This window comes from Pan paniscus, chromosome 10 (assembly GCF_029289425.2).
Source record: "Pan paniscus chromosome 10, NHGRI_mPanPan1-v2.0_pri, whole genome shotgun sequence".
Taxonomy (NCBI): Eukaryota; Metazoa; Chordata; class Mammalia; order Primates; family Hominidae; genus Pan; species Pan paniscus.
Window position 1 is genome coordinate 13841096 of NC_073259.2, and position 133081 is coordinate 13974176.

The 133081-nt window shown below is 45.9% G+C and overlaps 1 protein-coding gene and 2 pseudogenes across 1 annotated transcript; 1 reads left to right on the plus strand and 2 right to left on the minus strand.

Moving 5' to 3' along the window:
* Positions 1-2213: 2213 nt before the first annotated feature.
* On the minus strand, positions 2214-93321 carry LOC117974825 (translation initiation factor IF-2). The gene is given in 3 exon segments (XM_055095423.2): positions 2214-2461; positions 2464-2595; positions 92841-93321. Coding segments are annotated over 3 exon segments (579 nt in total). The 5' UTR covers positions 93178-93321; the 3' UTR covers positions 2214-2351.
* Positions 68835-73582, plus strand: LOC129393475 (small ribosomal subunit protein eS24-like; annotated as a pseudogene).
* A 23127-nt stretch (positions 93322-116448) lies between the features above and the next one.
* On the minus strand, positions 116449-122452 carry LOC103784453 (olfactory receptor 7E24-like; annotated as a pseudogene).
* Between the last annotated feature and the right edge of the window lie 10629 nt (positions 122453-133081).

Genomic DNA, 133081 nt, shown 5'->3' on the forward strand with positions numbered 1-133081 from the left:
AAAGTTTTGACAGTGCTTTCTCATACAATGTCTGGGATTTACAGATAACACCAGTAGTTTTGGTCAGGGGTTAATATTATTGTTATTTTTACCACCAGGGCCAGGTGGTGGCGCCAAGGTCGTCTAGCTATTTATCTTACTTCTGTTTTTCCAACTTTTTGCTTTCTCCTTTTTGCTGTCTTATAAACTAGGGAAAAGGTGAGGTTGGGGAGAAACTGGGAAGGACAACAGGAGAAGTGGTGGTCTCATACCATATTTCCCCCCTTTGAGCATTTTCACTTTTTAGTGGGAGTTCTCACTCTCATCTTTCCTTTTTGAGTCTATTTGTGAGATAGAGCGATAGTGATTTATATAACACACGTGTGCTGAAGTTTTCTGATGAACCAAAGTAGCTACAAAACCTTTTATCATTTGAAAAAGCAAGGGTAATACACAGGGGAGCAGCAAGCAAGTTCCTATCACTAGCAATACACCTACAATGAGGGTTTTCAATCCTCCTATAGCTGGAAACCATTTTTCAAATAAAGACTCAGGATTAAACTTGTGTCAAACCTGTACGGGCACATGTGCCACCTTTGTCATGTCCCTGACTATGTTTTTAACCACCTGTCCTTGATCATTTATTTGTAGGCAGCAATTGGTTAAGTTAAATTTTCCACAAACTCCTCCTTCAGCTACTAGCAAGTAGTCTAAAGCCAGTCTATTCTGATAGATAGCATTCCTCATTTGGGTTTCTTGCCAAGCTAAAACAGTCAAAGCTCTGCCAGTTTCATTAGTAATTATTTCTAAGATGGCCTGCAACAGTATGATCCAATTGAGCATGTAGATGGGGGTTCGGTATCCCCATGAGCCGTCTTGTGCCCATGTGGCAGGCCCATAATACTGAATGATCCTTTCAGGGGGCCACTCATTATCTTTCCAGTTTCCTATAACTATGCCTTTCTTTTCTCGGGAGGCGTAGACAGGGAAACGTAGGAGCTCACCCATTTTTATGGGTAATAAGAAAAAAGATGGCTTAATAGTGCCAATAACACAACTGCCTGCCCATTTATAAGGTAACCGAATGTAGGCTTTGTGCCTACATATCTAGTATAGTCCAGCGGGAACCGGCCAGTCCTGATGAGATTCTGGATGAGCCTAAGCAGTTTTTAATTTAGAAAATTTACTAAATGGATTCTTTTGAGTGTGGTTTAGGCCCTAATAAGTAATTGTCTTTGTTGTGCTGTTATACAACTTCTGTCCTATACAATTAAGCTTTCCTACAGGGATGATAAAGTCTTTCCCTTCTCTAGCTATACAGTATTGTCTAATAATTGAGGTTTTTAGGACCTAGAAGTTGCTAGCTTCGGCCTTCTAACTGGAATTATATCAGGAGCTGGATCAGTAGGCACCAACTCTCGGGGTTCCCAAGGCCATCTGTCTCCGATAGTCGTTCCTCCGCAAACATAACAAGAAGTAACATTAAGTAAGAAAATTACATTTTCTGCTAATTGGAGAAATAAATCTTTTGTCTTTTTCAGAAATTCTGGTGCTGGCAGATTCAGCTCCTCATAAAAGGTTTGAAATACTGGTTTGGGAGAGCACTTGTGGACCTCCCCTCTAATTAAAATGGCAACTTGAGGGTTTAACCCTGTCCTATTGATCCCCAGGGTTACACGTTCTCCCTTTTTCCAACGGGGACCTAGGGGATTGGTAATTATTAGTTCTAGTGGGTTACAGTGACCGGCAGCACAGGAGGGGTTGGCTTCCCCCTTCTGAAGATAAACCGGGTCCTTTTTGTTCTTTTTTTAGTAACTTAAATAACACATGTCCAATAGGCACAATTTTTACAAACTCCTGACTCATGACAAACATATTTATTTTCTATTCTTTAGCTCCTTTCTCAGTTAAGAGAACCACATCCTATTTCTAGCTTTTTACTATTAATAGCTGCACACGCATCAAATCTTAAAGTTGTTTGCTTGGGGATTTCTTTTTCTTCTGTTCTAGTTATTATTTTACTTGTATCACCTAGGAAAAGGCCAGTTCTTCTTCTTATTTCAAAAACGGTGGTTGCAGGGGGCTCAGATGGGTTATAACACACATCAGGTCGGTCATTTCTCGGGCTACATACCTTGTACTGAGTGGCATTATACAAACAAGTTTCTTTTATTGTTTCTATACATTCATAATAACTACAGAACAGAAAGATTGTTTTAATTTGCTGTCCTACTTCGGTGACCTGTTGAATACACTGGGAACAGTCCCCAGTTTGAGTAAGGTCAGTTGAAGCCCTTACTGTATAAGTCCAAAATTTAAGAAAAATGAATCTCATGATGAGCTTCCTCATGCTTCGGCCGTGCGTGGACCAGTCAGCTTCCGGGTGTGACTGGAGCAGGGCTTGTCATCTTCTTCAGGGTCACTCTGCAAGGGTTGTCTGGGCTTGGTCTTGCCTCCCAGGTTTCAGGCACTGCAGGTTTACATGGCGGTGGTGGATCCAGGCTGGGATTCCTTCTACCTTCACAGCGGTGGGAGTGCTCAGGACGACAGTCTGGGGTCCTTTACACTGTGGACGCAAAGAGGCTCCGTTCCAGTTCTTGATCCACACTCGATCATCTGGGGAGAAAGGGTGAACTGGGGAGAATAAGCTAACAGGGCATCTGTCATTTACCCAGGCTGAGATTGTTTGTGTAATTTTTCCTAAGGCCTGTAGCTGTCGCTGTAACTCAATTTCACCTAACTCTCAGGGAGTGCCTGGAAGTGCCCGCAGTATAGGAGGGGGCCTATGATATAAAATTTCATAAGGGGAATATCCTGTTCTTTTAGAAGTGGTACATCTAATTTTAAATAATACCATAGGGAGAGCCTGTATCCATTTTAATCCTGTTTCCTGACATACTTTCCCTAAACTATTTTTGATAGTTTGATTCATTCGCTCCACCTTTCTGGAACTCTGAGGCCAGTAGGCAGCATGCAGTTTCCATGTGATCCCTAATATCTTTGCCGCCTTCTGTACTAAGTCATCCAAAAATGCCGGCCTGTTATCTGAGCCGATCCGTAAGGGCAGTTCAAATCTAGGAATAAGATCTCGAAGAAGCACACGAGTTACTTCACGAGCTTTCTCAGTTCGTGTTGGATAAGCCTCCACCTACCCAGAGTAGGTACGCCCAAGAACTAGTAAATACTTGTTACCTCTACACTTTGACATCTCTGTGAAGTCCACCTGGAGATCTTCAAAGGGGGCTGCTTCATAAGCTTGTATGCCGGGTGGAACGGCTGGACCTTGCCTCTCATTATGCTGTCGGCAGGTAACACACCACTGCGTCACCGTTTTGGCAAGAGCTGACAAATGCGAGATGTAGAAATACCAGCCTAACAACTTTTCAAGTGATTCCTGACCTAGATGGGTGGTTTCATGCACAGCCAGTACAACTGCAGCTCCTAGCAGCTGTGGCACAGCTTCTCTCCCATCCGGTAACCGAATTCATCCTTCCTCCATCACTTGTCCTCTCTCTGCCTGGAGAAAGTCCTTTTCTTCTTTAGAATAAGTAGGTACAAGTTCAGGTGCTTGAGGGAGCAGGGGGGCTGTGACTGATGCCCGGAAGGGGGCAGATGCTGCTTTTCGAGCCTCTAAGTCAGCGCGGGAATTCCCTAAACCCACCAAGGTGGAAGCTCGCTGATGTCCTCTGCAATGCATAACTGCCACCTTGTGGGGTCTCCATATGGCTTTTAATAATCGCAAGATTTCTTGTTGATATTTTATGTCTTTTCCCCCAGAGTTCAATAGGCCCTTTTCTTTATATAATGCTCTACGCACTTGAAGGATTGAAAAGGCATATTGAGAGTCAGTGTAAATGTTGACATTCTTAGCTTCACTGAGTTCTAAGGCCCGAATTAAAGCAATGAGTTCAGCTTTCTGAGCTGAAGCGTCCTGGGGAAACGATCTGGCTTCAGCAACAGTGTCCAGAGTTACCACCGCATATCTTGCACATCTCTCTCCTTGTGGGTTGATGAAGCTGCTCCCAGCCCCGTATAGTTCCTAGTCTACTGATGCCTAAGGCTGGTCCTGGAGGTTAGGTCTGCTAGAGTAAACTGAGTCCAACACTTCTACACAGTCATGCTCAACAGGGCTCTCTGATACTGGGAGCAAGATAGCGGGGTTCAGGGTGTTACAAACTTCAATGGTTATACGGGGATTTTCACAGAGCAAACTTTAGTACTTAGTGAGTCTAGCATTCATTAGCCAATGATGTCCTTTAGTATTCATTAAAGTCACCACAGCATGGGGGGGTCTTTATGTTCAGGTTTTGTTCAAGAGTCAGCTTATCTGCTTCTTGTACTAGCAGGGCAGTTGCTGCCAAGGCCCTTAAACATGGGGGCCATCCTTTAGAAACCCCGTCTAGTTGTTTAGAGAGGTAGGCCACCAGCCTCGGCCAGGGACCCACAGTTTGGATTAAAACTCCAACTGCCATCTTTTCTCTCTCTGACACATACGATGGAAAAGGCTTTTTTAGATCGTGTAGCCCCAGGGCTGGGGCTGATATAAATCTTTCCTTTATCTCATGAAAGGCTTGCTGTTGCTGGGATCCCCATTCAAAAATCCCCGGTCCCCACCTCTTTGTGACCTCATAGAAAGGCTTGGCTAATACTGCAAAATTTGGTATCTACAGTCTGCAAAACCCCACAGCCCATAAGAATTCTCTCACCTGCCTTCTGGTCTTAGGCTCCGGTAGATTTCAAATGACCTGCTTTCTTTCTGATCCTAGGCTGCTCTCCCCCTTTCGGATAGTAAATCCTAAGTAATGTACCTGCTGTCGGCAGATCTAAGCTTTTTTCTTGGACATCTTATACCCACAGTCCTCCAGGTGCTGGAGTAGACCATCTGTTCCTTTGGTGCACCTGACTGCCATGGGGTGTCCCAGCAAAAGGTCATCAACGTACTGGAGCAACACGCAGCCTAGGTCTCTGGTGGGAAACTTCTAGAGGTCTCGAGGCAATTCCTCCCCGAAGATGGTGGGGGAGTTCTTGAACCCTTGGGGAAGCCCAGTCCAAATGTACTGAGTAGTGACACCTGACTCCGGATCTTCCCACTGAAAGGCAAACAGCTTCTTCCTCTCAGGGGCTAATCTGATGCTAAAGAAAGCATCTTTCAGGTCCAAGCAGGTGAAGCAGCTGTCCTCAGCTGGCAGCAACCCCAGCAATGTGTACGGGTTAGGTACTGCTGGATGTAAAGTCACTGTAGCCTGATTAACCAAGCGCAAATCCTGTACCGGCCAGTAGTCCTTGGTCTTGGGCTTGGGAACAGGCAGGAGGGGAGTGTTCCATGGAGACTGACAAGGAACTCTAATTCCAAAAGTTCTTAGGTACTTGAGATGGACCTGGATACCTTCAAGAGCTTCTCTGGGGACCGGCTCCTGTTTTTGCCTAACCGGCTGGGCCCTAGGCTTAACTTCTATAAGTATGGGGGCTTGGTTGACTGCAAACCCTGGAGGGTTGTCTTCCGCCCACACTCTTGGCCACCGCTTAGCCAGAGCTGGTCTTATCTCTTGGCCCCACTCAGTTAAGAAAAGTCTCCATTCTTCCTGTCGGGGGACCGTAAGGGTAATAATGACTCCCATTCTGGGTAACTTTAGCAGCAAAGAGCCATGCTCTGTAAAAGAGATAGTGGCTCTCAGTTTGCTAAGCAAGTCCCTTCCCAACAAGCGCAAGGGACAGTCACGTGTGTACGAAAACTGATGAATCACTTTATGTCCTCCTACAGCACAAGTCCGAGGCAAGCAGAAAGCTTGCTTTGCTGAAACTCCCTTGGCTCCGATGATGTCAATAATCTTTTTGGATAAGGGGTCGACCGGGGCGGTTACTACCGAATGTTTAGCACCGGTATCTACAAGAAAATCAATATCTTTACCCCTAACTGTCATCCTGACCATAGGCTCTTTGGGGGTCCTTGAGCCCAGTCCCCCTCAGTCCAATAACCCTTCTGCCAGGTTGAGCAGGGCCCCTTCGTCCTTGTCCGGGGCCTCCTGCTCTGAGTCACCTGGTTTTCTTTTTAGCTGAGGGCATTTGTTTTTCCAATGTCCTATTTCTTTACAATAAGCACACTGATTACGCTGCAAGCTCTGACAGCCAGGCTGAGTTTCCTTCCCGGGTCCCCCCTTCCCTTGCCTCTTTGGGGGGACCCCTCTGATTGCTGCCGCTAACAGGTCGGTGTTTCGCTGGGCCTGACGTTCATTGTCTCTGTGGTTTTCCTTACGGCTTACTGCATCCCTGTTTACAAACGCCTGGTTAGCTATTTCTAATAACTGTGATGTGTTCATCCCTGCAAACTCAGCCTGTTTCTGCAGTTTTCTTCTAATGTCTTCTGCGCTTTGACTAACTAAAGCCATGTTAATCATGCCTTGATTTTCAGGGCTATCAGGATCAAAAGGAGTATACATACCATAGGCCTCACACAGTCTCTCCTACAATTGTGCTGGACTTTCTTCTTTTCTCTGAATGACGTCAGAGACTTTGTTAACATTTGTGGCCTTCTGGGCTCCCTTCTTTAATCCTTCCAAGAGAGCTTCCCTGTCTCGGTTTAGCCTTTGCATATCCTCTCTTTCATGTGGGTCCCACTGGGGGTCAGTTCCTGGTAACTGGGTCCTTCCATACTCTTGGGGGTTTTGGTAATCAGCTGGTGCATGTTCCTCTAGCCACTTAGTTGCTGCTTGGAGCCCTCTCCGCCTTTCATCTGTGTTAAAGAGGAACATGAGCAACTGGTGGCAATCAGCCCAGGTGGGGTTATGGGTCTGGATAATAGTTTGGAGCAAATCAATCAGAGCTTGTGGCTTTTCGGTACAGGACGGGGTATTGTTTTTCCAGTTGAGAAGGTGGGCAGAGGTGAAGGGCTGGTACCCAAAAACACGCCTCCCAACCACGTGACCATCCTCATCTATCCCAGTATACCGCTGCTCTCTCAGGGGCATTTGTGTCCCCATTTTGGGTCTTAAACGAGCTGCCAAGGGAGGGGTTTCTCCCGAGTCCTCACCTCCTACCTTGTGTACTCTGGGTGGCCTAGGGATATGTTTGTCTTGTGGAGGCGCAAGCACTGTGGACTCAAAAGTGGGGAGCCTGCCTCCCTGGTAAGGAGAGGGCACCACTGGGATCACTGGTGCCATCTCCTGCAATGGATCTTCTGATGTTGGGTCGAACAGAACTTCAGGAGTTGATTTCCCTCGGCGGGTGGAGCAGGATCCTTCCTTGGCTATCTGTCACTTTGCTACTAGCACTGCTGCTGCCTGTCCTCTTAGCCACTGTGGGGGGTTTAGCATCAGCTGTAACCAAGTGTCTATGTATGGAAACTGGTCTGAGTGTCCTGACTTACCAGTTACCTTGTGCCATACCTTAGAAACAAGGGACCTGTCCAGGCTTCCTTCTGATGGCCACCCTACTTCTAATGGTGGCCAATCTATTTCACACAAAGTTCTAAGTTCCCCAAAGTCTCCATTAAGTCCTTTCTTAAAGTTTTTCAATATAGTTCCTAGCGGAGTAGGCTTACTTTGTATCTGACCCACGTTTCCTCGAGACAAAACACCAAGCTCACACCACACGCACACCACAGAACAAAGAATGGGTCAAAGGGGCACACACACACTTTTTCAGTTTTCTCCAAACCAGAATCAAAACCAAAATGAGAGTATCCAGAAATCCAAGCCAGGTCAAACCAAAACCAAAGTATCAAGCAATTCAAGTCAAGTCAAAAACAAAATCCAAAGTGCCAGTACAGGCACGCCGTGGGTGATCAGGCCACGCTTCCACTCAAATGGAGTGGGCAAGTTCCAAAGACCAGTCTTACCAAGTTTCAAATGTCCGGACTCCAAGTGCCTCTTCCTTCCCTGTGTTCAGCCAGTGTGTTGATCCTCCATGGGGGCCTACCACACACTGCTCTGACGAGGCATTCCTCCGGGGCAATTGCCTACCCGGGAGAGCTCTCAGGATCCGTGTCGCTCAAGCTGGCCGGAGTCCCCCGCAGGGATGCTCCACAGGGCAGGCCTAAGCCACCTAACGGGCTGCCTCGACTTTCCGTCAATTACCTCGCTTCCCGGTCAGGGAACCAAGACTAGGGTGGGGGCAGTCTTTAAAGCTGTCTTCAAGGAACAGAAAGAGGAGTGGGGAAAGGATTTAGGATCTATGGGGTCAGCTAGGTTTCCTTTTGTGAGTTTATATAATGGTTTTGTTAGGATGGCAAAACCAGGTATCTAAAGGTGAAATTATCCAACCATGCCCAGGAAGGAAAGGAGTTGTTGTTTTGTAGAAGGGGTTGGGGTTTGAGAGATTAGTCACACACGATCAGCAGGGAGAGCACGTGTGGTTTTATGAGAATTATGCTGAGATAGGTAACACATAAGGAAGAAATTTGGGCTTGACTGAAGTAATGGGGGCTGTCTGTGAAGCTTTGCGGCAGTACAGCCCAGGTAACTTGCTGAGCCTGATGGGTGTCAGGGTCAGTCCAAGTGAAAGCGAAGAGTGGCTGGGATGAAGGGTGCAAAGGAATAGTAAAGAAAGCATGTTTGAGATCCAGAACAGAATAAGGGGTTGTGGAGGGAGGAATTGAGGATAGGAGAGTATATGTGTTTGGCACCTTGGGGGGATAGGCAAAACAATTTGGTTCATAAGTCATAGATCCTGAACTAACTTGTAAGGCTTGTCTGGTTTTAGGACAGGTAAGATGGGGGAATTGTAAGGAGAGTTTATAGGCTTTAAAAGGCCATGCTGTAGCAGGTGAGTGATAACAGGCTTTAATCCTTTCAAAGCATGCTGTGGGATGAGATATTGGCATCGAGCGGGGTAAGGGTGATTAGGTTTTAATGAGATGGTAAGGGGTGCATGATAGGTCACCAAGGAGGGAGTAGAGGTATCTTCTACTTGTGGGTTAAGGTGGGTGGCAATGAGATGTATCTGTAGTCCGGGAATCGTCAGGGAAGCAGATAGTTTAGTTGAAGTGTCTCGTCCTAATAAGGGAACTGGGCAGGTGGGGATAACTAAAAAGGAGTGCTTAAAAGAGTATTGTCTAAGTTGGCACCAGAGTTGGGGAGTTTTAAGAGGTTTAGAAGCCTGGCTGTCAATACCCACAACGGTTATGGAGACAAGGGAAACAGGCCCTTGAAAAGAAGGTAATGTGGAGTGGGCAGCCTCTGTATTGATTAAGAAGGGGATGGACTTACGCTTCACTGTGAGAGTAACCTAGAGCGTCTGTGATGGTCCTGTAGGCTTCTGAGGCTATCGATCAGGCAGTGTCAGTCTGCAGCTGCTAAGCCAAGAAGATCTGGGAAGGAGTCAGTCAGAGAGCCTTGGGCTGGAGTTCCAGGGGTTCTGGGGGTGGCTGCCAGGTGAGTTGAACAGTCCGATTTCTAGTGGGGTCCCGCACAGATGGGACATGGCTTAGGAGGAATTCAGGACTGCAGGCATTCCTTGGCCTGGTGGCCAGATTTCTGGCACTTGTAGCAAGCTCCTGGGGGAGGCGGTTCTGGAGGAATGCCTGGCCACTGCGCTTTAGGCGTTTGGAAGTTCTTGTGTGCTGGAGATGTGGCTGGGGTTTGTCTCACAGTGGAGGCAAGGAATTGCAACTGAGAAATATGTTGCTACTTGGCTGACTCTACTCTATTATTGTACACCTTGAAGGCGAGGTTAATTAAGTCCTGTTGTGGGGTTTGAGGGCCGGAATGTAATTTTTGGAGTTTTATTTAATGTCGGGAGCAGATTGGGTAATAAAATGTATATTAAGAATAAGACGGTCTTTTGACCTTTTAGGGTCTAGTGCTCTAAAGCATCTCAGGGTTGCTGCCAAACGAGCCATGAACTGGGGTGGATTTTTATATTTGATGAAAAAGAGCATAAACCTTATCTGATTTGGGATAAAGAACAAGGAGCATTAACTTTGACTATGCCTTTAGCTCCAGCCAACTTTTTAAGAGGAAATTGCTGGGCAGGTTGGGGAGGGCTAGTCATGGAATGAAACTGTAAGCCGGACCCAGTGTGAGGAGGGGAGGTGATAAAAGGATTATAGGGTGGAAGAGCAGAGGCTGAGGAAGAATTCGGGCCTAGCTCAGCCTGGCGAGGAGGGGAGAGGTCAGATGGGTCTGTAGAAAAGGAAGATTAGAAAGAGTCAGCGATGCTTGGGGTTGGGATTGAGGGGACAGGTGGGATGGAAAGAAGGAAGATTTGGGATGAGTTGCACTGGGAACAGACTAGGGAGGGACCGATGTGTAAAAGAATGCCTGGACGTCAGTCACCTCAGACCACTTGCCCATTTTATGACAAGAATTATCTAGATCTTGTAGGATGGAAAAATTGAAAGTGCCATTTTCTGGCTATTTGGAACTACTGTCGAGTTTGTATTGGGGTCAAGTGGCATTGTGGAAGAATATAAGGCATTTAGGTTTTAGGTCAGGTGTGAGTTGAAGAGGTTTTAGGTTTTTAAGAACACAGGCTAAGAGAGAAGAAAGGGGAATGGAGGGCAGAAGCTTGCCCATGGTGAAGGAGGCAAGCCTAGAGAAAAGAGAGAATAGAGACACGAAGAGAAGGGGTGGGGCTTTCTTTCCTTCCAGAAAAGCGGGAAAGGGGTTGGGGCACAGAAATAAAGGGTTGGGGTGCAGAGATAGGAGGTCAGGTTGTGGAAATAAGGGATCAGGGCACAGAGATAAGAGGGTGGGGTGTGGAAATAAGGGATCGGGGTGCAGAGATAAGAGGTCGGGGTTCCTGCCCCTCCCCCAGAAAAGCGGGACTTGCTGCTAAGGGTGAAGGAGAAGGGGTTGAGGGGTTCTTGCCTCTCCCCCAGAAAAGCAGGACTTGCTGCTAAGGGTGAAGGACCAAGGCAGGCATCCCTGCATGGTCTGACACCTCTGAAACCTGGGTGAATCATCAGAGAGGCGTCCTTGCAATGATTAAACACCAAGGGAAGGCTGCCTTCCCTAGTCTGTGAGCAGTGCCGGAGTTTCGGGTGCATGGATGAAACGTGTCTCCTTTGTCTATACCAGAAAATGAAAGGAATTGAAATTAAAAGAAGGGAGAGATTGAAGTGTGGTGCCAAGATGGAAAGGAGAAAGAGGTTGAGGGGTAGTGAGGGAGGCTGGAGAAGAGAGTAAAAAGAAGCCACTTACCAGATTTGAAATTGGTGAGATGTTTCTTGGGCTGGTCAGTCTGAGGACCTGAGGTCGTAGGTGGATCTTTCTTACAGAGCAAAGAGCAGGAGGACAGGGGATTGATCTCCCAAGGGAGGTCCCCCGATCTGAGTCACGGCACCAAATTTCACATGCATCCGTGTGAAGAGACCACCAAACAGGCTTTGTGTGAGCAATAAAGCTGTTTATTTCACCTGGGTGCAGGTGGGCTGAGTCCAAAAAGAGAGTCAGTGAAGGGAGATAGGGGTGGGGCCATTTTATAGGATTTGGGTAGGTAAAGGAAAGAGGGAGGTTGTTCTCTGGCAGGCAGGAGTGGGGGTCACAAGGTGCTCAGTAGGGGAACTTTTGAGCAAGGAGAGCAAGGAAATGAGCAAGGAGAAGGAATTTCACAAGATAATGTCATCAGTTAAGGCAGGAACCGGCCATCTGGATGTGTACATGCAGGTCACAGGGGATATGATGGCTTAGCTTGGGCTCAGAGGCCTGACACTCTTTCTGCAGAGGAGGAGACCCAGACAGAAGAGGAGGAGGCAAGGTGATCACAGAGGCAGAGATTGGATCATGCAGCCACAAGTTGAGGAATTCTAGCAGCCTCTATAAGCTGGAAGCACAAGGAATGGATTCTCCCCTAGAACCTCTAAAGGAGCATGCTCCTGCTGACATTTGATTGACTTTGGACTTCTGGCCTCCAGACAATTTTTTATTTTTATTTTTATTTTTTTATTTTTTTAGACAGAGGCTTACTCTGTTGCCCAGTCTGGCGTGCAGTGGCACGATCTCAGTTCACTGCAACCTCCACCCCCCAGGCTCAAGCCATTCTCTTGCCTCAGCCTCCCAAGAAGCAGGGACTACAGGTGCCTGCCACCATGCATGGCTAATTTTTGTATTTTTAGTAGAGACGAGGTTTTGCCATATTGGCCAGGCTGCTCTCGAATTCCTGGCCTCAAGTGATCCACCCACCTCAGCCTCCCAAAGTGCTGAGATTATTTAGGTGTGAGTCACGGCACCCGGCCCAGACATTGTTTGAAGCCACCCATTCCATGGTTCTTTTCTGCAGTGGTTGTGGAATATGAATGCACTCGTGCTGTTGGTTAGACTTTGCTGACCTTGTGTCTGTTATTTCCTGGCAGTTCTACAAGGCCTGGAGCTGATACAAAAAACCTCCCTTCTTTCCCAAATGGTCCCCAGCTTCCCCGTTCACTGAAGGCCCTGCAGTCAGGAACAGTCAGGACTTTGCACCCAGTTGTTGTGGGTGTTTGGCCGACCCTTCCTCTTGTGTGATTCCTGGACCCTCAGCATTGCGTTACCTGGAAGCTTTTGGAATTGAAGACTCCCAGGGCTCACCTGGAAGGACCTGCTGGGCCAGAATCTGCATTTTAACAAGATGCCCAGGTGATTTGCATACACGTTCAGATCTGAGAAGCGCTAGTAGGAGAGGCTTTAAGGTGGTAATTAGATCTTTTCTCCACCTGCAAGAATCTTAGTTTCTTCATGTTAAATCTATTAACTGTGGCAATGGCATGGGGGTTATAAAACAAAACAAAATCCTTACATCAAGAATGCACCCCGGTGTGTTATGGACGTGGGTGAAATGAAGTGTCTGGAATTTGTTTTAAAATATCCTAAAATAGCAAGAAGGAAAAGAAAAGTGGGAACTGGAATGAGATTGGAGAAATGTTGACAAGTTCTTGCAGTGGGATGATGGGTGCATGGGGGTACATGGTGTAATTCTCTCCCTGTCTTTTGTGCATATGGGAAATTTCCATAATGAAAAGTTAGAGGTCGGACACGGTGGCTCATGCCTGTAACCTCAGCATTTTGGGAGGCTGAGATGGGTAGATTTCTTGAACCTAGGTGTTCAAGACCATCCTGGACAACATGGAGAAACCCCATCTCTACTAAAAATGCAAAAATTAGCCGGGTGTGGTGGTACATGTCTGTAATCCCAGCTACTCGGGAAGCTGAGGCAGGAGAATTGCTTGAACCCGGGAGGCGGAGGTTGCAGTGAGCCGAGATCGCGCCACTGCATTCCAGCCAGGATGATGGAACGAGACTGCATCTCCAAAAAAAAAAAAAAAAAAAAAAACCACATGAAATATTTTGGACTCATACTAATTCACCACATGAAATATTTTGGACCCTTATACTAATTCCAACATTTTGAAGATCTGGGGAGAACAAACTAGATTGGTGCTTTCCTTGGCTTAGTATGTCCTGTTTTTATAGGGAGAGCAAATTATTGTTCACCAGCACTATTAAAATAGCTACAACAGGATGGGCATGGTGGCTCACACCTGTAATCCCAGCACTTTGGGAAGCTGAGGTGGGAGGATCGCTTGAGCCCAGGAGTTCAAGATGCCAGCCTGGGCAACATGGTGAGACCCTGCCACTACCAAAAATACAACAATAACAACAAAAATAGCTAGGTGTGGTTGGGTGCACCTGTAGTCCCAGCTACTTGAGAGGCTGAGGTGGGAGGATCACTTGTGCCCAGGAGGTTGAGGCTGCAGTAAGCCGTGATTATGCCACTGTACTCAGCCTGGGTGACAGAGTGAAACCCTGTATGGAAAAAAAAAAAAAAAAAAAAAAAAGCTGCAGTGGACTCAGTGATCATGAGGCCAGGCACTGTATACATGTACATCATCTCATTTAATTTTTTCTCTTGTTTAAAATTATTTTTTCCTCTAATCCCCATGTTGATCAACATTTTTTTAATCCTAGGAATTTATTAAATGAAAATTTCGCATAAGAATTAAAAATTGCCTGGCCTGATGGCTTAAACCTGTTATCCCAGCACTTTGGGAGGCTGAGATGAGAGAATCACTTGAAGCCGGGAGTTTGGGCCAGTATGGGCAATATAGTGAGAATGCAACTCTGTAAAAAAATTAAAAAAGCTGTGTGTGGTAGGGTTCACCTGTAGTCCCAGCTACTTGGAAGACTAGGTGGGAGGATTGCTTGAGGCCAGGCGGTAAAGGCAGCAGTGAGCTAAGATTGTGCCATTGCAGTGCAGCCTGGGTGATGGAGTGAGACTCTATCTTTAAAATAAATGAATAAAATTGTGGTATAATATATGCAACGTTTACCATTTTGTGCATCTGAAAGTGTACAATTCAGTGACATTTTGTACATTTATCATGTTGTGCAATTATCACCAATACCTAGTTTCAGGGCTTTTTCAACACCTCAATTGGAAGCCTCATATCCATTCAGCAGTCTCTCTGCATGTCCCCTCCTGCAGCCCCTGGAAACCTCTCATCTACTTTCTATCTCTGTCAATTGGCTTAGTCTGAACATTGCATATAAATGGAATTGTACAATATATGACCTTTCATGTCTGCTTCTTTCACTGAGCATGATTTTAACGTTCATCCATATCACAACATGGATACGTTTTATTTTCTTTTTAGACCCTATTTAAAAAGAAAAAAAAATTGTAAAACAAAAACAAAAACAAAAAATATATAGGATGGAGATCACATGAGTCCTGCAAAGCTTATAATATTTACTATCTAGTACTTTACATAGAAGCTTGCCTACCTCTGAATGATATGCAGGTACAGAGATGACATTTATCTTGGCACTTATAGAAAGACCTATAAATTGTATAAAGACACCATCATTGCATTTCCAGTAACAGGAAGCGGCAAGACATGACAGTGTGTTCAGGTGTTCAGGTGAAGTTTAGGGAAGGTCTTGTCTTGACGAGGTCGGATGTGAGACCCAGATGAGATAACCCCATTTCCCCTGCTGAAATTGCCTGAGAATTTCATTCCAGTTATTTGCATAGGTTGATTCTTTCGGTGGGGGTGGGGTGGGTGAGGAGGTGAAGTGTCAGGGGAGTTCTATTTTGTATTTGCATAACTTGGCTTTCTTTTTACTTGGTGTGGTGTTTTGCTGTATGAGGAATTTCATAGCATTTTGTGATGAGTATGCAGCATAGTGGTTTGAATCCTGCCAGGCCGAGGGTCATATCTCAGCTCTGAAACTCATTATCTATGATGCCTTGGGGCAGGTCCCATAACTCCCCAAGCCTCTGTTCTATATTCCATGGGGTTGTGAGGTTCAGCTGAAATAATGCATGCTGGCAGGAATGGTTACTGCTCATGGGATTTCATTGTGCTCCCCGTATTCCCCAGACCCCCAGTAGTTAGATGGATCCATGCTAGGGTCCAATGCTCTATAAGTGGAAGTCACTGACATCACCTCTAATCTACAGCTTTTGAGGGCTTGGGAATAACTATCTTATTCTCTCATCTCCTGGTGCAGTAACTATGGGAGAATCCCTGCATTAAGATGGTAGAATTTCCATCATTCTAGGTCTTTGAGTGGCCATATGGAGCACACCATACCCAGCCAACCCATTGTGGACATGGAATGTAAGAAATCAACCTTGGTTGCTAAGCTGCTGAGACTCTGGGGTTAATTTGTTACTGCAGCATAACCTAGTCCATCCTGATGCATGCAGCATGCAAACCACTTATGTTGACCCTTAGTCATGGTAAGTGCTCCACAGATGTTGGTTACTTTTGGTAGGAAGATAGATTGCCTCTGAAAGTTTTGTTAGCTGATCTCATGATGCCAATGTTGCTATTTTGTAATTGGATAAATTGGACTTGGCTCTCCTTCCAGCATGTGGGAGAGAAAGATGACTGAGAGACAATAAAGCACTATTATCTTCAGTTTGTGTCCTTGGATACCCTTGGTGGCAATGAACAATGTATGCTCCTCTGAGAAAACTGGACCTAAAGGAGAATGGGAGTTGATACCAGAATTGGGAACCTCCAAGGCCCCAGGCATTCCCTGGACTGGAGAAAACTTTGAGTCCTTGGTGGGAAGATTCTCCAAGGGAACATAAATGCTTTTACTATCTAGTTTGTCTCTTTGAGAATTAAAACTTTTTTTTTTCATTCCAGTAGCTTTTGGGGTACAGTTTGTCTCTTTGAGAATTGCATACTAATTAATTTTAGGGGTCATCTGTACACATCTCTATATTCCTGAAACATGGTAGAAACAGCCAGCAGTCAGGCGACAATCTACAATGACCACTAAAACATCCCCAAAGTGAAACACCAGATGTGATCCACTAGGTTTAGTGGGGGTGGCTGGCTCAAGAGTTGATTATATTTATTATTGTCACTGTGGTGATTATGGCCACAACATTGTGATGCGTGTTGGTCTTCTTTTGGTGAGCTGCAGTTTGGGAGGAATAAATCCATTATTTTTTTTTTGAGTCTCGCTCTGTTGCCCAGGCTGGAGTACAGTGGTGCCATCTCAGCGTGCTGTAAACTCTGCCTCCCAGGTTCCAGTGCTTCTCCTTCCTCTGTGGCCAGGCTGGTCTTGAACTCCTGACCTCAGGTGATCCACCCGCCTCAGCCTCCCAAAGTGCTGGGATTACAGGCGTGAACCACCATGCCCGGCCCCATTATTCATTTAACCAATATCTATTGAGCACATTGGGTGTGTTGAAGGATGAACTGCAGGGGAGAGAGGAAGCCTCCTCCTGCCACTATGTTTTCAAGTTGTCCTAATACTCCACCATGGGACACGCAGGCTTGTGGGTCCCAGAGCTCCAGAAGCATCTCCCGACCACACCATCCTGACCCGGATTCTACTGAAAAACACATGAGTCTAGCAGAGCCATCTCTGACACTTCCCTTCTTTTGAATGGCTGATCTGTCTGTCATGGGGAGCCCTTATGAAAGTGCAGTGTGTTTTGTGAAACTTGAGGTTGATCAAAGAATACCATTAAACTTTGTTAAGAAATCTACATATTGATGACATAGGCAGTGGGGTGGAGGTGGGGAAATTCCCAAATACATTTTAGGAATTATCTCAGAAGGAGGTAATAGTCAGAACTCTTGGTTGCCAGTGACAGAAACTCATCTTACTAGTGTGGAGTGGAAAAGGGATCATGTTTTTGTCTGCACTCCCCAACCCCAACCCCAAGCAGATCCTGAAAGAGGGACAGGATTGCAAGTGGATTATTTAGGAGATGATTCCAGGGAATACCAATAGGGGAGTGAGGAAATGATTCATGGAAAGGCAGGAGGCCACACAGGGGGCTTCAATGAGCAGCTTAGCATTCCAGGCAACTAGGATTTGACCCCACTGGGGACCTCTGGGAGGTGATGTGGAATGAATTTCAAAGTTGTTCCATCCAGGGGGCAAAGATATTGAAGCATTTATAGCCTGGCTCCCATCCGTCACTGGCTGAGGACTGGTCCCAGGGCATCAACTCTCTGGCTTTTCTTTTTCTTTTTTCTTGAGACATAGTCTTGCTCTGTCACCCAGGCTGGACTGCAGTGGCATGATCTCGGCTCACTGCAACATCTGCCTCCCAGGTTCAAACGATTCTCTTGCCTCAGTTTCTTGAGTAGCTGGGATTACAGGCACCTGCCACCATGCCCTGCTGATTTTTTTTGTTTTCTGTAGCACGGGGATTTGCCATGTTGGTCAGGCTGGTCTCGAACTCCTGACCTCGTGATCCACCTGCCTCGGCCTCTCAGTGTTGGGATTACAGGAGTGAGCCACTGCACCTGGCTTCTGTGGCTTTTCTGACATACTCCATGCCTGACTTTGAGAAAGCCCTCAGGTGAAAGTCTTGGTTGTATGTAGTAGCAAGCATATACTAGAATGATAAAAACCAAGGGGCTTACCACAAGATCTCTCTCTCCATCTCTGTCTCTAGCTTTGTCTGCATACTGGCTTAATTTCTTCTTACTCAAGCCTTTTCTCCATAAGGTGAGAAACGTGGCCACAAAAGCTCCTGTATTTCTTACTACACACAGTTCCTGTCATCACAGAGAATGATTAACTTGGTCTAGTTCCAGTTTGGACAAATATTCAAGGGAAGAATGATTGGCCAATTTAGGCCAGATGCTCATCCCTGGACCAATCAACTGAGGCCAGAGGGGTGGAGTCATGTGAGAACATGGCAGCACCCATGAGAGCCACGTGACTGGAGTAGGACGTGTGAGTTTCTATAGAGGAGAGGGCTGCTAGACTGAAAAGGCAATAGATATCTGCAGTGAAAGGAGTAAATCAGGAGATACATTCTCTTAAACCTGTTAATTATTTTTAAAAAAAGAGAAACTTTCAATATACAGTTACAGTATACGTGAGTGGGTGGCTCACGCCTATAATCCCAGCACTTTGGGAGGCTGAGGTGGGCAGATCAGAGGTCAGGAGTTCCAGACCAACCTGAGCAACATGGTGAAACCCCATCTTGTGCACCTGTAATCCTAGCTACTCAGGAGGCTGAGGCAGGAGAATCACTTGAACCAGGGAGGCGGAGGTTGCAGTGAGCTGAGATCATGCCACTGCCCTCCAGCCTGGGCAACAGAGTGAGACTCCGTCTCAAAAAAAAAAAAAAAAAAAAGTTACATTGTGGTTCCCTCAGCGTGATTTATCAGAAAGGAAAAACTTACAATATGCGTATTTCCTATGCACAGGTTACTGCTATGAATTCAAATTCTTAAATTCCCAAGATTAATTAAAATGTTTCTCAAGACACAGAAACTGTTAGAATTCGCTTATAGTGAGGCTGAAGTTGAGTAAGAAGAGAACTGGCATTTAGAACACTACTTTTCTTCTGTCGAGTACTGTCAAGTTTTGGTTCTACCTGGAAGTAGATGCACCTCAAGGGAGGGTTGCATGTAAAGGGGTGTGGGTGTGGGTGTGGGTGTGTGTGTGTGTGTGTGTGTGTGTGTGTGTGTGTGTGGTAGTTTCCAAAGATGGGTACAACTTTCTGCAAATGCTCGTGCTGTGTAATTGAACCAATCTTTCCCTTAAGAGGTAGAGTTTATATTCCTCTACATGAATCTGGGCTGCCTATGACTTGCTTTGGCCAGTGGAATGCTGCCAAAGTGATGGTGACCAACTTCTAGCCGTGAAAGGAAAATAAACCTTGGGGAGACAAGATCACTAAGCTGGGCTGGGCTCGGTGGCTCACGCCTGTAATCCCAGCACTTTGGGAAGCTGAGGCGGGCAGATCACCTGAGGTTAGAAGTTCAAGACCAGCCTGGCCAACATGACAAAACCCCGTCTCTACTAAAAAATATGAAAATTAGCCAGGCGTGGTGGCAGGCGCCTGTAATCCCAGCTACTTGGGAGGCTGAGGCAGGGAAATTGCTTGAACCCTGGAGTTGGAGGTTGCAGTGAGCAGTGATCGTACCACTGCACTCCAGCCTGGGCAACAGAGCGAGACTCTGTCCCCCCACCCAAAAAAAAACTTACTAAGCTAAAGAGAAAAGTCAAGCTGGGAACTGCTTAGGGGAAACCTGCCTCCCATTCTATTCAGTCACCCCTTTGCTCACTGAGATAAATGTATATCTGATTGCTTCATTTGGAGAGGCTAATCAGGAACTCAAAAGAATGCAACCATTTGTCTCTTAACTACCTATGACCAGGAAGTCCCTTCCCCTTGTCTCACCTTCACCTTCACCTGGAGTTGTCCCGCCTTTCCAGACTGAACCAATGTACATCTTACACATATTGATTGATGTCTCATGTCTCTCTAAAATGTAACAAACCAAGCTGTGTCCCTACCACCTTAAGCACATGTTGTCAGGACCTTCTGAGGCTGTGTCACAGGCATGCGTCCTCAACCTTGGCAAAACAAACTTTCTGAATTAACTGAGACCTCAGATTTTTGGGGGGCATATAGTCTTAGGCCTTGAGAGCCCAGTCGTAGTTTCCATATTTTTGCCCTCTTGGATGCTGGCACCAAGCAAACCTTGGCTATCCTGCTTAAAGGGCCATTTGGAGAGGGGCTCTGGAGGGCGAGGGGCCACATGGAGGAAAACAAGCTTCCCCGGCTGACAACCGGCACCGACTGCCAGACACATGCATGAGGCCGTGCTGGATGTTCCGCCCAGCTGGCCCTCCAGCTGCAGGTAGCCACACAAATGAGCCCAGGTTAAAGCAGCCAGGAAGTCCCCATGCAACTCACAGGGTCATGAGCAATAATGGCTTGCGGTGGTTTAAAGTTTCTAATTTTAGGTGCAATAGGTAACTGAAACAGCCCACAAGGGTGTGAGCCTGTGGAGGGTGCATTTCCCACCTGCTGAAGCTTCTCAATTCCCAGGATCCAATCCAGATAAGACTCTTGTTCTCAGTGTCCTTGATGGAAATGGCAATGAACTTTTTGCAGATTGGACCATCTCGGGAATCCCAAAGATCGGAAACTATTTTCTTTCTCAGAATCTTCCACACAGCATTGAGCCTTAGGAATTTCTAAGAAGGATCTGGAATGAAAAAAAATCTTTTGAAAAGGTATTTGTATAGCTTCAGTTCAGCAAGATTCATGGTGGGTATTAGACTAAGTGCTGGTGTTAAGCCAAACCATGTTTTTCAAAGACTCATCTGACCTCAAGGTTGGCAGGATCAGAGTGGCCTCCCAGGATCTATCACATCCTCAGAAGAGTTGGTTCAACTGGCATCTACCCAGATCTCTTTGAGCTAGTATGATACTCCCTTGAGTCAAAGGCTGCCACATCACATCTCCTTTAAGTCCCCCTAAATACGACCCCAGAAGTATTGACAAAAGAGTGCTATTCCTGAAGATTTCAGGAGGACATAAATGAAGAGACTAAACTGCAAGGTACCAAAACTTCCATCTTTGCTAAAGACCCTCATCCAGGCTGGGCACGGTGGCTCACGCCTGTAATCCCAGCAATTTGGGAGGCCAAGGCTGGTGGATCACCTGAGGTCGGGAGTTCAAGACCAGCCTGACCAACATGGAGAAACCCCATCTCTACAAAAAATACACAATTAGCTGGATGTGGTGGCACATGCCTGTAATCCCAGCTACTAGGGAGGCTGAGGCAGGAGAATCGCTTGAACCTGGGAGGCGTAGGTTGTGGTGAGCTGAGATCGTGCTATTGCACTCCAGCCTGGGCAACAAGAGTAAAACTCCATCTGAAAAACAAACAAAAAGTCCTTATCCAATGGTCATGCCACTCTATCTGGCCATGTAATTTCTCCTCCTGGCTTTCTGTAGCAACAGCCTTCTGAGGAACCTCACTCTGCCTTTCAAAACCCCTTCAACTTGTACCCTTCATCAGCAAAGAATTTAGCTCAACATGTATGCCTCTGGGGGAACTCATCCACATGCCATTTAAGGATATTTCCAGGGACATCATCTTCATTACCCCAGGACAGCATTTTAGAGTGGATTACGTGCCTGCTGGATGTGTTGTACTTGAGCGAGTTAGAGAAAATGCCACACTTTGAGACGAATTAAGAGTCTGTTTATTTAGCCGGCGGCTAAGAAATGGCTAACGTTTAAAGTTCTCTCGGCCTAGAAGAAGGGGCTAGATTTTCTTTTATACTTTGGTTTAGAAAGGGGAGGGGGGGAAATAGTTAAAACAATTTTACAGAAGTAGGCAAAAAAGTTAAAAGGATAAATTGTTACAGGAAAGTAAACAGTTCTAGGTCTAGGGGCTTTAAGACTATTACAAGGTGATAGACGCGGGGCTTTGGGCGTTATCAATTGGAGGAATTCCTGGGAACTGCGGATATTGCTCGCCACAGTATCTTATCAGTTAATTGCATTCTTCGATGTGCTGGGAGTCAGCTTGCACTGACTTGGGGAAGTCCTTGGGGAAGGGGCTGCCAGTGAAAGAGCCAAGATGGAGTCTGTCTGGCTCTCTTAGCTAAGGGAGTCAATTCAGGTGGAAATAAGGCTAGGTGATTAAAAGAAAGGGAGAGTCTAAGAACAGGGTTAGTAAAAACAAGGTTGGGCATTACATTCCTCACTTGTGTTTTTGGGGAATCAAATCGTTGATTCTTCAGTTATAACAAGGGGGTTATATTGAGTCTTAAGATACATAAGTTTGACAGAAGCTATGTGTTGTTTTACAAAATTAATAAACTAATTTAATATACAAGGTCCAAAAATTAGACTTAGTAGGATGGGGAGGGGGTCTGGCTAACTTAGTAATTAGAATAGTTAGCTCTGGGTTCTAGTTGAACATGCTTTGATACTAGGGGATGTTATTTTCTTGTTCTTGTTGGCGCTTATCTAGATTTTCTTGCACTGTCTGGAGTGTATCTTTTATGACTAAGAATGGTGGAGGAACAGTTAAATCAACTTGTCAGGGTGTTTCTGGAACATAGGGTTACTTAGATCAGTTAAAGGCCTGATTGGCTTGGGTGGGCTTTATGAGACTAGGGTTTTTTTGGATGGTGAACATAGTCTTAACAGTAAATCCTGAGATATAAAATCTTAATCTTCATGACATGCCATGATACTATTGAGTTGAATTAAGGTCATGGACAGCTATAGTAAGAGGATTACAATTTTTCTGGTAGATAATTTAGGATGAGAAGCACGACTTGTGGAAAGAGTTGAAGATCTGGTTGGTCTTTTAGAGTAGGTGGCTAAAGTTACACATGTCTAATCAGGGCAGAAAAACTGATAAGTATCTTGACAGCTAGCGTCAGGGTGATTTCTAGGACAGAGGTAAAAGCCAATATTTTGGAGTCTTTTTTCTGCACTTTTGGAGCTTCTACACTTAGTTTGGCTCTTGGAGTGTCTGAACCTTGCTGCAAGGTCGACACTTCCTGCTCCTGGGACTGACAGATTGTGTTGCTTTTCGTGGGTACGGGCTGGCTTTGGGAATAGTACAAATAAATCCACTGCAAAGGAGACTTCCTTGGAGGTACTGGCCTTCTAAGTGGTGTTTGCAAATACACGTCCTGTTGTGAAAGAGGTGAGGAGAAAGGAGTAGGAAGGCACAGAGCATGTAACGGGCAAAAACAAATAAGTGAGGTAGTAAAAAGGATGAATCTAATGGCTTCACCTGACTTAGGTGCAGTTTTAAGGGGACTGACTTAGGCCTGGGGACTTATGTTTTTAGCTGGGATCTGTTGGCCTTTTTGATGCGGGAGTGATGAATGTAAGCAGGAATGCCATCTACTTTCAGAGCCACTGGCGTCATGAGGATGTGGTGTGAGGTCTTTTCTAAGCAGGAGTGAGTCTTTCTTTTTGGAACTTTTTAACAAACACTAGGTCTCCTGGCTGGAACGAATGGCAGGACTTTGGTCAGGAATTGGATTGGGATGGGCTCCTCGAACAAGTGGCAGGATGATATCTTGTACCTGTTGGAGAGACTATAGGTACTGTAACAAATTAGTTTGTGATATTTCTGCTAATTTGGCATCTCTTAGCTTAGGCAGGATAGGCGGCGCCTTCTTATACATGATTTCAAAAGGTGAGAAATTCGCCGGGTAAGGGGTGCACCTTAATTTAAGTAGGGCTAAAGGAAGGAGACTTACTTAATTTACACTGTTTTTTTAAGATTAATTTTGTAGGAGTGTTTTTTAGGGTGTGGTTCATGCTTTCTACTTGCCTGGAGCTCTGGGGTTGATAGGCACAATGGAGCTTCTGTTAAATGTTTAACACCTTACTGACTGACTGACTGAGCTATAGGCGAGGGGAAGGCTGGTCTATTATCAGACTTTATGGCAGCAGACAGCCTATATTGAGGGATGACTTCATTGAGTAAAAACTTAACTACTGTGTTGGTGGCTTCGTTTTCGGTAGCAAATGCCTTAGTTTATCTGGAGAAGGTGTCTACTAGTACTAGAAGGTATTTGTACTTAGCCTGGTGTGGTTTGACTTCTGTAAAGTCAATTTCTTACTTTTTTCTTGGCGAGTTTTTTCAGAGACAGTGGCCTGAGCTGGGTTTAGGACTTTGTTTGGCATTTACTTGGGCGCAGGTTGTGCACTGGAGAGCTGCTTAATCTGTTAGGCTTTGAAGATGGGGGATCTTAAAATGGCTCTGGAGGAGCTGAGGTAGCTTTGCTCTTCTTAAATGGGTGGTAGACTGTAGGTAACTGATTAAAGTTTCTTTAAGAGTTCAGGGTATGAAGATTCCAGAGTCAGGAAGAATCTACTAACTTTCCTGATTTTTATTGGCTCTGAGATCTGAAGCCAGTTTTTTTGTTGTTGAGTGTACGGGATGGTCAGGCAGATCTGGCTGTGGAAAGGAGACTGTAGGCAGCAAGTTTAGAGGCGTGACTGAAAGTCTCGCTGTGACCTGAGCTGCTGAATCAGCTTTCTGGTTACTATGGGCAATGGCTGTGTTTTCTTTTTGATGTCCTTTGCAGTGGATCACAGCTACCTGCTGAGGTGAGTAGCCTGCTTTCCTGGTAGATGGCTTTACGTACATGCACAGTAGCAAAGGCGTACTTGCTGTCACTGTAAATATTAATACGTTTATTCTACTTTATCGGAGAGCCTGAGTGAGGGCGATCAATTCAGCCTTTTGTGCTGAGGTGTTCGCTGGTAAAGCTTGAGCTTACAACACATCTGTCTCTGTGGTAACAGCTGCACTGGCTTTTCATACTTCCTGCTTGAGGAAGCTGCTACTGTCTGTGAACACGGCGGCATCTGCCTCTTCTAGGGGCACAGCTCGAAGATCAGATCGGCCAGTTTTGATAGTTTCTAACAGTTCTAGACAGTCATGAGCAGGAATAGTGGAGTCTGAGTCAGGAAGTAGTGTAGCTGGATTGAAACACTTTGTGGCAGAGAAAGTCAAACGAGGCTGATCTAACAGTAAACTTCGATACTGCAAGATGCGAGCATTTGACATCTATTTGCCAGAAGCACTTTGTAGTAAGGGCTTTACGGCATGAGGAGCTGTAAGGGTTCAATTTTGGCTTAGAGTTAACTAATAATCTTCTTGGGTCAGGCTTGCTGTAGCCGCTATGGTTCGCAGACAACTTGGCCATCTACAGGCCACAGGATCTAGCCTCTTAAATAGGCCACTGGGCATCTTTAGGGTCTTAGAATCTGAGTAAGCACGTCTTTAGCAACTCCTTGGCTTTTCTGGAGATATTAGGGAGGGCTAAAGCAGGGGCTTCAGTTAATGCTAAATTAACGGGCTATTTCATTCTGTACTTCTTGGATAGCTGCCACTAAGATTTTGTTTGTCTTTTGAATGCTTTATCAGCGGCCTTTTCAGCTGCCTGTGTTACTTGTTTTTGTTTTTTTAAACTTATGATTGTCAAAAACTTTTTGGGCTATTTCTGAAAGCTGACTGATATTTATTCTAACAAATCTTTCTAGTTTTTGGAGTTTCTTTTTAATATCCGGGGCTGCCTGAGCCACAAATGCTAAATTAAGAGCACGGCTATTTTCGGGAGCTGCCGGGTCAAAAGGGGTGTAAATCCGATAAGCCTCCTGCAGGCGCTCTAAAAACCTTCTTGGTGACTTATCGGGCCTTTGGACAACTTCGGTCGTCTTAGACAAGTTTATGGGTTTCTGAGCGGCTCTTTTAATACTTGCGAGGAGATACCGGTGAAAATTGTCTAAAGCTCCCTTTCTACTTGAGGAATTTGGGTCCCAGTTAGGCCGGGTGGAGGGAAAGACCACCTCAAGGTCTCTAGCTTCTCCTTCCGGTCCATTGGCTGATGTGAGGAAGTACTTTTTGGCTTCTTTTCGGATACGTTGTTTCTTTTCAGAGGTGAAAAGGGTTGAAAGGAGCTGTTGGCAATCATCTTAGGTGGGCGGGTGAGTCCGGAGTACAGACTCTGTCAGAGAGGTCAAAGCCTGGGGGTTTTCAGAGAAGGGAGGATTATAAGTTTTCTAATTATATAAGTCAGAAATAGAAAAAGGGACACAAACTAAGAAGGGTGCTGAGCGCTCGTCACCTGGAGGGACTTGTGCCTCTCTCAGTGGTAATAGAGGGGCTAATTCTTCCTGCCACGGTCATGATTGAGAGGCAATGGGTGGCGAGCCTACGGGGACGTCGTCGAGGAGACACGGGATAACTTTAAGGGAGAAGGCTGGTTGTAAGGCGGTGGGACTGGGTGAGGGAGACTCTCCTCTTCTTCAGAGGAACGCAGTACAGGGGAAGCTGAACCGGCTGAGGGTCGAGGCGAAAACGCGGTCTGGCTTAGGAGGACCTTGGAGGTGGAATTATGAATGGCGCATGAACGGAGCCATGGAGGGGGGATCCTGATTAATCTTAGCTATTGATCAACGTAGGGAAACTGATCAGGGTGGCTAGGAGTTTCAGTAACAACCTGCCACACAGCTTGAACAATTGTGAGGTTCAATGACCCTTCAGGGGGCCACTTGACTTTAAACTTTGGCCATTTTATTTTGCAGAGTGTCTGGAGCTTGCCTTTTTTAAGGCGGACTTTATAATCCTCTGAGGAACTGTGAGGAAAATTCTGCAGCATACATTGGAGAGGGCTTTAACTTTTATAAGGCAGGGAGGAAGTGTTTCTTATTTTTTTTGAAGGCAATTTAATAAGATTTGAGCATAGATATTAAACTTAGCATGGACAGAGAAACTTATTTCTTGGGGGACGGGAGTAGTGAAAGAACAGAATCAACATGACTAGAAAGAGCAGAAAAACTACAACAGCTAATACTACTTGCTACATTACTGTAGCTTTAAGATTGAGGGAGGAGGACTAGAGCCAGCCTGAGATCTTCTGGGTCAGTTTGATCTGGGCATTCTTCTTCTTCTTCTAGATCTGCACTTTATGTACTTTTGGTGTCTTTATGACTTAAAGGCAAATAGCTTAAACTTAGCTTTTGCTTTTAAGGGTTTAAGGAGTGAGAGCAGAGCCAAGTCCTGGAGACGCTGAACTTGCTGTCGCACCGGAAAACGAGATGTGCGGGGTAGCAGGCAGGAACAAGGTGGAAAAGGACTACTCGGATCATTTTTAAGATGGGAGAGTAGCCACAGAGGAACAGAGTAAGAATCTAAACGAAGTAAAGCAGTACGGGCGTACATTTCTTTACACAGTGTTCTACTTAAGGGCACAGGAAAAGTTACAGAATGACTGTACAAGAGAGGTGAGCAAGGAAATCTGCAGGGTGGCTGTTTTGAACTCACTACTGGTTTAGTTTAGAGGAGGTCTAATCACTTGGACGTGGAGTATGACGATCTGAATACTTACAACTTTCATGGTGCTAGAAATCTTAATCAGGGAAATGTTTTTCACACTTGTTCTTGTAACAACACTTGACTTGGTTCTGGCAGAAAAGACAGGACTGTGGTGGCCAGCCTGAATGACTGATGAGAAATTTAACCTCCTGTGACAAAAAATCAGCACTAAGGACTTTGAAGAAGTTTTTACTTAGACGTCTTGGGCAATATCACCGTCCTGACATGCAAAACTTTCACAACTACTAAGAAGACAATAGAAACTGAACAGAACAATCGATATAAAACAAACAATTGACTTTATGGCATGTAAACAGTTATGACAGTTTCTTTTTTTTTTTTTTTTTTTTTTTAGACAGACAAGGGGAGGGGTTCCTGTGATGGGATCAGTCAGATGCCTGCCTGGCCACTCCCCGTGAGGGGACTTGGGCTCCTCTTAGCATTGGCAGGCCGGTATAAACTTCCGGCTCAGATCGAGCCTATGCCTGATGCTGCCTTAAGCCTTATGAGGTCGCCACGGAACCGCAGGTGAGGGTCTACTTGAACTCCGTAGCTTTCGCCGTGGAGCTACAAACTGGAGGACAAGTGCAAACCCTTGTCCTCCCTCATTCATTCATTATTCACAAAGAGTTTATAACAGGTTTTTTTTCTTTCTTGGAGATTCTTCAAGAAACTTGAACAAGAGAAAGATGAGAGATAGAAAAAGACAGAGAGAGAGAGAGTGACCGGTCACCCAGAAACCAGGACTCAGTCCTCCAGCATCCTGGGATGTGGACTGAGTCAAGGGAAGACCCCTGTCAGGGCCACTTCCCTCCTAGAAAGAGACACAGAGGTGCCTAACAGAAAACCAGGGCTCTACCTTCTAGCGTCCTAGAGAAACGGGCAGAGTCAAAAGAGGGACGCCCTCATCAGGGCCGCTTCCCTCTTACTAGAACTGAAATCAAATCTGACCTACCTGACCTCGGGGTCAGAAGTTGAGGACTCAGAGGTGGAATTTTTGTGGGCATCCACACGGTAGTCGATCCGCTGTCCTCTGGAAGACGGTCACCTTTTGGGGACCTGAAAATTTTTTTTCAGGTGGCACCCCCCTACAAGCCGGCCGTCCTTCCCAGGGAGCCCGGAGCGAGCCCGGCTCTCGCCTGGTGGCGTTTCTCGCTCGGGCCTCCAAATGTTGTACTTGAGCGAGTTAGAGAAAATGCCACACTTTGACATGAATTAAGTCTGTTTATTTAGCTGGCGGCCAAGAGATGGCTAACTCTTAAAGTTCTCTTGGCCCTGAAGAAGGGGCTAGATTCTCTTTTATACTTCAGTTTAGAAAGGGGAAAGGGGTCTAGTTAAAAGAATTTTACAGAAGTAAAGTAGGCAAAAAAGTTAAAAGGATAAATTGTTACAGGAAAGTAAACAGTTCTAGGTCTAAGGGCTTTAAGACTATTACAAAGTGATAGACGTGGGGCTTTAGGCATTATCAACCGGATGAATTCCTGGGAACTGCGGATATTGCTCACCTCAGTATCTTATCAGTTAATTGCACTCTTAGATGTGCTGAGTCAGCTTACACAAGTCCTTGAGGAAGGGGCTGCCAGTGAAAAAGCCAAGATAAAGTCTGTCTAGCTCTCTTAGCTAAAAGAAAGTCAATTCAGGTAGAAACAAGGCTAAGTGATTAAAAGAAAAGGAAAGTCTAAGAACAAAGTTAATAAAAACAAGGTTAGGCATTACAGATGGGGTCATCCTTATATTCAGCACAGTGTTTGTCCTGAAACTTCAATGGAGTGCTCCTAGTTTGATAACTTGGACCATGCCAAATAAATTGAATTTCTCTTTCTTAACAACAGATGTTTGAATACAGCCCCATGTCCCTCTCTGCTCCTTCCTGCCTTCCTCCTCTCCTCTTCCTTCCCTTCCTTTTCAAGAGCAGGGTTTGCAAGCTTTTACTTGAAAGCATCAGATAGTAAATATTTTAGAATTCGTGGGCCATACAGTCTCTTGTAGTAGTTAATCAACTCTGCCACCCATAGCATGAAAGCAGCTGATATAGGTTGAATATGTGTCCCCGCCCAAATCTCATGTTGCAATGTAATCCCCAGTGCTAGAGGTGGGGCCTGGTGGGAAGAGAGCGGATCATGGGGGTGGATTTCTCATGAATGATTTAGCATCATCCCTTTGGTCCAGTCCTTGCAATAGTGAGTTCTTGCAAGATCTGGTTGTTTACGAGTGTGTAGCACCTCCCTCCTTACTCTCTTGCTCCCACTTCAGCTTCTGCCATCATTGTAAGTTTCCTGAGGCCTCCACAGAAGCTCAGCAGATGTCAGTGTCATGCTCCCTGTACAGCCTACAAAACTGTGAGCCAATTAAAACTCTTTTCTTTATACATTACCCAGTCTCAGGTATTTCTTTATAGCATGAGAGAACAGCCTAATCCAGCAGCCATAGACAATATGTAGCAAATGGGCATGGCTGTGTTTCAATAAAACTTTATTGACAAAAACATGTGCAGGCAGGTCAGATTTGGCCCATGGGCCATAGTGTCCCAACCTCTGCTCTGGAATATTCTCTTTAGCCTGGATGGACATTGCTAGGTTGTTTTTTTTTTTTTTTTTTTTTTTTGAGACAAAGTCTCACTGTTGCCCAGGCTGGAGTGCAGTGGTGCAATCTTTGCTCGCCACAACCTCTGCCTCCTGGGTTCAAGCCATTCTCCTGCCTCAGCCTCCCAAGTAGCTGGATTACTGGCACCTGCCACCACACCTGGCTAATTTTTGTATTTTTTAATAGAAATAGGGCTTCACCATGTTGGCCAGGCTGGTCTCAAACTCCTGACATCAGGTGATCCAACCACCTCAGCCTCCCAAAATTCCGGGATTACAGGTACCCACCACCACATCTGGCTAATTTTTTTGTGTTTTTAGTGGAGATGTGATTTCACTATGTTGCCTAGGCTGGTCTCGAACTCCTGATCTCAAGTGATCCACCTGCCTCAGCCTCCCAAAGTGCTGGGACTTCAGGTGTGAGCCACTGCAGCTGGCCTCTAGATTTTTTTTTTTTTTTTGACCATTGCTTATTTGGTTTGACTTTCATTTTCTTCCCCATTGTGGTAGTCATTTTCTGAATGCCTGTTAGTTTGTCCATCTCTCTCCTCTGTAGTTCCTAGAGTCAGATGAACTCCTCTGCAGGTACAATGGTGTAACACACTCTCATGCTGAATTTTGAGCAGGAGAAAGAGAGCAAGAGTGACCAGTACCCTTGGAAACTCTGGCCTCCTGAGAATTTGGTGTCTTCTCTGCAAAGGTTGCAAACCTGTTAACCCACAGGCTGGAGAGAGAGAGAAGCCAGAATCATGATCTGTTAAGCTTGAGTTTAATATTTGATGCGCAGAGATCACTGAGTTTTTTGGTGAGAATTAGAGGGGGAAGAAATGGCCACAGAGATCAATTTCTATCTCCAGGTGAGGATTCAGGAGATAATTCTGTGAACAGAAATTCCTGAGAACTGAGATGGGGGAAATCGCTGGTATTAGAAGGGTGAAAAGGTCAGTAATTAAGGCTACAACTGTGCTCTTAGAGGCAAAAGAAGAAATGAGACTGCCAGGCATGAATAATGAGAAATCTTTGATGGAATTAGCCATGCAGAACAGATACTAAATGCATCCTCATTCTTCTCATAGTCAAAAGTTTTTGCTTAAGCTGGATGGGAAAAAGAGAATCCCATTTCACTAAGTATAAAAGAGGGGATTTTAGAGAAGGTCTCAGAAGAAAGAGATGTGGCAGTTTGGTGAAACTCACCAGAGGCTGAACCCTCTCCAGCATAACACAGGGATTGGGAGGAGCGGGGAAGCATTAGGCCAGGTGCATAGCCCAGTGCTGCACTCTCTGGACTTTCTGCTCTCTCTGGACTTGTTTGCTAGCTGAGCTCATCCATTTGCATAATTTTCAGTGCCATTTCTCAGCTGATGAGTCCTGAACTTTTGTCTTGAGGCTAGACTTCTCCTTCAAACAGCAGTCTTAAACACTCAACTTCTTTCTTGTTTTTTCCACTTGTCAACTCATGAACACCTCAACCTTGTTAAATCCAAAGCCAAACTCATGGCTTGGAGTGGTAGGTGATGGCTGTAATCCCAGTGCTATGGGAGGCTGAGGTGGGAGGATTACTTGAGGTCAGGAGTTTGAAGCCAGCCTGGAGAACACAGTGAGACTCCCTATCTACAAAAAAATAAAAAAAAAAAAAAAAAAAAAACGCTAGGCATGGTGAAGTGCATCTGTAGGATCTGTAGTTCTGTTACATGGCAGGCTGAGGCAGGAGGATCACTTGAGCCCAGGAGTTTGAGGCTGCAAAGAGCTATGATTGCACCAATGCACTCCAGCCTGGGTGACAGAGCCAGAGTCCCTGTCTTAAAAAAAAACACAAGCAAAACTCTTTTTCCTCCTCCTTCTCCATGGGCTCTGTCCATGCCAACTCTGTTCTGTAAATGGCACCACCCCCTGCTGAGCTGCTCAAGGTGGTCATAACTCATGTGTTGTGCTAACTCTGCTTTTGCCCTTTTCTCCAGTCAGAAGTCCTGTGATTCTAAACTTTATGCAACTAGTCCACTATCTCTATCTTCACTGTCATTATCTTTGTCTAGGACACTGCTATCCCAGCTGGGCTACAGCAGCAGCCTCCTAACTGGTCTTAACTGGTCCTCTGCACCTGCTCTCCATGCTGAGCAATCCATTTCCTACCTCGCAGCTTCAGTGATCTTAAGGTGTCCATTGAGTCTCATCCCTACCTTTCCTGCCAATGGCACATAGAATAAAATAGAGACCCTGAGTCTTCTGCCTGTTCCTGCCACCTATCTCCTCCCCTTGGCCTACTCTATTTCAGCCACTCTGGCCTCCTTTTGTTTTCTTCCACTTTCAAACTTTTCTCCACAACAGGGCCTTTCAACTTACTGCTTCAGCCTGGAATGATTTTCCTCTGCACCTCCCCAAATTAGACCGTCCTTTAGGTCTCAGCTAAAATGATGCTTCCAGACAGCTCTTTCCTGACCCCTTTATAAAGTGGACTTCCCTGCTCTTCTCCACCTTAACCTCATTATTTCTTGTTGTGGGAACTCAGGGACCCCAAATGGAGGAACTGGCTGAAGCCATGGCAGAGGAACATAAATTGTGACGATTTCGTGGATGTTTATCAGTTCCCAAATAATACTTTTATATTTTCTTATGCCTGTCTTTATTTTAATCTCTTAATCCTGTTATATTCATAAGCTGAGGATGTACATCACCTCAGGACCACTGTGATAATTGTGTTAACTGTACAAACTGATTGTAAAACATGTGTGTTTCAACAATATGAAATCAGTGCACCTTGAAAAAGAAGAGAATAACAGCAATTTTTAGGGAACAAGGGAAGACAACCATAAGGTCTGACTTCCTGCAGGGTTGGGCAAAAAGAGCCATATGTTTCTTCTTGCATGGAGTCTATAAATGGACGTGCAAGTAAGACAGATATTGCTAAATTCTTTTCCTAGCAAGGAATATTAATACCCTGGGAAAGGAATGCATTCCTGGGGGCAGGCCTATAAATGGCCACTCTGGGAATGTCTGTCTTATGCAGTTGAGATAAGGACTGAGATATGCCCTGCTCTCCTGCAGTACCCAAAGGCTTACTAGGGTGGGGAAAATCTCTGCCCTGGTAAATTTGTGGTCAGACTGGTTCTCTGCTCTCGAACCCTGTTTTCTGTTGTTTAAGATGTTTATTAAGACAATACGTGCACCACTGAACATAGTCCCTTATCAGTGGTTCTGCTTTTGCCCTTTGCTTTGTGATCTTTGCTGGACCTTTATCAGTAGTTCTGCTTTTGCCCTTTGTCCTGTTACCTCAGAAGCATGTGATCTTTCTTAGACCCTTAGTAGTAGTTCTGCTTTTTGCCCTTTGAAGCATGTGATCTTGGTACCTACTCCCTGTTCTTACAGCCCCTCCCCTTTTGAAACCCTTAATAAAAACTTGCTGGTCTGAGAGTCAGCAGGCATCACGGACTTACTGATATGTAGTGTCACCCCCAGCGGCCCAGCTGGAAAATTCCTCGCTTTGTAGTATCTCTCTTTATTTCTCAGCTGGCTGACACTTATGGAAAATAGAAAGAACCTATGTTGAAATATTGGGGGCAGGTTCCATCAATAGTTCTTTCATGGATTTACTTATTTTTTGTCTCCCTCCATACCCTAGAAACTCCTGGAGGGCAGAGCTGTGTCTGCCATCTTCATCATTGCATTACCACCACCCAGCACAGTGCCTGGCACAAAAGAGTTGCTCAATAAATAAATCAGGATGAATGGATAAATACATGGATAGGCACTTTGAACTACAGATGAGTTTAAATACGTTGTGTTTTTCTTAGTCAAACATGTGCAATTAAGCATGTGATAAATGATATGATGACCACACCTGTGTCTTGCCTGATGTTCTTTGCAATCACTAAATGAAGTCAATTGTGCCTGTTTTGACAGTTCTGTTTTCAACCTAATGATCTGTTTCTTTTAACTTCTGGCTGTTGGCTTTGTTTGGGTTTGTTAGCCTGACAAAGTGGCAGATATTGGTATTTGCTGTTTTGTTTAAATGTCATGAACTTTAAAAATGCCTTTACTTTTGGTAATAAACCCTAGTTAAGATAGTCTAGCAGTCAGGATGATTTGGGTCCTGGTGCAGTAATAACAATCCCCAAGTCTCGGTGGATCCATGCAGTGAGGTATTTGTTTGTTTGTTTGTTTGTTTTTTGAGACAGGGTCTCACTCTCTCACCCAGACTAGGGTGCAATGGTGCAACCTCAGCTCACTGCAACCTCTGCCTCCCAGACTCAAGCGATTCTCCTGCCTCCTGAGTAGCTGGGATTACAGGCCTGTGCCACTACTGTCTCACTAATTTTTGTATTTTAGTAGAGACAGGATATCACCATGTTAGCCAGGCTGATCTTGAACTCCTGACCTCAAATGATCCACCTGCCTTGGCCTCCCAAAGTGCTGGGATGACAGGCATGAGCCACCATGCCTGGCCACAGTGAGGCTTATTCTTGGTCACGTTGCATGTCTGGGCTGTGTTAGGGCATTGTGGGGTGGTCTGTTCATTGTGTTCACTCAGGGATCCAGGCTGACAAAAGCCCCATCTCTGCATGTGTCCTTGATCACCACTTCAGGGGAAAGGGAATGTGGTGGATCACACAGCCTCTTAACACTTCCACCTGGAGGTGACTCAAGTTGCTCTTGCTCATGGTTCATTGGACAAAACAGATCACAGAGACATGGGCAACTTCTCTGTGCCTGGAATGGGAATCAAAATATGAATAGCTACATTGATTTTCCCTAGCTATTACACAGAAGGCCTCATTTAAACACAGTTACTTATTTGTGTTTTGAAGCTAATTGTTGTCCATCAAAATTCACAGAAGATATGTGCATTTCCAAGTTATTATTAAGCACAATTTTTTTTTTTTTTTTTTTTTGAGACAGAGTCTCACTCTCTTGCCCAGGCTGGAGTGCAGTGGCATGAACATGGATCACTGCAACTTATGCCTCCTGGGTTCAAGTGATTTTCGTGCCTCAGCCTCCCAAAGTGCTGTGACTACAGACATCCACCACTGCGCCTGGCTAAGTTTTGTATTTTTAATAGAGATGGGGTTTCACCATGTTGGCCTGGCTGGTCTGGAACTCCTGACCTCAGGTGACCCACCTGCCTCGGCCTCCCAAAGTGCTGAGATGACAGGCATGAGCTGCCACGCCCATCCTTGAGTATGATTTTTGATTGGGAAGGTCAGAGTTAGGGTTTTAGTCTGAGGACAGTATGATGTGAAGGTGAAAAGCAGAGCTTGGCTGTGAGTTTGCTGGGATGCCTGTGCTGCTTCTACAGTTCTTTGGCTGTGTGACCGTCACCTTTGGCAAGTTCCTTTACGTTTCTATGTGTTGGTTTCCTCATCAATAAAATGGAAAAACTAATCATAATCATAATATCTATTGGTGTTGGGATAGCCCAGTGGTTGACACATAAGGACTCAAAAATAGTTTGTTTTTTTTTTTTGAAACAGAGTCTTGCTCTGTTCCCAGGCTGGAGTGCAGTGGTGCAATCTCAGCTCACTGCAAACTCTGCCTCCTGGGTTCAAGCGATTCTCCTGCCTCAGCCTCCCGAGTAGCTGGGATTACAGATGCCTGCCACCACTCACAGCTAATTTTTGTATTTTTAGTAGAGACGGGGTTTCACTGTGTTGTCCAGGATGCTCTCGATCTCTTGACCTCATGATCCGCCCACCTCAGCCTCCCAAAGTGTTGGGATTACAGGCATGAACCACCGTGCCCGGCTCAAAAATACTATTATTAATTTTGGGGGGTAGTTACTATATTTTGTGAAAATCAGAGTTCAGTACCTTGTAACACTGGGTTGGGAGCTATCCCTGAAGGAAGAGGCTTCTAAAGAAGAAGGCATGGAGAGAGGGGCAAAATTTCAGTGTATGTTGTAATGACTTTAGGTATATGGACTTGGGGCTGAGTTCTAGCTGGGGCCACCAGGTGGCAAGGTGGACTTGGCTAAATTCTATCACTTTCCTGGACCTCAGACTCACTTGTTACAAATGGGGTTAAAGCATCCCTCTTTCAGGGCTAAGATAAAGATGACTAAGTAAGAGGGAATGAAAGTAACTTCCATCAACTGTCAAAAGTATTCGTTTAAATTTTTTTTTTTTTTTGAGATGGAGTCTCTCTCTGTTGCCCAGGTTGGAGTGCAGTGGCATGGTCCCGGGTCACTGCAACCTCCACCTCCTGGGTTCAAGTGATTCTCCTGCCTCAGCCTCCTGAGTAGCTGGGACTTCAGGTGCATGCCACCATGCCTGGCTAATTTTTATATTTTTAGTAGAGACGGGGTTTCACCATGTTGGCCAGGATGGTCTCCATCTCTTGCCCTTGTGATCCACCCACCTTACCCTCCCAAAGTGTTGGGATTACAGGCATGAGCCACCATGTCCGGCCCATTTAACTTCTATACTACTTTCCTATTGGTGGATTTACCAGTGCAAACTGAGCAGCTTAAAACACCACCTAGTTATTATTTGTTTTCATGAGCCAAGGGTCTGGGCAGGGTTTAACTGGGTCTTCTATTCAGGGTCATAATACGGCAACCAGAGTGTCAGTTGGAGCTGGGGTCTCATTGGATGCTCAGTGTCTTCTTCCAAGCTTATTCAATTGTTGAATGAAGGCCCTCAACTCCTAGAGCTGCCACCTCCAAAGACAACTCACAGCATGGCCATTTGTGTCTCCTTGGAGGCTAAGGGTTCAATCTCTGAAACTTCACCTTTAAAAGATTCACCTGATTAGGTCTGGCCCACCTAAGATCATCCTGCTTTGGATGAACTCAAAGTCAGCTGAGCAAATGTGCTTAACAAAGCAAGTGTGACCATAATCACATTTGCAAAATCCCTTCCTCTCGGCCAAATCACAAGCTCTGCACACACTCAAGAAGAGGAGATGATACAGGGAGCAGATATAAGGGAGTGGGTCTCTTGGGTGCTGTCTTGGAACTCTGCCCATTACAACTTCCTTTCTTGAGGAACAGCAGGCCTCGGGAGAGTTGATCACAGATGAGTGCAGCCCACAGGTGGTAAGTACCTGGTGCTGGGGTAGGATGCAGGAGGCTGTGAAGCAAGTATGAAAAGCCTTCTCTGGGCTGGGTGCAGTGGCTCACGCCTGTAATCCCAGCACTTTGGGAGGCCGAGGTGGGTGGATCACAAGGTCAAGAGATCGAGACTATCCTGGCCAACAAACATGGTGAAACCCCGTCTCTACTAAAAATAAAAAAATTACCTGGGCATGGTGGCGCATGTCTCTAACAACCCACCTCCTCAAGTGAGCAATTCCTGTCCCTTTTAAGGGCTCACAATTCTAAGAGTGTCCACATGAGTGGGTCTTGATCTATTGACCAAGCAGGGAGTATGTGACTGGGGGCTGCATTCAGCAAACCCCATCTCTACTAAAAATACCAAAATTCAGCAAAGTTTCAGGATACAAAATCAATGTGCAAAAATCACAAGCATTCTTGTACACCAATAACAGACAAACAGCTAAATCATGAGTGAACTCCCATTCACAATTGCTTGAAAGAGAATAAAATACCTAGGAATCTAACTTACAAGGGACATGAAGGACTTCTTCAAGGAGAACTACAAACCACTGCTCAATGAAATAAAAGAAGATACAAACAAATGGAAGAACATTCCATGCTCATGGCTAGGAGGAATCAATATCATGATAATGGCCATACTGCCCAAGGTAATTTATAGATTCAATGCCATCCCCATCAAGTTACCAATGACTTTCTTCACAGAATTGGAAAAAACTACTTTAAAGTTCATATGGAACCAAAAAAGAGCCCACATTGCGAAGTCAATCCTAAGCCAAAAGAACAAAGCTAGAGGCATCACACTACCTGACTTCAAACTATACTACAAGTCTACGGTAACCAAAACAGCATGGTACTGGTACAAAAACAGAGATACAGACTAATGGAACAGAACAGAGCCCTCAGAAATAATGTCACACATCTACAACTATCTGATCTTTGACAAACCTTACAAAAAAAAGAAATGGGGGAAGGATTCCCTATTTAATAAATGGTGCTGGGAAAACTGGCTAGCCATATGGAGAAAGCTGAAACTGGATCCCTTCCTTACACCTTATACAAAAATTAATTCAAGATGGATTAAAGACTTAAATGTTAGACCTAAAACCATAAAATCCCTAGAAGAAAACCTCAGCAATGCCTTTCAGGACATAGGCATGGGCAAGGACTTCATGTCTAAAACACCAAAAGCAATGGCAACAAAAGCCAAAATTGACAAATGGGATCTAATTAAACTAAAGAGCTTCTGCACAGCAAAAGAAACTACCATCAGAGTGAACAGGTAACCTACAGAATGGGAGAAAATTTTTGCAATCTACTCATCTGACAAAGGGACCTATGACTTTCTTATAACCTAGAGAATATGGCAGAGGTGATGGGATGTAGTGATTATGTTAGATAGGATGTTAAGTTGTCTGGCTAGGAGGCTGTCTGTCTTGCTGGCTTTGAAGATGTGAGCTGCCATGTCATGAGCGGCCAGATGGAGAGGCCCATGTGGCAAGAAGCTGAGGTTAGCAAGAAACTGGGGCCCTGAGTCCAGCAGCCTGCAAGGAACTGAATGCTGCCAACAACCAGATGAGCCTGGAAGCAGACCAATCACCAGTCAAGCCTCCAGATGAGAACTGAGCCCTGGCTGACACTATGGCTGCAGCCTTGCACTGAACCCAGGTGAGTCACGCCTGGATTCCTGACCCACAGAAACCATGCAGTGATAACTCTCTGCTGTCTCAAGCCACAAAGTTTGCAGTAATATTGTTGCACAGCAATAGATAACTAATATAAAAACTGTCCTACATCATGTACATTACTGAGTGAAATGTAGAACCTGGATTTGAGCTCTGATTTCAGAGGTGTGGTCTCAGTCTCCCCAGGGAGACCTGTCCTGGGAGACAGTTATGCCAGGCTGTGATGCTGTGATGATTGTTCTCTTCCTACCCAGAAGCTTTCAATAGGCATGTCAAGCATGTGACCCCAGCTACATATACCAAATGTATTTCTGACAAATGCCAGGACATCGTGAGCTTTCTTGTTTTACTGAGAGCTCCATAAAGGAAGGACTATCTTTGTCTTTTTTTTTTTTTTAAGACTGTCACTGTCACCCAGGCTGGAGTGCAATGGTGGGATCTCGGCTCACTGCAGTCTCTGCCTCCTGGGCTCAAGGGATTCTCCAGCCTCAGTCTCCTGAGTAGTTGGGATCAAAGGTGTACATCACCACACCCAGCTAATTTCATATTTTTGGTAGAGATGGGGTTTCGTCATGTTGGCCAGACAGATCTTGAACTCCTGGCCTCAAGTGATTCACTTACCTCGGCATCCCAAAGTGCTGGGATTACAGGCATGAGCCACTGCACCTGGCCTGTCTTATTTGTGTTATGTCTACGTGAAACAGCCCAGTGGTCAGCACACAAAGGGGTCCAAACGTGAAAGGAAAGAGCAAACACAGGGGAAACATAGGGGTGTTCAGAAACAGTTCCCAGGTTACTGCCTGTTTCAATATGTACAGTCCTCGACCCCACCCGCAAGATTCTGACTTGGCAGGTGAGAGTTGGAGATCAGGGAGCTACCTGGTTACGAGGGATCCCAGTTCATTTTGAGGCAGCTGGTTGTTAGACTGCATTGTAAAAATTACCCCCCAAAGATGTGAAGGGATAATTTATGTATTTTTAATAGAGATAGGGTTTCACCATGTTGGCCAGGCAGGTCTCCAACTCCCAGCCTCAGGTGATCCGCCCGCCTTGGCCTCCCAAAGTGCTGGGATTACAGGCATGAGCCATTGCTCCTAGCAGTATATTTTTAATGAGGCAAAATTCACATAACACACAAGTCCCTGTATGAAACCATACACTTCAGTATCATTAAATACATTCACAATGTTAAGCAATCATCACCTCTGTCTAGTTCCAAAACATTTTCATTAATACCCCCAGCCCCCCAAAAAAATAACCCTGTATCCAATCAAGCACTCTCCATCCCCTCCCCTTTCCCCCAGTTCCTGGCAACCACTTACCTGCTTTCTGCCTCTACAGATTTGCCTATTCTGGACCTTTCACATAAATGGAATCATGTAATATATATAACCAAAAGGTAGCAAGAACCAAGATGGCCATTTGGTTGATGAATGAATAAACAAAATGTGCTGTATCCATACAGTGAAAGTATTGGTGCCTACTACATGTGGATGAACCTTGGAAACATCATGCTAAGTGAGAGAGAGTCTTGGTATTGTCTCATCTCCCCAGGAGATTCCAAGGTGCAGCCAAGGTTGAGACCCACTGACTAGCAATGGATATGGTTGGGTGCAGATGAAATAAGGCAGCCAGGGGCAGGAGGGATGTCTCATTGAAGATGACTATTTGTGGATGCCTAGCAGAGGTGGGGATGAGGTATGATAACAGCAACCCCAATCTCAACACAGCGTGACCGATTTTATCTTCAGCCAGCCGATACGCCTCATGGGATTTGGACACAGGACATCTCTGCCTCCCAGGTTCAAGCAACAACTCCTGCCTCAGCCTCCTAAGTAGCTGGGATTACAGGCATGTACCACCACACCTAGCTAATTTTTGTATTTTTAGTAGAAACGAGGCCTCATCATGTTGCCCAGGTTGTTCTCGAACTTCTGCCCTCAAATGATCCACCCACCTCAGCCTCCCAAAGTACTGGGATTACAGGCATGAACCACAGGGGCAGCCTCCAAATTCTATTTGAAGTTTGACTTTCCACCTCCAGAAAACCCAAACCTTTGCCCTAGTCACAGTGGGACACCCCGGAGTTAATTTCAGAGAAATGTGCTTTTAAAAACAACTCCAGGCCAGGCGCAGTGGCTCACGCCTATAATCTTAGCACTTTGGGAGGCCGAGGCGGACGGATCACGAGGTCAGGAGATCAAGACCATCCTGGCTAACACGGTGAAACCCCGTCTATACTAATAATACAATAAATTAGCCGGGCGTGGTGGCACATGCCTGTAAGCCCAGCTACTCGGGAGGCTGAGGCAGGAGAATCGCTTGAACCAGGGAGTCAGAGGTTGCAGTGAGCCGAGAGCGCGACACTGCACTCCAGCCTGGTGACAGAGAGAGATTCCGTCTCAAAATAAATAAATAAAACCCTCCGATATGAACACCAAACTAGAATCACTCCATTGACTTCCCTCCACCAATCATGGGGAGTGATGGTGATGGTGCATGAGTGTCTATTTGCATTGAGTCTTAATGGAAAATAAGGTTGTGTCACTCAAAGGAAAAACAAATCACAGCCTAGACTGGAGCTGTGGATTAATAACATGGCTGAGTGTTGGTACAGGCTTTCCACAGCAATATTAAAACTGAAAAAATCAGCAATGAAGCTCCCAGCCACATTTCTGCCTAATGATTTGGGGAAAAACAACAGAGGCACTCCTCAACTTTTCCTTCGCTGCACAAAGTGGATTTGGCTAGAAATGCCAAATGTGCTTGTTGCTGGGATCTTTCAAATGAAAGCAAGCTGGGAGTCAACCTCCTGCAGCCACAGGCCAGAAACGGGTTGAGACCAAACTATTATAGTAACACTGGTGCACATCTAAACAGATTTAACTCCCTCCCAGCAATCCAGATTAATTTAATATGCTTTCTTAATGGCATTCCGCATTTCTCATTAAAGCAAATGAACGTCCATCCCTCTGTGATAAATTAGGTCAAAAAACATTCATATATTTAGGGCACAGGGAAGGAGGAGTTGCTGGCTGTTAAAAAAGAAAAAAAAGGCCTGCAAATGGCCTTTCAAAGTCTAGACATCTTCATCATCAACACAAACATCCCTCTTCACAAAGGGACCTCAAGTAACCTTAGGCTGGAGGGCCCACCTGCGCATGTTTTTCTTCTCATTCTTTCTTACCTTCCCTCCAGCCCACACAACTCACATTCAGTGACCAAGTCACGTAGGTTTTACCTCCTAAATCTCTCATATCCTTCACTGCTCAGCCACTCTCCTGACACCACCATAAACCAAGCCACCATCACCTCCAGCTGTTTGACTGCAAATGCCTCCAGACTGGCCTCTGCTTTTCCCTGGCCCTGTGACTATCTGCATTCCTCACAGGGACCAAAGCAATCACTTCAGAAGGTGCATCCAAACAGATCACTCAACTTTCAATGGCTCCCTCTGCTGTGTGGGTTAACAATGATAAAAGCTCGGCCGGGCGCGGGGTCTCATGCCTGTAATCCCAGCACTTTGGGAGGCCGAGGCGGTCGGATCACGACGTTAGGAGATCCAGACCATTCTCCCTAACACGGTGAAACCCCGTCTCTACTAAAAATACAAAAAAATTAGCCACGCGTGGTGGCGGGCGCCTGTAGTCCCAGCTACTCCGGAGGCTGAGGCAGGAGAATGGCGTGAACCCGGGAGGTGGAGCTTGCAGTGAGCCGAGATCGCGCCACTGCACTCCTGCCTGGGCGACAGAATGAGATTCCATCTCGAAAAAACAAAACAAAACAAAACAAAAACAATGATAAAAGGTCACCTTTTCTGAGCACACACTATCTCAGTCCATGCCTACATCAGCCCTTTATTTCACCAGTGGGGAAGCTGGGACAGAGAGTAGTTACGTGGGATGCCCAAGGTGGGACCACTCATGTGAAGTTTCCACACCCTAATGTGAGACCCTCCATGACCTAGCCCCTCTCTTTCTCCAGCCTCATTTCCTGATTCTCTCGCTTGCCCTACAGGCTTCAGCCACAGAAACTTCTTGAAAGTCCCTTAAATCGGGCTGAGCGCAGTGGCTCACGCCTATAATCCCAGCACTTTGGGAAGCTGAGGCAGGTGGATGACCTGAGATCAGGAGATCGAGAACAGCCTGGTCAACATGGTGGAATCCCATCTCTACTAAATATCCCAAAATTAGCCACGTGTGGTGGACGGCACCTGTAATCCTAGCTACTTGGGAGACTGAGGCAGGAAAATCGCTTGAACTCGGGAAGCAGAGGTTGCAGTGAGCCAGGATCGCACCACTCCACCCAAGCCTGGGCGTCAAGAGTGAAAGTCCGTCTCAAAAAAAAAACAGTCCCTTAAATCTGCTCTATGCCTATCAACTTCAGGGACTTTACTATGCTGTTCCTCACCCTGAAATGCTGTTCCTCATTTCTCCACATAGTGAACTCATCCCACCCACTAGGCCTCTCCTTAAGTGTCATCTCTTCAAGGAAGATTTTACTTTTTTAATATAACTATTAAAATATAATTCAGGTACCGTATGATTTGCCAATTTAAAGTAAACAAATCAATGGTTTCAGTGCATTCACAGAGCTCGGCAACCACCATCATGATCAATTTTAAAACATTTTCATCACCCCAAAAGAAACCCTGTATCTATGAGCAGGTACCTGCCATTTCCTTCTCCCACTAAGCACTGATAATCTACTTTTTTTGAGATAGAATCTGTATCACAGGCTGGAGTGCAGTGGCACAATCTCGGCTCACTGCAACCTCCACCTCCCGGGTTCAAGCGATTCCTCTGCCTCAGCCTCCTGAGTAGCTAGTACTACAGGCGTGCGCACCCTGCCCGACTAATTTTTTTTTATTTTAGTAGAGACAGGGTTTCACCATGATGGCCAGGATGGTCTCAATCTCCTGACCTCGTGACCCGCTCGCCTCAGCCTCCCAAAGTGCTGGGATTACAGGTGTGAGCCACTGCGCCCGGCCTATATGAGTTATATTTAGCTGCTCCCTTCACCAGGAGATCATGCTGCTGTGATGCCGGGTTTTCTTAACAGCATAAGGAAGACTTGCCCCCTTGCCCTATCAAAGAGAATAGTTTTGGAGGGGAGAAGTGGGACCAAAAAAGATGCAGTTTTCATTTCTATTGGGAAATGTGAAAATAAAATTGTGAACTCTTTTAGTTAAAAACAACAACAAAAAAGGGAACGAGATGTGGGGCTGCCACACGCAATATCGTGCATTACAAGGATCTTCTACTCTGAAGGAAAATATCTTTGCCGATGTCAGACCAACCTAACACGAAGACCTTTTGATTTTTTAATGTGACTGTGTTTTATTTTACAATGTGTAATTCACTTTAGAAGGACAAAGTACCTGTCTGGGGAAGACTATTTAATTTCCTGCATTTATTTAGAATATTGGCTAATGTTATTCTGAAGGGAAATATCTCTAACAAGTGAGTGCCCCCCACATAGACAAAGATCATGAGCTCACGGGGCAAAGGAATTGAACAGCAGCCTCCTAATAGCTAGCCTTCTTTGTGATATGGAAATAATTATCAGCATGTAAAAGACTATATATATATTCAACAATTCTGACCCCCTGCAAAATTCAAATCTACAATTGATTTGCTTCCTGGGCTCCTGAAAACAACTTTGTCAAAATTGTTCAGAAATAAAATCAGCCAATCGTTGCCCCTTGGGGACGCAGGACAAAGCAAATCAGCCATGACCAATGTGGAGTCGGCCGTACACAATTACACGCAGACCTGCAGGACATCGAGTCCCTGTTATGGTCCCTCCCCAGTCAGGCCCCCATTGCCTGGGCTGCAGCCAGAAGCATTCAGGCACAAGTGCATTCAACAAATATTTAATTGTATTGGTGGTTAGAGGGTTGTTGTTGATTAAGGTACATTAATGGATCCATGTCCTCCCTGTATCCAAGACTCTGCCATTTGTCTCTGCATTTCCTCCCGCTGAAGAATCGAAGTATATTTCTCCAGCCCCTAATGTTGGGTTTAGTCATGTGTCTAGCTTTGGCCACTGGAATATTAATCTGCATGACCAAAAACTTGGAAAGTGTGCATTCATTTGCACTCATTCACTCCTGCTATCACCATGAGAACAAGCCCAGGCCAGCCTGCTGCTTCCAGCAGAAGATAAGAGACACCAAGAGCAAAGTAGAGCTTCCCAGATATGCTCATGCTAGATTAAACAATCCTCAGCTGGCCCATAACTCCATGAAAATAAATGACTGTTGTATAAAGCCACTGAGATTTGGAGTGACTGGTTATGCAGCATTTTGTGACAATAACTAACTGATACTAGGGTCACCATCCTTTATCTCTGTAGATTTTAACGAATTTTAAATAGCTAGATGGAGATCTTCTAGTTGCCTTTATTTATAATGAATAAGACTGTAGAGCTACTTTGGCCTGACACTACCAGTTACCTACCCAGAAATTCAGAAATACTTTCTTCTCCAACCTACCCCAACCAACAATTACCTTTTTTTTTTTTTTTTGAAACGGAGTCTTACTCTTTGCCTAGGCTAGAGTACAAGAGGCACAGAGAGAGCTCACAGTAACCTCAAAATCCTGGGCTCCCCTGATCTTCCCCTTCAACCTCCTACGTAGCTAAGACTACAGACATGTGCCACCTTGCCTGGCTAATTTTTTTATTCTTTGCAGAGACAGGGTCTCACTATATTGCCCAAGTTGGTTTCAAACTCCTGGCCTCAAGCAGTCCTCCTGCCTCACCCTCCCAAAGTGCTAGGATTATAGGCATGAGCCACCACACCCAGCCTCTTCTTCTTTTTAAATAGAAACCCTATTTTATTCTGACAGCGGGTTGCTTACTTTTTTTTTTTTTTTTTTTTTTAGAAAAAATTGGCCCAGCCCCAGGGAATAAATTGTGACCGGTCTAAACAGGGTTGGCAAACTATATCCCAAGGGCCACATCTGGCCCTCTGACTGTTTGTATAAATTAAGTTTTACTGGAATAAAAGCAGGTCCATTCATTTATGCCTTGTCTACATATGCTTTTAGACTACGATGGCACCACTGCGTCACTGCAACAGAGGTTATCTGGACCAAAAGCCTAAAATATTACCGTTTGCTTCTTTATGGAAAAAGTTTGCCATTCCCTAGTCTAAGGTTTAGATTCTGAGCTTAACATTTTAGCCTACCCCCACTTACCAGTGACTGGCTCAAAACAAGTCAGTGATTCCATTCTGACTGTTCTACTGAGGGAAATCCCCCTTCTTCTCATGCAGAGCTGATGAGGGTAAGTTGTATTAATAGGACATATGCTCAGGTTTTCTGAAAAATACTTTTATCTAGAAATGCATAGGAATATGCTGGTGCCTGAATGTACCATCTGGGGGCCTGGAGACTGACTCACACTGCCTCCAGAGCTAGCGCTCACACTTACTACTTAGAGGCCTGAGGAAACACCTGCCTACCCACCACCAGAACCTGCACACGTCACCTGGAGAACTAGAGATCAGCCTGCCACACACACCACCCAGGAGCCCAGTGGCGCACCTGCCCACCTGGCCCAGTGCTGCCACTGCCAGCAACCAAAGAAGCCACCTGGAGGCCCAGGGATTGGCCAATGCAGACAGGCTATCATCAGTGCCCACATACACTGCCCATGGTCCCTAGTATTGACACACCTGGTCTACCACCACTACCACTGATGCTGAAGGACAAGACTTCCAGGCATCCCCATCCTCAGCAAAGCCTCACCACAGCCTCCAATAACAACTGCAGTCTGGCTGGGTGCAGTGGCTCACACCTGTAATCCCAGCACTTTGAGAGGCTGAGGCAGGAAATCACGAGGTCAGGAGTTCGAGACCAGCCTGGCCAACATGGTGAAACCCCGTCTCTACTAAAAATACAAAAATTAGCTGGGCCTGGTGGCACGTGCCTGTAGTCCCAGCTACTCAGGAGGCTGAAGCAGGAGAATCGCTTGAACCTGGAGGCAGAGGTTGCAGTGAGCTTACATTGTGTCACTGCACTCCAGCCTGGTGAGAGAGCTAGACTCCATCTCAACCACAAACACACAAACAAAAAAACTGCTGTCTAAGCCACTGAATAACTCACAGACACCACTCATGCCAATTACAGCTGAAGAAATCATATGCAGACTATAACACTGTACCCACCCAGAATCAAAGCCAAAGTGTGATATCCAATGAACACTGTAGATACAGCTATAAGAAAAGGTCTTTCCCATATAAAAGCCAACCCAGAAAATTGGAAGAAGTGACTGCTATGTCAGAGGCACAGATAGTCACATAAGGATGCAAGAAATATTAAAAAGGAAACATAACATCTCCAAAGAAGCACAATAATTCTCCAGCAACAGATTCCAATGAAAAGAAAATCTATTAAATGCCTGAAAAAAATTCAGAATAATGATATTAAAGAAACTCAGGGAGATATAAGAGAGCACAGATAATGAATACAAAAATATCAGGAAAATAATTCATGATCTAAATGAGAAATTCAACAGGGATAGACAGCATAACAAAGAACCAAACACAAATCCTGGAGGAGATGAAATCATTGAAAGAAATACAAAAGATAATTGACAGCTTTAACAATAGACTAGATCAAGCAAAACAAAGAATTTCTGAACCTGAAGACTAGTCTTTTAAAATAATCCAGTCAGACAAAAAGAAAGAAAAAAGAATGAAGCAAGGCTACATGACATATGGGACACATATGTGACCAAAAACTGAAATTCTGGGAGTTCTGGATGGAGATGAGATGGGTAAAGGCATAGAAAACCTATTTAATAAAATAATAACTGAAAACTTCCTGAAAGCTTCCAAATACAGGAAGCTCAAAGATTACCAAATAAATACAACTCAAAAAGGTCTTCTCCAAGGCACATTATGGTAAAATTGTCAAAAGACAAAGAGAAAATGCTAAAAACAGCAAGAGAAAAGCATCAAGTCACTTATAAGAGAATCTCCATCAGGCTAACAGGGGATTTCTCAGCAGAAACCTTTCAGGCTAGGAGAAAAGGGGATGTATACTACAAATTAAAAAAAAAAAAAAAAAGGTAAGGCAAAAATGCTATACCCAGCAAAGCTATCCTTCACAAATGAAGAAGACTGGCACAGTTTCTCACATCTGCAATTCCAGAGACTCAGAAGGCTGAGGCAGGAGGATCATTTGAGCCCAGGAGTTCAAGGCTGCAGTGAGCTATGATCATGACACTGTACTCCAGCCTGGGTGACAGAGTGAGACTGCATTGCTTAAAAAAGAGAAAAAATATTTCCGAGATAAACAAAAGACTGTTTGTTTGTGTCTTGTTTGTTGTGGTCCTACAAAAAATGCTTAAGGGAGTCCTACACTGGGAAGAAAAAGAACAATATCTACCATCATGAAAATACATGAAAGTATAAAACTCATGGTAGCACAGACACACAAAGGAGAAAGGATTCAAACATCACCATTAAAGAAAACCACCAAACTGCAACAATAAATAATGAGAGAAAAAAGGAACAAAGGTGTATTAGTCTGTTTTCACACTGCTGATAAAGACATACCTGACTGAGACTGAGCAATTTACAAAAGAAAGAGGTTTAATGGACTTACATTTCCACGTAGCCGAGGAAGCCTCAAAATCATGTTGGAAGGCAAGAAAAAGCAAGTCATGTCTCACCTGGATGGCAGCAGGCAAAGAGAGAGCTTCTGCAGGGAAACTACCCTTTTTAAAACCATCAGACCTTGTGACATGTATTCACTATCACGAGAACAACATGGGAAAGACCTGCCCCCGTGACTCAATTACTTCCCACCAGGTCCCTCCCACAACATGTGGGAATTCAAGATGAGATTTGGGTGGGAACACAACCAAAGCATATCATTCTGCCCCTGGACCTTGCCAAATGTCATTTCGAAACAAATTATGCCTTCCCAACAGTCCCCTAAAGTCTTAACTAAGTTCAGCATTAACTCAAAAGTCCACAGTCCAAAGTCTCATGTGAGACAAGACAAATCCCTTCCGCCTATGAGCATGTAAAATCAAAAACAAGTTAGTTACTTCCTAGATACAATGGGGGTATAGGCATTGGGTAAACACAGTCATTCCAAATGGGAAAAAATTGCCAAAACAAAGGGGCTACAGGCCCCATGCAAGCCCAAAATCCAGTGGGGCAGTCAGATCTCAAAGCTCCAAAATGATCTCCTTTGACTCCATGTCTCACATGCAGGTCATGCCGATGAAAGAGGTGGGCTCCCATGGCCTTGGGAGAAAAAAGGCCACAGCTCCACTCCTGTGGCTTTGTGTGTATAAACCCCCTCCTGGCTCTTTCATGGGTTGGCATTGAGTGTCTGCAGCTTTTCCAGGCACACAGTGCAAGCTGTCAGTGAATCCACCATTCTGGGGTCTGGAGGATGGTGGCCCTCTTCTCACAGCTCCACTAGGTGGCGCTGCAGTAGGGACTCTATGTCGGGGCTCCGACCCCACATTTCCCTTCTGCACTGCCCTAGTAGAGGTTCTCCATGAGTGCCCTGCCCCTGCAGCAAACTCCTGCCTGGACAAATAGGCATTTCCATACACCTTCTGAAGTCTAGGCAGCAGTTCCGAAACCTCGATTTTTGACTTCTGTGCAGCCATAGGCTCAACACTATGTGGAAGCTGCTAAGGTTTGGGGCTTGCACCCTCTGAAGCCACAGCGCACATTGTACCTTGGCTCCTTTTATCTGCAGCTGGAGTGGCTAAGACTCAGGCACCTGAGGCTGCTCACAGCAGGGGGGCCCTGGGTCCAGTCCACAAAACCATCTTTTCGTCCTAGGCCTCTGGGCCTTTGATGGGAGGGGCTGCCATGAAGTTCTGTGACATGCCCTGGAGACATTTTCCCCATTGTCTTGGAGATTCACATTTGACTCCTCGTTACTTAAACAAACTTCTGCAGCCAGATCGAATTTTTCTTGAGAAAATGGGATTTTCTTTTCTATTGCATTGTCAGGCTGCAAATCTTCCAAACTTTTATGCTCTGCTTCCCTTATAAAACTGAGGGCCTTTAACACCACCAAGACATCTCTTGAATGCTTTGCTGCTTAGAAATTTCTTCTACCAGATAACCTAAATCATCTCTCTCAAGTTCAAAATTCCACAAATCTCTACAGCAGGGGCAAAATGCCACCAGTCTCTTTGCTAAAACAAAACAGGAGTCACTTTTGTGCCAGTTCCCGGCAAGTTCCTCATTTCCATCTGAGACCACCTCAGCCTAGACTTTATTGTCCATATAACCATCAGCATTTTGGGCAAGTCTCTAGGAAATCTCTTCCAAATTTTCCCACATTTTCCTGTCTCCTTCTGAGCCCTCCAACCTCTGCCTGTTTCCCAGTTCCAAAATCACTTCCACATATTCAGGTATCTTTTAGGAACACCCCACTTCTGGTACCAATTTACTGTATTAGTCCATTCTCACACAGCTGGTAAAGACACATACAAGACTGGGAAATTTACAAAAGAAAGAGGTTTAATGGACTTACAGTTCTACGTTGCTGGGGAGGCTTCAAAATCATTGCGGAAGTCAAGGAGAGACAAGTCACATCTTACAGGGATGGCAGCAGGCAAAGAGAGAGCTTGAGCACGGAAACTCCTCCTTTTAAAACCATCAGATCTCATGAGACTTACTCACTATCAAAAGAATAGCATGGAAAATACCTGCCCCCATGATTCAACTACTTCCCACTGGGTCCCTCCCACAACACATGGGAATTCAAGATGATCCCCATCTGAGTGGGGACACAGTCAAACCAAATCAAAAGGATATACAAAATAACCAGAAAACAATGAATGAAATGACAGGAATAAGTCCTCACCTATCAATAATAACTTCTAATATGTGTTAAATTAGCTACCTAAAAGATAGAGACAGGCTTAATGGATAAAAAATGACCCAACAACTTCTACAAGAAACTCACTTCACTTGTAAAGACACACACAGACTGAAAGTGAAGGGATTGAAAGATATGCCACACAAACAGAAATCAAAAGTAATCAGGAGTAGCTAAACTTGCATCAGATAAAACAGACTTTAAGTCAAAAACTGTAAAAAGTACAAAGAAGGTCATTATATGGTAATAAAGGGATAAATACAGCAACAAAAAATAACAATTCTAAATATGCAGGCAACCAACACAAGCGCATCCAGACACACATAGCAAATATTATTAAATCTACAGGGAGAGATAGAGTCCAATACAATGATAGTTGAGAACTTCAATATCCTACAGTCAGCATTAGACAGTTCATCTAGACATAAAATCAACAAAGAAACATTAGACTTAAGCTGCACTTTAGACCAAATGAACGTAACAGATATTTTCAGAATATTTCATCCAGCAGCAGCAGAATACACAATCATCTCATCAACACATGGAACATTCTCCAGGATAGACCATATGTTAGGACACAAAACAAGGCTCAACAAAATTTTAAACATTAAAATCATATCAAGTATCTTCTCAGATCACAATGGAATAAAACTTGAAATCAATAACAAGAAATTTGGAAACTGTATAAATACATGGACATTAAATGTGCTATTGAATGATCATTGGGTCAATGAAGAAATTAAGATGGAAATCAAAAAATTTTTTTAAACAGAAAATGGAAACACATCATGCAAAACCTATGGGATACAGCAAAAGAAGTAGTAGGAGGAAGGTTTATAGCAATAAATGCCTACACCAGAAAAGTAGAAAGATCTCAAATAAACAACCTAATGATGCACCTCAAGGAACTCAAAAAGCAAGAACAAACCAAACACACAATTGTTAGAAAGAAAAAAAAATAACAGAAACAAATGCAACAGAGACAAACAAGAAATGCAAAGAATCAACAAGATAAAAGTTGTTTTTTTGAAAAGTTAAACAAAATTGATAAACCACTAGTGAGGTTAACCAAAAAAAAAAAAAGAAAAAGAAAAAGAAAAAGAAAGAAAGGAGACCCAAATAAACACAATCAGAAATGAAAAAGGAGACATTACAACTGTTACCAAAGAAATAAAAAGGATGATTAGAGGCTATTATGAACAACCATATCCTAACAAATTGGAAAACTTAGAGGAAAGGGATAAATCCCCAGACATACACAGCCTACCAAGATTGAACTAGGAAGAAACAGAAAACCTGAACTGACTCAAAATGAATAGCAGGTTTGAATCAGTAACAAAAAGTCTCCCCAAAGAGAAAAGCCCTAGACTAGGCTTTTATGCTGATTTCTACCCAGTTTATAAAGAAAAACAACACCAATTCTTCTCAAACTAGTCCCAAAAATTGAGGGAATTCTTCCTAACTCATTGTATAAGGCCAGCATTACCCTGATATCCAATCAAGACAAGGAAACAACAGAAAGAGAAAACTACAGGCCAATATTCCTAATGAACACAGATGGAAAAATTCTCAGCATAATACTACCAAGCCAAATCTAATGATGAATGGAAAAGATAATATACCATGATCAAGTGGGATTTATCCCAGGAATGCAAAGATGGCTCAACATACAAAAAATCAATGCATGTGATACATCACATCAACAAGATGAAAGGCAAAAACTATCTGATCATCTCAGCAGATGCAGAAAAATCACTCAGTAAAACTTACCATTCCTTCATGATGAAAACTCTCAACAAATTAGGCATAGAAGGAACACTTCAACATAAGAAAAGGCATATATGACTAATCTACAGCTAACATCCTACTCACTGGGAAAAATTGAAAAGCTTTCCCTCTAAGAACTGGAACAAGACAAGGATGCCCACTTTCACCACTCTTATTCAACACAGTATGGGACATCCAAGCCAGAGTGATCAGACAAGATAAAGAAATAAAAGGCATCCAAACTAGACAAGAGGAAGTCAAATTGTCTCACTTTGCAGATGACATAATCTTATACTTGTAAACAGAAAAACCTAAAGACTCCACCAAAAAACTCTTAAAATGGATAAATTAGGCTGGGCATGGTAGCTCATGCCTGTTATCCCAGCACTTTGGGAGGCCAACGTGGGCGAATCACCTGAGGTTGGGAGTTTGAGACCAGCCTGGCCAACATGGTGAAATACTGTCTCTATTAAAAATGCAATTAACCAGGCATGGTGGTAGATGCCTGTAATCCCAGCTACTTGAGAGGCTGAAGCAGGAGAATCTCTTGAAACCCAGAGGCGGAGGTTGCAGTGAGCCAAGATTGCATCACTGCACTCCAGCCTGGGAAACAGAGCGAGACTCTATCTCAAAAAATAAAAAATAAAAAATTTTTAAAAAAACAGATGTATAATTCAGTAAAGCTTCAGGACACAAAATCAACATACAAAAATCAGTAACGTTTCTATATACCAGTAACAAACTAGCTAAAAAAGAAACCAAGGAAGAAATTCTATTTGCAATAGCTACAAAAATAAAATACCTAGAAATAAACTTAACCAAGGATGGGGAAAAAAAAAAACCTCTAAAATGAAAACCACAAAACACTGATAAAATAAATTGAGAAGACACAAACAAATGGAAAAGCATCTCATGCTCATGGGTTGGAATTACTAATACTGTTAAAATGACCATACTACCCGAAGCAATCTAGAGATTCAGTATAATCTCTATCAATTATATTCTTCACAGAAACAGGAAAAAAAAAAAACCCTGAAATTCATATGGAATCACAGAAGACCCCAAATAGCCAAAGCAATACTGAGCAAAAAGAACAAAGCTAGAAGCCTCACACTACCTGAGTTAAAGGTATACTGCAAAGCAGCTGGGCGTGGTGGCTCACGCCTTTAATCCAAGCACTTGGGGAGGCCAAGGCGGGTGGATCATGAGGTCAGGAGATCGAGACCATCCTAACACGGTGAAACCCCGTCTCTATTAAAAAAAAAAACAAAAACAAAAAAATTAGCCGAGGCTGAGGCAGGAGAATGGCGTGAACCCGGGAGGTGGAGCTTGCAATGAGCCGAGATTGCATCACTGCACTCCAGCCTGAGTGACAAGGCAAGACTCTGTCTCAAAAAAAAAAAAAAAAAAATATATATATATGTATATTATATATATACACATATTGCAAAGCTATAGTAACCAAAATGGCGTGTATTGGTATTAAAACAGACACAAAAACAAAGGAAACAGACTAAAGAACCCAGAAATGAATCCACATATTTACAGCTGATTTTCAAGAAAGGTGTCAAGAACATACATTGAATAAAAGACACCCTCTTCATTAAATGGTGCCAGGAAAACTAGATATCCAAACACAGAAGAATAAAACTAGACCTTTATCTCTCATCACTTACACAAATAAACTCAAAATCGATTAAAGACTTAAATATAACAGCCACAACTCTAAAACTACTAGAAGTAAACACAGAAGAAACGCTTCAGAACAAAGGTTGTATGGCTAACACTTAAAAAGTACAAGCAACAAAAACAGACAAATGGGATTATATTAAATTAAATACCTTCTGCATATCAAAGAAAACAATCAACAGAGTGAAGAGACAACACCCCTCCCTTACCCCATATACAAAAATTAACTCAAGATAGCCTACAGACTTAAATGTAAAACCCATAACTATAAAAACCCTGGAAGACAACCTAGGCAATACCATCCAGTACATAGTGATGGGCTAAGAGTTCATGATGAAGATGCCAAACACAATTTCCACAAAAGCAAAAATAGACAAACGGGATCAAATTAAATGAAAGAGCTTCTGCACAGCAAAAGAAACTATCAAAAAATAAACAGACATTTCTCAAAAGAGAATATACAAATCACCAAGTTTATGAAAAAATATTCAACATCACTAATAATCATGGAAATGCAAATTAAAACCACAGTGAGATATCATCTCACACATTAAAAAGACAAAGCACAACAAATGCTGGCAAGCATGTGAAGAGAAGAAAATTATCGTATATTGTTGGTGGGAATGTAAATTAGTACAGCCATTATGAAAAAAAGTACAGAGATTTCTCAAAAAACTAAGAACAGATCTACCATATGATCCAGCAATCCCACTCCTGGGTATATATCCAAAAAAAAGGATATCAGTGTATCAACGGGGTATCTGTACCCCCATATTTACTGCAGCACTATTTACAATAGCCAAGATATGGAATCAATCTAAGTGTCAATCAATGGATGAATGGATAAAGAAAATGGAAATATACGCACAATAGAATAGTATTCAGCCATAAAGAAGAATGAAATCCTGTCAGTTTCAGCTAAATGGATGGAATTAAAGGTCATAAAGTTAGGTGAACTAGGCCATGCACAGAAAGAAAACTATTGCATGTTCTCACTTATATGAGCGGTTTATGCTCCTGGAAATCAAAGCGGGGGCCATGTTTCAGGTCAGTAGGGTCAGGGATAGAGACCACAGTTATGGACTTGTGTGCCCTGGAGCTATATAAAATTGATATGGAGATAAAGAGTAGGATGATAGTTACCAGAGGCTGGGAATAGAAGGGGTTTGAAAAGAAGTTGATTAAATGGGTATAAAAATATATAATAGAAGGAATAAGATCTAGTGTTCATTATCACAGAAAGTGACTACAACAATGTGTTGTATATATATATTTTTAATTTCAATAGTTTTTAGGGAACAGGTGGTATTTTGTTACATGGATAAGTTCCTTAGTGGTGATCTCTGAAATTTTGGCATACCCATCACCAAAGCAGTTTACCCAATGTATAGTCTTTTATCTCTCAACTCCTCCCACCTTCCCCCTGAGCCCCCAAAGTCCACTGTTTCATTCTTGTGCCTTTGCATCATCATAGCTTAGCTCCCACTTACGAGTGAGAACATGCAATGTTTGGTTTTCCATTCCTGAGTTACTTCATTTAGAATAATGGTCTGCAACTCCATCCAGGTTGCCATGAATGCCATTATTTCATTCCTTTTTAAGGCTAAGTACTATTATATGGTATATATATATATATACACACATACACATTTTCTTTATCCACTAATTGATTGATGGGCATTTGGGCTGGTTCTATAGTTTTGTAACTGTGAATTTTGCTGCTGTAAACATGTGTGCAAAAGGATCTTTGTCATATAATGACTTCTTTTCCTCTGGGTAGATACCTAGCAGTGGGATTGCTGGATCAAATGGTACATCTACTTTTAGTTTTTTAAGGAATCTCCATACTGCTTTCCATAGTGGTGGTATTAGCTTACATTCCCACCATCAGTGTAAAAGTGTTCTCTTTCACCACGTCTGTGCCAACATCAATTTTTGCTTTTTTTTTTTTTTTTTTTTTTTTTTTTGAGATGGAGTCTCGCTCTGTCACCCAGGCTGGAGTACAGTGGTGCGATATCAGCTCACTGCAACCTCTGCCTCCTGGGTTCAAGCAATTCTCCTGCCTCAGTCTCCTGAGTAGCTGGGATTACAGGCAACAGCCACCATGCCTGGCTAACTTTTGTTATTTTCCGTAGAGACTCGGTTTCACCATGTTGGTCAGGCTGGTCTCAAACTCCTGACCTCCTGATCCGCCCACCTCGGCCTCCCAAAGTGCTGGGACTACAGGCGTGAGCCACCGCACCCGGCCCTATTTTTGTTTATTTTACATGTGGTATTGCATTGTGAGTTTGATTTGCATTTCCCTGGTAATTAGTGATGTTGAGCATTTTTTCATATGTTGGCCATTTGTATACCTTCTTTTGAGAATTGTCTATTAATGTCCTTGACACACTTTTTGAGGGATTATTTTTTTCTTGCTGATTAGAGTTCCCTGTAGATTCTGGACATTAGTCCTTTGTCAGATGCAGTTTGTGAAAATTTTCTCCCACTCTGTGGGTGATCTGTTTACTCTGCTGATTATTTCCTATGCTGTGCAGGAGGCTTTTAGTTTAATTAAGTCCCATCTACTTATCTTTTTTTCTATCGCATTTGCTTTTGGGTTCTTGGTCATGAACTGTTTGCCTAAGCCAATGTGTAGAAGCGTTTTCCAATGTTATCTTCTAGAATGTTTATGGTTTCAGACCTTAGATTTAAGTCTTTGATCCATCTTATGTTGATTTCTGTATAAGGTGAGAGATGAGGATCCAGTTTTATTCTTTTACATGTGGCTTGCCAATGATCCCAGCACTATTTGTTGTATAGGGTGTACTTTCCCTACTTTGTTTTTGTTTACTTTGTCGAAGATCAGTTGGGTGTTAAGTATTTGGCTTTATTTCTATCTTCTCTACTCTGTCCCATTGGTCATGTGCCTATTTTTATACCAGCACCATGCTGTTTTGGTGACTATAGCCTTGTAATATAGTTTGAAGTTGGGTAATGTGATGTCTCTAGATTGGTTCTTTTTGCTTAGTTTTGCTTTGGCTGTGCAGACCCTTTTTTAGTTCCAATTGAATTTTGGCATTTTTTTTCCAGTTCTATAAAGAATGATGATGGTATATTGATAGGAATTGCATTGAATTTGTAGACTGCTTTTGGCAGTATGGCCATTTTCACAATATTGAGTCTACCCATCCATGAGCATGGAATGTGTTTCCATTTGTTTGTGTCATCTATGATTTCTTTCAACAGTGTTTTGTAGTTTTCCTTGTAGGGGTCTTTCACCTCCTTGGTTAGGTATATTCCTAAGAATTTTATTTTTACAGCTATTATAAAAGGGTTTGATTTGATTCTCAGCCTGGTAGATGTTGGTGTATAGCACTGCTACTGATTTGTGTACATAGATTTTGTATGCTGATAAATGGATTTATTGTATATTTCTAAATAGCAATACGATTTGAAATATTCCCAACACAAAGAAATGATCAATGTTTGAGGTGATTAATATCCTAAAGACCCTGATTTGATCATTACACATTGCATGCAGGTACCAGAATCTCACATGGACCCCACAGATGTGTACAATTATTCTCTATCAAAAACATTTTCTTAAGAAACATGCAGGAATACACTGTACCTCTTCCTTGCTGTCTCTGGATATTGTCACATGAGGACTTGACATGCGGATTGTGGCAGCCTCTGTGACCAAGAGCAGAAGACAATAGCAGCATAGAAACCTCAAATGAAAAACCTAACATCTCAAGCTACTAATTTAGCCAACCTTGGCATCAGCTATCTCCGGTCTTAGTACATGAGGTGATAAACCCCCACTGTTCAAGTTGGGTGGCCATCAATTGCTGCAGAATAGAAGTTAATGAGGCTTCCTCCTCCTGGATTCCCTACTAGACCCTGACATACCCATTCAGTCACAGGCAGAAAGGGAAGCAGAGGGTAAGGAGATCTGGCTGGCTGTGCCAGATGCAGATCTTACGTGTCCTGCTTAGAACACTCAAAGCTCAACTGGTTAAACAAAAAAAGGAAAAACACAGTAAGGAGTATAACACTCCCCAGATGCAACTTAATCTAACACTCTATACTTTAAATTTTCTAAACATACATAGAAATCAGACCACTACTTCTGCAGAATATTTTACTGGTAAAAAGAACAGCCCACATGAGGGAAAACTGATTTGGTGGAAAGACAACAAAAAAAAACATGGGAAATAGGTAAGGTGATAACATGGGGGAGAGGTTTTGCTTGTGTTTCTCCCGGAGAAAATCAGCTTCCTGTTTGGATACCAACTAGACATTTGAAGTTCTACAATGAACCCATCAGAGATGCAAATGAAAGTGCCTCCGCAGAGACAGAAAACCGGCAATCGAGCATCATCGACTCGTAGGGTGAACAAAATGGTGATATCAGAAGAACAGATGAAGTTACCATCCACCAAGAGAACGGCACATGTGGAAAGCCAAGGAGAAGAATAGAAAGAAAAAGAGACAGAGATCAGAGACAGACACAGAAAGTGAGATTGGGGAGAGAGATAGTGTAAAAGAGAGAGAGAGAGAGACCATAAGAGAAGGGAGACAAAGAGATAAAAGGTGCGAGTCAGCAGGTGAGGAGAAAGACTAAAAACTATGAGAAACAGCAACTAAGACACAAAGGAGGTGGGAGACTGCCTGGGTGCCGCAGCACCCACACCGTCCTCTTGCCCCCTGTCACTTGGGTTAAAACCACCGGAAATTCCACTACTGCAAATTTTGTATTAATCCTTGTATGTCTATCTTTTCTATCGTTAGTCTACAGGTGTATCCAGCAGCTCCAGAGAGACAGCGACCAGGGAGAAGGGGCCATGACGATGGTGGTGGTTTTGTCAAAACGAAAAGAGGGATATGTAGGGAAAAGAAAGAGAGATCAGACTGTTACTGTGTCTACATAGAAAGGGAAGACATGAGACTCCATTTTGAAAAAGACCTGTAGTTTCAACAATTGCTTTGCTGAGATGTTGTTAATCTGTAGCTTTGCCCCAGCCACTTTGCCCCAACCACTTTGACCCAACCTGGAGCTCAAAAAACATGTGTTGTATGAAATCAAGGTTTAAGGGATGTAGGGCTGTGCAGGACGTGCCTTGTTAACAAAATGTTTGCAAGCAGTATACTTGGTAAAAGTCATCGCCGTTCTCTAGTCTCAATAAACCAGGGGCACAATGCACTGTGGAAAGCCACAGGGAGCCCTGCTCTTGAAAGCTGGGTATTGTCCAAGGTTTCTCCCCATGTGATAGTCTGAAAAGTGGCCTCGTGGGATGAGAAAGACCTGACGGTCCCCCAGCCCGACACCCATAAAGGGTCTGTGCTGAGGTGGACTAGTCAAAGCGGAAAACCTCTTGCAGTTGAGAGAGAGGAAGGCCGCTGTCTCCTGCCTGCCCCTGGGAACTGAATGTCTCAGTATAAAACCCGATTGTACATTTGTTCAATTCTGAGATGGGGGAATAACCGCCCTATGGTGGGAGGTGAGATATGTTTGCAGCAATGCTGCCTTGTTATTCTTTACTCCACGGAGATGTTTGGGTGGAGAGAAACATAAATCTGGCTTACGTACATGTCCAGTCATAGTACCTTCCCTTGAACTTCATTATGACATAGATTCTATTAGTCACATGTTTGTTGCTGACCTTCTCCTTATTATCACCCTGCCCTCCTACTACATTCCTTTTTGCTGAAGTAATGAAGATAATAATCAATAAAAACTGAGAGAACTCAGAGACTGGTGCCAGTGCAGGTCCTTGGTATGCTGAGCGCCGGTCCCCTGGGCTCACTGTTGTTTCTCTATACTTTGTGTCTTATTTCTTTTTTGTCTCTCATCCCACCTGACTAGAAATACCCACAGGTGTGGAGGGGCAGGCCACCCCTTCATTATGAGATTACAGGCATGAATAACCCCACCTGGCCACCTAACTCACTCTTGAGAGGCCAGAAGTGATGCTGGAATTTTCTTCCTCTGTGGTTTAAAAAGGGAAAATTAGGGAGAACACAAGGCATGAGAGATGCAGCGATGGATATGTCTATATAGAGCTTCTGTCTGCATCCAGTAGAAAATGCATTTCTAGGCACCAAGTTTAAGAGCAAAAACCTGGAGTCTTGTCTGTTAGCATTCACCTTCCCCACAAACCAGACAGGGAATACATTTTGCTCCAGCACACCCGGATGTAGGAAATGTCACATTCCTATTTCTGTAACTTCAGTTAAATCTGCTCTGAGTCCCTGGATGCCTGGCAGGTGGAGAATTCAATCTTGTCATTACCAGCATTCCTTTCCCTTCTCCATGGGCTTATGTAAGAATTCTGGGCTTACACACTGTTGGAAAGCCAGGTAGGAACTACTTCCCCCGAACTCTCCATTCTTCCAGCTGCTCATGATCCATCAGCCTTTTTTGGGCCATCTGCTATAACAAGACCCTCCTCACAGCATCATTCCAGTGACCCACAGGCTCAGCCCCAGGGACCCTCACTGTAACAGGTCTCCACTATGCATAGGAACTCACAAAAACCTTCTCTTCATCTTGGCTTCCTCTGATATCCAGCCACTCCCCCCTTCTCACCTTAAACACAGATGGCAGCTCCTTCCCATCGTTCCAAACCTTGGGGATTGTCCAGCCAAATTCTCTTCAGACACCAAAGCTTCAACTGCCCTCTTCATGGAGATGATGCAAGGGCATCTGAGATCTTTGGAAGCCCAATTCTGGCCTCTCTTTGGGGTGGGCTGAGAGTGGGAACTAGACTCTCTTTTCCAAGTGCCATGTTTATCTCGTTCATCATTATATTATCTCCAATGCCTGGCACATAGTAGGCACTACAGACTGACACATAGTAGGTGCTATTAGTGTTTGTATAATGGGACTCTTGAGGTCGAAGCTATTAGCAGAAACCTACCAAGCAAAAGGATGGAAAACCGACCACCAAAAAAAAAAAAAAAAAAGAAAAGAAAACAATCATGGCTTTGAGCTCTAAACACACAAGGCACCAGTCCAAGTTTGGGCAATTTTAATACAACAGCCGTTTTGCCTCCAAACAAACTGGCACTGGAAACCTCCCTCTGCCTCTCAAAGAGAACCAGTTTCTCTAAGTGGGCAGCATTTCTCCCCGATGGCAGTACCCAGCCCACTGCCACCAGCAAAGGTCTGCATCCAGGAGCCAAGAGCTTGATAGTTTAAAGAATATATTTTATAGGGAAAAACAAAGTAACATCCACATAAATCTGGAACTACCACCACTTTCCAGAGGCCAAATCCCATTTGTGGAATCTCTTGCATGTCAAGCACCTTGCAGTCAGCTCAACTACATACTTTTGGGATTCGTTGCAGAGAAGAGTGAAGGTTATCTGCAAAATAAAGGAACTAGGGCTCAGAATTCCCAGAGCAATCCATGACAGAGGAGGTGAGTAGAAAAGGGAAGGGTGAAGTCAAATGAGAGAAGTCAATGAGTTGGCCAACACCAAGCAAGGATCATGGGACCCTCTCCCCTCTCCATGGCCCCACATCTCAAATGAAGTCAACAAAACCCATCAATGCTTGGTGTAAGTGTTGTATGCTCCTGGAAATGAAAGCAGGGACCACATTTCAGGTCAGTAGGGTCGTGGGTAGAGGCAACGGTCATGGACTTGTGGGCCCTGGAGGATGGGATGATTCTGAGACATTGAATCCCTACACTGATCTCAGTAGAAATCTCAGGTAGGGCTTCAACATTCGTGGACCAAGGACTCTGTGAGCCTGAGAGCAAAAGCCTTGGTGCATCTCCCGGCTCCATCAATCCCAACTGGGGCTTTGAACAAGTTACTTATTTTTTTAACTAACGTTATTTTAATTGACAAATCATAATTGTACACATTTATGTGATGTTTTGATATGTGTATACAATGTGGGATGATTAGATCAAACTAATTAACATGTCCATCCCCTAATTTACTGACAAATTTTATGATGAGACATTTGAAAAGTAGCCTCTTAGTTATTTTGAAAGATACGTTATTATTGACTATAGTCACGCTGCTGTGCTATAGATTTCAAAGCATATAATCCAGCAACCCAACTTCTGGGTATAGACCAAAAAAAAAATTGAAATCAATATGTCGAAGGGATCCCTACATTCCTATGTTCATTGCAGCACTATTCACAATACCCAAGATATAGAATCAATCTAAGTGTCCATCAGTGGATGAAAAGATAAAGCAAACGTACTATATACACACAACGGAATACTATTAACTCTTAAAAAAGAAAGAAATCCTGTCATTTTCAACAACATAGATGAACTTGAAAGACATTGTGTTAAGTGAAATAAGCCAGGCACAGAAAGACAGATACTGCATGATTTTACTTATATGTGGAATCTAAAGAAGTTGAAATCACAGAAGTAGAGAGTAGGACAGTGGTTATCAGGGGCTGGGGTGGAGGAAAGGTAGGGGATAGGAGACAATGCTCAAAGGGTACAAAGTTTCCAATAGGAAGAATAAGTTTGAACAAGCTAAACTCCTCTGAAAGCTCAGTTCCTCATCTGTAGAGCGGGGACACATCATTAACCTTCTAAGGATGTTGCTGTGAGAGTAAGAGATGATGTTCAGCACAATACCTAACGCACAGTCAGGTCTCCTTAAGCTTGAACCTGCGTCGCCATGACCTCTACATCACAGGACAGAAAGGCTCACAGCCAGTGTCTCAGTTCCCAATGAAAAGTGGATCCCAGACCAGGCTGAACAGTAGGATCCCTAGGCGATACCCCACCCTACTGAGTCAGAATCACTGGAGGTAGAGCCTGGGTATGTATGTATGTGCGTGTGTGTGTGTGTGTGTGTGTAAGTATGCATGTATGTATGTATGCATGTATGTATGTATGTATGTATAAGAGACAGGGTCTTGCTCTGCAGTCCAGGCTGGAGTGCAGTGTTACAATCATAGTTCACTGCAGCCTCAAATTACTCCTGGCCTCAAGCTATCCTCCCACCTCAGCCTTCAGAGTAGCTGAGAGTACAGGCGCATGCCTCCAAGCCCGGATACTTTTTTTTTTCCTCTTTCTTTTTGGAGAGAGTCTCACTCTGTTGCCCAGGCTGGAGTGCAATGGTGCAATCTTGGCTCACTGCAACCTCTGTCTCCTGGGTTCAAGTGATTCTCGTGCCTCAGCCTCCTGAGTAGCTAGGATTACAGGCATGCACCACCACACCAGGCTAATTTTGCTTTTTTCATTGTTGTTTCTTGTTTGTTTTTCACAAATAGGACTTCTTATTCGCCAGTGTTTTAAGTCTGAACTTTAAACAGATTCTTGGACTGGTGGTTCATATCCATCAGTTCATTCAACTTTAGCATGTGTCTCGTCCCTAGTGGGTTTTCCAGAACTACTACCGTCATCACGAAGCTCCATGCCTTTCAAACCCAGGGTTCTCCAGCATTTTTACTTTTCTAATGAAGACATCATGGACAGGATAAATTGGCAAGCCTTTTCTACATCTTTTCCAATGTTGTCTGGAATCAATTTATTAACCACTTCTTTCAAGTCATTTGTCTGCACCTCTCAGGTCATGATTTCCATCATCTTCTTCTGGATTTGGCAGACTGTTGGTGCTAAGCATAAGAGGTCTTCAGTATCAGATTGTTGTGTTTTTTAGTAAAACCAACATAAAACAGAAGAAAGAAGTAACCATCGGTAGTCTTGACATCAACATGAGCTTCAATCATTGTTGAACATTGTTCAACCTTGGAACATATTTTGTCACAGGTAAGACCCATGCCATAGAAGTTAGTCAGGCAGTTTTTGCCCTGAACATCTTCAGTAATCAGCTCGAATTTTCTAAATGCAACTTCATCATTCTGCAAATCAGCAAGACTCATTTCAAACACAAGACCCTTGAGACCATCAGATGCAATTTGGGCTCCTTGGGTCCAGGTGACCAAGTCTTTCCAATATTTCTTACATTGAACATAGCAGGTGATTTCACATCATACTGATCTTTCTAAGAGAATGGACCAACTACTTTCTTCTTAACTCCCTTTTTGCCACCTTTCATAAGGCACTTGTTCTTCACAACCGCCATGGTGCTGCTCAGAGTACCAAAAGGCTAAATTTTATATTTTTGGTAGAGAAGGGGTTTCACCATGTTGGCCAAGCTGTTCTTGAACTGATGTCAGGTGATCTGCCCGCCTCAGCCTCCCAAAGTGCTGGGATTACAGGTGTGAGCCACTGCACCCAGCTGATATTTATTTTTTCTTTTTTTGTACAGACAGGGTCTTGCCATGTTGCCGAGGCTGGCCTGGAACTCCTGGCCTCAAGCAATCCTCCCACCACAGCCTCCCAAAGCACTGGGATTTCAGGTGTGAGCCACCATGCCCAGCCTGGAATCTATTTTTAAAGCCAATCAAGTGTTGAATAAAATTGCAACTTGGGCTGTTTTTTCTTTGCATTTTTTACATTTCAATGGTTTTTAATATATTCAGAGATATATGCAAACATTACCAGTCAATTTAAAACATTTCATGACTTCAAAAAGAAACCTCATACCCTTTAGCTAACACCCTCTATCCTCCCATGCCCCTACCAGCCCTAAGCAACCACTAATCGACTTCCTATTTCTATAGATTTCCATCTGAATGAAATCATGTAGAATGTGATCTTTCATCTGTTTTGAAGGTTCATCCACGCTGTAGCGTATGTACTTTCCTCCTTTTTGTGATCAAATAATATTCCACCATGTGGGTAGACAACAATCGGTGTATCTCTTCATCTGGTGATGGGCATTTGGATTAATTCCCTCTGTGGGTTATTAGCAGTGATGCTACTGTAATTATTCACGTACAAATTTCGTGTGGAGCTGTGCTTTCATTTTTGAATATCAAAATATGGCACATCTCCAAGGAAGACATACAAGTGGCCAATAAGCACATGAAAAGATGCTCAATGAAATTCATCATCAGGGAAACAGAAATCAAAACCACAATGTGATACCACTTCATACCCATAAGGATGGCTAGAATCGAAGATAGAGAAAATTGGCCTGGTGTGGTGGCTAATGCCTGTAATCCCAGCATTTTGGGAGACCAAGGCAGGTGGATCACCTGAGGCCAGGAGTTTGAGACCAGCCTGGCCAACATGGCGAAACCCTGTCTCTAATAAAAAAATACAAAAATTAGCCAAGCGTGGTGGCAGGTGACTATAATCCCAGCTACTCGGGAGGCTGAGGCAGGAAGGTAACTTGAATCTGGGAGGCAGAGTTTGCAGTGAGCTGAGATTGTGCCACTGCACTCCAGCCTGGGTGACAGAGCAAGTCTTTGTCTCAAAAAAAAAAAAAAAAAAATACAGAAAATAACAAGTGTTGATGAGGATGCAGAGAAACTAGAACTTTCATACACTGCTGGTAGGAACTAAAATGGTGTAGCCACTGTGAGAAACAATTTAACGACTTCCCAAACAATTCTACATAGAGTTACCAAATGACCCAGTAATTGTACTCCTAAGTATAGGCCCAACTTGGGCTCTTTTAATCTATGGAAAATGAACTATGGGTACTTGGCAAGAACAAAGAGGGAGAGAGGCAGAAATTGTGCTGTGAGGGCACATTGATTGGTCTCTAGTACACAGGGCTCCTACTGCAAATGGTCTCTAAATGACTTCATCAGTTGCTCATAAAAAAAATCACCCTCTGCTCCAATCGTGGAGGAAGAAGTATGGATTGGACCTGGTGAGCCACGGTAAGACTGACGGCTAAACTTTATGAATGATGAGGGGGATTTGCACGTATAATCTTGACTGTACTAGATTTTTTATTTTATCCACTGTCTTTGAAAACCTAACTCTTGACAAAGAACTGACTTTCCTGTACTTGTTGTTGACGCTAAGTAAATTTCCAATTCCACATAGTCCAAAGATGATGTGCTGAGAAATCTCTCAAAGGAAAAATGCTAAGAATACAGGCAGAGTTAAGCGGCAAGTTTTGCAGAATTAACACAAATTGTATTTGTAGGTACGAAGCACAAAACATTTTCATGAGTAAAGAAAAAAGTGCTCTTCATTCTAGTAGACGCTGCAGGATGAGGCCGATCAAGGTGCTTGCCCAGCCAGACCTTGGGCTCTTACCAAATTTGTGTTAGAGTCAACTCTGATGGAGTCTGTATCTCAGTCATCTTTTTTTTTTTACATGGAATCTCGCTGTCTCCCAGGCTGGAATGCAGTGGGGTGATCTCAGCTCACTGCAACATCTGCCTCCTGGGTTCAAGCGATTCTCCTGCCTCAGCTTCCCAAGTAGCTGGGGCTACATGTTCATGCCACCATGCCTGGCTAATTTTTGTATTTTTAGTAGAGACGTTTCATTATGTTGGCCAGGCTGTGCTCAAACTCCTGACCTCAAGTGATCCGCCTGCCTTGGCCTCCCAAACTGCTGGGAGTACAGGCATGAGCCACCATGCCCGACCTCAGTCATCTTTTATCCTCCATGCCTGGCAAGTTCTAGACACACTGTGGTTCCATACAAGTTTGTTGAATAAATAGGAGACAGATAGAAAGTGGGAACTCTGGAAGTAGAGAAGATTCCAGAAATTGTGCATATTTCCCAGAGACTGTGGCCAAATTCCTCAGTCCTGCCAGAGTTTCTCTATCTCAACTCAAACCTTACGTGTGGGCCCAGACACAGTGGCTCACACCTGTAATCCCAACACTTTAGGAGGCTGAGGTGGGCAGATCACTTGAGGCCAGGAGTTTGAGACCAGCCTGGCCAACATGATGAAACCCTGTCTCTACTAAAAATACAAAAATTAGCCAGGCATGGTGTTGTGCACCTGTAGTCCCAGCTACTCGGGGGGCTGAGGCACAAGCATTGCTTGAACCCAGGAGGTGGAGGTTGCAGTGAGTCACGATTATGCCACTGTACTCTAGCCTGGGCAATAAAGCAAGACTGTCTCAAAAGAAAAAAATACCCTTATGTGTGGGCCTTGTTACAGAATTAATGTTTATATGGACAATATGTACATGGGTGTATGTTAAGAGCATGAGTCATCCACAAGATTTTAGCAAAGTCCATTTAGAAAGCTCAATGCTTTGGGCTTCCACTTGCCTTGCTGCCTGTGTCCTCAGAAGGAGGCTTCATCCTTCCATGTAACCAGCAAATCCTTTATGCAGAGATGTACACAACACACTCCTATCCTTGGCTATGACACCTTGGAAGGTTCCTCTTGGTGGCCCCTGGTGCTCATTTCAGAGTAGTTCAAATTAAGGTGATCAGCTTTCATGCCAATCACTCTACAAATCATTCCTTTATGACCAATTTTTCTAAATGCTTTATTGAATTATTACTTAAAGAAATGTGCACATAGAAGAGGTCAACACAGTACTTTTCTTACAAACTGAACATACTGGCCAGGCGCAGTGGCTCATGCCTTCCATCCCAGCACTTTGGGAGGCCGAGGTGAGCAGATTGCTTGAGCCCAGGAGCTTGAGACCAGCCTGGGCAACATAGTGACACCCCCCTCTCTACAAAAAAAATAATAAATACCAAAATTAGGCAACAGTGATGGCACATGCCTGTAGTTCCAGCTACTCAGGAGGGCTGAGGTGGGAGGGCTGCTTGAGCCCAGGAGGCAGAGGCTGCAGTGAGCCATGACGGTGCCACTGTGATCCAGCCTGGGTGACAGAGCAAGATCCTGCCAAAAAAACAAAAAACAAAAAACAAAAAAACTGAACATCTCCATATTACCGACACCCAATTCAAGAAACAGAACATTACAGCCCCTTCCAGGATATTCCTGGGGTCTCTTCCATCTCTACTAACCCCTGACTACAAACAGCCTCCACCTATTTCACCTGACATTGTACTTTATGAAAGCAGCAGTTCTCAGATGGGGCTATTTTGCCCCCTGAGGACATTAGGCAATAGCTGGAGACACTGGGGGCTGTCTGTACTTGGGGGGAGTTGTGTTACTGCATCCAGTGGGTCCAGGGATCCAGGGATGCCACTCAACATCCTAAAATGCACAGGGAACCCCCACACGTACAACAGAGAAATTGCTGAGCCGAAATGTCAGCAGCTTCACAGCTGAAACCCTGACATACCCAGAATCACACAGTATCTGCTCTTTCGTGCTCAGGATCTCTGTCATTCTAATCATTTCATAGGAAACAGAAATGTCATTTGGAGGTAGGTAGAGTCCAAAACAAAGAAGATCCAGAGTTTTGTTTTTAATCAGCCTGGTGCCTTTAGAGCTAGGATTTAGTTTCCATTCTTTCTGTCTCATTTTCAAGTGATTTTTCTTCAACTGGCATCTGCTGGGCTCAAGATCCGGAGATCCCCACAAAGCTGAGATTCACATGGGAATTTTGTACACACCCACACAGGTATACACTGCCATTTGCATGCAGACATCCACCCACAGATACACACATCCGGAGACCAAGACAGAAAGCAAACTCCACCATAAAAGCACGGTTCCCCGAACAGGAGAAACGCACCATTCACTCAAGGGAGATACCTATTTGTTTAATTCAGCCTCTGATAGGCTGTTGCCAAGCCCAACTCTGAAAGTCTTCCCCTCTAGGAAAGAGAGATGGATTTTTTATTCACTCAAGAATATAGATCTAAAAAAAGCAAACACTTCTGCATCTCAAAGCAGGCTCTACCTCCTGAGCTACACATATTGATCAGCATTTTATTGTCAATTTTCTTTTACTTGAAATGGAGAAAAATATAACCTAATTGTGTTCTTACTGACAGTTTGGAATCAGTCACACTAAATCCAATTCTCTGGGTTCTCATGATTAAGGTGTTTAATTTGGGGGACAACAAAGCGAAAGCATTGGTCGTGTTTTAATATAATTAGTACAGGATATATCTAAGGGGTTCAAGTATCACTGTAGCAAGAAGCTCATTCTTCAGTAAAAGGGGGATTCTGCCACTAGGATTGAGTGAGGGTGGTTCATGGCTGCACCGTTTCATCAATGTCTCTTCAAGAGTCCATGGAATGTGGAATGGGAAAGACTGAAATAGTCCAAGTCTTGGCTAAGCTTCTATTAAGGGGTGTTAGGAGCTGATAAAATAACCTAGTCTTTATAGACATCCCACACTGTAGTTCTCTAAGCTACAGATTCTCAGATTTTTCTATTTTATAAACCAGTAAAAATATTTTATTAATTTGGGAACCAACATAAAGTTGCTACTTTTTTTTCTTTTTGGTAAGAAGGAACTTTTTTAAACTACCAGTTTCACACACACACACACACACACACACACACACACAGAAATTCCACCATGATTGGTCAGAATAGGTGAGGTTTTGCTGCAATAACAAACGACTCCTAAATCTTGGTAAATTCAAACATCAGTAGTTGTTTTTCTCACTCATGCTACATCTGCAGGGAGGTGTGGGGTGCTCTGTTTTCCATCAAACTTGCCCTAAGACTAAGGCTAATGGGGGCTGCATTACCTCGAGTATCACCAAGCAGGGAACAGAAGGAGAAGAATGCTACAGAGTCTTGTACTAAGAATTAAATGCTCCAGGCTAGAAGTCTAACACTGCACCTCTGCCCCCAGCCTCTTGGCCAGTACTAGCCACATCCCCTCTCCCACCACAGGGCAATGCATGAGGACAGGAGAATTGGATACATTACAAATTTCTACCCCATGGCATTTCATAAAAGAGAAAAAAATGCAAATACAAAAATATTTTAATAGAATAGAATATATACATTTTTAGAATAAAGAACAATCCTCCAAAAAGGACAGCTCGTGGTCTTTCACCAATGGGCACATTTCTGTGACATTGTCTCTGTTTTTCCATTTTATCCTTGACCTATGAATATTTTATACAGATGGTCCAAAGAACACCATTTGGGGACCTCTGCTCTAATCAGGTGATGAAAACGGCCCCAAGAACAGAGCACAGTCTCTTTAGCAAAGACCCAGCAGGGCCAGGGTGACCATGTTCTCACCATCAATGTGCAGACATCCACCTGCAGCATCCTCACATCCCAACATCAAACATTGGCTCTTTATAGCTTGATTCTAATGCCCTTTGATCTTCATAATCATTGTAAAGCTCTCTGGCCCCAATATCTAACATCGCCACTCTAGCTACATCCTGCAACTGTTCACCTCTCCTGCCTCCTCATCCCTCTAAACTTCTCTTCACAACCTCATGTTTCCTTCTTGCTTTACCTTCCTGCTCAGCCTGGACCTTACAGTCACCTTCTTCTTGTAATGTGCTCCTAAACTCGTTCTTCCTTGCCTTCAACCACACCCACCTGGAAAATCTCCATACCCCATTGATGACTTGCCTCGCAATTGTCCAAGGGCTGCTGAATGATACTGGAAAGAATCACAACATGGATCTGGTAGTTCCACTAAATGATCTCACCATCCAACTCTAGGGTAGACTTCACTTCTGTTCAGCAATATTTTTAAGCATCACAAATAAATTCCAAATCATATTTGCTATAACAATTAACTTTAAACCTCTTCCATATCTCAAAGCCCCCCAAAACCATTCCTAGGGGTTTCAGAGCCCAGAGTTGAGTTCTCTCAACTCACTTCCATCTCACCCCTAGATCACTGTACCTTGACCCTCTTCCTCTGCCTTTCCCATGTTATAAGGAGAAGCATCCTTCTCCTTTCCCAAGCTACCTTCTCCACTTGTGCCTCATTTGAGACCTCCCTTTATCACCCGTTCCCTTGGAACTCCCATGACTCACCAACTTCACTTGTCATTTCACTCATAAATATTTTGCACCATGTATGTGCCAGGCGTTTAACATATAATCATGCTTAAGTCTCCACATGCTAAGAAGAAAAACCTTGATTATCCCTGCTATGCCCTCAAGTCATTACCCTCCCCGCTCCTTTCCTGTGTTCCCAAACTTTGCTGATCTTCATCAATCCCTCTGATGCAGATGGCTCCGAAGTTTGCATCCTATTAGGTTGGTGCAAAAGTAATTGCGGATTTTGCCATTAAAAGTAATGGCAAAAAGAGCAATTATTTTTGTACCAGCCTAGTCTCTTTTCTCCTTCTACCAAACTTTGTCCCTGAGCCATCTCATCACCTATAACTACCTCCTCCATGCAGTTGATTCCCAGGTCTGTATTATTCTACTGAAAGTCCATTCCCCAACTTTCTCGGCTAGAATAACAGAAGCCCAATTAGAATTCATGCTACCAGTTTCCCACCACCACCATCGCCCTGCCATTGTTAGCAAAACCATCTCTTGAGTGGAGCTCAAAGATTTGTAATCTCCCACTCCCCAGAAAGATAACTTCAGACTCAGCCTAGAAGTAAAGATCCTCCAGATATGGCCTCAAATACCCTCCAACCCATGTCCCCAGTGCATCCCTTTGATGCCCTCTTCAGTGGAGTTAAAATGAAGTGAGTGTTTTTCTTTTCACATACTCCTGGTGTTCTTCCACAAATACAATTTTCACCTCTTGAATATTTTCAAGTATTCTCCATGCTACACACAGTGAAATCCAAACTCCCCGTCAGGACCCCAGTCTTCCCAAACCCTCTTTGCATTTTTCTGCCTCCATGCTTTTCCTTGGGTCATCCTCTTCTCTAATATAACCTTGTGTATTGTTCTAGATTCTCCAGAGAAAGAGCAGAGAGATAGAGGTACAGCCATACACATAGAGAGAGACAGATTGATTAGTTGTAAGGGATGGCTCACATGGTTATGGAGGCTAAGGAGTCCTGGAGTCTGCAGCCAGCAAGTTGGGGACCCACGACAGCCAATGATATAGTTCCAACTCGAGTCCACATCTAAAGTCAGGACAGGATTGATGTCCCAGCTCAAATAAGGTAAAAAGAGCAAATTCTCTGTGACTCTACCTTTTTGTTTTGTTCAGGCCGTCAGTGGATTGGATGAGGCTCACCCACATTGGGGAGGACAATCTGCTTTATTCAGTCTAGCAATTAAATGTTATCCTCATCCGGAATACCTCAGAGACACACCCAGAATAATGTGTAGCCAAATATCTGGGCACCCCACAACCCAGTCAAATTCATACATAACACTAACCATCATGTCTTGCTTCTACTCTCTCCCCATTACTGCATGTCCAAATCCTTCCCTTATTTCAAGGCTTAGTTCAAATGTTACCTCTTAACTAAGCCTTCCCTGCTAACCCCAAATATTAATAGAATTGGTTTCTCCCTTCTCTGATGTCTCAAAATACGTTGTGTGTTTCTCTTTTACTGTATTTATTACAAACTCCCTTATAAATCAAGACAGTGATTCCCAGACAAATTATCAAAAGAGTATAAAAGAAGTCTTCTTTCAGTGTGAAATATCTCATGGAATATAGCACATGGCCTCTTCATGAAGAAACTACTGGGAGAGAAGAAGACAAGCTGGAAGAGACCAGGGAAAGGGGGTTAGTACAAAGCACAATGAGGCTGGGCTCATACAGTGGCTCACACCTGTAATCCCAGCACTTTGGGAGGCCAAGGCCGGCAGATCACGAGGTCAGGAGATCGAGACCATCCTGGCTAACATGGTGAAATCCCGTCCCTACTAAAAATACAAAAAAGTTAGCCAGGCTTAGACGTGGGCACCTGTAGTCCCAGCTAATCGGGAGGCTGAGGAAGGAGAATGGTGTGGACCCGGGAGGCAGAGCTTGCAGTGAGCCGAGATCGCACCACTGCACTCAAGCCTGGGTGACAGAGCAAGACTCCATCTCAAAAAAAAAAAAAAAAAAAAAGCACAATGAAATGTCAGTGGATGGGTGCCTATAATTTCTAAGGGAAATAGAGTATAATCCAAGAATTTTATAGCCAGCTAAATTATTGCCCAATCAAAATAGGCAAAAGACATGATCACATGTTGAAGAACTTAAAGAATGCAGTATTTCTGAGCTCTTTAAAAAAAAAAAAGTCTTCATAATAAAATTTAGTCAGCCAAGAAGTTAAAAAATAAGCAACTTGTGAATTGAATGACCATGACAAAAGGCTAATTATGAGAGGTGAATCCATTTAAAAATAGGTCTATGATTGCAGAACAGAAAGAGAAGGTGGTCAACCTTAACAACATAAAACAACCTAGAAATAACTAGTTTCCAGAGGTAAAGGGAGGGACTGTAGGAAGTAGAAGTGCTAATGCCCTTTATTAAGTCAATTAATCAGGTCTAAAATTGAAACGTGCTTTTAAATATATAACTTCTTGTTTATTTTCCTCCCTAACTACCTGAGGATCAACCACCATGATGAATGACACAGTAACTATCTGGACCAGGAAGTTCATGACCAATCGACCACTCCAGAGGAAACAAATGGTCACCAATGTCCTTCACCCCGGAAAGGCAACAAAATGCACAAGACCACAATAGGTGTCATCTTCATATTAATAGTTGGACTCAGAACCCATGTTGGTGGTGGTTAAACAATGGGCTTTGGCATGCTATCTGGTTCTTTGAATTATGCAAAGAAAAATGAACTCAAACATAGACTTGCAAGACACAGCTGGCATGAGAAGAAGATGACCTCAAGAAAACAGCAAAAGGAATTCAAGGGCAGAATGAAGTCAAGAGACTGCAAAGGCCAATGTCAGTGCTGGCAAAAAGCAAAAGGAGTAAAGATTTTGCAATGACTTTATTTGCAGTGACTGTACAAATTTTTCATGAGATGATCAATCAACTGTAAAGACTTCTACATATATATAAAACATCTTAATATTTTTCATCATCTTTGATTTCTTAGATGTTCTAGAAACTGATTTTTAGTGAGGAAAAACTACATTTATCTGAGTTGACCAGTTCCTTCAGTTTCACTCCCATTTCTTTTTCTTCTGATAAATTTACACAGCATTCAATTTGCTACTTCTTGTTTTTAAAATCTCATTTTGTGTGATCAGAAGTGTCTGTTCATGTCTCTAGCCATCTTTGTGTATAGCAAGGAATGCTGTTCACTTAATATTAGGAGGTTTATTTCTTGGGGTTGTGAGATTTGGGGTGATTTCTCTCCCTTTTTGTACTTTTCTGTATTCATTAATTTTTTTGAGACAATGTCACCAATGTCCTTCATATTAATATTTGGACTCAGAGCCCATTTTAGTGGTGGTTAAACAATTGTCACCCACATTGCAGTGCAGTGGTGCGATCTCAGCTCACCAAACCTCCGCCTCCCAGGCTTAAGCGATTCTCCTGCCTCAGCTTCCCCTGTAGCTGGGATTACAGGCGCGCACCACTACCGCCTGGCTAATTTTTATATTTTTAGTAGAGGTGGGGTTTCACCTTGTTGGCCAGGCTGGTCTTGAACTCCTGACCTCAAATGATCCACCCGCCTTGGCCTCCCAAAGTGCTAGGATTACAGGCGTGAGCCACCGTGCCCAGCCTTTTCTATATTAAAATTTTTAAAATGCAACATTTAAAATAATCGTCTTTCTTTTTGAAACTACTTTGTATTATAGGTATCCAAATACTCACCTATTCTCTCTTACGTGATGACAAACTTGTTGAAATGTCATTTCATTTTGTGGCTGCAGCCCCAGGTATTCTGACTCTGATTCTAAAGGGCCTGCATGCAGAGTGAGCAAGCCGCCTGGATGATTCTCTTGCAGGTGTTTTAAGGGCAGGAGTTTGAGACCCCCTGATGCAAAAGAACGAACCCTCAAGGAAGTTGGCTGTACATGTATTTTCCTTCCTAGCACAGGAAACGACCGAAAGATTATCCAATCAGTACCACTCATAGCACCTGATTATATGCGTATGAGGAATTCAGAAATGGTTTGATCAAGGCTGAAGACCTAAAAAGAGGCTCTTCTCTTGGACATCAAGTCCCCATCTCATGCGTGATTGAGTTAGTAGAAACTGAGGATGATACTTCTTCCCCTAGCATTGGTGTCCCATGGGTTTTGTTCAGTAGATGAAGTACATCCATCCCCCAATATCCCCAAGCTCTATCCCAGTTTCCTCACATACACTTTTTTTTTTGAGACAGAGTCACGCTCTGTCACCCAGGCTGGAGTACAGTGCAGTGGTGCAACCTCAGCTCACTGCAACCTCCACCTCCCAGGTTCAAGCGATTCTCCTGCCTCAGCCTCCTGAGTAGCTGCGACTATAGGCACCTGCCACCACGCCTGGCTAATTTTTGTATTTTTAATAGAGACAGGGTTTCACCATGTTGGTCAGGATGGTCTTGATCTCTTGACCTCATGATCCACCTACCTTGGCTTCCCAAAGTGCTGGGATTACAGGTGTGAGCCAACACGCCTAGCCTGAGACTTTCAAGTAAAGCCACAATGGACCACAGAGCTTAGACATCAGGGCTAACATGGAATCTCTGTCATTAAATCTTGAGATCTTATTATCTTTGCTCAAAGAAAAAAATAATCACAATTGACATTCTGAGGACAAGACATCTGAATGTAAACTTGATCTTAGAGGATATTAAGGAATTACTGGTAATTTGATTAGGTATGATAATGATCATATAAAAAATGCCCTCATGTTTTTAGAGGGAAAGTAAATTACGTAGGGGTGAATATCATGCTGCAATTACAAAACTACTGTAAACTATTTTCTAAATACTTCAGAAAAACAAATGGAGTAAATATTGCAAACTTTAATAGTTTTTAAACCTATGTGATGGCTATATGATAGCTCATTCAACTAGTCTCTCTACTTTTATGTATATTGAAAATTTTTCATAATAATAATATAAAAAAACCTTGGCCAGGCACAGCACCTCATGCCTGTAACCCCAGCACTTTGGGAGACCGAGGTGGATGGAGGACTGCTTGAGCCCAGGAGTTTGAGACCAGCCTAGGCAACATGGTGAATCCTCATCTCTACAGAAAATGGACAAATTAGTCAGGCATGGCGGTGTGCACCTGCAGTCCCAGCTACTCAGGAGGCTGAGGTGGGAGGATCACCTGAGCCCAGAAGGTCAAGGCTGCAGTGAGCCAAGGTCACGCCACTGCATTCCAGCCTGGGCGACAGACCCTGTCTCAAACAAACAAGCAAACCAAAACCCTCTTGGTCCCATTTCCCCAAAAAATGATTTTTTTGAGATCTTACCATCTCCTGGCTTGTTGCAGAGTACAGAAAATCAAGACAAAGTACAGCACACAAGGAATAAGGAGGGAGGGAAGCGTGGGGGAGGCTGACACCGTGGACTCTCCCAGCTCAGTCGACCCATGCGCCTTGCTTCATGGAAGAAAGGGATGGAAGATGAAGCATGCCTTCAGCACACAGTGACCTTCCTCACTAGTAAATGCGCCTCCAGAAGTGTCCAAGAACTCAGCGCCAGAGCCAGGCTGGCTGCATGAGAATCACCTGCGAGCCTTTGCAAACACAGGCCCCTACTGGGTCCAAATGTATTCGTCTCTTGGAGAGGAGGAGAGAGGCAGAACAAGGAAAAGGATGGGAAGAAACCAGCCTTGTGCACAGGAGGATGCTGGGATTCCTCCTGCACGTTTAGCGCAATGCAGCCTAATTTACAAAGTCACAGAAGCTCAGAGAGGTAAACCTGCCCAGGTTCTCACAGCTTGTAACTGGCAAAACCCGCCCAAATCTCTGTCTCTAGAGATATTTCCACTTGCTTCAACTCCGGAGCTGTCTTAGTTGTAAAGATGACAGATTCCACTCATCACTCACTTTTGTTTGCAGATATTGTCTAAGGTCCCTTGTGAATATTTAGGTGAGGGCTGTTTTTTTGAGTTTTTTGTTTCTTTTTTTTTTTACAAAGCAATCTTGTGGAAAGAAACCAAAGTGCCCCCCCCCCCCCCCCCCATTTAAGACCCTGTAAACAGGGAGACGAGAGTCTGGAGTCCTGGTCTGGTTTCCACACCTTCCTTAGATTTCCCTGTGTGTAAAATCCAAGAACAATCTTTGACAAATTGCCTCCCCTAGGGGAGAGATGGAGGAAATGTTAACTTTGCTTTTTTTTTTTTTTTTTTTTTTTTTTCTGTTTTCAGACAGAGCCTCGCTCTGTCGCCCAGGCTGGAGTGCAGTGGTGCCATCTCGGCTCACTGCAACCTCTGCCTCCTGAGCTCAAATGATTCTTGTGCCTCAGCCTCCCGAGTAGCTGGGACTACAGGCAGACGCCACCACACCTGGCTAATTTTTGTATTTTTAGTAGAGATGGGGTTTCACCTATTGGCCAGGCTGGTATCGAACTCCTGGCCTCAAGTGATCCACCCCCCTCAGCCTCTCAAAGTGCTAGGATTACAGGCATAAGCCACCATGCCCAGCCACTTTGCTATTTTTTTTTAATAGACAGCTTCGAGGTCCAGTATGATTTCACAGATTAGGAAACATCACAGGCAAAGAAGAACACTTTGCATTCAAATAGCAGAATGTTTTCATTTTCAAAGAGCTCTCACCTGCTATCTAATCTTGTCTTCCTAGCAGTCCTGGGAGAGAAGCAGATGTGGTTTCCAATCCCACTTTCCAGAAGAGGAGACTGAGGCAGAGGCTTTGCAGATACACAGAGGACATGTGAGGACAGGTGAAGGTCATGATCATTGTCAGCCCCCTCCCCCAACTGGACATTCCCAGATCTGGTGGACTTCCAGCCAGAGGAGACAGAAGGACTGGATAACTCAACTCTGCCATGGGTGCCAGGACCCAATTTTTCCCTGGCTAACTCGGTCACCTCCTGTCTGGGATCTCCAACTACTACCCATCCCAGAAGTCTCAGCTAAAACAGCAATTCAACGGGGAACTTTTTTCTGAGGCTCCAGGATTGGGCCAGGCCCTCTCCATGGCTCTCTGCCCTTCCCCTACTGCAGAACTTAGCACCTGTATGTCACTATTGGTTCAAACATGTGTCTTTCGTATGCTCTCCACGTTATCTGCAACATCTGCCAAGAATAATAATGAATGGTAAAACCTAATCTCTATTGAGTGTCGATGATGCACTTTTAATGTGACATCTTATTTAATCCTCACTATATCTGCAAGAGTAGAAGCTATTAATAGCCAATTTTCAGATAAGAAAATCAAAGCACAGTTTCTATAACTTACCCAAGCAGCTAGCTAGGAGGCAGCTCAATTTGAGCTCAGGGAATCAGATTCCAGAAACCATGTTCTGAATTACTAGAGCAGATACCTCCCCAGAATCTAGTAGGTGGTTAATGAGTCTTTGTGGAATAAATGAACAGAAGGACAAGCAGTGGATGGATACATAGGTGGGTGGGTGGATAGATGGGTGGATGGAAAGATGAGTGGGTGGGCAGGTGGATGAATGAATGGGTGGTTGAGTCGGTGAAGGGATGGCTGAGTGGGTGGAGAAATGGATGAGTGGTTGAGGGGGTGGAGGGACAGATAAATGGGTGGACGGGTGGGTGGATAGATGGGTAGATGAGTGAATGGGTGCATGGGTGAGTGGATGGATAGATGGGTTGGTGGGTGGATAGGTGGATGATAGCTGGGTGCATAAGAGAGTGGGTTGGATGGATAGATGGGTGGGGGGGCGGGTGGATATATGGGTAGGTGGGTGGATGGATGTATGCATGTCTGGATGGATGGATGGATGGATGGACGGAATGGTGGATGGATGGACAGACAGATGAACAGATGGACTTGAGCCTTTATTCAAGGTCCTCCAAAGAATTGAGTGATTTCCTAGGGTGTGTCATCACCTGCAGGTGGGTGGGCAAGGGGGCTTGCCTCTGTGATACTCATGATTATGGGTAGTGCTCAGCCTTAGTCGCCACTCTCAGAACACTTTATTGACTAGGAAAGTCAAAACTGGCATTGACAACTAATGCAAATTATAGCTATAACTAACAGAAGATGTTGAGTGATGAGAGCTGGGCAACCAATAATCAATAACTTGGCTGTGTCATGTTGCTGCCATGCTGGACAGGTAGAGCCACGGGTTCCTTAATCCCTCCATCACATTGAGGATGCTTATCAAGATTTCCCCAACCATGGGGACAGGGATGTTATCAAATACTTGCAGTTCACCCCAAAAGGCTCACCCTCTTCATTCCACCTGCACATGACCTTCAGCTCAAAGACATTTCCAGTCCTCCAGGTCAGCCCTTCTTCCAGCCTTTGAATTAACCCTGATGACTGCCTGCCCATTAGGTATCTTCACCTTTCATCACACAGCCTTTTCCAAGGCTTTCCTTCAGTCCAGCCCTCACTAAACGCTGGAACTGTTGTTGACAAAATCCAGAACAAGATGGCTGGGGGATACAGGTGGGAAGGAGGCTGTCGTAGTGGGGAAAAATTCTAAGCAATCTCGAACACAGAAAAGAAACTGAACAGGTAAGAGAGAGGCAGTAAAGAGAAGAAGTGTGAATTTTGCATAACTGAAGCTGAAGAAGATCGGGGGGCATGGCAGACCACAAGATAAATATGATATAGACTCCTTTTTAAAAAAGTATAAACACCCACCCTTTCCTACTGACAACTGTGCTTCAAATATTGTTAAGGTCTTTACTAAAGGCGAGTCAGAAAAACGGGGTATTTTATGCAATACAGTAAGAAGGCCCATAGGCAAGCATGTTCCTGACACCACCTTCTAGGATAACCCCTGGGATTCTGGTTATGCCAGTCCTAAAGTTGTCTCTCACTCCTGCTGTTGGAGAACTACCATGAGAAAAGAACCATAGTGAAGTGGTTAAGAGTGTGCACCCAGCGACCAGCCAGATGGCTTCAAACCATCACCATCTAATACTGAGCAAGTTACATAATGTTCCTGAGCCTCAACTTTCTCACCTGTAAAATGAGTATGCCGTCATTCATTAATCAAATTCTAGGTAAGCATATACTAAACACCAGAGACACAAATGAGAATCAGGAACAGGCACGGCCCTGGCCCTCACGGTGACCACAGTCTTGAAGCGGAAGGATGACACGCACAGAAATAGGAAGCCGTAGCTGAGCTCATGACACCTGGTGTCATGAAAGCAGATAACAGGGGGTTGCTGTGACTGAGTCAGTGTGGTCAGGCGTCCCTGAGGATGTAGTGACTCCACTGTCAGATGAGACCGTGACCAGGTGAACAGGTAGGGAGAGGGAAAATCTTTCCAGGCAGAAAGAGCAGGATGTGCAAAGGCCCTGTGGCAGGAAAAGAGCAAAGGAAGTGCAAGAGCCTGAAAGAGGCCAGAGAGAAGTGAACATGTGGATAATCCCATCACCCACCTCATACAGGACTTGCAAGAAATTGAGACAATGTCTGTAACAGATTCTGCAATGACTAAATAGAAACTATCTCCTAAAAGCACAGGACGAAGCTCCTTGGTGGTATTTCCCATGTGAGGCTGCCATGGACTCAGAGGCCAAGTTCAACCTGCCTGTAGACAACCTCCAAGCCAGCTGGACACACTTACAGCCTCAGGATCAGGATAACCAGGACAGAGTCCTGGATGCTTGAAGTCATGATAAGTATCCAGAATGACACAGAATTCCAGCCAGTCATGGTGGTTCACACCTGTAATCCCAGCACTTTGGGAGGCCGAGGCAGATCACCTGAGGTCAGGAGTTCGAGACCAGCCTGGCCAACACGGTGAAACTCCCTCTCTACTTAAAATACAAAAAAATTAGCCGGGTATGGTTGTGGGTGCCTGTAGTCCCAGCTACTCAGGAGGCTGAGGCAGGAGAATCGCTTGAACCCGGGAGGCAGAGACTGCAGTGAACCGAGATTGCACCATTGCACTCCAGCCTGGGCAGCAAAAGTGAATCTCCGTCTCAAAAAAGGAAGAAAAAAAAAAGAATGACACAGAATTTGCTAAAGGGGGAGAAACAGCTTTCTTCCAAACCTGGGCCTGGTTTCTACAGAAAGTCTTTCAGATGAAAATTAAGCAGCTCTTTGCAAGCAGCTCTTTGCAAGCACCTCAGAGAAGAACCCCTCACCCTGATGAATCAGGCACACGGGCGGATGCAAGACAATTGGCTGCGTGCATGTGAACAAGCCTGTGGTGGAAATGCAGTGCTTTATTAGTTTGGGGTGGTTTAATCACCAGGAGGGAGAAGCTTCTAAAGCAGCATTCAGAGGTAGCTGTTGCCTGGGTTTTCTGGAAGGGGGAGGCGGTGAGGATGAGGGCTTCCATTTCATCTGCAGGCCCCTTGCAGAAGGAGCTGGGGAAAGCTTTGCAGCCATCTGCACACTGTTTGCCATCTTGTCTGGCTGGGCAGCCGAGCTCCAGATGGGGCGGATGGGATAGCTCTTGCCACAGTATTTGGAGAGAGATGGCAGGGAAGTCAGCCCCCATGAAGAAGACAGGAGCACACAGGTGCTGGACAGTGCTGCCCAGGCCCCTGGGCTGAAGTGTCCAACCCCACAGCCTCTACGTGCCACTAAAGCAGCCCGAGAGGATCATCTCTGTCCATCTCCATCCTGGCACCTACAGACACTTGGAGAGAGTCCTTCACATGGGAACTCACAAATGCACACTGATAACCCCCACATGGAACTCTCATACGTAGCAAGTGAAAAGACAGGATGCCAGTTTAACTTGAATTTCAGGTAAACAACAAATCATTTTTTAGGGTAAGCAGGTCCCAAATATTGCATGGGATATATTTGCACCAAAAAAAAAGTTAATGAGAAATTCAGGTTTAGTTGGACTTCCTGTATTTTAACTGGCAAGCCTAACCCCGCGTAAACACAACCTCCAGCTTGAAACTCACAGAGAAGCCACGGCCGTGCTCACACACGTGCACAAACCCATAAGCCTTACAGAGTCAAGGGCTGTGATGAGGGTCCCCACCCTTGCACACTTCCCTGTCCTCTGTCTGGGCTCAGAGTAAACAGAGGGTCACCTGGCATCCACGTCTAAGCTGGGCTTGGAGGTGTCCTAAAGAAGCAGGATGCTGACCTGCACTTCCCCACCTCAGCCAGGGCTGCAGCCAGGCCTAGCTTCCAGTCTCGGGCCTAGAACACACAGCACAGCCCCAGACCTTGGCAAGAAGGCTTCATCTCAAGGGCCACTGGTCCAGGACCTATTAGAAGCCCCACTTCTTTCCTCTGTTTCTGCTGCCATTGCCCCAGTCTCTGACCCTGACACTCAATCACTCTATAAACACAGCAGGTACTAGGGGTGGCTCTGGGCTCGGCACTAAAGACAATGCCCCTGGTAAAGCCACAGTCTAGCAATGACAGTCAACCACGTATCAGCAACAGCCCTGCCCCACACGTGCTGACTGCGCACAAGGCCGGCGCTGTGAACGTGCTCTCAACAGTGATCTCACTGAACCCTCATGGCAGCTCTAGGATGCAGACAGTAGCATCACATTATCCCCATTTTACTTTTGAGGAAACTGAGGCCTGAAGAAGGCAAATGCAGGCCTCGAGATTTGCAGTAACATTGCCAGGAGTGTTTGAGAAAGCAAACTTCTCCAGAGTGAGGCAGTCTGCCAGAGCTCAGAAGCCAGAGTCCCTGTTAGCAGGGGCTGGGGGGACTGTGGGGTGAGGGCAGACAAGCAGGTAGGGGCTGGACCCCCCAGGACACCAGGGTGCAGACTGGTGTGAGTAAAAGAAAGAGAAGCGGCCGTGCCATCATCTGCAGGAGATGATGTCTACAGAGGACAGTACCATGTGAGCCCTTGGGGAGCCGGATGACTGGATGGAATTTTACACAGGATCAAATTAAGCACAGATCCCCCTCTGACCTAGACAGCCCACCTCCAGGAACATCCCACAGAAATGCAGACACAGAGCACCAAGTGATGTGTGTGAGGAAATTCATCAGAACACCGTCTGTGATTGGGAAAAGGCAGAAACCATCCAAAGACGTATCGGTGCAGGGCTGGTTAAATGAAGCATGGTGCATCCACACGTCAGAATAACTGCTGGGAGAAGAAGGTGGTACCCAGGTTCCAACGTGAGACAATGTCAAAGACATGCTGCCTGAAAACCAGGCTTTCCAAAGAATAAATACAGCATTATTCCATTTTTACTTTTTAAAAAAGGTTACAATAAACACTTATGTGCAAATACATGTGCTTGCGTGCACAGAGGAAAAAGGTGTGGACAGGAACAGAAAACCAAACTCTGCGGGTTCTCACTCATAAGTGGGAGTTGAACAATGAGAACACATGGACACAGGGAGGGGAACATCACACACCGGGGCCTGTCGGGGGTGGGGGACAAGGGGTGGGAGAACGTTAGGACAAATACCTAATGCATGCAGGGCTTAAAACATAGATGACAGGTTGATAGGTGCAGCAAACCACCATGGCACATGTATATCTATGTAACAAACCTGCACATTCTGCACATGTATCTCAGAACGTAGAATAAAAAATAAAAAGAAATCAAAGAAAAAGGTGTGGAGAGGTATACCCCAACCCTTCCCAGTGTTACCTCTGAGAAGCAAGATCAAGAAAAGCAAGTCGAGAGGATGTTTTGTTTTTTGCTTTCTATATAATTTTTTTTTTTTTTGGAAACATAGTCTTGCTCTATTGCCCAGTCTGGAGTCCAGGGACACAATCTCGGCTCACTGCAACCTCCCGCTCACTGCAACCTCCTCCTCACTGCAACCTTCTCCTTACTGCAACCTGCTCCTCACTGCAACTTGCTCCTTCTGGGATACAGTGATTCTCTTGCCTCAGCCTCCCAAATAACTAAGATTACAGGTGCGCACCACGAAGCCCGGCTAACTTTTGTATATTTTGTAGAGACAGGGTTTCACTATTTTGGCCAAGCTGGTCTCGAACTCCTGGCCCACCCGCCTTGGCCTCCAAAAGTGCTGGGATTACAGGTGTGAGCCACCACGCCTGGCCTGCATTGCTTGAATTCTCAGACCACATGGACCCTCTCATCTGGTCCTATTGCAAGAGTCCAAGGCAGGAAAGGCAGAAGGCAGGGGGTTACCCCCCCATCAGGACAACATAGAACAGAGTCAAAAAAGAAAAACATGAATGGATCAGTGAAGAGGGCCGTGCACATGCCCTCTCAGGCACCTACACCTTGTAACTTAAGCCGACAAGCTTTCAAGCCACAGAGTCTTCCTTCCTAGAGACTAGCAAGGACACAACCCCTGGCCAGTCCCCTCCAGGAGGATGGCCTGAGGGATAAGGTGGGGGGCACAGTCAGGGGTGGCAGGAGGAAAGGGGGACATGAAGCCAAGGAACCCAGGGCACCCCATGCTTCCTGAAGGCCACTAGAACAGGGTGCCCCACAGAGCCCCTGTGTACCTGTTTCCACAACAGCCTGAACACAAGGAAAAGGAAAACAAGGAAAATACACAAAGCCCAGCCTCACCTGGAGCAGGTTAAATAAAGGTGTGTGACTTCATGTCCTTTGGAATTGGAAATCCAAGCTTCCTCTTCTGTGCCTTTAAGGTCCTGGCTGCTGTGCCACAGCTCCCTTCTCTTCCCTCCTCCTCTTGTCCTGACTTTTTTTTTTTTTTGAGATGGAATCTTGCTCTGTTGCCCAGGCTGGAGTACAGTGGCACAATCTCAGCTCACTGCAACCTCCACCTTCGGGGTTCAAGCAATTCTCGTGGCTCAGCTTCCCGAGTAGCTGGTATTATAGGTGTCACCATGTCCGGCTAATTATTGTATTTTTAGTAGAGACAGGTTTTCACCATGTTGGCCAGGCTAGTCTCAAAGTCCTGGCCTCAGGCGATCCGCCCACCTCGGCTTCTCAAAGTGCTGGGATTACAGGTGCGAGCCACCATGCCTGGCCCTCTTGTCCTAACTCTGCCATCTCTTTGCAGTCTCCCCTGAGCAGCTTTTCCTGGGCCCGCCCTGCCCCCCTCCAGAGCTGCACTCTCAAACCACCCCCCAATGCCCCCTGGCCCTGGCTCCTGCCCCGGGGCTCTGATCCTCAGCTGGTGAGGTCTAGAGGGTCAGAGGGAGCCAGACTCCCTAGAGAAGCTAAGGCAGGAGCCCTGTGCTGGGCTGTGGGTGACCTGCCCCCTTCCAGCTGGGGCCAAATAGAAGGGGGAAAGGCTGCCCCCAGAATACAGGGCTCTCAGAGGCCCTGGGGATCTGTGCTGGCAGTCAGGACTGTCACCTCAGTGCAGTTGCCTGCAAGGAGGGCTGTGCAGGAAGCTGCATGTTGCTCAGAGAACAAAAAAAGGAAATTAAATGCACCATCTTGTTATTAGCAAGAGCTTTTGAGACAGACACTTAAATATGCATGCCCAGACAGTATAAAACTTGGGGGAAATGCTAATTTCAGTAACACCACTTCTTGTGCTTGCAGAAACCATTCTTTTATCTCCCTTCCTAGGAATTTGGGGGCTCCATCCCTCAGAGTGGCAGTGCCAAGACAGCCGGCCTCACTGGGTTTTGTAAGCTGTGCAAGGGGAGATCCATCTTAGGAAAATGTTAGCACAGGGCAACAAGTTGCCATTTCCTCCCTCCTTTCTCTTCCCCATACAAAAATCAGAAAGCACACTAGCCCAGTGCCCAGCCACAGTGGTGAGGAAACCCCACTCAAAACCCTGGGTTGTGCCCCTGATGCCAAAGACCTGCAAAATTGAGACTCACCTGCTGCAACCCTAGCCCAGACTTGCGTACATTTCAGCGGTGGCTGGACTCATGGCCGCCTGGGACGTCAGGGTGGTACAAAGTCCTCTTAATCTAAGACTGTCGGGGTACAAAGATAAGCATTATTTTCCCTTTTCTTGAGAGCCAGATGGTAAATAGTTCAGCTTTGCAGGCCACAGGTCTCTGTCCCAACTATTCAACTCTCCATTGTAGCAGGAAAGCAGCCACAGACAATATGGACTGAAATGGGTGTGACTGTGTTCCAATAAAACTTTATTTGTGTGAACAGGCAGGGGGCTGGTTGTGGCGTGTGGGCTACAGCCTGCCTCCTCTGCTGCAGCGTGATCTCCAAGGACCCATCCATCTTGGAGACCAGCAGCTGGCACACAGGAGCTGCTCAGATACTTGAAGGAGGAATGGAGAAGGGAAGCAGCCCCCAGTGTGCAGACGTGAGGGTCTCCCAGCAGCACCATCCTTTGCCATCTCATGCCAAGGGACAAAGCCAGAGCAGGGCTCTCCACCAGGGCTGGGCTCTCCTCCAAGGAAATGTGATAACAAGACAGAAAGCACTGTGGAAGGATAGGGGCTTTGGAGTCCCACAAACCACAGTTTGCAAGACCAGGAGCATCCTGCACTTCCTTGCACACATCCTGGGTGGGTGCTGGAGCATCTAGACTGAGAGTGAATCTTCTCCCCCTCCTCCCCCAACTGGCCTCCATTACACTTCCAGCAACAATGTAGTGTACGTACACAAAGGAATACTATTCAGCCTTCAAAAAGAAGGAAATCCTGCCATTTGAGAAAACATGGATGAGCCTGGAGGATATTATGTTAAGTGAAATAAGCCAGGCACAAAACGACAAATACCACATGATTTCACTTATATGTGAAATCTAAAAAAGTTGAACTCGGCCAGGCATGGTGGCTCATGCCTGTAATCCCAGCACTTTGGGAGGCTGAGGCTGGCAGATTGCTTGAGCCCAGGAATTCGAGACCAGCCTGCATAACATAGCAAGACCCCATCTCTACAAAAAAAATACGAAAATTAGTGGAGCGTGGTGGTGCATGCCTGTACTCCCAGATACTCAGGAGGCCGAGGTGGGAGGATTGATTGAGCTTGGGAAGTCAAGGCTGCAGTGAGCCAAGATCACACCCCTGCACTACAGCCTGGGCAATAGAATGAGATTGTCTCAAAAAAAAAAAAATGAAAAAGAAAAAAGTTGAATTCACAGAAGCAGAGTAGAATGATGGTTGCCAGGGTGGGGGAGTGGGCAGATGCCAAAGGACAGAGAATGTCATTTTTAGAGAGGAAGAATAAGTTCAGGATATCCATGGGACAACATGGTACCTATAGTTAATAACAACATATCATACACCTGGAAATCACTAAGAGAGTAGATTTTTTAAGTGTTCTCACCATAAAAAAATAAGTCTGGGAGGTGATATGTTATTTAGCTTGATCTAGCCATTTTGTAATGTATACATACTTCAATCTCATCATGTTGTACCCTCTTCTACATAATTTTTGTCAGTTCAATAAATTCAACAGCTCCAAAACACAAGACATTCTTTTTACAAAATAATTATTAAAATTAAAATTCAGACTTCTATTTTATTTATTTATTTATTTTTGAAACAGGGTCTCGCTCTGTCACCCAGGCTGGCTGAAGTGCATTGGTGCGATCTCGGCTGACTGCAACCTCTGTCTCCCAGGTTCAAATGATTCTCCTGCCTCAGCCTCCCAAGCAGCTGGGATTACAGGTGTGTGCCATCACACCTGGCTAATTTCTGTATTTTTAGTAGAGACAGTTCTGCCATGTTGGCCAGGCTGGTCTCGAACCCCTGACCTTAGGTGATCCGCCAGCCTCGACCTACCAAAGTGCTGGGATTACAGGTGTGAGCCACTGCGCCTGGACAGAATATAAAAGATTGTTTAATTCAACTAAAACATTAAAACATAGATTATTTCTATAAGTGGTAATTGTTCTAACATGTTTTGGTCAAAATAGTCTCCTTACTCATCCACAATTAAATGGTTAATTGACATTTGATTGGATTTTGATAAAGTTTTCAAATCATGATTGACTTTTCCAATGTACAGTAAAATGTGTTTGAAAATATTTCATAAAAATTAATATTGAAAAATGGTCAGGCATGGTGGCTCATGCCTGTAATCCCAGCACTTTGGGAGGCCAAGGTGGGCCGATCACTTGAGGTCAGGAGTTTGAAAGCAGCCTGGCCAAACCTCATCTCCACTAAAAATACAAAAGTTAGTCGGGCATGGTGGCGCGCACCTGCATTCCCAGCTACTTGGGAGGCTGAGGGAGGAGAATCCTTTGAACCTGGGAGGTGGGTTCCCCAGGCTTAGAGCAAAACCCCCATCTTGTCCGTCTCCACTCTCATCCCAGGCAATCATGGTCATTTCCACAGCCTCAACCACTGTCTACCTGGGATGCGTCCCAAGCCCAAGTCTCCAGCCCAAACCTGCCTTTCTAGCCCCAGACCCATCTGTCCTGGCACAGGTTGCCCCCTGGGTCCCAAGCAACCTCAGCCAATGAGTCCAAAGTCAACTTCCTGTCCTTGCCTGACACTGTCAGCCCTGAGATCAGACTTGACCATTCACCTCCAGTACCTGATAGGTCCGTCAGTCCTTTGGAACATATCCCACGAACATTCCCCAAACCAGGCACCGGACTCCACACATCAACACCGTCATGTGAGTCACCAGCATCCCTGGCAGGGACCCCTGTCCCAGCCTTCAACTCATCTCCTTCCTGTCCCTTGAGTTCTGTGTCACATTCCAGAGGCCACAAGAAGAAAATTGATAACCTTAATGAAATTAAAAGAATTGAGAAGACATTTCCCTATGGTCCAAAGTCTTTCCAACTAAGAAACACATATCAAGATCCGGCCTGCCAACCCTGCGGTTAAATGTTCCTGAAATAATTAAAGCCCAGGGCAACACAGCCCGCACTCCACAAGTACACCCAGCACAGTAAGACTTGCTTTTCTGGAGGGGCTTGAAATGTCCAGTGTGTACCCTGCCCCTCTCTGTCGTAGCTAACAGGAATGTGCTTCATGTCTTCTTCCTGCTCAAAGGACCGTCCACCAACCTGCGCAGGCAGCACTTTCGGCCCGGGGAGGGATGCGAGAACTTCCCACCATTTCCCACTTACGCACTGCATTCCTCAGGAGCCTGCCTCACAAATTACAAGAGCGCCACGGCAGACACACGACGTTCCAGTGGGTGGCCATGTCTTCATGTCAGCTTGAAAGATCGTCACCAGGGAAATATCTATATCTCGGCAGAGAGAGCTTCAGCCTATGTAGTCCAGCTGTGCTCAAATGGAAATCCAGAAACCCAGATGTTGGTCCAAACACCGTGTCTCGGACAGCCAGCTCTGCAGGTCCCCAGCGTGGGAGAGAACTGGGTAGGCCAACTACCTTGCCTGCCCACATCCCTGCTTCCTGGAATCCTGGACGCTGAGAACCAGGGGGATGTGGTGGGGAACAGGCAAGTCTTGTGCAGAAAGCCAACATGCCACCCAAATCCACTCTGCAGTCTAGGTGGGTGATATTCTGGTCTGCACCACACCAGTGCATGAGGGAATGGAGGATGGAGTCTAGACAAGCCAAATGTAAAAAGATATTGCCCAAGTATTTTGTGCTTTCCCTGTGTTACAATGCTATGCCCAGCCCAGCGTGGTGGCTCACACCTGTGATCTCAGCACCTTGGGAGGCCGAGGCAGGCGGATCACCTTAGGTCAGGAGTTTGAGACCAGCCTGGCCAACATGGTGAAACCCCATCGCTACTAAAAATACAAAAATTAGCCAGGTGTGTTGGTGGGCACCTGTAATCCCACCTACTCAGGGGGCTGAGGCATGAGAATCACTTGAGCCCAGGAGGTGGAGGTTGCAGTGAGCAGAGATCATGCCACTGCACTCTAGCCTGGGCAACAGAGTAAGACTCCATCTTCAAAAGACATAAAAATAAATAAATGTTATGCCCAGCATTTTCCATGTACTCTCTTATTATCTCAGTAAATCCCATATAACCTTCCTATAAAAGCGTATCTCATTTATCTCCATTTTATAGATGAGAAAACTGAGGCCCGTGGAGTAGTATTAATTTTCCAAGACCGCATTGCTCATAAAGGGTACAGCAGGGACCCAAGCTCGACACTCTCACCCTCAAACATTTCCACAAGTGTAGACCAATGGCTCTCAACTGGGGTGGTTTTGCTCACGTACCACTCCCTTGCTCCATGGCATTTGAAACCGTCTGGAGACATCTGGGGTAGCCATAGCTGGGAGGGTAGAATGGCACCTAGAGGATGGAGACCAGAGACGCTGCTAACCATCCTACAATACACAGGACAGCCCCCCCCCCACCACCACGAATGGTCTCACCCCAAGTGTTGTGACTGTGGCAAAGCTGAGAAACCCAGGTTTCTCCTCAGCAAGAAGGAAAATACCTGCAACGTGGATGCGCCTCTACTGGAGCCCCAGGCTGACGATAACCTTCCTGATCTGGTTTCAACCCTGAATGCTTTTACCTGGTGCGTCCATCAGGGATTTCAGGGACTCCAGTGAGTTATTACCCTCGAATGCTCGGTTCTGCCTGACAACCCAGAAATCCCTGCCGAGGTGCCTGGTCTTCGGGAAGGCTCAGCAAGTGGTTGAGGTTGATAACCAAATACCTAGGAGAGACTTCTCTCCCTCCAGGAAGAGCTGTTGGTCAGACACACCCTGGGATCATTCACAAGCGGTCAATAAAGGCTTGGGGAGGACAAGGTTTTCTAGGCCTTCTCAATGGGATGGGTGTTTATGGATACACAAGAAGCCTGTGAAACTTCTGATATTGGCAGGAAATCAATGCCCCCCACCTTCCACCCCTCCACATCCCCACCATAAACACATGCCCTGCAGCAGTACTTGGCACTCAGGGGCTCCTGGGGTCCCGATTTACCTGCTAAAACATCCTCTAGCCATCACCGAATAAAGCAACCCCTTGCCACCCGACCACAAGATCACAGCCTGGGAGCCACTGCAAGGGACATCCAGTCACGTTAAAACCTCAACCATCCAGAGCACTAAGCCTGGTGATGAGAAAGAAAATTTTATCCTTAAAATCATCTGAATGCCCATGCTGCTTCTTGCAGAGAAAAGTCCAAAATAATCTGCTATTAAAGAACGAGGATGGTTTTGACATTTTTACCAAGCTAATGGTCTACGCAGACAAAATCTCATAAAAGCGCCCTCTGTTCTTCTTGATCCACTCAGACATGACCTGTGAGTGAAGAAACAGGCTCTCCTCCTCAAAGAAATCGCTGCTGATCCTCACACCAGCCTGACACTGCTTCATGGGTTCTTCAAAGAGAGTATTCCCATAGAAACTAAAAAGGAAGAGGAATGTGTCTGATGGGCATTGTGGGCAGCAGTGGGCTTTGGGCCAAATTTTAAGTTTGAAAATCAAGATTTCTTCTTTTCGAGGGGCCGCCGGACTGAGCAGATACAGACACCATGAAAAGAGGGTGCCATGTGCAGATTCAGGAAACAAGGATGGTTTCTGTTCAGTTCCTCCATCATCCTTCAGGTCATGCGATTCCCATTTCCCTCTGTGGACCAAATAATTCAGTGGGGTTTCTGCCTTTTATATATTTCATCATCAACATATCATCCTTTTAGCCTCCAGAAGGCATTTTAACATGAAGATTCTGGTTTAAGACTCTTGTGGGTCTGTCTGTCTCTCTCTTTTCCTTGAAACAGAGTCTCACTTTGTCACCCAGGCTGGAGTGCAGTGGCATGATCACAGCTCACTGCAGCCCGACCTTCCAGGCTCTAGCAATCCTCCCACCTCAGCCTCTCAAGTACTTGGGACTACAGGTACACACCACCATACCTGGCTTTTTTCTTTCTTTTTTTTTTTTTTTTTTGGGTAGATATGAGGCTTCACCATGTTGCCCAGCTGGTCTTAAACTCCTGGGCTCAAGCGATCCTCCCCTTTCAGCCTCTCAAAGTGCTGGGATTATTCGCTTGAGTCACCATGCCCGGCCAAGAACCTTGTCTCTTGTGATGCACCCCAGAACAAAACATCACTGCAAAAACACACCAAGGCCTGAGTTTTAGTCCTAAGTCCCATTTGTCCACCATACACTATGTGCCAGGCACAACGCTAAGTGCTTCTATGGATGAGCATCCCTTAATCTCAGCAGTAACCACCCCAGGCAATGGGGCCTGTTGACAAATCCATTTGCCACTGAAGACAGTAAGGCTCAGAGAGGGTAAGTGGCTTGTGCCATGTCAGCCAGCTAAGGAGGGGCAGAACCAGGATGCAAACCCCAGCCGCCTGGCTCCAGACTCGCGTTCCCAAGGTCCCACTACACTTGGTCACTCCACTGCATTCTGGTATCCTGGTCTTTGGCAGAGTCCACGTAAAAGAAGGAGGTAGAGGGAGTGAGAGCGACTTCATGCAATAAAGTTTCCCGGCGTTACACTGCCATCGTAATTGTGTCCCCGACCAGGACCTCTCCCTTCTCATCCTTTCCGTGATCGGCCCTGGAAAACCTTCCAAAGAACTGTCCTCCTTCTCCCGGGATCTCAGAGAAAATTCGCCTGGGTTCAGTGTCCAGGTGACCCAAGCTCTAAATGCGGTAACGTGCACGGGGAGATGAGGATGTCACCATGAGCAAGCCTCCCAGACAGCATCCAGGAGCAACCCCAAGACTGGGCAGGGGGGACTCTGATGCAGCCCACGGTGAGGAGGGCTGCCCGTGTTGCCTAAATGGGTTCAGAATGAAGGCTGCCCTCTAGCCCATGTGGGGCTCATTAACCACGAATCCAATTATTAAGACAAGCTCAGCTGAGCAAATGGTCAAACATAAAAACATGTGGAAGGAACCAAGAGGTCAAACCCATTATCCATCAAAAACCATCAAGGTGGCGGCCCTCACTGAGGGGTACAGCTCTCCAGTGGGCCCTCATCTGCCCTCCAAACCCATGTGCCTCCTCAGTGGAAGGCCAGCAAAACCACACAGGAAGAGTTGGCGTAGGAAAGCAGAAAGTGAACCCCAGGAGGGCAGGCTGGCCACGGAGCCCCATCCCATACACACAGGCCCGGTGACTCAGGGGCTCACGTGTGCAGGACACCGGGAGCTCACAGGGACAGCGCCCCGGGGGATGCAAGGAACTTTGCCTCTCTGTCCCTCTCTGTAGGGATGGAAAGAGGAGAGCGATTTCTGGGATGGAAGCCATCTGCCTCCTCTCAACTCTCGCTGCCCAACCAGAAAGGGAAGAAAAACAGGAAGATGCGGGACAGGTGAGGAGCTGGGTGAGCGCCGCCAGCCCGCAGCCCAGCAGAGCAGGGCTTGGCCAAGCCTGGCGCCAGGGCTTCCCCCCTACCTCCACCCAGGCCCCTCGCCAGGTGAGAGGCACTCACAGAGTCCCAGACAGATGCCCCAGACAGGATGCTCAGCGCAACCCCCGGCCCTTCCCCTGCTAGGGGCCCCCAGGACGCGGGGCTCCCCCTCCCCTTTTGGCTAGCCGCAGAGTCCAGCGCGTCTCCCGGCCAGGGACGTCGTGGGAGAATCAGGAAGTCGAAGCCACACAGCCGAGAAGGGGCAGCTGGCGTCTCGGAGGCCGTCACGAGCTGTCACTCCGCGCCCGCCGGAGTTGCCGCTCAATTACCAACTTCAACCCAGGGCAGGCCACGGAGCCTCCCGCCGCCCCTACCCTGCGCCCCCGACACTCCCGGACCCCCGCGCCCGCGTCACTTACTCCTCTGCCGTCGCCACCTGTCGGGTGCCGGTCTCCTTCCTGCCCGGCCGCGGCGCGTCCTCCCCGTCCTCGCAGTCCTCGGGCTGTGCGCTTCCCCCTCCAGCAACAGCCGCAGCCTCTTCTCCTCGGGAGGGACGTCGTCCTCCTCCCTCCTGGGCCGGCCATCCCAGCCTCGGGGCTTGCCAGTGGCTTCGGAGCTACGGGAAGGGCTGGCCATGGCTCCGGGGGCTCTGCCTGCACCTGGGGAAGAGGAAGGACCCGGAGCGAGCGGCCTCTCGGCGGAGCTGGGGCGTCTGAGCGCGGGCTCGGTGGGTCCGCGCGGCGCGGAGCTGGGCATCGGGGCCGGCGCGGGCTCTTCCGCGGGCCGCTCGAGGCTCTCTGGCGCCCTCTGCTGGCCGCTCGCGCGCACCGCGGACACGCAGGGCCCTGGCCTGCGCTGCGCTCAACTGCCCCGGCCCAAGCAGTCGCTGTCCCCTGCCTGTGGCCATGCCCGCTCTGGCCAGGCCCTGCACCTCCTCCCCGCCCCAAATAGGTTGCACCCCGATGGACTCCCTGCCCAAGGAGGAGAGAAGAGAAGGGACGCCCCGAGAGGGTGGACATCGGACACAGCCAGCTTGTCTTTGCTCTTACCCTGTGTCTTCCATGATTTGGAGGTGGTGGGAAAACCGAGGCTGCTCAAAACTCGTGGAGAATTCCGCCTGCAGGATGACATGAATGCACCTTCGCATTGCCTACCAACAGATCTTTTTATAGCATCACTGTGGACCAGGCGTGGTGATGGGGGAGGGGATATTGTGGTGAACATGACAAGCATTGCCTTCACCCAGTGGGGCTCAGCGCTGGGTGAGAAGGCATTGAGAATAGACATTGTCAATTGGGCAAAAGGAGGCCAAGAAGAAGTGCTGGGTGCATGGGAACTGAAAAAGACAGGAGGCTCAGCAGGTCTTGGAGCTGGGAGAGGGACAGCAGCAGCGGCTGTTCCAAAGGAAGCAACAGCTGAGAGAGGTCTCAAAGAGTTGTTCTCAGCCCAGTGGAGGGTGCTCAGGCAGAGGGAACAGCGTGTGCAAAAGCCCAGAGGCTGGGAAAGAAGCAGAAAGAGGACTGTGGGGCTGGAGCGTGGTGGGCAAGGTGAGAGAGGTGTGGTGGGCAGACAGATTGCCTGGGACCCAGCCGTGCAGGGGCAGAGGAGATAGGGGATCCTTGCAGGCCCCCAGCCGGGGCTGAGGCACAGAGACAATGCAGGTGGGCAAAGGGAGGAGACGTGGAGAAATATTTTGGAGGCATGCCCTGATGAATGAGCCCAGGATGCACCCTTAGTGTCAGTGTGGAGCTCCTTCCTTGGCTGTGTGATGAGCTGAACTCGGGGGTATTTTCTGGACATTGAGGTGCTACACCAAGAGTCCAGGACAGGCTAAGTGAGCACCAGCAGCTCCCGGCCTACCTCAAAAGCAGGAGAGACAGGGAAGACTGGGGAGGTCGGGGCAGAAGGGGAAGCCAGGAAGGCAGGAGAGGCCAGGGAAGCAGAGGACGCCAGGGAGGCAGTGGAGGCAAGAGAGGATGGGGAGGCTGTGTCCTTTCCATGATTCTGCCCAGGATCCTAGGCCCCTGTACTCCCTGAGCTTCCCCACCCCAAGTGCTGGAACCATGTTGCACAATGTTCTCCCCACTAAGCTCCTGATTGCAGCCCCTACCCTGCTGTTCTCCCTATTTCAACCCTAAGAGCTCTCACAGTGGGCAGCACATATTAGGCGCTCAGGAAACACTGGTGGGAGAGCACATGGGTCTGCTCAGCACCTTCCTCTCTCCTCCAGCTCTCCCCTGTCACGAAATAATTCTGTTAACGACACATAGACTTTGAGACCCTCTTCTATTACTTTCCATATGCTAATCCATCTATACCCCACAGCAGCCCTGGGGGTGGGTGCTATTAGGATGCCCATTTTAAAGAGGAAGAGACTGAGGTATAAAGACGGTAAGTGACATAGGCACACTACAGGGGCTGGGGCTAAGTGATCAGAGCACTCAATCCCCAAAGGCAAGGTGGATGCAGTTACCATAAAAGACAGCAGAGTCAAAGCTGCAACCAGAATAGCCTGACTCGCAGAGACCTATGGTGCCAGCTGATCGTGGCATTCCTAGAAGTGAAATAGATAAGAAGCCTGCCACATTTTTACTGGATCTGTGTTTGCAGAAGAGTTCTAGGTCAGGTGAGCAGAAGTCTAATCTGAATCATAAAAACAGAGTCACAGTCCCCAGTCAATTTCCAGACATAAGCCGGTTCACAGACCCAGAGTCCCTTGTCTGAATGGGAAGCCAGGTCCCCTCCAGAAAGGACTCTGCTCCACTGCCACAAATTTATACTGTCAATCTTTCTCCCAGCCTGCCCCCAAGGGAATACACAGCCTTTTACCAGGATGACTGAACAGGAGAAAAGGAACTAATGAGACCTATGCAGGATCACTGGACAGAGGCTCTGAACTGGCACTAGGCTGAGACTAGGGTCTACCAGTCAGAATAGGCATTTTGGAGGTCAGGTGAATGTTGGTGCAAGTTCATGTCATGGTAGATCCATTGGGTCCCCAAATCCATCCTCTGATTATATACAAAGCGGCAATGCTGAGATTCAAATTCAGGGCATCCAACATAGAGGCTGTGCTCTTACTCATGAAACATTCTGACACTAGTAACCAATATAGAAATGCAAACCCCTCCTGGGGCTAGCCAGAGTCCTCCAAACAGTCATGTAAATTGGTTCTGTCAAGGATTTCCTCCCCCCCTGCTGAGAGCCAGTTGCAAGGAGAGACTAGGGAAGGGCATTGGATAACTTTGTTGCTAAAAGCTCTTCTGGATAAAGATATTTGGGAAAAGAAGCAAATAGAGTTCAGATGATATAAGAAAGTAAGTTTATGTTTGGCCAGGCACGGTGGCTCACGCCTGTAATCCCAGCACTTGGGAAGGCTGAGGTGGGCAGATCACGAGGTCAAGAGATCGGACTATCCTGGCCAACATGGTGAAGCCCCGTCTCTACTAAAAATTCAAAAATTAGATGGGCATGATGGCGCACGCCTGTAGTCCCAGTTACTCGGGAGCCTGAGGCAGGAGAATCACTTGAGCCCAGGAGGTGGAGGTTGCAGTGAGCGGAGATCATGCCACTGCACTCCAGCCTGGGCAACAGAGTAAGACTCTGTCTTAAAAAAAAATAAAAAAAAATAAATGCTATGCCTAGTATTTTCCATGTACTGTCTTATTATCTCAGTAAATCCCATATAACCTTCCTATGAAAGTGTATCTCATTTATCTCCATTTTATAGATGAGAAAACTGAGGCCCGTGGAGTAGTATTAATTTTCCAAGACCGCATTGCTCATAAAGGGTACAGCAGGGACCCAAGCTCAACACTCTCACCCTCAAACATTTCCACAAGTGTAGACCAATGGCTCTCAGCTGGGGTGGTTTTGCTCACATACCACTCCCTTGCCCCACGGCATTTGAAACCATCTGGAGACATCTGGGGTAGCCATAGCTGGGAGGGTAGAATGGCACCTAGAGGATGGAGACCAGAGATGCTCCTAACCATCCTACAATACACAGGACGCCCCCACCACCACCACGAATGGTCTCACCCCAAGTGTTGTGACTGTGGCAAAGCTGAGAAACCAGGTTTCTCCTCAGCAAGAAGGAAAATACCTGCAACGTGGATGCGCCTCTACAGGAGCCCCAGGATGACAACAACCTTCCTGATCTGGTTTCAACCCTGGATGCTTTTACCTGGTGCGTCCATCAGGGATTTCAGGGACTCCAGTGAGTTATCACCCTCGAATGCTCGGTTCTGTCTGACAACCCAGAAATCTCTGCCAAGATGCCTGGTCTTGGGGAAGGCTCAGCAAGTGGTTGAGGTTGATAACCAAGTACCTAGGAGACACTTTTCTCTCCCTCCAGGAGGAGCTGTGGGTCAGACACACCCTGGGATCATTCACAAGTTGTCAATAAAGGCTTGGGGAGGGCCAGGTTTTCTAGGCCTTCTCAATGGGATGGGTGTTTATGGATACACAAGAAGCCTGTGAAACTTTTGATATTGGCAGGAAATCAATGCCCCCACCCTCCACACCCCCACATCCCCACCATAAACACATGCCCTGCAGCAGGACTTGGCACTCGCGGACTCCTGGGGTCCCAATTTATCTGCTAAAACATCCTCTAGCCATCACCGAATAAAGCAACCCCTTGCCACCCAGCCACAAGATCACAGCCTGGGAGCCATTCCAAGGGACATCCAGTCACGTTAAAACCTCAGCCATCCAGAGCACCAGGCCTGGTGATGAGAAAGAACATTTTATCCTTAAAATCATCTGAATGCCCATGCTGCTTCTTGCAGAGAAAAGTTCAAAATAATCTGCTATTAAAGAATGAGGATGGTTTTGACATTTTTACCAAGCTAATGGTCTACGCAGACAAAATCTCATAAAAGCGCCCTCTGTTCTTCTTGATCCACTCAGACATGACCTGTGAGTGAAGAAACAGGCTCTCCTCCTCAAAGAAATCGCTGCTGATCCTCGTACCAGCCTGACACTGCTTCATGGGTTCTTCAAAGAGAGTATTCCCATAGAAACTAAAAAGGAAGAGGAATGTGTCTGACGGGCATTGTGGGCAGCAGTGGGCTTTGGGCCAAATTTTAAGTTTGAAAATCAAGATTCCCTCTTTTCGAGGGGCTGCTGGACTGAGCAGATACAGACACCGTGAAAAGAGGGTGCCATGTTCAGATTCAGGAAACAAGGATGTTTTCTGTTCAGTTCCTCCATCATCCTTCAGGTCATGCGATTCCCATTTCCCTCTGTGGACCAAACAATTCAGTGGGGTTTCTGTCTTTTATATATTTCATTATCAACATATCATCCTTTTAGCCTCCAGAAGGCATTTTAACATGAAGATTCTGTCTTAAGACTCTTGTGGGTCTGTCTGTCTCTCTCTCTCTCTTTTCCTTGAAACAGAGTCTCACTTTGTCACCCAGGCTGGAGTGCAGTGGCATGATCACAGCTCACTGCAGCCCGACCTTCCAGGCTCTAGCAATCCTCCCACCTCAGCCTCCCAAGTACTTGGGACTACAGGCACACACCACCATACCTGGCTTTTTTCTTTCTTTTTTTTTTTTTTTTTTTGGGTAGATATGAGGCTTCACCATGTTGCCCAGCTGGTCTTAAACTCCTGGGCTCAAGCGATCGTCCCCCTTCGGCCTCTCAAACTGTTGGGATTATTGGCTTGAGCCACCATGCCCGGCCAAGAACCTTGTCTCTTGTGATGCACCCCAGAACAAAACATCACTGCAAAAACACACCAAGGCCTGAGTTTTAGTCCTAAGTCCCATTTATCCACCATACACTATGTGCCAGGCACAACGCTAAGTGCTTCTATGGACGAGCTTCCCTTAATCTCAGCAGTAACCACCCCAGGCAATGGGGCCTGTTGACAAATCCATTTGCCACTGAAGACAGTAAGGCTCAGAGAGGGTAAGTGGCTTGTGCCATGTCAGCCAGCTAAGGAGGGGCAGAACCAGGATGCAAACCCCAGCCGCCTGGCTCCAGACTCGCGTTCCCAAGGTCCCACTACACTTGGTCACTCCACTGCATTCTGGTATCCTGGTCTTTGGCAGAGTCCACGTAAAAGAAGGAGGTAGAGGGAGTGAGAGCGACTTCATGCAATAAAGTTTCCCGGCGTTACACTGCCACCGTAATTGTGTCCCCGACCAGGACCTCTCCCTTCTCATCCTTTCCGTGATCCGCCCTGGAAAACCTTCCAAAGAACTGTCCTTCTTCTCCCGGGATCTCAGAGAAAATTCACCTGAGTTCAGTGTCCAGGTGACCCAAGCTCTGAATGCCGTAACGTGCACGGGGAGATGAGGATGTCACCATGAGCAAGCCTCCCAGACAGCATCTGGGAGCAACCCCAAGACTGGGCAGGGGGGGCTCTGATGCCGCCCACGGCGAGGAGGGCTGCCCGTGCTGCCTAAATGGGTTCAGAATGAAGGGCGCCCTCCCAACTTCAACCCGGGACAGGCCACGGAGCCTCTCGCCGCCCCTACCCCTCGTCCCCCGCATCCCCGCGCCCCCGGCACCCCCGGAACCCCGCGCTCGCGTCACTTACTCCTCTGCCGTCGCCACCTGTCTGGGTGCCGGTCTCCTCCCTGCCCGGCCGCGGCGCGTCCTCCCCGTCCTCGCAGTCCTGGGGCTGTGCGCTTCCCCCTCCAGCAAGAGCCGCAGCCGCTTCTCTTCAGGAGGAACGTCGTCCTCCTCCCTCCTGGGCGGGCTATCCCTGCCTCGGGGCTTGCCAGTGGCTTCGGAGCTACGGGAAGGGCTGCCCATGGCTCCGGGGGCTCTGCCTGCACTTGGGGAAGAAGAAGGAGCCGGTGCAAGCGGCTCCTCGGCGGAGCTGGGGCGTCTGAGCGCGGGCTCGGTGGGTCCGCGCGGCGCGGAGCTGGGCATCGGGGCCGGCGCGGGCTCCTCGGCGGGCCGTTCGTGGTCCTCTGGCGCCCTCTGCTGACCGCTCGCGCGCACCGCCGCCACGCCGGGCCCGGGCCTGCGCCGCTCTAACCTGTCCTGGCCCAGGAGCTCGCTGTCCCTTGCCTGTGGCCAGGCCCGCTCTGGCCAGACCCTGCACCTCCTCCCCGCCCCAGCCAGGTTGCACCCCGATGGTCTCCCTGCTCCAGGAGGAGAGAAGAGAAGGGACGCCCCGAGAGGGTGGACATCGGACACAGCCACCTTGTCTTTGCTCTTACCCTGTGTCTTCCATGATTTGGAGGTGGTGGGAAAAACGAGGCTGCTCAAAACTCGTGGAGAATTCCGCCTGCAGGATGACATGAATGCACTTTCACGTTGCCTACCAACAGATCTTTTCTGAGCATCACTGTGGACCAGGCGTGGTGATGGGGGAGGGGATATTGTGGTGAACATGACAGGCATTGCCTTCACCCAGTGGGGCTCAGCGCTGGGTGAGAAGGCATTGAGAATGGACATTGTCTATTGGGCCAAAGGAGGCCAAGGAGAAGTGCTGGGGGCATGGGAACTAAAAAAGACAGGAGGCTCAGCAGGTCTTGGAGCTGGGAGAGGGACAGCAGCAGTGGCTCTTCCAAAGGAAGCAACAGCTGAGAGAGGTCTCAGAGAGTTGTTCTCAGCCCAGTGGAGGTTGTTCAGGCACAGGGAACAGCGTGTGCAAAAGCCCAGAGGCTGGGAAAGAAGCAGAAAGAGGACTGTGGGGCTGGAGCGTGGTGGGCAAGGTGAGAGAGGTGTGGTGGGCGGACAGATGGCCTGGGACCCAGCCGTGCAGGGGCAGAGGAGATAGGGGATCCTTGCAGAACCCCAGCCGGGGCTGAGGCACAGAGACAATGCATGTGGGTAAAGGGAGGAGACGTGGAGAAATATTTTGGAGGCATGCCCTGATGAATGAGCCCAGGATGCACCCTTAGTGTCAGTGTGGAGCTCCTTCCTTGGCTGTGTGATGAGCTGAACTCGGGGGTATTTTCTGGACATTGAGGTGCTACACCAAGAGTCCAGGACAGGCTAAGTGAGCACCAGAAGCTCCCGGCCCACCTCAAAAGCAGGAGAGACAGGGGAGACTGGGGAAGTCGGGGTGGAAGCGGAAGCCAGGAAGGCAGGAGAGGCCACAGAAGCAGAGGAGGCCAGGGAGGCAGAAGAGGCAGGAGAGGCGGGGGAGGCTGTGTCCTTTCCATGATTCTGCTCAGGATCCTAGGCCCCTGTACTCCCTGAGCTTCTCCACCCCAAGAACTGGTACCATGTAGCGCAATGGTCTCCCCACTAAGTTCCTGATGGCAGCCCCTACCCTGCTGTGCTCCCTATTTCAACCCTAACAGCTCTCACAGTGGGCAGCACAGAGTAGGTGCTCAGGAAACACTGGTGGGAGAGCACATGGGTCTGCTCAGCACCTTCCTCTCTCCTCCAGCTCTCCCCTGTCACGAAATAATTCTGATAACGACACATGGGCTTTGAGACCCTCTTCTATTACTTTCCATATGCTAATCCATCTATACCCCACAGCAGCCCTGGGGGTGGGTGCAATGAGGACGCCCATTTTATAGAGGAGGAAACTGAGGTATAAAGAGAGTAAGTGACATAGGCACACTACAGGGGTTGGGACCAAGTGATCAGAGCACTCAATCCCCAAAGGCAAGGTGGATGCAGTTACCATAAAAGACAGCAGAGTCAAAGCTGCAACCAGAATAGCCTGACTCGCAGAGACCTATAGTGCCAGCTGATCGTGGCGTTCCTAGAAGTGAAATAGATAAGAAGCCTGCCACATTTTTACTGGATCTGTGTTTGCAGAAGAGTTCTAGGTCAGGTGAGCAGAAGTCTAATCTGAATCATAAAAACAGAGTCACAGTCCCCAGTCAATTTCCAGACATAAGCCGGTTCACAGACCCAGAGTCCCTTGTCTGAATGGGAAGCCAGGTCCCCTCCAGAAAGGACTCTGCTCCACTGCCAAACATTTATACTGTCAATCTTTCTCCCAGCCTGCCCCCAAGGGAATACACAGCCTTTTACCAGGATGACTGAATAGGAGAAAAGGAACTAATGGGACCTGTGCAGGATCACTGGACACAGGCTCTGAACTGGCACTAGGGTGAGACTAGGGTCTACCAGTCAGAATAGGCATTTTGGAGGTCAGTTGAATGTTGGTGCAAGTTCATGTCATGGTAGATCCATTGGGTCCCCAAATCCATCCTCTAGTTATATACAAAATGGCCCCGTTGAGATTTAAATTCATGGTATCCAACTTAGAGGCTGTGCTCTTACTCATGAAACATTCTGACACTAGTAACCAATTTAAAAATGCAAACACCTCCTGGGGCTAGCGAGAGTCCTCCAAACAGTCATGTAAATTGGTTCTGTCAAGGATTTCCTCCTACCCACCTCCCCTCCCCCCCACCCCCCACTGAGAGCCAGTTGCAAGTAGAGACTAGGGAATGGCATTGGATAACTTTGTTGCTAAAAGCTCTTCTGAATAAAGAAGAGCTTTATCCAGGAAAAAGAAGAAAATAGAGTTCAGCAGAAGTTGAGAAAAGAAGCAAATAGAGTTCAGGAGAAGGTGTAAGAAAGTAAGTTTATGTTTGACCAGGCACGGTGGCTCACGCCTGTAACCGCAGCACTTTGGGAAGCCAAGACGGGCAGATCACGAGGTCAAGAGATCGCACCATCCTGGCCAACATGGTGAAGCCACGTCTGTACTAAAAATTCAAAAATTAGCTGGCCATGATGGCACACGCCTGTAGTCCCAGCTTCTCGGGAGCCTGAGTCAGGAGAATCACTTGAACGCAGGAGGCAGAGGTTGCAGTGGGCTGAGATCATGCCACTGCATTCCAACCTGGTGACAGAACAAGACTCCATCTCATAAAACAAAACAAACAAAAAAACTAAGCTAATTTTTAAACCTGAACAAGTGTGGTGGTTTAGGGGTTCTGGAAACATGGCCCCAATCCGGCTACAAGATGTTGTGGCAGCAATATTTACAGCCAGTCACTCCTGGCCGGCTGAGCCACTTTTCAAAACACACTTGCACGGCTGTGCAGAGCGGCTGGCTCCACTGGCAGCCGGCAGAGCCATAACTCACACTGTCACCACTGCCCTCAAACCCCTTTGGTAAGCACTTTGTTTTTTTGAGACGGAGTCTTGCTCTGTCATCCAGGCTGCAGTGCAGTGGCACAATCTCGGCTCACTGCAAGCCCCGCCTCCTGGGTTCATGCCATTCTCCTTCCTCAGCCTCCCAAGTAGCTGGGACTACAGGCACCCGCCACCATGCCCGGCTAATTTTTTGTATTTTTAGTAGAGACGGGGTTTCACTGTGTTAACCAGATTGGTCTCAATCTCCTGACCTTGTGATCTGCCTGCCTCGGCCTCCCAAAGTGCTGGGATTACAGGCATGAGCCACCGCGCCCGGCCTGGTAAGCACTTTTAATCAATGCAACAGGAATAAACATTTGCTGCAGAGCGGCAATGTGCAGGGAGGAACATGCTTCCACTCAGGCTCAGAAAGCAAAACCTCCTGGCTGTTTGCATCTATGCAAGAACTCGCAGGAAAAGCCCTCTGTGTGGCTGCCAGCCTCACACACTCCCCTCAAGGGGTGAGTTTCTCTTTCCATGTTAATCTATGCTCTGACGTGCCATCTGTCAACCACCACACCACTGTCAGTTGCCATTTCAAAGCATCTTTGCCCTGTGAATGGTCACCAGCCCTGCTCTGCAAGCCCCCAGTTCACATTGAACTTAAATGAGAGAGAAAGCAGGTTTCGGGGTGGATTTCAGTTCAGCATCTTGGAGTCTCTGTGTGGACATGAAATCTGTCTCTCCAGCTGTGGGCTGCATCTTTGTTTGTCATCTGGTTTGGTTCTTGGGGACTTGGAAACTCGTGGGCACCTTTGCAATTTGTCAAGAGGCTTCACGGCCCTTCCAACAAAAGCAAGGAATGGGCACAGAAGCCCAAGGCTTCAGATCAAGGTGCAACTTAAAGCAGCCTCAGTGTAAAAGCAAACAAGAGTCAGAGGGATGCCTAAGGCAGAGTCTAGTCCCCAGGGCAGCAATAAGGCAAAGAGAAAGAGAGAGAGAGACACAGACAGAAAGACAGAGAGAGAAGGGAGGAGACATGAGGCACCCAGGCGTCTGCATCAAAATCCCTACAAGAGGTGCCTCCTAAAAATGCAGGAGGCTGAGGTGGGTGCACACAGAAGTTCAAGACTAGCCTGGGCAACATAGCAAGACCGTGTCTTTACAAAAAATACAAAAATTAGCCTGGTGTGGTGGTGTGTGTCTGTGGTCCCAGTTACCCAGGTGGCTGAGGTGGGAGGATGGCTTGAGCCCAGGAGGTAGAGCTGCAGCAAGCTGAGATAGCACCACAGCACTCCAGCCTGGGCAACAGAGTGAGACTTCATCTCAAAAAAAAGTTAAAAAAAATTTTAAAAAGGATCACCGTGGCTACTTGAATGGGTAATAAGAAGGTAAGAGCAGAAGCAAGGAGACCAGCAGGGAGATTCTGCAGGTGGGAGTCCACAGTGGCTCAGACCAGGCTGGCGCTGAAGACTGCCTGAATTCTGTATATATATTTTGATGATGAAGCAACTCACCGACTCTTGAAGAGTGGGCTCTAGGAGACTGGATTTTTCACGGGCTCTCAGAGGATTCTAATGCAGGCTGAAGTTGAGGAACTGGTTTAGGTGAAGCTTCTGTTTCATCCTTGGGGAAGTACCTACTGACTTTTCTCTAAGCCACCTCAAAAGAGGTGCTAGACAAGAAGTGCTCCAATGTCTGAACATGTGTGCACAGCTCTAGAGCCAACCTCAGGACACTGAGTCAAAGGTTAGGAGTACAATAGTGAACAACCACTGTCCTCTTTTCAATGAGCTTTGCATTTAATGAGAGAAATAAAAAGCAAAAAAAAAAAAAAATCATTTTCAACTCAGAATGGTAAGAGTTACGGTGACAGTATGCCTGGGGCAATGGGAGCAAATAGAAGGGGCACCCGATTGGCTAGGTGCAGTTGTTCATGCCTGTAATCCCAGCACTTTGGGAGGCCAAGGTGGGTGGATCACTTGAGGCCAGGAGTTCGAAAACAGCCTGGCCAACATGGTGAAATCCTGTCTTTACTAAAAATACAAAAAAATTAGCCAGATGTGGTGGCGGGCACCCGTATTTCCAGATACTCAGAAGGCTGAGGTGGGAGAATTGCTTGAACCCGGGAGGCGGAGATTGCAGTGAGCCAAGACCGCACCACTGCACTCCAGCCTGCATGGTCAGAGCGAGACTCCGTCAAAAAAATAAATAAATAAATAAAAGCCCGGAGGTGGGTGGGCATGCAATCTCTATCAGGTGGTGAGGAATCCTTCTCCACCACAGGACTCCTCAGTTGAAGACTAGAAAATGGTAGGAATTAGCCAGGTCGATAGGAGAGGTGTGGAAGATCATGCCCAGCAGAGGGAAGAGCATGTGCAAAAATCGAGACGTGAGAGGGTGAGGAGCTGAGAGATGTTCATATAATTATAAAAAGTGACTAATATAGAGGTAAGTTGGAGCCAAATCTTAAAGGCTCTTTGTCGTGTTTATCCTGTAGACAAAGGGAGACAGTAGATGTTTTTATGCAGGACAGTAATGATCCACTTTGTGCTATAAAAAGAGCAGTCTGGCTGGAGGAGAGTGGGAGGTGAGTAGACCAGGTAGGAGGCTGCAATACGCCAAGTGAGACAAGATGGTTGACTGGACCAAAGCTGTGACAGTGAGGATGGAGAGGAGACAGTAGACTAACTTGACTGAGACAGAGGGAGGAAAGAAGGAGGAGGCCCAGGTGTTTTGGAAGCTGGGTGGATGGTGGTGTGAATCTGACGTGGTGAGCCCAGGCAGAAGAGGAAATCAGGAGAGGCAAGGTAAGATGAGGTCAATGCAAGACAGACAGCCAAGTGGAGATGACAACTGGGCCGTTGGATTCATCAGCCTGGAGTTATACAGAGAGCTCTGGAATGGAAATAAAGAGGAAAGGACTTTGGGAATAGGTGAATCCTCCCAGAATAATGTGTAGAGAAAAGAGAATAGAACACAGGGGACAGAAAAAGGGAAGAGATTTGTTATTAAAACCAACCATCCATCAGACATCTTCCAATACAACACTTGTTAGAGGTTTCCTCAGTGTGAGTTATTCAGGACCAGAGCTAAAGGCCATATTCCCAATAAAATCACTGCTGGGAAGGTCTTCATGAAAACATTTAATGCTGCTTTTAAAACAACAACAACAACAAAAAGGCTTTAGCTACCGCACAGACCCTGGAGCAATTTTTTGGCAAGAGTCTATCAAACACGAATCTGATCTGACTCAAGGAGGTGTCATATCAAGTGTAAAAATCCAATTCCAATGTCCATAACAGCCTTTCTGCCAGGTACAAGACCCTAATCCAGTTGAAGTGATTTTCTATTGATTAATAGGCTGGGAATACACAGGTTGTTGGTTTTTGAGATTTCCCTCCCTGTACCTTTGTGCCACCTGTGAAAGAGTCAAAAGGCTCCTAACTGTCAAAATAAAAATGACACTTGGTCACAGAGGAAACAGATTATAGGTCAAACACATTGATGACTTTTTAACTATGAGAAGCCATTAATGTTACCGAATAAGCAAATCTGTTTGCATAACTAGATTTTTATAGGCTACTGGGAAGAAATGTTTTCCTAAGTGGGTGATTTGTACAACGATAGCCTTTGGGTCTCTAATGGAACAGCTCTGATGAGGAAATATTCCTTTAATTATGTGGAAGGCCAATTACCACGTCATAGCCACATTGTTTTGCAGATTGCCTATAATTTCAGCATTTCCATAGCTTCAGCACTATAATTCTGGAGAAAATTCAGGCACCAAGGAGACACTTGAGGCACACTCTGCTGGAGACAAAGATGTTTTAGTGAATTCAATTGAAGCTTCAACATTAAAGTTATTTTGTTGAATAAAACATAATGCAATAATGAGCTTGTGTCTGTCAACTCTATAGTGCAGGTAATAATAGCTAGAGAGAGCATGTCCCATCTCCTCTTTTTAATGCTCATTCGAGTAATACATAATGCTATAGAGAGAACCTTTCTCTAATATGTGCTTCATCTCAGGCTAAGCGTGTTTTGGGCAACTGTGCTTCATGAAAAAAAAAAGTAAAGGATCTAATTTGGGAGCCATTCACAAAAGTGCTACCACTTGATGTTTTTTTATACTCTGAGATTTCTTATTCCCAGTGCCTACCAGGAATGGACTTTCTGGAGAAGCTCAGATTAATCTCTCCTTATGAGAAGTGACAGCATGCTGGCAGCCCTCACAGCCCTCGCTCGCTCTCAGTGCCTCCTCTGCCTGGGCTCCCACTTTGGTGGCACTTGAGGAGCCCTTCAGCCCGCGGCTGCACGGTGGGAGCCCCTTTCTGGGCTGGCCAAGGTCGGAGCTGGCTCCCTCAACTTGCAGGGAGGTATGGAGAGAGAGACGTGAGCCGGAACTGGGGCTACGCACGCTGCTTGCCTGCCAGCTGGAGTTCCGGGTGGGCATGGGTTTGGCAGCCCCGCACTAGGAGCTGCCGGCCGGCCTTGCCGGCCCGGGCAGTGAGGGGCCTAGCACCTGGGCCAGCAGCTGCTGTGCTCGACTTCTCGCCGGGCCTTAGCTGCCTCCCCGTGGGGCAGGGCTCGGGACCTGCAGCCCGCCATTCCTTAGCTTCCCCCCTCCGTGGGCTCCTGTGCGGCCCGAGCCTCCCTGACGAGCATTGCCCCCTGCTCCACGGCACTCAGTCTCATCGACCACCCAAGGGATGAAGAGTGTGGGCACACGGAGAGGGACTGGCAGGCAGCTCCACCTGTGGCTCCTGTGCGGGATCCACTGGGTGAAGCCAGCTGTGCTCCTGAGTCTGGTGGGGACTTGGAGAACCTTTATGTCTAGCTAAGGGATTGTAAATACACCAATCGGCACTCTGTATCTAGCTCAAGGTTTGTAAACACACCAATCAGCACCCTGTGTCTAGCTCAGGGTTTGCGAATGCAACAATCGACACTTCGTACCTAGCCATTATGGTGGGGACTTGGAGAACCTTTGTGTGGACACTCTGTATCTAGCTAATCTAGTGGGGACGTGGGAAGCCTTTGTGTCTAGCTCAGGGATTGTAAACGCACCAATCAGCACCCTGTCAAAACAGACCACTCAGGCTCTCTGTAAAATGGACCAATCAGCAGGATGTGGGTGGGGCCAGGTAAGAGAATAAAAGCAGGCTGCCCGAGCCAGCAGTGGCAACCCACTGGAGTCCCCTTCCACACTGTGGAAGCTTTGTTCTTTTGCTGTTTGCAATAAATCTTGTTGCTGCTCACTCTTTGGGTCCACACTGCCTTTATGAGTAGTAACACCGAGAAGGTCTGCAGCTTCACTCCTGAAGCCAGTGAGACCATGAACCCACCGGGAGAAATGAACAACTCCAGACGTGCAGCCTTAAGAGCTGTAACACTCTCCATGAAGGTCTGCAGCTTCACTCCTGAGCCAGCGAAACCACAAACCCCACCAGAAGGAAGAAACTTCGAACACACCCCAACATCAGAAGTAACAAACTCCAGACATGCCACCTTTAAGAACTGTAACACTCACCAGGAGGGTCTGTGGCTTCATTCGTGAAGTCAGTGAGACAAAGAACCCACCAATTCCGGACACACTTATACACTTGGCATTGGGAGGTCTGTATGGAGCAAGTGAAGAAATCAGCAGAGTGAAGATAGAGGGAGAACAACATGATGGGGGAAAGGCAAAGTTACTGCCATGTTGATTTCAATTCTGCCACTCATGAGTGACACCCATGTCCTCCTCTCTCTAGGATTCTGTTGTTCTTATCTGTAGAGTGGTGGAATAGAAGGGCCTTTTAAAGTATTAACGTTTCCTGACCTATCTGTAAAACACTTTCATTCAAACTGATGGGAATCTTGACTACTTGGCCAAGAGGACATAATAATCATCAAGCTGAATGCACCAAACAACATTGCCTGAAACTATCTAAGCAAAAACTGAAAAAGTTACACAGGACAGACAAACCTCTTATGAGAGTAAGAACTCTTCAGCCCATGCTTAGTGTGTCAAAGACAATGCTGTGTTCACACCATTCCTCTTCCTCTACATGCAGAAAGACTACATTTCCCAGCCTCACTTGCAGTTAGTTTGGAACCATGTGACTGCATTTCCACCAATAGGAATGTAAGATATCACTTCCGGGCCAGGGTTATCAAAGGCAAGTGTGAGCTATGTTACCTCTCTTCCTATCCATATGGCTACAAGTGAAAAACTCTGAGAAGGCAGAATTAAAAAATGGAAAGCTCCAGAATCTCTGAATCACTGTTGGACAAGGGCCCCCAAGGAGAACCCCTGCCCTGAACCAGACTATGCTATGGGTGCCAACCCACTGAGAGTTCAGGGTTTATTAGTCTCAGCAGCAGTCTATTGTTACACTGACCAACATGCTAAGGTTTGAGAGATCTAGCATATTGTTAATTGAAGCTGGATTTCAATTACACTGAGAACCTTATCTATTTAAAAATAAAAACTCTTCAAAAAAAAAAAAACAAATAATCCACATTCCTTTTAACCACATGTGGCAAATTTGCAAAAAACAACAACAACAACAACAACAACAACTGGCCACATATTAGGCCATGAAGAAGTCTCAACAAAATCCACTATACGATTGACATTGTCCAGACCACATTTTCCTGACCATAATGCAACAAAATTAGAAGTCAACAGCAAGAAGATAGCTAAACACAAGCATACATTTGGAAAATTAAAAATATCCTTTCATGAGTTAAATGAAAAATCACAAAAGTAATTACTAAACATTTACAACTGAAGGAAAACACATCTTTATATATATATATATATTATATATATATATGTATTTTTTTGTGAGTCTTCCAACTTTATTCTTCTTTTATAAGGTTATTTGGGAAATTCTGGGTCTCCTGCAATTCCTCATACAGTTTTATGCTGTTTGTCAATTTCTGTGGCTGGGATGAACTTATCGTAGTTCTCATAGACCAGCGTTTGCATGTCGCTGTCTAGAGCCCGGATCTGCTGCACCATGTCCCTCTCACTGTCTATCAGCTGGGCCAGAGGGCACTCTCTAGGAAGCTTGTCTAGGTAAACTTCCGGGTCGAAGTGCGCCCCGTTCAGAACAGTTGGGTCCAGGGGGTCGGTCCCCGCGGGGAGTCCCACCGCCTCCCCTTTCGAGAGGCCGTTGTAAAGCTTTAGCATCCTGTGCGCCTTCCGCCGACGCTCCGTGAGCCTCCCCCTCGGGCCCTTCTGGGGAGTCCCCAGGTCCACACCCCGGGCTAGGCCCAGTGATAGCTGCCGCCGCCATAGCTCAAACTGCAGCCCACGGGCGTAACTTTTTTATTTTTAAGTTGGATACATGAAGATACTTGGCTTTTGCTTTCATCACATCGTTGAGGAAAGAGGTGGTTGCTTATGGTACCCTTGTTTTTACTGAAACCTGTAATGGATGAGAACCTCCCTGTTGCAGAGAGCAAAACACTGAACTAAACTGCGCTGTAACACAGCCCTGTGTTGGGGGATTGGGAGTGATCAGGCAAACGCTTGCAAATTTGCACAGTGACAGAGACAATCGTTTGGGCAGCTGTTCATTATATGAAAAGGCAATTGACCAAAAGTCAGTTACTGAGCTATCTCAATACTTTCATTTTATTTTAACTTTTGGCAGCAGGGCGCAATTAAAGGAGAGAAAGAAAACAAAGTGATAAGTGTAAGATAATGTACACACATGTGTAAAAGAAAATGACAAGACAGGATGACTATTTGTCTCTTGCTTAGCTCCGTGGGCTGTATGTCTCCTTCCTCAGAGAACCTCGTTTTCCTTTGTCAAGATTTCTTGGGGTGGATAATCCAGGCGCCTGCACCCCCATGATGGAAGCAAAAGACGTCCCTGGAGCCGCCTCCCGCTGCATCCTTTCCTGCACTGCCCACATGGACACAACTCAGCCTATTAGACATCCTCTCAGAACTTTAGTCTTGAGCAAAGGGATTAAAGGGTGAAGTGATTGAAGGTATGCCCTTCCAAAGCGGTACGTGAGCTAATGGCTAAAGTTTGCCAAGCCCATCTAAGCACTTTTTTTTGTAATTTTTATTTATTTATTTTTTTGAGGCAGAGTCTTGCACTGTTGCCCAGGCTGGAGTGCAGTGGCGTGATCTCGGTTCACTGCAACCTCTGTCTCCTGGCTTCAAAGGAGTCTCCTGTCTCAGCCTCTCCAGTAGCTGGGATTACAGGCATACGCCACCATGCCTGGCTAATTTTTTTCTTTTTTTTGTATTTTTAGTACAGACAGGGTTTCACCATGTTGGCCAGGCTGGTATGAAACTTCTGACCTGTGATTCGCCTGCCTCAGCCTCCCAAAGGGCTGGGATTACACGCGTGAGCCATCGCGCCCAGCTTCAAGAAGTTTTAAGCAGAGCTCAGAGGTCTTAACCACAGGCACATCGGAGAAGCATTTTTGAAAGACTTTCCAGCTTCCTCAATAGGAATGGAAGCCAAACTCCGAATTGGTGACTCCTTTGAGGAAGTTGAGAGCTGTAAGGAAAGCCAGGAACAGGGGCAAGGGAGAGATGCGTCCCGAATGATCCTGTGCCAATTTTTTCTGGAATCCTCGATGTGATCTCAGCTGTCCTTTCTATACTTGACACAGTGATTGTGGCACCCACTTGTCGAGCTGTGGTCTCCAAGGAACCCCCAAAGGGAAGGGCACAGTGAGCAGGGGCATCCGCCTGAGTGATGAGGATTTGAGAGGGCAGGTTGGTTGCAGGGAGAGGACTGGCCAAATGCCATGTGTCTGGACTTAGACTGCCTAGTTCAAATTGGACTTCACCCTTTTTGACTTCGTGATCCGGTACAACCTACATGAAAATCCGTTGCGCCTTTTCTAGTCTGTAAAATAATCATGAAATGTGCACTAATAACATGGAGACAATGCAGATGAAATGAAACAAGCTGCATAGAGCACCAAGCTCAGAGCCTGGCCTTTAGGAAGCCCTCAGTAAGGGTTCATGATGCCATGGTGTCTGTCGTCATCCTCTTTATCCTCATCATCACCTTCATAATCTTTTTGTTGTTCTTAGGGAATAGTTTAGAGGGACTGATTCCCTGCTATCATGGGTGAGATGTCTATGAAAAGGACAACCAGTGGGGGAAGAAAGCAAAATTTTGAATAAGATTTCTGAGACCCCCACCACAACCAAGAACAGAAACTCCACAGTCTGCTGAGCAGAGAGTTGCATATTGGTGTCCTCACATCTGCCCACCATACTCTCCTGTTTGTCCTGAGGATGAGGAAACAAACAAGGCCCCCAACCATCCCTCAGCACTCATTTGAAGGGGTGGCCTCCCCCTCCACACCTGTGGGTATTTCTAGTCAGGTGGGATGAGAGACTGAGAAAAGAAATAAGACAGAGAGTTTGTCTTATGGCGAAACAACAGTGGACCAAGGGGATCGGCGGTCAGCATACCAAGGACCTGCCTCGGCACAGGCCTCTGAGTTCCCTCAGTTTTTATTGATTATTATTTTTATTATTTTAGCAAAACGGAATGTAGCAGGAGGGCAGCGTGATAATAAGCAGATGGTCAGCAAAGAACATGTGAGCAATAGAATCTATGTCATAATTAAGTTCAAGGGAAGGTACTATGACTGGACGTGTACGTAGGCCAGATTTATGTTTCTCTCCACCCAGACATCTCAGTGGAGTAAAGAATAACAAGGCAGCATTGCTGCAAACGTGTCTCGCCTCCCACCATAGGGCGGTTTTTCCCCCATCTCAGAACTGAACAAATGTACACTCGGGTTTTATACCGAGACATTCAGTTCCCAGGGGCAGGCAGGAGACAGCGGCCTTCCTCTCTCTCAACTACAAGAGGCTTTCCTCTTTGACTAATCCACCTCAGCACAGACCCTTTATGGGAGTCGGGCTGGGGGACGGTCAGGCCTTTCTCATCCCACGAGGTCACTTTTCAGAACATCACATGGGGAGAAACCTTGGACAATACCCTGCTTTCAAGGGCAGGGCTCCCTGCAGCTTTCCACAGTGCATTGTGCCCCCGGTTTATTGAGACTAGAGAATGGCGATGACTTTTACCAAGTATACTGCTTGGAAACATCTTGTTAACAAGGCACGTCCTGCACAGCCCTAGATCCCTTAAACATTGATTTCATACAACACATGCTTTTGTGAGCTTCAGGTTGGGTCAAAGTGGTTGGTTCAAAGTGACTGGGGCAAAGCTACAGATTAAGAACATCTCAGCAAAGCAACTGTTGAAAGTACAGGTCTTTTTCAAAATGGAGTCTCTTATGTCTTTCCTTTCTACATAGACACAGTAAGAGTCTGATCTCTCTTTCTTTTCCCTAGACTCACTGAACTGCCCTTCCCCTCTGCTGGGCCATGACCACGGAGAACACTTCCACTGTCCTCCCTGCTTGGTGCACCATGGAGGCTCAGACTCCGTCCTCAAAGCTGGCAAGAAGACAGGGTGAGACGTGAGCCCCCTGATACAGGTGACGGGAGTGGAGCCCACAGGACTGAAACCTCACACTGCAGGGCTGGAGGCACAGACGGAGTATTTACTATTCTGTGACCTGGGGGGCTCAAGGCACAGAGCCCCTCATTAGCCAAAGTCGCCCAAGTTCCCCAACCTCTAAGGATTTCCTCATAATATTGCAAGAAGAAGAAGAGAAAAGTGAGTGTGCATAGAAGCCTTGGGGCTTTCCTCTAATCAGGAGAAAGCTGGTGTGTATTCTTCGCTTCTTTCTTTTCTTTTTAAACATCCAACTGCTTTAATTTTCATCTTTCATTATCGGAAAATATACCACATATAAATATTAAAAATTATAAATATATATTAGTTCATATAGAATGGCCAGTATACACATTTACAATTTCCACTGTTTTTCAGTTTACAGTTTCATGACATTAAGTACGTTCACATTGTTTAGCAACCATCACCGCCATCGTCTCCGGAACAGTTTTATCTTTCAAAATGGAAATTCCACCCATTCACCAAGCTCTCCACTCCTCTCTCTCGCCCACCCTTGGGGGCCACCTTTCTAGTTTGCAACTCTATGAGTTTAACTACTCTAGACAGTTCCTAGAAAAGTGGAATCATACCGTGTTTAATTTTTTTGTTTTGGAGACAGAGTCTTTCTCTGTCACCCCGGCTGGAGTGCAGTGGCGCGATGTCGCCTCACTGCAACCTCCACATCGTGGGTTAAAGCGATTCTCGTGTCTCAGTCTCCCGAGTAGCTGGGATTACAGGCGTGCGCCACCACACCCAGCTAATTTTTGTATTTTTAATAGAGACGAGCTTTCACCATATTGACCAGGCTGGTCTCGAACTCCTGACCTGAAGTGATCCGCCTGGCTCAGCCTCCCAAAGTGCTGGGGTTACAGGTGCGAGCCACTGAACCTGGGCCTGTTTATCCTTTTGGGATTTATTTATTTCACTGACGATAATGTCTTCAAGGTTCATCCACGTTGCGGCCTGCGTCAGAAGTGCCTCTCTGTTTTTTTTTTGTTTTGTTTTTTGTTTGTTCGTTTGACTTTGTTTTTTTTGTGTGTTTCTATGGAGTCTCACTCTGTCTCACAGGCTGGAGTGCAGTGGCACAATCTGGGCTCACTGCAACCTCCGCTTCCCGGGTTCCAGTGATTCTTGTGCCTCAGCCTCCCGAGTAGCTGGGTCTATAGGCACACGCCACCACGCTCATCTCATTTTTTGCATTTTCAGTAGAGACAGGGTTTCACCAAGATGGCCAGGCTGGTCTTGAATTCCTGACCTCAGGTGATCCGCCCACCTCGGTCTTCCAAGACGCTGCGATTACAGGCGTGAGCCACCGCACCGGCCAGAAGTGCCTGCCTTTTGAAGGCTGAATAGTCTTCCATTGTATGAAGGAACTGCAGTGTGCTTTTTCATTCATCTGTCCACGAACCCTTGGGTTGCTTCCACACTTTGGCTGTTGTGAATAATGCTGCTATGAATATGGGTGTACAGAAATCTGTCTTCCACTCCTGCCTTCTAATTCATTTTGGTAGGTACCCACAAATGCAACTGCGGGAACATCTGATCATTCTGTTTCTAATTTTTCCAGTACACGCCATACTATTTTCCCCGTTCCTTCATGGTTTTACATTCCCTCCGATCATATTCGAGCATTCCTACTTCCCTCTAGTCTCGCCAATGCCTGTTTGTTTATCATATCCATCCTAATGTTTGGTAACACATTCTTGGTTTGATTTGCGCTTCCCTATGATGAGTGAATTTGAACATCATTTTAGATGCTTATTGGCCATTGCTATATCTTCTTTAGGGACACGTCTACTCGAGTCTTCTGACCATTGTTGATGGGATGCTTTGGGTTTCTTGTTGTTTAGTTCTAGCTGTTCTTTATATATGATGGATATCGACCTCTTTTCAGATATATGCTTCGCAAATATTTTTCCTAATCCATGGGTTATCTTTTCACTCAGTTCACAGTGTCTGTTGCTGCACAAAAGTGTCTGTCATTTAGATATAATCCAAGGAATCGAATTTTCTTTTGTTGCCTATGCTTTTGGTGTCATATCCCAGAGAACCTTGCCCAATCTGATGTCATGAATGCGTGGCCAATATTTTCCTTTAGGTGTATGATAGTTTTAGCGCTTGGGGTGAGGTCTTTGATTCAGTTTGTGTTAATTTTTGCACCTGGTGAGACATAGGGTCGACCTTCATTCTTCTGCCTGTGGAAGTCAAGTTTCTCCAACACCATTTCTTGAAAAGGCTGCTTTTCCACCAGTGAGCTTTCTTAGCACTCATGTGAAAAAATCATTTGAACATATAGGTGGGAAGGTATTTCTGGGCTCCAAAACAAACAAACAGCGACAGACAACAGATAAGGATACAGCATGGGCCGGGCGCGGTCGCTAACGCCTGTAATCCCAGCCCTTTGGGAGGCCGAGGCAGGCAGATCACCTGAGGTCAGGAGATGAAGACCAGCCTGACCGACAGGGAGAAACCCCTGTCTCTACTAGAAATACAACATTAGCTGGGCGTGCTGGCGTATGCCTCTAATCCCAGCTACTCGGGAGGTGGAGGCAGGAGAATCCCTTGAACCCAGGATGCAGAGGTTTCGGTGAGCCAAGATTGCACCATCACATTTCAGCCTGGGCAACAAGAGCGAAGCTCCATCTCAAAACAAAAAACAAAAAACAAAAAAAAGCATGATTTCAAGAGCAGAAAGAGAAGAGCTTAAAAACCAGCAAAATGAGAAAGTTAGGAAGTTTCTTACCAAACCATCTGGAAATATACAAGAAATTCTTGTGAAGTAAAATCTTCATACTGTACTATCAAACACTAGAACTCACTTATTCCAACTTTCTGTATTTCGGGACCCAATTATCCACTTGTCTTTATTCCCCATCCCGCCCCTTTTCTTCGTAGCGTCTGCTAACCTCCTTTATACTTTCCACCTTCCTCAGATTCCTTTTGTGTGTAGGTGTGTGATGGTGTCTCTTTCTGTTGCCCAGGTTGGAGTACACAGGCACAATCCGGTCTCACTGCAAGCTCCGCCACCCGAGTTCAAGCGCTTCTGGGGCCTCATCCCTCCCAGTAGCTGAGACTACAGGCATGCGTCACCAAGCCCGACTAATTGTTTTTTCCGTAGAGAGGGGGTTTCACCATGTTGGCCAAGCAGGTCTCGAACTCCTGGACTCAAGTGATCCGTGCGACTCGGCCTCCCAGAGTGCTGGGATTACTGGCCTGAGCCACCACAACAGGCCAAGGTTTCCTTTTTTCTTCCTACGTAGAAGTGAGGACATGAAATATTTGTCATTCTGTGCCTGGCTTCTTTCATTTAATATACAGACCTGCAATCTCATCCATTTTGTCTGCAGCAGAGAGGATGTTCTTCCATTTTAGGCTGAATAATACTTCCTTGGGTGTGTATACCACAGTTTCTTCATTGAAACAAATTTCTAAAGAGCACATATTTTAAAAGACTCGGAGTGTGAAACTTCAGGGATACCGTGCCTATTTTATTCTTTTCTATTTCCCATCTTATGTATATGCAAGTGTATAACAAAGCAGCAATTGATGTGTGTATAAATCTATAACTTCAACAAATGTAAAATGTAAATGCTAAGTGGTGGCTGGGCATGGTCGCTCATGCCTGTAATCCCAGCACTTTGGAAGGCGGAAGCGGGCGGATCACCTGAGGTCGGGAGTTCAAGACCAGCCTGACCAAAATGGAGAAACACTGTCTCTATTAACAATACAAAAAAAATAAATAAATAAATTAGGCAGGCATGGTAGCGCATGCCTGTAATCCCAGCTACTTGGAAGGCTGAGAGAGGAGAATTGCTTGAATACGGGAGGCAGAGGTTGCAGTGAGCTGAGATCGTGCCATTGAACTCCAGCCTGGGCAACAAGAGTGAAACTCTGACTCAAAAAATAAGGAAAAGAAAGAAATAGAAAATGCGAAATGGTAAGAAAAAACAGCACAATAAACATTTGTATGGTGTTGATGGACAATGCATTTGAAGATAATATTTGAGGAAATCATATTACAATTAATTTATGTTCTTACTTATTGGAGCTTGATGCCTCTAAAAACTTCATCATTGGAACCACCGCTGGTGCTTTAAAAGAAAAAAAAAAGAATCCGCATACTCACACAGGTGCAAGGAAATCAGAATCTCAGGTATTGAGACCCATACCTCATCATCTGTAAGCTCCCCAGGTGATTTGACTCAAAGCCAAGATTGAGGAACAGCGACATGGATCTCTCCACAGAATCTGCCTAAATAGATTCTCTAGAACCAGTTTATAAAGAAATTCCACATGAACTGTGGAAGAGGATATGAATTTGATGTACAGAATGTCATCACTTAACATCTTTGAAAGTCTCTTGGAAACTTCACCTTGAAGCAAAATTATGTATAGTGAAACCACTTACTTTTCATCAACAGTATAACTACACAACTTTGAACAACCAATGGTGTTGGAGGACCTCCTGTACATTGTTTCCATAAAGTCAGTTTTCAGGGAATTCCAAAACGAAGTGAGGACTTCGTGTATATAAAAAGATGGTTGTGAATCCACCTGGATGACAGGGTTATTGCTCAGAAACTAAAAGAGGCCGCCTAGGTATAGAGGATCCTGTCATGAGGTTTCTGCTAAACCAAGGATCCCAGAATCCTCACCTGTTCCAGTTAAAGGCATAACGAAGAAAGCAATATTCACAAAGGAAATGTGGAAAGGAATAAAAGCCATCACGCCACAAAAATAATGTGACTAAGGGGCAGGATTTGCAGATGTAGAGATTTAATGCAATTGCCCTTTCTCACCCACACAAGAAAAAGGATGGAACAGATCATGAGATTCCACTGTTCTGCCTCGCAGCCTCCGCAGGGCACTTTATATGTCCCTGTTTCTCAGGCTGCAGATGAAAAGGTTCAGCATGGGGGTGACCACAGCGTACATCACTGACGCCACCACACCATTCCTGGGGGGTGGTGACACAGCTGAAGCCAGGTACATGCCAATGCCTGTTCCATGAAATCAGCAAACAACTGCTAGGTGAGAGCCACAGGTGGAGAAAGCTTTATACTTCCAATCTGACGATGACATCCTTAGAATGGAAGGGACAATTTTATAGTAACACAAAAGGATCCCTGAAATGGGAAGAAAACCAAACATAGTACTATCGAAATATATGAATATGCTATTGATGACGCTGTCAGAACAGGCAAGTTTGAGAATTTGAGAGGGGTCACAGACAGAATTAGAGATTTCCACATTCTTGATGATGGTGAATTGTAACACAATCCAACTGTGCAGCTGGGAATCCAACAGGCTAAGGAAGAAGGACACCAAAGCGAAGAAGACACAGAGGTGAGGATTCACGATGACTGGGTAGTGCAGAGGGCGACAGATGGCTACAAAGCCGTCATAGGCCATCACTGTCAGGAGCATGCCTTCTATACATGCAAAAAGGATGAAGAAAGACATCTGTGTCAGGCAGACTGAGTGAGAGATGACTCTGCTACGTGACTGCATGTCCACAATCATCTTGGGAACTGTGGCCGAGGTGAAACCGATGTCAGCCCAGCACAGGTTGGAGAGGAAGAAGTACATGGGGGTGTGGAGGGGAGAGTCAGAGCTGACAGCCAGGATGCTGAGCAGGTTCCTCAGCACCGTGACCAGATACATGGACAGGGACAGGGACAGCAAAGCGAGGACCGGCTGCAGTTCTGGATCCTCTGAGAGTCCCAGGAGGAGGAATTCTCAGACACCTGTGAGATTCCGTGGCTCTGTGTGTCTTGGACACCTTGAGAAGGAAAGAGGATTGCAAAAGAAAAGATAAAAACCAGCCCTTAATGTTGGATGCAAGCAATTCACAAGGAACATCTTGACACTTGTGGACCATACACCGCCAGCAATGTTTCTCAGTTGTGACAATTCCAAAAATCTCAGAATTTTTACGTGATTTACTTTTTAGCTATACGAGGCTTTCTGTACATACTACTTTAGAGAAAATCCACTGAAGAATATTAGAAGACCAAAACGTCATATATAACAAATCCGTGATCTCAGTAAAATACGGCCTACTCTTTTCAGAAAAAATACAATGAATGAAAATGTCCTTCTCTCTTTCAGAAAAAGATCTCAGTCTAATTGAAAGAAATTAAGAAGCCGTGAAATACACTCTACTTTATTCTGACACCGTGCTACAACTTCCATTGATGTAGAACATGTAAAAGGACGACACGAGAGCTAGGACCCCATTATCTGAAAACGAAATCGAACCTTATAGTTCTCAATCGGAAGACCTTTCCACATGCCTGTTACTTTTCATATTTATTATCATCCTTCAGTTTTCTGACATCACTTCTTCATAAAAGTACACGCACACTCAAAAATGGGAGCTGTGTTTCCAAATGAATTGAATCTGTAACTCTTGGCCCAGCACCATGGCTCACAACTGTAATCTCAGCACTGTGGGTGGCCGAGGCTGATGGATCACCTGAGGTCACGAGTTCCAGACCAGCCTGGCCAACGTGGGGAAACCCCGCCTCCAGTGAAAATAAAAAAAAATTAGCCAGGCGTGGTGGCGGGTAACCCTAGCTACTCGGGAGGCTGAAGCAGGAGAATCCCTTAGAACATGGAAGGCAGAGATTGGACACCCTGTGATAGCATTTTTGATATCCTAGGGAGATATTGCTCCTGACAGTAGAGTGGGCGTACACCCTGTGATATTATTTGTAATATCCTAGAAAGATATTGCTCCTAATATCTCGGTGGCTCTACACCCTGTGATCTTAATTGTAAAATGCTACAGAGATATTCCTCCTAATAATACAGTGGGTGTACACCCTGTGATATTATTCATAATATATTACACAGATATGACTCGTGATATCAGTGAGTGTACACCATGTTTGTACACCCTGTGATCTTATTTGTAACAACTTTGAATAATATTACAGCTAATATCAAAGTGGGTGTACACCCTGCGATGTTATTTGTTATCTACTAGGTAGATATTGCTCCTAATATCACAGTGAGTGTACATCATGTGTGTACAGACTGTGAAATTATTCATAATACCCTAGGAAGATATTACTCCTCATATTACAGTGGGTGTACACTGTGAGTGATTTTTTTTCTAATATCCAGCGGGGGAGAGGATGATATTGCTTCCAATATCACAGAAGGTGTACACCCCCCTGTGATATTGTTCCTAATATCCAGGGAAGGAGAGGATGACATTATTCGCAATATCACTAGGGGTGTACCACCTCCCGCCGGGATATTGTTCTTAATATCCGGAGGTGGAGAGAATCATGTTACTCCCAATATCACAGGGGGTGTGCACCACCCCTGTTTGTAAACGTCCCCTGTGATATTGTTCCAAATGGCCTGTGAAAGCGTAAACATGACTCCCATTATCGCGGGGGGTGTTCAGCCCTGATGATATTGTTTTCTAACTTCCAGAGAAGGAGACTATGTTATTACTCCCAATATCGCAGGGGTTGTACAACCTTTTGTGTTTTTGTGCCCAATATCCAGCAAAATAGAGGATGATATTACTCTCAATGTTGAAGAAAACGTGTACCCGCGCTGTGGTATCTTTCCCAGTATCCAGGTGGGGACAGGATCCTATTACTTCCAATGTCGCAGGATGTGTACACCCCCTCTGTGATCTCGTTGCTAACATCCAGGTTTCGGGAGAACGACATTACTGCCAATATCGCAGGGGAAGCACACGCCCCCGTCACCTTGTTAGTCATTTCCTGGGTGGAGAGGATGATCTTACTCCCAATATCGCAGGGGGTGTACAAACCCTTGTGAAAATCTTCATATATTCAGAGAGAGAGAGGATGATATTACTCCCAGTACCACAGGGGGTTTCCAGAGCCCTGTGATACTCTTCCTAATATCCACAGGGAGAGAGGATGATATGACTCCCAATATCGCAGGGGGTGTACACAACCCTGTGATATTGTTCCTAACATCCAGAGCGAAAGAAGATGATATGACTCTCAATATCGCAGAGGGTGTACACCCCTCCTGTAATATTGTTCTGAATACCCTGGGAGGGAGAGGATAAGGTTACGTTGAATATCGCAGGGAATGTACACCCTCCCCCTCTGATACCCTTCCTAGTATCCAGGGGGAGAGAGGAAAATTTCACTCCCAATATCGCAGAGGCAGTACACCCCACCTGTGATGTTGTTCCCAATATGCAAGGGGGGACAGGATGATACTACTCTCAATATCACAGGGCTGTTCACATCCCCAGTGACATTTTTTCCTAATATCTAGGGGAGAGACAATTCTATGACAGCAAAGGTCGCAGGGTCTGTACATCCCTTCCTCATATTATTCCTAATATCCAGGGGGGAAGAGGATGATATCAAATATGAAAGGGGGTGTACATCCCCCACCACTACGATATTGTTCTTAATAATCGTGAGGGGAGATGATATTACTCCAAATATCGCAGGGATTGTTCACAACCCCCTGTGATATTGTTTCTGATATCCGGGGGGGGGAGAAAATCATCTTACTGCCAATATTGTAGGTGGTGTGTACCCCACCTGAAATATGGCACCGAATATCCAAAGAGGGAGAGGATGGTATTCATACCAATATCGAAGTGTGTGTACACGCCCCTTGTGATATGGTCTTTAATATCCAGTGGGCGGGAGGATGATATTCGTCCCAACATCCCAGAGGCTGTACACTACACCTGTGATATTGACCCTAACTTCCAGAGGGGAGAGGGTGGTATCACTCCCAGTATCTCAGAAGTTGTACATCCCCCGTGATATTCGTCATATCCAGGGAGGCGCAAGATGACATTCCATTGAATTTCGCGACAGGCGTACACGCACACTGTGATATTGTTCCTAATATCCAAGAAGGGAGAGGATGATATTACTCCCAATAAAGCAGTGGGTGTACATCACCCCTGTGTTACTGTCTCTAATATCCGGGGCCGGGGGAGGGAGGGAGAGGATAATATTCTCTCAAATTGAGCAGGTGGTTTGACGCCCCTTGCTGTGTTGTTTTAAATATCCAGCGGGGAAGACAATAGTACTGTTTTTGATAGTCCGATTCATCCGCTCCATCTTTCCGGAACTCTGAGGCCGGGAGGCGGCATGCAGTTTCCGTGTGATCCCCAATACCTTTGCTGTCTTCTGTACCAAGGCAGCCAAAAACGCAGGCCCGTTGTCTGAGCCAATCCATAAGGGCGGTCGAAATCTAGGAATCACATCTCGAAGAAGCACAGGGGTTACTTCACGAACTTTCTTAGTTCGTGTTGGATAGGCCTCCACCCACCCAGAGTAGGTACGCCCAAGAACTAGTACATACTTGTTACCTCCACACTTTGGCGTCTCTGTGAAGTCCACCTGGAGACCTTCAAAGGGGGCTGCTCCATAAGCTCGTATGCCGGGCGGAACGGCTGCACCTTGCCTCGCGTCATGCTGTCGGCAGGTAACACACCGCTGCCTCACCGTTTTGGCAAGGGCTGACCAAGGCATGATGTAGAAATACCGGCCTAACAACTTTTCCAGTGACTCCTGACCTCGATGGGTGGTTTCTTGCACAGCCAGTACAACTGCAGCTCCTAGCAGCTATGGCACAGCTTCTCTCCCTTCTGGTAACCGAGTCCATCCTTCCTCCATCACTTGTCCTTCCCTCTACCTGGAGAAAGTCCTTTTCTTCTTTAGAAGAAGCAGGTCCAAGATTAGGTGCTTGAGGGAGCACTGATGCCCAGAAGGGGGCAGATGCTACTTTTCGAGCCTCTGAGTCAGCGCGGGGATTCCCCAAACCCAGCAAGGTGGAAGCTCGCTGGTGTCCTCTGCAATGCCTAAGTGCCACCTTGTGGGGTCTCCATACTGCTTCTAATCATTGCAAGATTTCTTGTTGATATTTTCTGTCTTTTCCCCCAGAGTTCAATAGGCCCTTTCCTTCCATCACGCTCCATGCACTTGAAGGGTTAAAAAGACATACCGAGAATCAGTGTAAATGTTGACAGTCTCACCCTCACTGAGTTCTAAGGCCCCAATGAAAGCAATGAGTTCAACTTTCTGGGCTGAAGTGGCCTGGGGCAACGAGCCGGCTTCAACAACAGTGCCCAGGGTTATCACTGCATACCCTGCACCTCTCTCTCCTTGGGGGTTGAAGAAGCTGCTCCCATCCACGTATAGTTCCCAGTCTACTGATGCCCAAGGCTGGTCCCGGAGGTCAGGTCTGCTAGAGTCAATTGAGTCCAACACTTCTACACAATCGGGCTCGACAGGGCTCTCTGATACCGGGAGCAAGGTGGCGGGGTGTAGGGTGTTACAAACTTCAATGGTTATACGGGGATTTTCACAGAGCAAAGTTTGGTCCTTGGTGAGTCTGGCATTCGCTAGCCAATGATGTCCTTTAGTGTTCATTAAAGTCACCACAGCACGGGAGGCCTTTATGTTCATGTTTTGCCCAAGAGTCAGCTTATTGGCTTCTTGTACTGGCAGGGCAGTTGCTGCCAAGGCCCTCCAACAGGGGGGCCATCCTTTAGAAACGCCGTCTAGTCGTTGAGAGAGGTAGGACACCGGCCTGGGCCAGGGCCCCAGAGTTTGGGTTCAAAGTCCAGCTGCCATCTTTTCTCTCTCTGATGCATACAATGGAAAAAGCTTTGTCAGACCGGGTAGCCCCAGGGCTGGCCCTGCCTGAAGTTTTTCCTATAACTCATGAAAGACTTACTGTTGTTGGGATCCGCATTCCAAAAGTTCCCGGTCCCCGCCCCCTTGGTGACCTCATACAAAGGCTGGCTACTTCTGCAAAGTTTGGGATCCACAGTCTACAAAAGCCCACGGCTCCTAAGAATTCTCTCACCTGCCTTCTGCTCTTAGGCTCCGCTACATGGCAAATGACCTGCTTTCTTTCTGATCCCGGGCTGCGTTCCGACCCCTGTCGGATAGTCAATCCCAAGTAACCTACCTGCTGTCGGCAGATCTGAGCTTTCTTCTTGGACACCTTCTACCCACAGTCCTCCAGGTGCCAGTGTAGGGCATCTGTTCCCTTGGCACACCCGATTGCCGTGGGGTATCCCAGCAGAAGTTCATCAACCTACAGGAGCAACACGCAGCCTAGGTCTCTGCTGGGAAACTTCTGGAGGTCTCGAGCCAATGTCTTCCCGAAGATGGTGGGGGAGTTCTTGAACCCTTGGGGAAGCCCGGTCCAAGTGTACTGAGTAGTGACACCTGACTCCGGATCTTCCCACTGAAAGGCAAACAGCTTCTGCCTCTCAGGGGCTAATCTGATAGGAAAGAAAGTGTCTTTGAGGTCCAAGCAGGTGAAGCAGCTGTCCTCAGCTGGCAGCAACCCCAACAATGTGGACGGGTTAGGTACTGTTGGATGGAAAGTCAGTGTAGCTTGATGAAGCAAGCGCAAATCCTGTACCGGCTGGTAGTCCTTGGTCCGTGGCTTGGAAACAGGCAGGAGGGGAGTGTTCCATGGAGACTGACAAGGAACAATCATTCCAAAAGTTCTTAGGTGCTTGAGACGGACCTGGATACCTTGAAGAGCTTCTCTGGGGACGGGGTCCTGTTTTTGCCTCACCGGCTGGGCCCCAGTCTTAACTGGCCAATCCCGGAGGGTTGTCTTCTGCCGTACTCTTGGCCACCGCTTAGCCAGAGTTGGTCTTCTCTCTTGGCCCGGCTCCATTCAGAAAAGTCTCCATTCCTCCTCTCGGGGGACCATAAGGGTCATAATGACTCCCGTTCCGGGTAACTTTAGCAGCAAAGAGCCATGCTCTGTCAAAAAGAGAGTGGCTCTCAGCTTGCTGAGCAAGTCCCATCCCAAAAAGAGCAAGGGACAGTCAGGCATGTACCAAAACTGATGAATGACTTTATGTCCTCCCACAGTACAAGTCCGAGGCAAGCAGAAAGCTTGCTTTGCTGAAACCCCTGTGGCTCCGATGACGTCAAGAGTCTTTTTGGATAAGGGGGCGACCGGGGCGGTTACTAGGGAATGTTCAGCACCGCTATCTACAAGAAAGTCAATGCCTCTATCCCTGACTGTCATTCTGACCAGAGGCTCTTTGGGGACGCTTGAGCCTGGTCTCCCTCAGTCCAAGAACCCTTCTGCCAGGTTGAGCAGGGCCCCTTCCTCCTTGTCCGGGGCCTCCTGCTCTGAGTCACCTTGTTTTCTTTTGAGCTGAGGGCATTTGTTCTTCCACTGTCTTATTTCTTTCCAATAAGCACACTGGTTACGCTGCAAACTCTGACAGCCAAGCTGAGTTTCTTTCCCAGGGCCCCCCTTCCCTTGCCTTTTTGCGGGGACCCCTCTGATTGCTGCAGCTAACACGTCGGTGTTTCGCCGGGCCTGACCTCCATTCTCTTTGCCGTTTTCCTTACGGCTTACTGCATCCCTGTTTACAAACACCTGGCTAGCTATTTCTAGTAATTGGGATGGATTCATCCCTGCAAGCCAGCCTGTTTCTGCAGTTTTCTTCTCATGTCTTCTGCGCTTTGATGGACTAAAGCCATGTGAATCATGCGCTGATTTCAGGGCTATCGGGATCAAAGGGAGTATACATAGGATAGGCCTCCCACAGTCTCTGGTAGAATTGTGCTGGACTTTCTTCTTTTCCCTGAATGACTTCAGAGAGCTTGTTAACGATTGTGGCCTTCTGAGCTCCCCTCATTAATCCTTCCAAGAGAGCTTCCCTGTCTCGGTTTAGCCTTTGCATATCCTCTCTTTCATGTGGGTCCAACTGGGGGTCGGTTCCTGGCAACTGCATCCTTCCATACTCTTGGGGGTTTTGATAATCAGCTGGTGCATGTTCCTCTAGCCACTTAGTTGCTGCTTGGAGGACTCTCCGCCTTTCTTCGCTGTTAAAGAGGAACATGAGCAACTGGTGCCAATCAGCCCAGGTGTGGTTGTGGGTCTGGAGAACAGTTTGGAGCCAATCAATTAGGGCTTGTGGCTTTTCGGTAGAGGGCGGTGTATTGTTTTTCCAGTTGAGAAGGTCGACGGAGGTGAAGGGCTGGTACCCAAAAACACGCCTCTCCACCACGTGACCATCCTCCTCTATCCCAATCTACCGCTGCTCTCTCAGGGGCACTTGGATCCCCATTTTGGGTCTTAAACGAGCTGCCGAGGGAGGGGTGGAATAGCGCGTTGTTACTTACCACAATTAATCATCTCCATTATTAATTGACACTAATAATTATCAATATTAATAACTGATAATATAATTTTTAAAATCAATACCAATAATGATAATATTAAATAGATATACTCACGATAACAGTAAATGATTAATATTAATGATTAATGACACCTGATATTAATAACTGATATTGATCTTCTTCATTAGAAAACAGTCATATTAGCTCCTAATAATTAATATTAATCTTAATAATCTGAAAACTTTTTATTAGCAATTATTTCTTAATATTAATATTAATATCTGTCATTCATATTCATGTTAATAATAAATGGGGAATAATTCATACTAATATTACGCCTAATACCTCAGTGGGTGTACACCCACCTGTGATATTGCTTCTAATGTCCAGGGAGGGAGAGAGCATGATATTACGTTCAATATCGCGGTAGGTGTACATCCAGCCGGTGATATTGATCCCAATATCATCTCCAGGGGGTGGAGTACGACGTTACTCCCAATATAGCACTGGGTGTGCATGCACCCGGTGATTTTGCTCCTAATATTCACGGAAGAAGAGAATGCTATTACTCCCAGTATCGCAGGAAGTGTACACCCCTTCTGTGACATCGTTCCTAATATCCAGAGGGGGAAAGGGTGATATTACTCGCAATATCGCAGGCTGTGTACACCCACCCTCTGATATTCTTCCTAGCAGCCAGGAAGGGAGAGGACGATATGACTCCCCATACAGCAGGAGGTGTACACCCATCCTGGGATATTCTTCCTAATATCCACGGAGAGGAGAGGCTAATATGACTCCCAATATCGCAGGGGGTCTGCATCCAGTCTGTGATATTGTTCTTAATATTCAAAGGTGGAGAGGTTGATATTACTCCCAATATCACAGAAAGTGTACAAACCCGTGTACTATTGTTGCTATTATCCAGAAGAAGAGAAGATGAGATCACGCCCCCATTGCAGGAGGTGTACACCCACTCTGTGATATTTTTTCCAATGTACAGGGCAGGGGAGGAGAATATTCTTCTTAATAGCACAGGGTGTGTACAGCCCCACTGTGATATGGTCCTTAATATTCCAAGGCGGAGAGGATGCTCTTACTCCCAATACTGCAGAAAGTGTACACAACCCCAGTGATATGGTTCCCATGATCCAGGAGAGAAGAGGATGATGTTACTTTCAATATCGCACGGGGTGGACACGCCCCCAGTGATATTGTTCCTAATTTCAACGTGGGAGAGGATGATACTACACGGAATGCCCCCAGCGGTAAAAACACTCCTGTGATATTGTTCTTAATATCAAGGGGAAAGAGGATGCTATTACTCCAAAGAGTGCAGAGGATGTGCACTGGTCTGTGACATAGTTGGTAATTTCCAGAGGCGGAGAAGCTATTACTGATGATAACGTGAACGCGCTGTGTGACCACCGTGGATCGTCATATCCGGGGGGGAGAGGGGGGGTGATATGACTCCCCGCAAAGCGGGGGCCTCACCCCCTTGCGATGGGGGTCCTAATAGCCAGGGGGGGATAGGGGCTGGCTCTTACTCCCCGTACCGTGGGGGGGGCCTCACCACCCTGCGATGGGGCTCCTAAGAGCCAGGGGGAGAGAGGGGCTGGATCTTACTCCCCGTATCGCAGGAGGTGTGTACAACCACTGCGATATTGGGAGGCATATCATCAGCTCCCACCCAGGATATTAGGAACAAGATGACCGAAGGGATGTACACCCACTGCGCTATTTTCAATAATGTCATCCTCTACCCCCTGGCTATTAGGAGTAACATCATAGAGGGGTGTACACTTTCTGCGATATTGGGAGTAATGTCCTCTCCCCCACGGATATCGGGAACAGTTATATCAATTATTAATATTAATAAATATAATAATTAATAGTAATCATCGATATCCATAATTACAGTAGAGACAGTAAAACAGTACGGATGAAAAATATTAAGGGTTATTATTAATAATAGCAATATCACTATTAATAATGAAATCATGACATTAGTAATTAATGTTACTTCAATCAATCATAAGTGATGTTGGTAAGAAAACAATAATTAATATCAAGATTAATAACTAATATTAAAAGTGACATTCATATTAATACTTTTAATCACGCATGATCATAACTTGAAAATAATCATTAATGATTAATAACATTATACTATTAATGAATATTACCATCGATAATTATTAATAAGAGTGATGTTTAATAATTTATAATATTACTGCTAATACCACAGGGGGTGTACACCTACCTGTCATATTGTTCCTAATATCCAGGGATGGAGAGCATGATACTAGTTTTCATATGGCAGTAGGTGTACACTCACCCTGTGACACCGATCCTAATACCCAGCGGGTAGAGTATGACATGACTGCCAACAGAGCAATCAATGTACAGCCACCCGGTGATATTGCTCCTAATATTCACGGAAGAAGCGTATGATATTACTCCCAATATCACAGGGAGTGTATACCTCTTCTGTGATATTGTTCCTAGTGTCCCGAGGGGGAGAGGATGATAATAATTCCAGCATCGCAGGCTGCGTTCACCCAGCCTGTGAAATTGTTATTAATAACCTGAAAGGGAGAGGATGATATTACCCTCTATAATAGATAGATACGACTCCCGATAATAGAGCAGGAGGCGGACACCCACCCTGTGATATTCTTCCTAATATTCAGAGGCCGAGAAGTTGATATTACTCCCAATATCGCAGGAAGTGTACACCCCCGTGTGAGAAGGTCCTTCATAATATTCCAAGGCGGAGGGGGTAATATGACTCCATATATGGCAGAAAGTGGACACCCCCCAGGGATATTGTTCCCATGATCCTGGAGGGAAGAGGATGATAGGACTTTCAATATCACAGAAGGTGGACACACCCCCACTAATATTCTTACCAATTGCAACGTGGGAGAGAAGGATATGACACACGCGATATCCCAGGGAGTAGAAACTCCCCTGTGATACACTTCTTAATACTCAGGGAGGAAGAGGATATTACTCCCAATACAGATGGCTGCACACCCTCTGTACACGGAGGGTGTACAATCCGTCTGTGAAAGAGTTCATAATCTCCAGAGGGGGAGATGATATTACTCACAATATGGTAAACAGGCTGTGAGACCACCGCAGATCCTAAAAACCAGGGGGGGAAGAGGGGCTGGTTCTTACTCCCCGCATCATCGCGGGGGGCGCCTCGACCCCTGCGATGGGGGTCCTAAGAGCCGGGGGGGAAGAGGGGCTGGTTCCTACTCCCCGCATCATCGCGGGGAGCGCCTCGCCCTCCTGCGATGGGGGTCCTAAGAGCCAGGGGGGGGAAGAGGGGCTGGCTCTTACTCCCCGCATCATCGCGGGGAGCGCCTCGCCCCCCTGCGATGGGGGTCCTAAGAGCCAGGGGGGCAAGAGGGGCTGGCTCTTACTCCCCGCATCATCGCGGGGGGCGCCTCGCCCCCCTGCGATGGGGGTCCTAAGAGCCAAGGGGGGAAGAGGGGCTGGCTCTCACTCCCCGCATTGCAAGTGGTGTGTGCAACCCCTGCGATATTGAGAGTGATAACATCGTCGCCCCCTGAACATAAGAAACAATATCGCAGTGGCATGTATACCCCCGCGATATTGGAATTAACATCATTTTCTCCCCCTCCGTATATTCGGAACAATATCACAGTGTGTGTGTACAGCCACTGCGACATTGCCGCTGGTATCTTCCTCTCCCTCCCAGGATAGAAGCGACAATGTCACAACGGGGTGTACATCCCCTGCGATATTGGGGGTGATATCTTCCTCTCCCCCGTTGCCTATTATGAACAATGTCACAGAAGAGGTGTACACCCCCTGCTCTGTTGGCAGTGATATCATCCTCTCTGTCCCTGGATATTAGGAACAACATCCCTAGGGAATGTACACCTCCGGCAATATTCAGACTAATATCATCCTCTCGCCCCCTGGATATTAGGATCAATATCACAGGGGTGGTGTGCACCCCCGGCGAAACTGGAAGAAATATCATCCTCTCCACCTTTGGATGTTAGGGACAGTATCATGGGGGAGGTCTCCGCCCACTGCGATTTTGGGAGTCATAAAATCCGCTCCCACCCAGGATATTAGGAACAAGATGACCGAAGGGATGTACACCCACTGTGATATTTTGCATAATGTCATCCTCTACCCCCTGGCTAGTAGGAGTAACATCATAGAGGGGTGTACACTTTCTGCGATATTGGGAGTAATGTCCTCTCCCCCACGGATATCGGGAACAGTTTTATTAATTATTAATAAATATAATACCAATTAATAGTAATCATCGATATTAATAACTACAGTGCGGACATTAAAACGTAATGCGGATTAAAAATATTAATGACTACAATTAACAATTAATAGCAATATCAATATTAATATTAAAATAATGCTATCAGTTATTAATGTTACTTAAATCCATCATAAGTGATGTTGATAATAAAACAATGATTAATATTAATATTAATAACTAATATTATTTAAAATGACATTAATAGTAAGAATTAATTTTAATCATGCATAATCATATCTTTAAAATAATCATTAATGATTAATAACTTTATACTATTAATTAATATTACCATTGATAATCATTAATGAGACTGATGTTTAATAATTCATAATATTATTATTCCTAATACCGCAGGGGGTGTACACCTACCTGTGACATTGTTCCTAATATCCAGGAATGGAGAGCATGCTACTAGTTTTAATATCGCAGTAGGTGTACACTCACCCTGTGACAGTGATCCTAATATCCAGCGGGTGGAGTATGACATGACTGCCAACATAGCAATGAATGTACAGCCACCCGGTGATATTGCTCCTAATATTCACGGAAGAAGCGTATGATATTACTCCCAATATCGCAGGGAGTGCACACTTCTTCTGTGATATTGTTCCTAGTATCCCGATGGGGAGAGGATAATAATAATTCCAGCATCGCAGGCTGTGTTCACCCACCCTGTGATATTGTTACTAATATCCTGAAAGGGAGGGGATGCTATTACTCCCCATAATAGATAGATATTACTCCCCATAATAGAGCAGGAGGTGGACACCCACCCTGTGATATTCTTCCTAATATTCAGAGGCCGAGAGGTTGATATTACTCCCAATATCGCAGGAAGTGTACACCCCCGTGTGAGATGGTCCTTCATAATATTCCAAGGCGTAGGGGGTGATATGACTACATATGTCGCAGAAAGTGTACACCCCCCAGGAATATTGTTCCCATGATCCTGGAGGGAAGAGGATGATATTACTTTAAATATCACAGAAGGTGGACACGCCCCCACTGATATTGTTTCTAACTGCAACGTGGGAGAGGAGGATATGACACCCAATATCGCAGGGAGTAGAAACACCCCTGTGATACTGTTCTGAATATTCAGGGAAGAAGAGGATGATATTACTCCCAATACAGACGGGTGTACACCCGTCTGTGAAATAGTTCATAATTTCCAGAGAGGAGATGATATTACTCACAATACGGTAAACAGGCTGTGAGTCCACCGCGGATCCTATAAACCAGGGGGGGAAGAGGGGCTGGCTTTTACTCCCCGCATAGCGGGGGGCGCCTCGCCCCCCTGCGATGGGGGTCCTAAGAGCCAGTGGGGGGAAGAGGGGCTGGCTCTTACTCCGCTTTGAATCGCGTCACTCAGGGTGGCCGCAGTCGCCCGCAGGGATGTTCCACAGGACAGGGCTTAGCTGCCTAAGGGGCTGCCTCAGCTATTGGTCAGTTACCTCATTTCCTGGTCAGGGAATGAAAAAATGTAGCAGGACTAGCTGCAGACAAAACCTCTCAGACACCAAGTTGTAGGAGGAAGGGCTTTATTCAGCTGGGAGCATCGGCAAGCTACTGCCTCAAAATCGGAGCTCCCTGAATGCTCAATTTCTGTCTCTTTTAGTGGCTCACAACACTAAAGATTTCACAAGAAAGGGTCGTGATTGATTTGAGCAAACAGGTGGTACATGATAGGGGCTGCATGCTCCAGTAGTCAGTGTGAAACAGAATAGGGCAGGGTGTTTCAAAATGTTCTTCTATACAATGTCTGGAATCTATGAATAACATTGGTTTGTAAGTTATGAGTTGATTTTTAACTACTGGGTTTAGGACCGGCAGGCCCAGGCCTCGTTTTGAGCCTGGCGCGGGGCTGCCTGTTTTGGTTTTACTTCCTTGTTGTTTTTTCTTAAAACAGGTACTGAGTATAAAACAATATGAGAGGGTCTCTCTCTTCCCATCAGTACAGCAGCTCATTTCATATTACTACTTCACAAGGGAAAGTGAGTTTAATAAAGGAAGTCACTAAAAATCACTAATGTGATTTCAGTTAGACGATATCAAGTGGACAAATGCAGGAGATAGCACCTGAGTGCATTTAGATCCCCTGGATATAAACTGAGGAAGAAATTAAAGGATCTTCTAGTGAGATTTATTTCTGTGCACTCAGTTTTTTTCTACTGACAATATTATTTTTGAAAACTATAAATCGAATTCAGTGTTTTCAGCTGCAAAGGAGTCACTCAAATACAATATATGCAGTTCTAAAGCCTAGCTTTTTAGTACTTGTATCACAGACTGAGGAAACTGTTGACCAGGAATTATTTGAATAGTGTAATGCTCGCTTTTCCCAGCATTGACAGCAATTTGTTACCAGGAAAAATGTAGCAGACTTACCCCTTTTTTGACATAGGAAAAATTCTCCAGTGGGTAAGACATACTTTGAGACTTTTTAATCACCATAGACTAATTCTCCAGCTTGGTATTTTCAGACACCTGGTAAATATTCTTTTATCAAAGACAATCTTGAACTTCTGTAAGAAAGAAAGGGAAAAAGAATTAGAACCAACGGCTTTTTCCTGTAATGAATTACGTTCTTTTAGAAGATGAGCTGCTGATAAGTTCTTTACTTGGGGACACTAACTTAGGCTTGTATTTTTTTTTTTCCTTGAAAA